Source organism: Eubalaena glacialis, chromosome 14 (assembly GCF_028564815.1).
Source record: "Eubalaena glacialis isolate mEubGla1 chromosome 14, mEubGla1.1.hap2.+ XY, whole genome shotgun sequence".
Classification (NCBI taxonomy): domain Eukaryota; kingdom Metazoa; phylum Chordata; class Mammalia; order Artiodactyla; family Balaenidae; genus Eubalaena; species Eubalaena glacialis.
The window spans coordinates 7,777,379-7,920,188 of NC_083729.1; the positions used below are offsets into that span (position 1 = coordinate 7,777,379).

General features: G+C 47.2%; 2 protein-coding genes and 1 long non-coding RNA gene across 6 annotated transcripts; 2 read left to right on the top strand and 1 right to left on the bottom strand.

The window, feature by feature from the left end:
* Positions 1–662: 662 nt before the first annotated feature.
* Positions 663–52,196, top strand: ATP6V1C2 (ATPase H+ transporting V1 subunit C2). 4 transcript variants are annotated; one of them, XM_061168511.1, is made up of 14 exons: positions 663–751; positions 1,926–2,080; positions 4,409–4,476; positions 27,350–27,435; positions 34,300–34,394; positions 38,718–38,809; positions 40,136–40,234; positions 40,849–40,917; positions 42,846–42,938; positions 43,051–43,144; positions 45,547–45,684; positions 46,505–46,602; positions 51,519–51,651; positions 51,927–52,196. In XM_061168511.1, the coding sequence occupies exons 2-14, from the start codon at positions 1,952–1,954 to the stop codon at positions 52,014–52,016; spliced, it is 1,284 nt and encodes a 427-aa protein (XP_061024494.1). In that variant the 5' UTR covers positions 663–751; positions 1,926–1,951; the 3' UTR covers positions 52,017–52,196. The 4 variants fall into 4 exon arrangements, with proteins under 4 accessions (XP_061024494.1, XP_061024493.1, XP_061024491.1 ...); XM_061168510.1 differs by lacking the exon at positions 45,547–45,684; XM_061168508.1 differs by lacking the exons at positions 46,505–46,602; positions 51,519–51,651; positions 51,927–52,196 and having other exon boundaries at positions 45,547–46,395.
* Positions 52,197–52,665: 469 nt separating this feature from the next.
* PDIA6 (protein disulfide isomerase family A member 6) lies at positions 52,666–75,834 on the bottom strand. Its single transcript, XM_061168512.1, has 13 exons — positions 75,699–75,834; positions 70,128–70,269; positions 67,002–67,059; positions 66,426–66,552; positions 62,884–62,990; positions 61,029–61,159; positions 60,517–60,631; positions 59,846–59,986; positions 58,985–59,069; positions 58,790–58,862; positions 57,485–57,643; positions 53,746–53,842; positions 52,666–53,135 (listed from the first exon to the last, which is right to left on the bottom strand). The coding sequence occupies exons 1-13, from the start codon at positions 75,715–75,717 to the stop codon at positions 53,067–53,069; spliced, it is 1,323 nt and encodes a 440-aa protein (XP_061024495.1). The 5' UTR covers positions 75,718–75,834; the 3' UTR covers positions 52,666–53,066.
* A 28,355-nt stretch (positions 75,835–104,189) lies between these two features.
* On the top strand, positions 104,190–136,584 carry LOC133074580 (uncharacterized). Its single transcript, XR_009697198.1, has 3 exons — positions 104,190–104,211; positions 135,837–135,960; positions 136,056–136,584. It is a non-coding gene; the product is annotated as an uncharacterized LOC133074580 (long non-coding RNA).
* Positions 136,585–142,810: the final 6,226 nt, after the last annotated feature.

Here is a 142,810-nt window from a genome sequence, read left to right on the forward strand (position 1 = left end):
TTTTTTTTTTTTTTTTTAAACACTCACATGTTAATTTCTGGGGTTTCCCTCTCTTCCAAACAGCACGGATCATAAACTCACACCGTGGTGCCAGATAGTAAGTCAAGGCGATTAGGAAGGGGGTAAGGTGAGGTGGGCGTATCCTGCAGTGGAGAGTTTCCTTGGCAACCAAGGGCAAGCTCACGCCCACGTCAACAGGAAGATAATTCCTCTGCCCAGGTGTGTGTTCCAAAACATATGTGAACCTGTTGCGTCACTTTCCACAGGTCAGTTCTGTCTCTCGGTGATTCCCCTTGAGACCCTGTTTCCTGTCACTGTCCGGGGATGGGGTGGAGGTGGAGAGACTCGAGGCGGCGGTGTCCGTGTGCCGCGTGCTTCGCCTCGCCCGCTTCTCTCGGCCGTCCGCTCTGCTCCGTCGTGGGGTTGGGGGCCCCGTCCGATGCTCCCCAGAATCCCGCCGGGACCCGGCCCAGCCGGTCGGGGCTCGGGGATCTTGGCCAAGTCGCGAAGGGCTGGATCCGCCTGCCTCTCGCGTGGCACAGCGGCCGCAGGGGCCCGGCGGGCGCCCCCTGCCCGGCGGCGGCTGGAGGCGGGCGGCCCGGTATGCAAATGTCCAGCGGGGCGGCCGCCTCCCGCTCGGATAAAAGCTCGGGGCGGGGCGTCGCGCAGAAGCCGCTGCCTCCCGGGAGCCGGCCGTGCGCTCCGGGCCCGCGCCAGCCCGCCCCCTGCCCGCGAGGCCCGCGGGCTCCCGGTAAGGACGCGCGGCGGGTCGGGGGCCCGAGGCGGCGTGGGGAGAGGTCGCGCGTCGCAACCGGGGGCCCAGCTCGAGCCGCCCGCGTCGCTTTGGTCCCCGCTTCGCCTCGGCCCAGGGGCGCCGTCCAGGGCCGAGCCTTCTCCGTGGGAACCGGGGAACCGGCGTCTCTGCTGCGCCCTCCCAGGGGCCGGGCAGGTGGCATCTCCCCAGGTGCTGCGCAGGGCCAGTTTGTCCCCAGGCCATCAGCGGTCAAGTGCGAAAGGAACTGCGTTCGGCGTGCGCGGGGTTAGGAGGGACTAAGATTGTCTTGGAGTGGCGTGAGACGGGGGTCAACAAGGAGAGCTCGCACGATGGGTCTCTGGCTATTATCCTGGTTTTTTCGTAGCCACCCGGAGACGTTTTGGGAGGCGATGGAACGGAGAAACAGGCCGAGGGGAGAGAGGTGTGGGTGTGTACACGTTTGAATAAGCAGAGCTAATCGACTTTAGACGCTGGACGGAAACTCCCAGCCGGACCCAGCGCGTTACCCACCTCTGCAGAATAGACACCTAGTCTTGTGGAAAAACGACTCTAATAGCCCCCTTACCTTCCCTCTCCCCTCCTTATTTTATAAAGAAAGGGGTTCTTCTGAAGTCGTTGTAAAGCTAGCTCCAGTCTCAAGGTTGGTCAGTTAATATCTGGGTTTGCCCAGCCTGCCCATTGTGGAAGTGCCTCCTTGGCTGGTTCCTGCTTCACCACCCCTCTAACCCCCCAATCCTACATCCCTGGAGATGCAGCGTGGAAGGGAGAGAAACAGTCCAGAAGGTGCCCAAGTCCAGCTTACTGGCCCCCATTTTATGATGCCAGGAAGGGGTTTTTCGCTGAAGTAGGAGGGACAGCAATCACACTCCCCCTCCTCCTTCTCTCCTCAAAACCAGTCAGAACCACCCTGGGAAGGAGGGTCCTTGGGAGTCTTTACGAAGACCTGAGGGCTTTCCAAGTGGAGATAAGCTTTGGGCAGATGGCTGTCCTTGGAACTGTAGAATCTGAACTGGAAGGTCAAAGGGGGAAGGAACGGGAAATGGGAAGAGTGGAGAGGATTAATTCTGAGGGAAGGGAGTGGTGAACAGGTAGAGATATTTGACACTTCTCTCCTGTTTCTGTTTGTGTATGTTGCTGTGGTTCTGGTCAGTAACTGGATAAAAGAAGACTGGAAACATGTCCGAGTTTTGGTTAATTTCTGCCCCTGGAGATAAGGAAAATTTACAAGCGCTGGAGAGGATGAATACAGTAACCTCCAAGTCAAACCTGTCTTATAACACCAAATTCACGATTCCTGATTTCAAGGTAAAATACCCCAGGAGGAGGAAGGAGGTGATGGGCTGGGGTGGGGTGGGTGTCTTCTGGAAAGCCAAGGAGAAAACAACAGGGCAACGGCACCAATGCTGAGGATCAGCCTGGCTGTGAAGCTGGACGGGGGGACTGGTCTGGATGGGACTTCACGAATAGCCCCAAATTAACTGTGATGCTTGTGGACTTGGAGCCACAGGACAGAATGAGAGGGAGACAAGGGTGCGGCTAGCAGTGTCTTCAAAAAGTGGAAAGAGTGTCTTAAACACACTTGGGTCCTCATTGAGTTCTCAGATTCTTCCTGTTTTATCTTCAACATCTAAGAAGACCAACAATATACTTTAAATGTGCAGGCTTGGAGAGGTTCATCTTTTTTTTTTTAATTTTTGGCTGCGCGCGGGTTTTCTCTAGTTGCAGCGAGCGGGGGCTACTCTTCATTGCAGTGCTCGGGCTTCTCATTGCAGTGGCTTCTCTTGTTGTGGAGCATGGGCTCTAGGCGCACGGGCTTCAGTAGTTGTGGCACGCAGGCTCAGTAGTTGTGGCTCACGGGCTCTAAAGCGCGGGCTCAGCAGTTGTGGTGCACGGGCTTAGTTGCTCTGTGGCCTGTGGGATCTTCCCAGACCAGGGCTCGAACCCGTGTCCCCTGCATTGGCAGGTAGATTCTTAACCACTGTGACACCAGGAAAGTCCAAGAGGTTCATCCTTGATTGTGTTCTTGAACTGGGAGCAGGGCAGGCAATCCAGCATCTCTCTGGCTCTGGTGGAGAGAGAAGGAAGGAGATTTAGTGACAACTGGGCAGATGGCAGAAAGAGATTTTATTTTATTTATTTATTTTTAAAATATTTATGTGGCTGCACCGGATCTTAGTTGCAGCACGCGGGATCTTTAGTTGCAGCATGCGAACTCCTAGCTGTGGCATGCAAACTCCTAGCTGTGGCATGTGGGATCTAGTTCCCTGACCAGGGATCGAACCCAGGCCCACTGCATTGGGAACGCGGAGTCTTAGCCACTGGAGCACCAGGGAAGTCCCAGAAAGAGATTTTAAAATGAAACAAACATGGAAGAGGAGCAAGATATGTGCAATCTTCTTACTTCAAAAAGAGTGGACTTTTTGCCATGCTTCCTCCAAGGGGAAGAAGCCTAAGGCAGTCTTTCTGCCCTACAAATATGTCATGGATTCTGGAGGGATGGTGCTAAACGCCCAGAGGTGGCTCTTCTAGTCAACTGAGGTGTAATCCTCTTTCAAACCTCAGTTTGCCCCTCTGGCTTTTTTGCATAGTTGTTAATGATGCTACTACATTTGCTAGTGTTTATGGAGCGGTATGCTGGGGGCCAGGCTCTTTTAGCGCATCTTCCTGAATCTTCACAACTCCCACTTTATAGATTAGGATGGGCTGAGAAAGGAGACCGGGGTTGTGGAGCTGGTAAGTGGCAACACTGGGTTCTGAACCCACATCTTGCTGATTTTTCAAACCTGCCATTGTTTGTCCAGGGTCAGATACTGTGAAGGGTAGTAAATTAAGCACCCACTCATTGCTTCCTACGCGTGAAGCGCTGTGCCAGACCCGAGGGTACGAAGATTAAAAAAAGACATGACTTCTGCCAAATGTTGCTTAAAATTAAGTTGTCTGCAAAGAAACAACACTTACTAGGAATATCCAGACTTCATAGTTCCCTGAATACTTTTCAACATCTGATGGGTGGTTGATAATGTGATAACAAACTTCTTCCTTCTGATTCTGTGAGTAGACCTTTAAATACAATTTTGGACACAGTAATAATTTCCACAAGAAACAGCTCGTCCGTCATAAGTAATCTGTAAAGAAAAGGACTTCCATGAATGGGAGCAGGAGGAAAAGCTGCCCTTGCCCCAGCAAGATCATTGTTAATAACGGCAGAGAGGACCAGAGATGGGGATTGGCTGGACTACCTTGGAGAAGAAAGGCTTTCAGAAATGATGACTTCCTTGACTTGCTTTCTGTCTCATTGCTTCCTTGGCTGTGGGGATTAATCCCCTGAAGAGCGGACTGCCATTCTTAGACGAAAATAAGCTGAGGGTAGACCACGACACATAGTCACTCCTTTCCACGGCAGAAATGACAGTTTATCCTGTTGGCCAAAAAAATAATAATAGTAATAATAATCATCATCCCAAATCCACCGATTTCCCTTGAGAGCTCTTCTCAGTTTCCAGTTTCACCATTGACCGAGGACAACTGAGTCAAGATAGAAGAATTCCCTGCGCTATAGTTGAAACCCCGTGCCCCCCCCGCCCCCCGCCAGCTACAAAGCCTGAGCATCTAACTTCTCTCCGATCTTTCTAGGTGGGGACCTTGGATTCCCTTGTTGGCCTCTCTGATGAGTTGGGGAAACTCGATATCTTTGCTGAAAGGTAAAATATTTCTTATTTACTACATACAAGTGAGAATTTGACATTGTTGTCAGAGGACACAGTGCTCTTGCTTTGGCTGAGGCCATACTTGCCTAAACCCGGTCCTGGAAGTCACAGGAAGAGCCAGGGCAGGTCTCCGTGAGGGTCCCAGGTCCATAGCTGCACATGGGGTCCCTTGCGTAGTTTCGTTTGCTGAGGCAGAGTTTTTCTCAGGGGGCTGCCTTCAAAATGAAGAGGGCTACGGCATAAGATGGCATAAGGTACTGAAACACTTAGAAAAACAGTTGGTGCAGTTTTCCCCCCAAGGCTTTTTAAGTTTTTTGTTTGGTTTTGTTTTTGTAGGAACATATGCACGCAGTAAAAAATTCAGAGTACAAAGGAAAGCTATCCAGTGAAAATTGTTTTCTTCTCACCTATTTTTCAGTTTCCCGTCCCCTCATTTTCCCTCTTTTAAGGCAACGTTATTATAATTTTTAGGAGAGCCTTCCAGAGACAGCCTGTACATGTACAAATAAATATGAACATATTCTTAAAAATAATTTTAAACAAGTGATAGCATATATTCTGCACCTTGCTTTTTCCCCTTAATCACATTTCTTAGAGATAGTTTCATGTCAGTCCGTAATTGCATTTTAAACATTTTTTAAAATTTTTTTAATCTTTTTTTTAAAATTTAATTAATTTATTTATTTGGCTGTGTTGGATCTTTGTTGCTGCGTGCGGGCTTTCTCCAGTTGCGACGAGCGGGGGCTACTCTTCCTTGCGGTGCGCGGGCTTCTCATTGCGGTGACTTCTCTTGTTGTGGAGCACGGGCTCTAGGCACGCGGGCTTCAGTAGTTGTGGCTCGCGGGCTCTAGAGCGCAGGCTCGGTAGTTGTGGCGCACGGGCTTAGTTGCTCCGCGGCATGTGGGATCTTCCTGGACCAGGGCTAGAACCCACGTCCCCTGCATTGGCAGGCGGATTCTCAAACACTGTGCCACCAGGGAAGTCCCCATATTACACATATTTTGTAACTTGCTTTTCCCTTCATATCTTGTTCTTTGGATCTAACCGTTAACTAGTCCACTGTAATGTTATACCATATGGATTTGCCATAATTTACCTTTTAGGTAGATTTTAAATAATAATACTTCCTTGTCTTGGTGAAGATGAAACTTGTTTAACAAGTGTTTTCACTTGGTTTTAAGAAAAATACAGGTGAGATAGGTGAGGAAAGAGTCTTCAGGGGCCAAGGCATACACCTACCAATCTGCATGACCAGGGGAGACCAGGGTTTGACTGCCTGAGCCTCTATAGAGGGTTTCCTGTTTTCAGGGCCTGTGGACATGTGCTTTTTACCTTCTCAGTGGAATGATGATGTGCATGCTGCTGCCTTTTCTGATGCATTTTTATGGAAATTGTATAATTAGGAGTTCTAGTGATCATACTTTGAGGTTTCTAATCTGCAGCTTGGTGCCATGGGCTAGAAATTAAGTTTTCTGTGTTCCAGTTGCTGTTCAGCCACCCATCGCCTAAGAATAAAAAGAATCCTTTGTTAGTAACATTTTGCTATATGTGGGATGTTGGACTAACCACATAAAGGCAATCCTAATCACCAAGCAGTTTGCAGCTCACAGTCCTCGAGAAAGAAAACTAACCTTCACCTTTCTCATCTGTGAAATGGGACAGTAGTGATCATCTCTGTGCTTTCAGGGAAGAATGAAGGGGAGTGAAATCATGTTGAATCAAGAATGAGCAAATCCCAGGAAGTGTTCTATGAAAAACTAACATCCAAGAAAAAGTGGCTTGATCCCTAAATATCAGCTCCTTTCTTAGGCTGCTCTGCCCCATGGGGAGGTGGGTCTAACAGATACCGTGGAGGCCAGCCCACTGTCCTGGGCTGGAGATGCCTTTCCTCAGCAGCCCTGACAAACCACAGGACGAGGCTATGCAGTCAGGGGAGTGAATTGTTAAAAAAAAAAAAAAAAGTGTGAATTGTTCTCAGGCCTGCTGCAGAAATGACAGCTAGCCAGCATTTTTATTTTTCTAGACCTTTCTTTGCCACCAATTTTCTTCCCTGGTGCAAGTCCTTAACATCTTTCTTATTCACCAAAGCCCCCTCTACCTCTAATAAAATTCTGTGATCTTGGATTATTATCACTTCCACTTTCCTTTTTTGTTTGTTTCTTTGTTTTTTTCAGTAAGCGTTTGTGTTTTGTCCGGTACCTATCGGTTGCACAAGTTACCCGTGTTTAAGAAAATGCGTGAGTAAGCCAAATTAAGGCTGTAATTGTGAAACAGATAACACCCGAATGAATTAAAGACTTTTTGTTTTTTTTTAAACAGGGTGAGGTATGGAAGAATGAAAATCACTGTGCATTGTTTTATTTTTTCCTTGTGGGTGTATATTCCCAAGAGCCTTCCTCTCAGGGGGAGAAGAAAAGCGGTGTGGTCTGAACACCCTAAAATTCTTATTTCTAGCATTTATCTAGTCTAGGGGTCAGATAACTTCTGTTTGGGGGTTCATGCTGGAGCTTGGGGTAAAATAATGGGATACACTAATAAAATACAGAGATCAGCTGCAGTTAAAAGTACGCAGGTGTTACTGGATAAATAAATGCTAGCTGGGTATGTAACCTGGGCAGCGTAAACCTGTCAGCACTGCTACTGGCCAGGAGAACAGAGAAGGATCAGGAGTTTTCAAGGTGTATTGTTTCCACATCCTTTTATTATTTATTTACTCGGTGCACTAGAGTGTTTTTCCACGTAGCTGGAAGGCAGCTTTTGCTTACTGGAGCCTTCCTTTTGTTTTTGATTTATTCCCCCATGCCGTCTTTGGTAATTTACTCTGTATTTGCACTGTAATTAACGAACTTTTGAGAAAGCAAATGATTTTACCTTTAAAAGAGCCCTCCCTCCCTTTTTTTTCCCCCTTCTACGTTTGAGTCCTTCCCAGTATCTTAGCCTGTTTTGCAGTGCCGGTTAAAATATTACATTTCACTGGCGCTTGGGCTGTCAGAGGCACCTCATGAGTTTCTCTGGTACTTTGGTGACTGTCAGCTGCCCCTGAGTGCATTACCTGGCTTGCAGAATAGCTGGTGGCTTTTCTTTATCCACGTGGCTCCGTGAAGTTGACTGAGGGTTGGCTGATCAAAGATTCCATATCCAAGTGTGGCTGTCTGCTTAGTGATGCAAGTCTTAGGAAGTCGGTTCTTCTAAGGGCATTCTAAAGAGAAGCAAAAATATAATTAAAAAAAAATTACCCAAGCTTCCCTTCTCTGTCACTGCAAGAGTATCAGGATGGGATTACCTGCATTGACGCAGTTTAGATTCACTGGAGAAGTATCAGTCGAACGCCTGGTTTATGCTGTGTGCTGAGTCCTCAGGGCTGCTTGGCAGTCCCGCTGTGTGTGCGCTGACCTCCTGCGCTCTGGAATGACTAACTTTCCCTATTCCCCACTCGCCCCTGTTATCGCCTGCTAATCCTGTTCAGCTCCCCCAGACTCTCCTCTCACCCACACCCCCTGCCTTCAGACTTGCTGATTGACCCTCTCCTAGGACAACTGAGTGCACCCCCTTCTTCATAACACCCTCCATGGTGGCCTTGTACATTTTCTTGTGGGATCGTTTGATGACTGTCTGTCTTCCCAGCTAGACTGTAAGCTCCAGAAGACCAGCTGAATGAATGAACGGAAGAAAGAATCCTGGAATATTAGAGCTGAACGGGTCCTTAGAGATCTAATCGAACTCCTTCATGTTCCAGATGAGGAAACATGCCCAGAGAGAATTTCCTAGAAAGAGCTGGGTGGGCTGGGGGCAGTGGAGGGGGAATAGACCCTTGAACCAGATTCACTAATTCACCCATGTGTCCATCTGTGCCTACCCTTCCTCTCAGTGGCTCCCACCAGCTCCAACAGGATGCTTAATAGTATGTTTTAATACAGACCTTGAAAAGTGTCTTGTGTTTTATTCATTGCTCAGATAATTATTGTTGACACTTTAAAAAAGTAATATATTTACACATTAAAAAAAACAAATGGTATAAAAAGGTACAAAAAGAAAATTGAAAATTCCACTTTCGCCCCAGTCACTCTCCCCATAGGTAGCCATTATTAGGGTTTTGTGTGGTTCCTTCCCTGGTGAAAAAAGACAAAATGAAACACACACACACACACACACACACACACACACACACGCACACACACGCATGCACATTCATGATCCAACCCAATATTTACAAATTTTATTTTGAGTTATCTACTTAGCACAAACAGATTTGCAAAGATCCTATTCATGATTCATTTCGGATTGCACTGAAATTAGCGGAGATTAACGTTCTTAAAACTTGGAGTGTTTCCATGAGCACAGTTCATCTTTCAATTGACTTAGTTCTTTTTCTTTGTTCCTCTGGTAAAGCTTTAATGGTCTATTCAGAAGGTCCTGCAAAATATCTTATTTTTTCCCAAGTGTTACAGTTTTTATTTTGTTGCTATTGTAAATGAGATCTTTTCTTTAAATGCCTATTGTTTGTAAATAGGGATTTTTCACATTAACTTAATGATGTGACAACTTATGGAATTTCCTTGTTGGTTCTAATGATTTTTCAGCTTATTTTCTAAGGTTTTTAGGCATGTGATCATATTGTCTGTAAATGACAGTTTTTCCTGCTTTTCTCTCATTTTGTTTTCTTGCTTAATTGCAGAGGGCAGTAGCCCAGAAAAATGTTTAATTTGTCAGTGATGGTAGTGGACATCGTATTCTTGTTCCTGCCTTTAATTTGGATAATTTTAGTAGCTCACTATTAAATATCATTGAGCTCTTGTTTTTAAATATACTATTATCATGCTAAGGAAGTATCTGTTTCTGTTTTGCTAAGAGTTTATCTGGAATAAGTATTGTAATTTTTTTCAAATTCCTTTTGTGGCGTATAATGAATTGGTCCTATGTTGCTTCTTTTTTTTTTCCTTGACCTTAATATGGTATATTTATTAATAGATATCATAATTATTGAATCATCCTTGCATTCCAAGGAGAAACCCTACTTGGGATGTTGAACTCTGTTTGCTAATGTTGTAAGATTTTGCATCAGTAATCATGAATAACAATAATACTAACATCATAATGTTATCATAACATAATGATAGTTAACATTTATTGAATGCCTACTCTGTGACAGCCCAGAGATTTCAATAACTGATGAAGCTAAAGTTAGAGGCCAGGGAGTCTGGCTGCAGAGTCCTCATTCTTTTTTTTTTTTTTCTTTTTGAATCTCATTCCTTTATTCTAGCTCAAGCTTTGTCTCCTGAAATGTAACCCTTTGATTTTTTTTTTAACATCTTTATTGGGTATAATTGCTTTACAATGGTGTGTTAGTTTCTGCCAGAGTCCTCATTCTTAACCACAGTATTAAAATTGGTCTATTGTGTGACAGCACACAATTAAAAAGCCATATTAGCATAAGAAAAGTGGTGGCTTTGTAAGAAGAATTCGGAAGCTTTCCTTCTTTCTCCATTTTCTCTGCACTGTTCAAAATGACATCAACTGACCACATGGGACTTCTAAGCACTTGAGATGTGGCTAGTTTGAATCGAGATGTGTGAAGTTTAAAATACCCATCAGATTTTGAAGAACTTAGTACAAAAAAAAAGGATGTAAAATATCTCATTAATATATTTTTATGTTGGTTACCTGTTAAAATAATGATATTTTGGATATTGGGTTACTTACATAAAATATATGATTAAAATTAATTTAGTTGTTTTACTTTTTAAAAGGTGGCTACTAGAAATTTTTATATGTCTGGTTCAATTCTATTTCTATTGCACAGCACTGGGCTAGAGCTCTAGACAGTGCTTCTCAAACACACACATGAGTCCCCTGGGGGTCTTGACAAAATGCAGAGTCTGACTCAGTGTGTCTGGGCTGAGCCTGGGACTCTGCATTTTCCCAGGCTCCCAGTGATACTGGGGCTGCGGCAGACCGCCCTTGGCATGGCACGGTCAAACAGGGGCTCTCAAAGTGTGTGAGTCAAGTCATCTGGAAGATTTGGTAAAACAGGTTTCTGGGCCCCCTCCAGAATTTCTGATGCAGTAGGTCTGACGTGGGACCTGAGAATCTGCATTTCTGCAAGTTCTCAGGCGATGCTAATGCTGCTGTTTGTCCTGGCCCCGTGATTGAGAACAGCTGCTTTATTTTATTTTAGTTTTTTCTTTTTAACATCTTAATTGGAGTATAATTGCTTTACAATGTTGTGTTAGTTTCTGCCGTATAACAAAGTGAATCAGCCATATGTATACATACATCCCCATATCCCCTCCCTCTTGCGATTCCCTCCCACCCTCCCTATCCCACCCCTCTAGGTGGTCACAAAGCACCGAGCTGAGAACAGCTGCTTTAAATGGTACTGGGATGATCCATTTCTGGAAAGTTTAAAATATGTCATTGTGACATATTGGGGCTTGCTGCATTTTTAGGAGTAGTTCTATTCACAAAACTTTCCAGTATTCTCTTGGTTTTCTCTTTGGGAGAAGAGGTGTATGGATTTTGGTAAATTTCATTTTCCTAGAAAATAATCTATTACCATCAACTTTTCCAAGTTATTCACATTGAGTTCGATATTGTTGTGAGTTTTATAATTGTCTCTGCTAATTTCTCATTTTGTGTGTGTGTGTGTGTGTGTGTGTGTGTTTTCTTTGATTAGGCTACCCAGCAGTTTTACCTATTATCACTCTTTAAGAGAAGCAGCTTTTTTTCTCAATTTTTTAAAATCAATTTTACACTTTTCTGATTTCTAATGTTCACATTTCTGCATTCATCTTAGTTTCCTTCCTCTTGCTTTGCTTGGGTTCATTTTCCTGCTCTTTTCTGTGAAACATAACTGTGTTACATGCTGCGTTCATCTATGTTCTTTTTTTGTTTCATTCTGTAATGTTTAAGGTGATGGATTTTTCTCGGCATATTATGTAACTTTTGGAATTTTCATTATCATTTTTTTCTAGATGTTCTGCAAGTTTTTAAATGCTTTTTTAAATTTCTGGACTGTTGAGATTTTTTGTTGTTTCTGTTTTCATTTTTCACTTCTAATTCTATTGCTTTGTTGTTAGAGAATAAAATAAGTGCTATTTCTACCTTTGGGAATTTGAAGTTTTCTTTGCTGCTTTTTCTAAGTGTTGCAAGGGTGCCTGAGATGGGTGTGGTCTCTTGTTTTCATTGTATAGAGTTGGTATATGTCTGTTGGACGCACAGTATCAATGATTTTCATATCTGCTGGGTCCATGTTTCTAACCTTGATGCACTTTGCTTCTCTTACTGCTGGATCATAAAGGTCTGTGACAGTTATGACTCCACTGAGGGTTGCCCCTTGATGTTCTCTAGAGTCTCTGTTATATCGTTCCCTGTCTTGAGTCCACATCACCTGCTGGTTGTCACGTCCCTGTTTTGCTAGGGGCCATTCTTTGATTGCCTGTTGTATGCCAGGCACTGTATTAGGCGCCTTCCATTTCTCTATTTCCTCATGTGATCTTCACCACAGTCCCAGGATCTGGGTGAATATCCCCACGTTCTAGATGAGAACATTGGTGTTCTCAGAGTGAAGTCACTGTGCAGGGTCATAGCTGATGTGTGTCAGGCCTTCACTGGTCCCCCTGCTTCTCTCCCTTCCTGGCAGATGGCGGTTAACTTCTTTCCCGCCCGCCCTGCCTTCATCCCCTCCTTCAAGCCCTGCTGGGATAGTCTCTGCTTTGACAGCCCCCAACCAGCTGCCAGCAGTTCTCACCAAAGCAGAAGTCCCACCTGCAGGGAAGGAGGGGGTGTTGATTTCTGTGCAGGAGGCAACCGGCCAGCGCCAGCCTCAGGCAACATTGTGAAACTCACAGAGTGATTCTTTGGAGGTTAAATTTAGTATCAGGCCCTTCCTTTTTATTTATTTATTTTCTTTATTTTTTTTTTGTCTGCGGCAGGTCTTTGTCGCGGCCCGCGGGCATCTCTCTAGCTGTGGTGTGCGGGTTTTCTCTTCTCTAGTTGAGGCGCACGAGCTCAGTAGTTGTGGTGCACAGGCTGAGTTGCCCTGCGGCATGTGGGATCTTAGCTCCCCGACCAGGGATCAAACCCGCGTCCCCTGAATTGGAAGACGGATTCTTTACCACTGGACCACCAGGGAAGTCCCCCCTTCCATTTTAGACCTGGATCAGCTCCTGGGAGCCACGGCTCCACTGTTCTCCAGACCTCAGCCCAGTCCTGTCCACACAGCACTCTTCACGCCTTACATAGATGGCAGCCACTTAGACTTATTTTCAGAGGCTTAAGGGGCAGCTTTAAATGGTTCTTTTTTGGCATTGGCTTTATGTCCGAAGTTAATAACATTCTCAACGGACAGCTTATATGTTTCCATTCTCCTCTTACGTGGTCTTTCCCACCTCAGTCAAAGGCTCCCGGGGCCCAGGCACCGAGCAAAGAGTCTGGGCCCCTCCTTCCTGACCCTCCACTTGAGACCCCAGGGAGGACCGAGCCCCGTGGCCTCCGCCTCCCAAACCTGTCCCGTTTTCGTCCACTCCTCTGCCTTCATCCAAACCACCTCTTCTCGTTCTGTACTTTTGCACCAAACTCCTGACCCAGGCCCCCCACCTGCCACCTCCCCTTTGAAGGGTGGGCTCCCTGTCGTCATCCCATCTCAGTTGGAATGTCACCCCCTCCAGAGGCCTTCTGGGGGCTAGTCTGCATTTTAAATGGGACCTCTGGGTGATCCTGAGGCAGGTGGGCTTCCGACTTTGAGGACCGGTGTTAGTAATAGCACTTACACAGCTATTAGCCCATTGGATCCTAACATGCTTCTAGGAAGTACGTCTTAAGGCCAGGGATTCTAAATTTATATTTAAAAGCTTATAACAAAGTTTTTTGTATTTGTTTTTGTGTGTGTGTGTGGTTTTTTGTTTGTTTTGTTTGTGAACAGGTAATACATTCACATGCATCAAAGATAAAAACAATGTAAAAGGCTCCACATGAGAAGTTTCCCTTACGCTCTCCCCATCCAACTCCCTCCTCAGCCCCCGCTTAGGAAGCTGCTTGTATGAATCTCTTGGATACATTTCTGGTCCTTCTTTATGCAAAGACAGGCAAATTCCAGCACAGATTTTTATTTCTCCCCTTTTCAAATACAAAGTAGTAATCCACGTGTTTAGCATCTTGCTTCTTTTTCACTTAACAATATATCCTGGGAGATTTTTCTGGTCAGTACATAGAGAGCCTTCTCGGTTTTAAGCTACCTTGCATTCCACATGGGGGAGGTATCGTAGTTTATTAACCAGCCCTAGAGGTGGACACTTGGCTTGTTTACTTTTATGGGTAAGGGGGTGTTACCAACAGTGCTGCAGGGTGTAATCTTGCTCCAACATCATTCCTTTGCACGTATAATTGTGCAGGTGTATCTGCAGGATGAATTCTCAGAAGCAAATTGCTGGATCCCGGGGTCCTATGCCTTTGTAGTTTTAATGGATGTTGTCAGATTTCTCTGACCATTTTGCATTTCCACTAGCAATGAAATTAAGGAGTCCCCATTTTCCTACAATCTTTCTACTCAAGTATGCTGTCAAATTTGGGGGTTTTTATGAACCTGATAGGTAAGAAATGGTACCTCAGTGTAGTGTAGGCTTTTTTTTTTTTTTAAACGGCTTTATTTAGATGTAAATGATGTACAACAAATGGCAAATTTTTAAAGTGTACATTTCGAATGATGAGTTTTGACATATATACATCAGTGAAACCATCACCACAGTCAAGATAGAACACATCTGTTACCCCCCAAAAGTTCCTTGTGCCACCTCCTCCACACTAATCTGCTTTCTGTCACTATAAGAGTGTGCATGTGTTTTAGAACTCTTTTTTTTTCAATATAAATTTATTTATTTATTTTTGGCTGCATTGGGTCTTCGTGGCTGCGTGCGGGCTTTCTCTAAGTTGTATTGAGTGGGGAGATTCTCTTCATTGCAGTGCGCGGGCTTCTCATTGCGGTGGCTTCTCTTGTTGCAGAGCATGGACTCTAGGCGGGTGGGCTTCAGTAGTTGTGGCACGCGGGTTCAGTAGTTGTGGCTCACGGGTTCTAGAGCGCTGGCCCTGTAGTTGTGGTGCACGGGCTTAGTTGCTCCGCGGCATGTGTGATCTTCCCGGACCAGGGCTCGAAACCGTGTTCCCTGCATTGGCAGGCGGATTCTTAACCACTGCGCCACCAGGGAAGTCCTAGTACTTTTATGTAAACGGAATGATATAGTATGTACTCTATTTTTTTGGTTTGTTTTTTCCTTTCTGTCTCATTATTTGGGGTTTATCGATGTTGTGGTGTGCATATTAATAGTCTTTTTTTTTTTTTTACTGCTGAGTAGTATTCCATTTGATGGGTAAGCCACAATTTATTCACCCATTGGAGGACATTTAGATGGTTTCCAGTTTTGGACTATTTAAGTTGTTATGAATATCCATGTACCGTTTTTGTATTGACATAGTTTTCATTTCTCTTGGGTAAATACCTATTCCTTGAGGCAGCTAGGCTCTTGGTACCCAAAGTGTGAGTGCATACCTCCCCTTCGACCCTCAAACCTTTGCATTGCTTCCTGACCCTGTGGGATGGTAGTGGCTTGGATGAGGGCCAGATTAGGACCCTCTAAAGCATGGGGTCCCAGGGCATGGCCCCCTTGCCATGGACTAAGCTTGATATTACAGCTGCATTGAGTATTACTATTTTGTAGACGTAAGGGATACTGATTTTTTTTTTTTTGGCCGCGCTGCGGCCCACGGGATCTTAGTTCCCTGACCAGGGATTGAACCCTGTCCCTCTGCGATGGAAGCGTGGAGTCCTAATCACTGGACCGCCAGGAATTCTCAGGCATACTGATTTATTTTTTTAAAGAAATGCCCCTTCTTTGAAAAGTTCACATTCTGGGAGATGAGGCAGCAGAGTAAAGCAAACGTCTGGATCCTATAGGTGGCACGTGAGTGAAGCAGGAAAGACTGGGGACCATGGTGGCTCTGAGGAGCATTGGACTGATTTCTTGCTTCACATCCTAAGGCACTTATCCAGCTAGCCAGCCAGGATTTGCTGGGCGTCTGTGTGTTTTCTAGGAGCCACTATATTTTTGCTTGAGCTGATGATAGTTCAATTAATGAATTTTCAGAGATCTGTTTGTTTAGTGGTGACCAGATGAGGAAACCAGCACTTTAGCAGAGTGATCATTTATGTGATGGAGGGAGGGTTCTGGTGTAAGCCCCCTGGGGGCAACAACTGTGGTCTGTTTGTTCACTGCTGTTTCCCATAACATCGCCTGGCGCATAACGGATTCAGTATGTTTTTGCTGAGTGCGGGAAGCAACAATTTTTTTTTTTTAATGGTAGTTCTTTTTTTTTTTTTTTATTGGGGTACAGTTGATTTACAATGCTGTGTTAGTTTCAGGTGTGCAGCAGAGGAAGCAACGTGTTGTGGGTGGAGGTGTTCTCCGACTCTCAGTTGTACAACATTTGTTAGGGTTGACTTGCCTTGGGGAGGGGGCACTTGGGCTGTTATAAAGGGTGAGTAGCATCCAGGTAGCTTCAGAAGGCTGTCCTGGGAAGGGCAAGGGAGGGGAAGAGGGTGGAGAAAGAGGAGGCCGGACAGGGAGGGGTGTTCCTTGTAAACTCTGCTAAGGAGTTGGAACGTCAATATTTGAACTTCTTGGGAAACCAATGCTAGAGTTGAAGCAATACGATGGCATGCTAAGATGTGTATTTTTAGAGATCCCTCTGGCTGCCATGGGAGGGAGGGGCAGGAGGAGGCCAGATTGGGAGAGGCAAGGAAAGCACACAGGAGGCTGTTGAAGGAAACCTGGACAAAGATGGCATGACCTGCCTAGGACAGCGACCCAGGGCAGGGCTTGGACAGATTTCTGGTAACTGTAAAATATAGTGGTGATGGGAAAAAAGGAGGTAGAGCCAAGGAACTTTGGGGGAGGTGGCGACATCCAGCATAAATGACCAAACCAGACCTTGACATTCTCCACGCTGGGTCTCCACCCTCGAAGCCAAGGAAAAGGCTGAGACTTTTTTTTATAAAATTGAGATATAATTCAACACTGCAGTATTCATCCCCTTAATGTGTAAAATTCATTTGTCTCTAGTATATTTACAAAGCAGCCCAGCCATTGCCACTGCCTAATTCCAGAATGTCGCCATCATCCCCAAAGGATGATTTGTACCCATGGCCGTCCCCTCCCAAGGAGCATCAAGCTGTCCTAGAGGCCTTGTTTTTGTCCTGGTCAGCTCCCAAGGAGCTGTGTGACCTCAGGCAAGTCCCCACCTTGCCTTGGTCCCTGAAGGCCCTTCCAGCTGTGACCCCATGTGATGATTCTGGGTGGGCAAATTATGTTATGGTCATGCTTCCATGGCTCTAAAGTAATGTTAAAGATTTTTTAATGGTGGGGCGGGGCTTGTTTCATTTTATTTTTTATGGCAATAAAACACAGATGATTCTACTATAATTAACACCTTAATTAGCATCTTAGCATAAATCTTTGTCTTCATTTGTGGTTACCTCCTAAAGTTGCACTTCCGAAAGTGAAATTACAGGTTCAAAGGATGTAGAAATATTTAAGGTTGCTTGTACACATTGCTAAATTGTTTTCCAACGAGGTCGCAAGAACGTGCTGTTTCATCAGACCCCCGTCGATTCAGTGCCTTTAAAAAACGTTGTTCATGTCCCTGGCAAAATGAAAATGATGTATGATTGTGTGAATGTGGATTTCTTGGATCACCAGCATGAGCAAGCACACTTTCGGGTGTTCCTGAGTCACCTGTCATCCCATTTTGTGATCTGCCATTTCTGGCCTTGACCCCTCCATCCCCTGGGAAGGCTGCGGGTGGTACCACTCTGGTGGCACCCTTCACCTGTGAGGCGTGGTGACCGGGCTGCTTGGTGGGTTGACTTTTGGCAAACTCTCCGGAGCGTAGACAAATGTGTGCTGATGTTTAGGGAACTAACTGCCCGGTTATTCCTAAAGGACCCCAGAGCATTTCAGTACCACTTCAGAACAAGTAGCCTTCCTCTCCTCCACGTTCCACTAGGGGGCAAATTTTCCCTGAGGGTAGGTTGGCTTTTTTTTTTTTTATTTTGGCAGCGGCATGTGGGTTCTTAGTTCTCCAACCAGGGATCGAACCCGTGCCCCCTGCAGCGGAAGCACAGAGTCCTAACCACTGGACCGGCAGGTTGGCTTTTTGGAGAGGACCAAGAATTTCTATACTGTGCTGTGGGCAAGTTGAGCTGCACAAAGCCAACCTGGCCAGAACCAATTCTGTTCTGAGTGACGGTGGCAGGGGGCGGGGTGACTTAACTGAGTGGCATTCCTCTAAAGGTGGAAATATTTGTCTATTTCTGAAACGGAGTTTCTGAGAATCCAGGGCAGAATTCAAAGTAAGCTGTAAATGGGGCCAGAGTCCCCAGAGCAGGGACCCAGAGACCTCACTGGATCTTGTTTTTCTAAAAAGAAAGTCACTGAATTGCTCTCCTCACATTTTCCTGATGCCTTTGCTGCGGGACATGTTCCTTGGCTGAGGAGGAAGCAGAGAGACAAAGGAGCGGGTGAGGTGCCCAGGGGCTCCTGAGTCACCAGAGGAGCGGTGGGGAGCAGGCTGCCTACCTGTGTGGAAGCTTCTGGACCTCACTGCTCAGGGCCTCCGTGTGGCTGCAGAGGGAGGCTGGGCCTGTGGTGGCACCTTTACCTTGACTCTGAGGCCAGTTAGCGCTGAGAGAGGGACTTGGGGTTTGGGTCCCCCATAGCGGGGCACGTCAATCCCAGGTGCGCTGCCAGCAGCTGGTGTGGAGGATGGAGACTTGCTTTAGAGGCAGGGGTACAGGACTGGTACTAGCTGCTGCTGCGGCCACCAGCAAAGGGCCAGGGGCCAGGGCCGGGGGGAGTTTCTTGGCCTCCCTGAATCTGTTTCCTCAGCTCCTGGGGGCTTCTTCTCCTCCTTTGTCCTGAGGATTCAGATGTATCTGTGCCAAGGGCCCTTCTGAGGACCGAGGGCAGCTCACTAGATGGAGCCACTGCTACCCTTGCTTCAGACCCTGTGGGAACTCCCTCCTCCCTCCCTGTCACCTGTTGGCCCTCCCCCCCAGGCTTGGGGTCCTTTCTGAAAACCAGACCCACCTTAGTCTGCTCTGCCTGAATTACCCAGAAAACCCACGGGAGGGGGGATGCCCTCTTTCACGTCCCGTAGACTTGCGCTCAGGACCTCGGAACCTGATAGCCATGCTCTCTTTATGAGAGAACTGGGTATAGGAGACCCAACCCTTCCCACAGAGCAGGGGGAGAGGCAGGGGGGTACAGATTGCCCAGCTGAGGCGGAGCGCCCTGATGGAAGTGTGGCCCACAGGGATGCTTTGCTGCGCACAGTTGGCATGGAGACACCATTTAGGAAGCATCTCCTCTGTGCTTGAGCCCTGGGGTAGGTGGACTCAGGTGAGTGGGGATCAGCCCCCTCCTCCGCTTGCACCTAGTGCGCGGGGCAGGCTTCCTGCCCCGGCTGCTCCTTCCCACCTGCAGACGTGGGCCTGGAAAAGCCCTGAGGCCCTGCACGCGAGATGGCCAGATGAGATTGCAGGAGGAGAGGCGATAGACACAGAGATCTCGGGAACACCTGCCTAGCTGTGCTCTTAGCTCTGGAGCCATCATATACCCCAAGGGGCAGCAGGAATTCGGGGCCCCCTTGGAGCCCAGGGTGCAGAAATCAGCAGTGCTCAAGGTGCCCCAGAGTATTTGTAGAAAGGGAGGACAGGGTGTTTCTGTCACCTACTCGGCCACAGGCATCTCCGTCTTTCCTGACTCTTATCCCTGCCATTCCAGGTCTCCGGATTCTGCCTGCTCAGCTCCTGAAGGCCTCCTTTCCTTCTCAGTTCACTACCTGCCCCGCCTCACACCCGGGTGATGCCTTCCCCCGCCCCCATCTTACTCATTCTCCCCGTGGGGGCTCCCCAGATGACTGCCAGGGTATCAGCAGTTAATTTGAAAGAAATCTTAACGGGCTGTGCCCAGGTAGCATGCTTTTGACTTATTCCTTTATTAGCTTCTTGCTTTGTGTATTTGCAAGACCATTATTGGTCATTTTATTATTAATACATAATCATGCTGGTTTTTTTAAGTCCAAATTCCACCTCTGCAGTCCCACTCCCCAAAGGACACCATTTCCACAATTTATTGCGAATCTGTATAGACTTTTCTATACATAATACAAGTTTGAGTTTTTATGTCTTTTGCTTTTTACAAAAATGTGGTCGTAACTATAGATACTGTTTATTATTTGCCTTTTTTCCTTTTATTCCGTGATGTACAACCTTTCATGTCAATCTGTGAGAGACCTCCCTCATTGCTTTTTGTTTGTTAGTTTGTTTTTAACTTTTTGGCCATGCGACGTGGCATGTGGGATCTCAGTTCCCCAATCAGCGATCGAACCCGCTCCCCCTGCAGTGGGAGTGCTGAGTCTTAATCAATGGACCGCCAGGGAAGTCCCTCTGCCTCATTGTTTTTTAGAGATTCCTTGGTGATCCATTATATCAGCTGGGTCCCCTATTGATAACTATTGATATTGATAACTATTCCCCTATTGAGATGACTTCCTGTCTTCTGCAATTACAGACCACGCCACAGCCCACATCCTTGTGTATACGTTTTTTTGCGCAGGAGCCAGTGTATCAGAAGGGCCAATTCCTAGAAGTAGAATTGCTGGGCAAAAATATCTGTGTGTTAAAAATGTTTGATTGATATTCTGAAAATAACTGTCTTGTAAAGCTGTTCATTTGACACGCCATGTCAACAGGGCATTGGTATTCCCGTTTCCTAGAGTATTTGCCAGTGCTGAAATTATAAATCTTTTTACTGTGCCCATCTGGTAAGTGAAAAATGCTTTCTCACAGCAAGTGAGGTTAAGCTTTTATCCTGATGTTTACGGGTGATTTTTTGTTGCTCTGCCAAGCATTTTACCGGGCCTTGTCACCATCAGTGTTGACTGGTGATTTTGAGCCCTTTTCAGTGCTTGTTGGCCATTTGTATATCTCCTTTGGAGAAATGTCTATTCAAGTCCTATGCCCATTTTTGAATGAAGTTGTTTGTTTTTATGTTGTGATTTTTAGGGATTCTCTGTATATTCTGAATATTAATCCCTTATCAGATGGTTTGCAATTTTTTTCTCTCATGCTGTGAGATGCCTTTTTATTCTGTTGATAATGTTTTTGATGCACTAAGTTTAAAATTTTTCATCAAGTCCAACTTGTATTTTTTTTTCTTTTTTTGCCTGTGCTTTTGGTGTCATATTGAAGAAATCATTGCCTAATCCAATATCATTAAGTTTTTGCCTTGTGGTTTACTCCAAGCATTTTATGGTTTCAGGTCTACATTTAGGTCTTTGATCCATTTTGAGTTAATTTTTATATATGGTGTTAGGTAAGGGTTTAAATTAACTTCATTCTTTTACATGTGGGTATTCAGTTTTCCCAGCACTGTTTGTTGAAATAATTGTCCTTTCCCCATTGAATGCTGTTGGCACCTTTGTGAAAAATTGTTTGATCATATATGTGAGAGTTTATTTCTGGGGTCTCTGTTCTATTCCATTGGTCTATATGTATGTCTATGCTAGTACCACACTGTTTTGATTGCTGTAGATTTGTAGTAAGTTTTGAAATCAAGAAGTATAAGTCCTTCAGCTTTATCCTTATTTCTTCAAATATTCTCTCTGCTCCTTTCTCTTCTTTTTCTGGGACTACCACAATGCATATGTTGGTCTACCTGATGGTGTCCCACAGGTTCCTTAGGCTCTGTTCACTTTTCTTCTATCTTTTTATTTCTGTTCCTCAGACTCAGTAATTTCCAATGTCCTGTCCTCAATTCGCCGAGTCTTTCTTCTTCCAGCTCAAATCTGCCTTTGAATCCCTCCAGTGAATTTTTTATTTCAGTTATTGTACTTTCCAGCTCCAGAATTTCTTTTCAGTTTCATGACATTACAGAAGTACATGGAAAGGGAAAAGTGCTGTTCTTGTACACACAAAGGTAACCAGTGTTAACAGTTTGGTGTCTTTTCTTTCAGGATTCTCATTTAGATGTATACTGACATATAATTTTTTAAAGTGGGATTGTATACTGTACATGCTTAAATATTTTTTGATGTTTTATTCTGAGCTAATTTCAAAGTTCCAGCAAAGTTGCTAGGCTATTCAAAGAATTTCCATATTCCCTTTACCACGTTTATCTTCTCTCACTCACTTTTTCTGAAGTCTCCTGGCAGTGAGTTGCAGATGTGATGTCCCGTTACTTCTAGATACTTTAATATATATTTTCTAAAAACAAGGACCGTCACTAACATTATCCCCTACTACAATGGTCAAGATCAGGAATACAGTAATATTATTTAGTCTACTGATTTTAGTTGGATATCACCAATTATCTCAATAGTGGCCTTTATAACAAAAGAAAATCTCATATTTTTCTTAGATAATGGTAAACATTGAGATGTTTTTCACAATTGTCATGTCTCATTAGCCTCATTTAAACTGGAACAGTTATTCAGACTTTCTTTGACTTTTATGACATTGAGTTCTTTGATGAGCACAGGTCAGTTATTTTGTAAACTGCTCTTTAATTTGAACTCATCTGACGTTTCCTCATGATTAGATTCAGGTTATGTAATTTTGGCAGGAATATCCCAGAAGTGAAGTGATGTTCTTCTCAATGCATCATATCAGGAGAAACATGTTGTTCATCTTTCCCATTACTGGTGATTTGAACTTTGGTCACTTGATTAAGATAGTATCTGTTGGACTTCCCTGGCGGTCCAGTGGTTAAGACTCTGCACTTCCAATGCAGGGGGCATGGGTTCGATCCCTGGTTGGGAAACTAAGATCCCACATGCTGTGTGGCCAAAAAAAAAAAAAAAAAAAAGATAGTATCTGTTGTAAAAAAATATTTTATCTTTTTTTTTAACAATTTTTAAAAATTGAATGTTAATTTACAATGTTGTGTTAGTTTCAGGTGTACAGCAAAGTAATTCAGTTTTTTATATATATATATATTTTTTTTTTCTTTTTCAGATTCTTTTCTATTATAGGTTATTATAATGGTGATTATATGTTATCCAATAAGATATTGAATATAGTTCCCTGTGTTATACAGTAGGTCCATGTTGTTTATCTATTTTATGCATAGTAGTAAGTATATATTAATCCCAAACTCCTAATTTATCTTTCCCCTCCCCCCCCCCCGTTGTCCCCTTTGGTAACCATAAGTTTGTTTTCTATGTCTGTGAGTCGGTTTCTGTTTCGTAAATAAGTTCATTTGTATCATTTTTTTAGATTTCACATATAAATCTTTATCTGACTTACTTCACTTAATATGATAATCTCTAGGTCCATCCATGTTGCTGCAAAAGGCATTATTTCATTCTTTTTCATGGCTGAGTAATATTCCATTGTATATATGTACCACAACTTCTTTATTCACTCATCTGTTGATGGACATTTGGGTTTGTTTCCATGTTTTGGCTATTGTACACAGTGCTGCTATGAACATTGGGGTGCATGTATCTTTTCTAACTAGAGTTTTCTTTGGATATATGCCCAGGAGTGGGATTGCTAGATCATATGGTAACTCTATTTTTAGTCTTTTAAGGAACCTCCATACTGTTCTCCATAGTGTCTGTATCAATTTACATTCCCACCAACAGTGTAGGAGGGTTCCTTTTTCTCCACACCCTCTCCAGCATTTATTATTTGTAGACTTTTTCATGATGGTCATTCTGACCAGTGTGAGGTGATACCTCATTGTAGTTTTGATTTGCAATTCTCAAATAGTGATATTGAGCATGTTTTCATGTGCCTGTTGGCCATCAAAAAATTTTTTTTAATGAGGTAAAATGTACATACAGTGAAACGTGTACATCTTGAATGAACAGGTTGATGAATTTTGTTGGGAGCCTCAGTGTAACCAAACCCCAATCAAGGTTACACACTGTCTGCAATTTGCTTTTTTAATTAAAAATATGATTTCTATATCTTCCCTTGTGGGTTAATATAAACTTTTATGTTAGAGGAGGGAGCCAGAGTTTAGTTTAGACCAAGCACTGAAGAGCATGGCTTTGAAGTCATGTAGATCTGGGCTCAACTTCTGCTCTGACACTTATAACTCAGTGTAGGGTGACTTTTAGCTCTTTAAGTCTTAATTTTTTCATCTTCAAAGTGGAGGTGTTACCTAGCTCAAAAGAGCATCTCAAGAATTGAGTCCCCAAAACACCTAAGAGCCCTTACAAATCGATGTTTTTTTAAAAAAAATGATGAGAAACCAGTGAAAGATATGAACACTCTATTACCAGAAGAAAATAGCCATCGGTAGAGTCTAATAAACCTATCAAAAGATGTCCAGCCTCATCGATGATCAAACAGATGCAAGTCGGAGCACCAGTGAGATAGAACTTTTCAGCTATCAGATTGGCAGGGATTAAAAAGATCCATAATCCGTCACGTTGGCAAGGATTTAGGAGGCAGGCACTCTCATCCATTGTTGGTGGGAGGGTACACTGGCTCTGTATACTTGGCGGATAATTTGGCCTTATCTGTTAAAATTGCCAATGCTCACACCCTGTATTCCAGTAGTCACTCTTCTGCAATTTATCCTACATACGTGCCTGCACAAATGGGCAAAATATGCGTTTTGTTGCAAAATCATTCAAAGCGTAAACAACCTAAATGTTCAATCGAGAGAATTAGTTATGATACAACCTTGCAATGAAATGCTATGCAGTCAATGAAAGGAATGAGGAAGCTCTACCGTGACGTGTAAAGGTTTTCACAATGAACTGTAAAGTGAAAAAAGTAAATTTAAAACAGCATCTAGACTCTTAGATTCCTTTCAATGAGAAAACTGTTCTGATTTTGTCATACCACAATTCACGGATGACTGTAGTTAATGATCACAGTAAGTCAGGGAGTTTTTGTTACGTGCAACAAGCAATTTTTCCAGCAATTAAGCTTCGTCAGACCGTGCTATTCTGAGATGTTCCGTGGTGGTGTACACACCTAGGGGCAGGTGTGCCGCCATGCTTGTTATAGTTAAACATTTCTTAGAGACTAGAATTGGGAACAGCAAAGAGTCATTAACAGAATGACAAGGGAGTTCTGCTTTTAGGTCGATTAGGAAGGAAGCATGTGTGTTATTTAGGTGCTATGACATTCGTTTATTCATTCAGCAAACATTTCCTGAACAGCTGCTGTGCTTCAGGCATTGCCATTGGGGCTGCAGTTACTACTTCCTTCATGTAAAGAAATTACTCAAAATATGACAGAGGATATGGTAATAAGAGACAGCAACCTGCATGTGTCGCTATAATAATGATAAAGAGGAGCCCTTGACAGCATTAGAAAGAAGCTCTCTGAGAGCAGGGGCTGTTTTGTGCATAGCATCTAGGTTCACAGCACTCTAATCAGTGCTTGGCACACAGTTGATTAATGTCTGGAATTTGCTAAATGAATGAGTGAATGAACAAATGAATTTATAGAGTCAGGGTTCTAACAAATAACAGAAGACATACTCCAATTAGGATGATTTGAGAAAAGTCTATTCATAAAGGAGCATATAGTTGTATGAGGGCTTTTGAGAAGCACAAGGAATGGTACAGGAGCCCAGGTAGAGGCAGAGAGGTTACCACACCCCTAGGCTATAGGAGATGAGGAGAGATAGGGTACTGGAACTGGAAGGGAACCAGATTTGCACCCCCTACCCCTGCCCTCACCGTCTCCTATCAAATCTACTGGGGAGCCAGAGGGCAGAGAGCCCAGACGCCTCCATCAGGCTGCCGAGAGCTCATCTGAAGGTACCTACCACAAACTCCCGGGGACCTGGTTCTTGATATGCATTGCACCAAACTCTGTGAGATGAAGAGCATCACCCCCATTTTGCCAAGGAAACGGAATGAGATTAGCTAGGTAACTTGCCCCAGTTATCATTAGTAAGATGCAGAACTACTATCCTAAGAAATGCCAACACATTTGTGGGGATTTGAGCCCAGGTGGCCCAGAGCCTTGGGGTCCACAGACAGACTGGGTAGTTGGGAGGCAAATTACTCCTCTGGGCCACAGTCTCCCATCTGTAAAATGGGATGATAACCTCTTCGAGAATTTTTGTGATGATTCAATAACAGTGATAGAAGACTTGGTAAACAAAAGAAAACCTCAACTTAATATAAACTGTGGAAGTGTTAAGTATTTGGAAATATGCCAAAATGCAAAGCACGTGTTTCCTTTTGGGTGGGAGAGTGTGGTTGTTCATTTTTTTTTTTTAATTAATTAATTAATTATATTTATTTTTGGCTGCATTGGGTCTTTGTTGCTGCGCGTGGGCTTTCTCTAGTTGTGGCGAGCGGGGGCTACTCTTCATTGCAATGCTCGGGCTTCTCATTGCGGTGGCTTCTATTGTTGCAGAGCATGGGCTCTAGGCACATGGGCTTCAGTAGTTGTGGCCCGTGGGCTCAGTAGTTGTGGCTCGCAGGCTCTAGAGCACAGGGTCAGTAGTTGTGGCGCATGGGCTCGGTTGCTCCGCGGCATGTGGGATCTTCCCGGACCAGGGCTCAAACCCGTGCCCCTGCGTTGGCAGGCAGATTCCCAACCACTGCACCACCAGGAAAGCCCCTTCATTTTTTGTTAATTACTTTATACTTGTATTTTTCAGTTTATGGTCACGAACATACATTAGTTAGATACGAAAACAAGTTGCTCTCCCTGCCTACTCCGTCATTTTTTCCTTCCCTCTCTGTCTTTCCCTCTCTCCCTCTCTTTCTTTAATCTGGGGCCTTTCAGTGCCCTCTGCCTCAGTTTTCTGTGTCGGGCCCTAGGCCCCTGGGCTCCACGCTCTGGCCACAGGGCCAGTGCCTGCATCAGCAGGAAACCGTGTTCTCCATTTGGAATTCAGTGACCTCATCCTCCTCCCTGCAAACACCTGCCCCTTCCTGGGAGCCAGGAGAATGAGGAGAGAGGGCCTGAGGCAAAGATGTAGGTCATCAGAGCTTTTAGACTTTGATCCTGGGTGGCCTGCTGCCAGCTGGACTTCTAACTGATGGGCCTCCAGGAGTGGACACTCTGCCACCAGACACTCCTGCCTGATTAGTTCTATTAATATTTATAACAATCCCGCAAAATGGGTATCATCCCATTTTACAGAGACGAGAACTGAGGCTCAAAGAGATTAAATAAATTTGGCCAGAGTCATACATTTGGCAGAGCCACAGTGAACTTGAGCCCTTCTGCCTCAAATCTCATACTTTCCTTTCCTTTCTCATACTTTCTTGAGCCTTCAGTATGTTTTCTGAAGACTTAGAAAGTTTTAATTTTCTAATTATAAAAGCAACACTGGATTAGAATAGAAGATATGTAAAGTAGGAACAACATTTTCACATAGCTGCAGCCATACTGTCTGTACAAGTCTGTATCTTGGTTTTTTTCCACGTAACATTATAATGCACGCCTTGTTCCACGGTACTAGAAATTCTTTGTAAACCTATTTTCAGTGGCTGCTAATAACCCCTCAGCTGGGTATACCATCCTTCACTTAAACAATCCGCTATTGTCAAACCTTCCAGTGGCTTCCAGTTTTTCGCTGTCAGCAACGTTACTGCGAAGAACATCTTTTTATTCAGAAAGCTTTTTCTGTTTGTCCTGTTTCCTTAAGATAGTTTCCCAGAAGTGGAAACACTGGTTTAAATACTGGTTAGCATTTTACATCTCTTCATGCATATTGCTGGATTGTTCTCCCAAAGGGTGACCCTGGTCCTTTTCCCGCCAGCAGAGTGTGAGAGTATTCTGAGGGCAGTTTCCTACTCTAACTGGCTTTTTGTTCTTTCCCCAAAGCCTCATAAAGAGAATGGCCCAGAGTGTGGTGGAAGTGATGGAAGATGCAAAGGGGAAGGTCCAGGAGAACCTTCTGGCCAATGGAGGTAGGTTCCTGAAGTGCGTTTATGACGGTGCTTTCCCAGCTCATTCTGGTCCTGGTCCGTCAGTGGCCTCAGATGTGGCCACACAGTAGCGGCTGAAATGATACAGGTACCACGGAAGCTCCAAACTGACACATCGGCACCGCTGTTTGGATGACGTGCGCCTTTACAAGCTTATAATCCTGCTGTCTCATTTCTAAAGCATCTGGCATTTCTTACCTGTAGCTGAACTCCTCAATGAAATTTGAAATGAAAATGGCTTCAATGAGGTTTAATGGTTGGTTGGCTCACCCACCTTGTCTATCAGCCTCCACTTTATCCCGCATGGAGTATTCCATCCCCACCTCGCAACCGATTTATCGCTTTCCCCGAATGAGGCTGAAAAGTGCCTTCATTGCTGGGAATGCCTCAAACTGAATTCTTTAGTTGTGCCCAGTAGGTAGAGGAGAGATTGACAAAAAACACTTTGGGTAGCACGTTTGCATTTGGCATTCTGTCTCCCCTATGCGAACAGGATAAATCTTTAGATTCCAGGGATGTTTTGGTCCATGAATTAGTGTACAAACAATTTGAGTGCACTTAAAATGTGCAAGACAAAAACTTTGAGGCTTTGGAAACCTTAGAATTAGGTGTTTCAGCATCTGTAGAGGTAATTAAACCTATGACTCTATGCATAAGTATACTGAAAATGAGAACATATATTCTATATTTAATATTTATTTATATCATTTATTACATATAAAGTTTTTTTCCCTTCTGGGAACATTTCTTTTTTTTTGGCCACTGTGTGGCATGCAGAGTCTTAACTCCCCGACCAGGGATCGAACTCGTGCCCCCTGCAGTGGAAGCGTGGAGTCCTAACCACTGAACCGCCAGGGAATTCCCTCCTGGGAACATTCGAAAGCTTTTTATTTGCTTGTTTTAACTGATAAATGGAAATGTTCGTACTCCCAAATCTGAACTTCGTTTTGTACGTTAATGCAGTCTAATAACTCTACCTTATGACGTTGCAGGTTTGAAGGAAAAAATGAAATGTTTGAAGAGTAGGTTGTGCGTTGTTTGTTGTGTGTGTGCTCAGTGTGCCACCCGCATGTCCCCGGGAAGGTGGAGTCTCAGTCTGGTTGTAGGGATACGGTGATCAGGTGACGATGGATTTCTCAAGTGACAATCTCGTAGCGTGGTCACGATATCCATATAACACAGATGGCCACTGTTTTTTCCCTTCCCCCTCTTCCTTGCATCTCCCTTGCCTCGAACAGCAACACTGCATGCCTCCTGGAGTGGTGAATGCCTTGACCCTGGAGTTCAAGATCAACTTGGGCATCTTTTGGCTTGTGGTTCGCTTCTTGCCTTGATGGCTGTCCCTAGCGTCCTCCTGCCTGTTCTCGGGGGCTGGCTGTTTTGTGGACCCTGGCGACTTAGATGCCAGGCTTAGCTTTGTATGGCCTTGATGGGGTTCACTCATACAGGGAGCCATCTTCTCTCAGGCCCCTCCTGGGAGAGTCCCTGTGCCCAAACAGGCCATTTCTGGTTTCCCCGTTAGAAGGTGTCGTTTGCTTTGGTTTTTCTCCAGCCTGCTCAGACTGGTGGAATTGAAGCCAGCAAATCCTCTTAGGACGAATACAAATCTTTACAGATTAGAAGTCACCAAAATGCCTTCCCAGATGCAATCTGTTAGTTACACTGAGATTTCTTGCCGAGGCTAATCAAAAAAATTATTTTGTTCAACTGATGAACTGATCTTACTTCCCAGCAGGTAACTCATAGGGCCCTAGACTGAAGCGCGGACTTAGGGCCTAGAGCTACTCTTCTACATAAAAACCTGGTCTTGAGGATTCTAGGATTTGAGCTCACATTACAATAATGATCAGAATGCTTACATTCTACTCAAAATTCACGTCAATTAAAATTAGATGTTGTTATTACATCGTATCCATTCCCAGTGCAAATGGCACGACTCTAAGAGCCGCTGCTTCTCCTCTCAGGAGGGGGGAATTCAGCTTCATTTGTTCGTATGTGTTTCATTATCTCTAGGCCTCCTGGGAGTTGGGTGCCCACAACTTCCAGACTAAAGCCTCCAAAGCTGGTCCCGTACCCCAGTCCTGTGCAAACAAAGGTCAAGGACGCTAGGGCAGTGCTCATGGCCGGCTCCTGAACATTCACCATGCACGGTAGTGTGGTAAAGGCTCTGAAAAGTACTGCAGTCAAGACACCTTTGAAACAGTTTGGCTCAGGCTTTCCTGATATTTTCCGGATGGGGAAATATTTTTCTTCTGCAGAGCACCCAGGGAACTAGTGATTGAGAGAATTAACTGGAGAAACTCAGTGTTGCCCCCAGCAGGTGGGATTTTAATCTGATGTCGCTGAGGGTGCACCCAAGTCTTCTGGGCTGTGTTTCCTGGAGGGCCGGCAGCACTGGCCTTGGAACGGTCAGGCTTGGTCCTTTGTGACCTTGGCAGGTCACCTCCCTGGGTCTTGGTTTTCTCACCTGTCAATGGACTTAATCCCTTTACGGCTCTCTGCTCTGCCCGGGCACCTTTTGTTCTTGTTGGTTCTCTGCCTCTCGCTGCGCTTGGAGCGTGGAAGGACACAGACGCGTTTGAGTGCAGCAGAGGCTGAGTGCACAGAGTCAGAACCATCCGAAGGCCCGTCTGGCTGCCCGGGCAGCAGGCCGCTGCCTGTGTGGTCACAGGTCCTTCTTTCTGCTGCTGCCGGGAAGGCCTTGTTTTGGTTCTTAGATGACATCATTGTTGCTCAAGGGCAGCCGCCTGTGTACAGCGTGTTTTGATTCAAAGTGAGCCTGCCTGGGCCGTGGTCTGACCTCACAGGCCCTTGATCCAAGCCCCACACTGCTCCCTCGAGACCAGGCTTCCGGACTTCAGCTAGGGAGAGGGGAGGGGAGGGGAGCCTGTCATTTCCGGAGCAGGCCGAGACGAGGCTGTGGGACTGGCTGCCCAGGAGGGCCCAGGGCTGCCGCTTTCTAAGGCTGAGGACCGTCCTCAGGCGGAGAGGGCTAGGCCCTTGGATGCGTGAGCTGGGGCTGGGGGAAGGCGGCAGTGTCTGGAGCTGGGGCTGGTGCTCCCCACCTGGAAGAGGAGGTGTCGGAGGAGGAGGAGGAGGAAGAAGTCACAGTCACAAACCAGAGGTTTCTGGAGGCTTCTGTGGGGAGACCTTCACCGTCTCCTTATCTAACCTCCTCATTCATCAGACGCTCGTGCCTGGCCATCGAGTACCAGGCACTGTGCTGGGTGCTGGGCATCCAGAGATGATTGTCCTCCAAGAGCTCACGGCCTGGGGATCAGACCCACAGTGCCTGATGTGCTGTGATGGAAACCAAGTGCTTAGGAGCCTCCACGAGGAGGGGGGCTGAGTCTCAAAGGAACTACAGGCATTCTAGTGGAAAAGGGGGACGCGTTCTCTTCGGTCTGAGTGCCGTAAAAGCCTGGAGTTTGTGAAAATGCATGGACACGAGACCTTGTCTGAAATGTACCTCTTCTAAGCAACCCGGATAGTGTTAGTACAATAATCAGGGTTATTAGGCAGATTCTCATACGAAGCACTTGCTCCCTGCTGGGCACTGTCACAGGCTCTGGGGACACAGAGATAATCACCTGCCCTCAAGGAGGCTGAAAGAGCAAGGGAATCAAGGGTGATCGTGCAGCGTCATTAGTGTGATGAAGCTGGCGAGCATCCCAGGGCTCAGGCCAGCAGGGGGAGGGAGGGTTGGGTAGGCTTTCAGGAGTTGGTCTCCAGCCTGACGTTTAGGACAAGAGCAACAGTGAGAGAGAGAGTGAGGGGTCGGGGGTGGCTTAGCTTGGGTGGTGGTGTGCCCATGGGGTCTGGGGGTGGCAGAGGCAGGAGTCTCTAGAGCACACATCTGCCTGGCACCTACCTAGGGTGGGCTCTTCCCCGGCCTGTGTGGTGGGCAATGGCTCCCACCGGGCAGCACGTGACCGCATGGGAGGTGTGTGACCGTCGTGCTTGCCCAGGGCCTGGCCCACAGTAGGGTCCAGTAGCAGGATCAGGGTGACTGCTGGCACACGAGGAGTCCTTTGTGACCGTCAGTTCTGCCTCTGACTGCACCCCTGCCATCATCCAGACCTCAATTCAGTTGCTCCGAGGCCTGGATCCTTCCTACAAAGTCATTTCCCTGCCCTAGTGTAGCAATCCCCAAATCCATATTAATACCAAATTAATACCAAAATCTGTATTAGCTCAGGCTGCCATATCAAAATACTGCAGACTGGAGGCTTAAACCACAGATGTTTATCTCTCACAGCTCTGGAGGCTGGAAATTCAAGGTCAAGGTGATGGCAGGTATGGTTCCTGGTGAGAACCTGCTCCCTTCCCTGTGTGTTCACACGGCCCTTGCTTAGTGGGGGGGCGGGGGGGGGCTCTTTGGTGTCTCCTTATAAGGGCACTGGTCCACTTGGGTCAGGGTCCCACCCTTGGTGCCTCAGAGGCCCTCTTGTCAATCCCAACGCCGTTGGAATCTGAAGGACCCTCTAAGTCAGGAGACCAGAGGTATCAGAGTGTGGTTCTTGCGAAGGTGCCGACAACGGCGGCTTCCCTGTCCCCCCAGAGTGTGGCCGCGCCTGCCCGAGGCCGGGGCGGGGAAGGAGCGTGGCCCTCCCTGGCCTCCATGTTCCTTGTCTCCTTTTCTGGTGGACGTTACACGACTTACTCTGTGCCAGAGTTTCCTCATCTCTGAAACGGAGATAAAAATAATATTGGACAGGGTTGAAGGGTAAATGAACTGAAATAACTCATGCGTCCAGGCCAGGGTAAAGCACCAGCCAGCGTCAGCTACTGTAATGGTCATCACCAGCATCGTCATCCTGCTGACCTCCCTCCCACAGGCCACTTCCCTCCTCCAAGCCCCACTTCATTTCCATCTGCCGTGTGGGAACGTAACTGACCCGGATATCCGACTTAGCTGGTCCCAAGCTGAGCCCGTCTCCGCTCGCCTCTGCTCCATCCCAGGCTGCCGCCTCCCCGCTGCCTGGCTGAGGGAACATCCCCTCCTTTCACCCAGTCACCCAGCCTGGAAGCCCAGGTGTGCCCCGAGCCTCCTTCGTGCCCCGCGGGTAACTGCGCCTGCGTGCTGTGGTTGGCCCCCTGCCTCTGCTCCCCGGGCAGGGGCCCCTCTTAGCTTTCCCTTCTCTCTCCCTCAAAGCCCCGGAGAAGGCTCCTCGGAGCACGGGTGTCCTCGCCCGGCTGTGTCCTGACCTCTTGGTGACCTTTCCGCAGTGCTGTTGAGGTTGGAGTGACGCGTGTCCCACTCCGGGCGCGTGCGAGGGGCTCAGGGAGTGGACGTGGTGTCTGTAGCGTCACAGGAGAAGGTACAGACGTGACTTTCCTGACCCGGCCTGGCCTTCCTGTTCCCCCTCCGTCCACACTCCCTGCTCCGTCAGCTTGACCCGGGGGTCCTCATGCCCCGCACGCGATGCTCACCAGTGCACCCCGCCTGACGCCCAGCGTCCTCCTTCACTGGCCACGTGGCAGACTCTGTCCCATTCCGTCCCTGCGTGATGCGGGGTCCCCACGAAGCCCCCCCAGGACAGGACTCTCCCCCTCCTTCCTCAGCCCCTGCCAGCCTTGTGTTACGCTACTCACCGTGGTGTCATGTTCGACTCGTGTCCCGAGCAAACAGTGAGCACCTCGAAGGCGAGGGGGCTACGGTCTGCTGTCCCCAGCACGGCAGTGAGCTGGCCGTCAGTCACGGCGACTGAATGCTGAGGGGGCAGTGACCAGTCCCGGCGTGAAGGGCCGGCGTCCACATAACATGGGGTGAGAGCCCAGGATAGCAAGGCCCATCTTGCTGGGGTTCATGGAATCCTGGGGGCCCCCTTAGCGCGTCCTGCACTGAAGGGGTGATGGACCGGGGTGTAGGCTGCAGCTGGCCCCCGGGTCGCACCCTTTCACTGTGCCTGGAGCTCCCCTGAGGAGAGAAGGCCCTCAGGAGGTGCGTGGACACCCCTTCGCACTCCCACTTCTCAGGTCAGGAGGCTGAGGTGCAAAGAGGTTTGGTTACTGACACGCCCCAGGGCCCCCAAGCGCCGCTGGCTGACCTCCCAGCCGCTTCCTCCACCCGCGGCTGGTGAGAGACAATCACAGACACCGTGAGTACGCAGGTTTAGGCTTTGCTTTTGGAGAAAGTAAGAGAGAAAAGAAAATTTGAGAAAACACTGATTTGTTCCACTCACTATACACTTTTATGTAAAGAACATGCCCTGACTAATGCACATCTGTACCAGGTGGTAAAAACCACCTTCACTAACTGCAGTATTTCGCTCATGTTGAAAATGCCATTGTTGAAACAGACGCGTGTGAGGACCTGGCCTATGTCTAGCGCTGGGACGGGGGAGAGGCAGGGAGATGATCATCTGCCGGGCAGGTGGCACCCATGGTGGCTGTGCGGTCTTCGGGGGTTGCCTTGGGGCTCTCTGGGGTACCTTTGGGGTACCTCGAACTGACAACTCAGCTGGGAGTGTGGTCGAACCAACTGGAAAAGGCAGGGGATTCGTCTGGTGCCGCAGAATATCTCCGACTTCGTGGCCACCCCATGGGAGAGCAGGGCCTCTCACACGCGGGGCTCTGGGGCAGCCGTCTGGGTTTGAGTTTGGGTGCAGGAGCGCACCCTTGCAGCATCCTGAGGGTAGGGCTCCCCGTGGTCCTGGCTGATGGCTGGCCTGGCCCTCTGCTCCCGTGGGGAGCATCTGCTCTCCCGGAGGGGGAGGGCGCCCTGAGTCTGTCCTTCCGTGTCTCTCATTGCTTCCTTGGTTTCAGTGGGGACGCTTGGCCTGCCCGGGTCTCAGGAGAGACGGGAAGTCCACTGTCTGTTGCAACATGTTTATGTTCTTCCAGCTGACTTAATGTCCTTTGTGACCCACTTCGAATGGGACATGGCCAAGTATCCTGCGAAGCAGCCGCTGGGGAGCATAGCAGACACTCTGGCAAAGGTAAGAGAAGGGCCTTCTCTTGGGGGACGTCACACTGCTGTGACCGGCGTCACTGACCATCTGGGGTGAAGCTACACAGCGTTTGCACCCTGGCGAAGCAAGGAGGGACTTTCCAGAGGCGGGAGGCTGGGTGGGTTCTCGCCCTGCCCAGTGGCCCTGGGTGGGGTCCCTTCCCCTCTGGCTCCCGCCAGCCCTGACTGGGCCCTGAGCTGTGGCCTTCCATGTGCCGGGCAAGGTCAGACACCTTTGGGTTTCAGGGCAGCCCTGGAAACAGGTTGGTGACCACCTGTCCTCCCTACACCTCCTCCAAATCTGCCACTGGGCAGGGTGGCTTCGTCCTACAGGACACTCCCCTCGATGGGTGCTCTGAGCCCCTGGTGTTCTGACCCCAGACGCCGGTGCCCGTTCACCGCGCTCCCCTTTGAAAGATGCTGATGGAGAAGTCAGCCCCACCCTGACTCTCCTGACCCCGACGGTGATTGTTTACTTAACAAAAACTATCTGCTTCTGTGGAGAGTTTGGCTTAAGAGCCCTAACTCCTGGGAGGCATCTCCCGGGGTCCCACCCCTGGTGACAGTGGGGAGGCCGGTGAGTGCTGCCACCATGATTGCACTGTCTCGGTGAGCGGGGGGCCTCCAGCTTCTGCTTCATTGATAAAAGCACCAAGGCAGAGCCCTCTGGGGACATCGCGGGTGTCTTGCAGCGTGTTGACTCCTGTTGGTCCCCCTGAGGGTGGGCGCTGATGAAGATTCTGAGATTTAGCCTGATGGTTTATGGCCACTGTCCCTCCCCTCCCTCCAAGATGCACAGAGCCCCTAATATGTCACATCTCCTGTGGCTGGGTGGCTGGGGAGCATCTCAGCCAGACCGGGAACAAAGCCTTCCTGTTGTCTCAGGGCGACAGAAGTGCCCAGGTGTGTCTGGGCGGGTCAGGTGAAGGCAGTGGGCTGCTGGGATGCCCCCCCCCCACCTTGCAGTCCTGTGCATCTCCTGCTGGCAGGCTGGCGCCCAGCCTGTGTCTCTGGGAGCACGGGTGGGACCAGAAGGCTCCGGAATCTGGGTGCGGCTCATCGGGCACCCTTTACATCACAGAGGTCCCAGCCCCTCCTGGGGCGATTGGGCAGTGATTCTGGAAGGCCCTTCGAGGAGGGGCTCCCAGAGCACCTGGGCCAGGTGCGGCATCCAGGAGGGTGTTGTGCCCCTCCACCCCCAAGCTGGAAGCACACAGTAGTTTGTGGGACTGGCCGCTCCCCGCCCTGCTCTGGTGAGGCCAGGCCGAGCCAGACAGCATGGCCAGGGCTGTGCCAAATGGCCACTGGGGACAGCGCTCGCCGGCATGGCTGTCCCGGGGATGCAGGCAGTGAGGAGGGTTCCCAGAGTGCATCGGGGCGTCAGCTGAGGGGGGAGCAGAGCAGTTGTAGAGGACAGGACCTGGCTTCTCTCTAGTCCAGGGGACCCAAAGAGTGACTTTGGCAGGAAAGCAGGGTGGGGAGGAGGGCACTGGTTTGGAAAGCACTCCCTGTGTGCCTGGAACCATGCTGGGCTTGTACTTCCCACGTCACCCCTATGGGGCAAGTGTCGCCTTCCTCTGCTTTCAGATGGGGAAGCTGGCTGAGAGGTTGCGTGGCATCCCCCAGGACCTGCAGGTGTTGAAGTATTGCCCTGGGATGGGGATGCAGGTCTTGGTTGGGCTGTATGCCTGGCATCACTTCCCAAGGAAGCCCTGGGTTGGCTCCACTGCCAGGAATCAGCTCTTTGAGGCCAGCCAGGCAGAGGCTCCGGGTATTGGCTCCCTCACCCCGTCCTGCCCCAGGAGCACTCGAGCGCTGCCCTCAGCACTGGCTCAGGCCTGTTCCCCGCATTGGGAGATCTGAATCTGTTAACTAGAGACATCCTAGTCAGAGGAACTCCCTTCTCCGAAAGTGACCAGTGTCTTCTAGGTGTCCGAACAGGTCTCCCCACCTGGGAGGCGCCCTGTGCCGACACTCTCAGGGCTGGGCCCCCGACCCTCCCGACAGCTGGGAACTGAGCCCACCTGCCTCCCCTAATGAAGAGGAGCGAGGATGGGGACCCAGCCCCTGGCTCTGTCCGTCTCCACGGGCTGGGTCACAGTGTGGTTTCAGAAAGGCTCCTGAATCTCACCGGCACAACAGTTTCTTTGCCTACCGCACGCATGTCCACGGTGCTCGGCGGGGGCCTGCTCCCTGCCAACCCACTCGGGCACCGGCCGCTGGCGTCTCCACCACCTGAAGCATCTCTGGGTGCTGTGCAGGGAGGTTCACGGGGTCTCAAGGCTCTGCCTGGCGCACCTGCCCTCAGTGGTGGGAAGTGCATGCCAGCCGCATGCCAGAAGGAGCAGGACTGGGAATGTTTGGTTCTGGACATGTTCTCGAAGCACTGTCTTGTGCTGGCCGCTCTGCCCAGAATTGCAGAGATGACCCAGACCCAGCCTGCCCTTGAGGGGCTCAGTCTGTTGAAGAAAGGGCTCACCTTTCTGGGTGACCTGCTCTGAAGACTGTAGCAGCTCACGGTAATTCCATGGCACTGAGCTCAGAGAGGTTCAGGAGCTGACACCACGTCACACAGCCAGAGCTGGAACTGGCATTCAAATTCGGGCCTGACGGGTTCCCAAGTCCTAGTTCCTCTCATTGTTTTGCTGGTTTCTAAACACAACTCTGTAGTTTTTCATTGGCTTTGGTAAAATCAGAAGAATAAAGACGACACAGGATTTTTTGTTTGTTTTTTTTTCCTTTTAAAAAAATTCAAATGTATAAATCTTATTTTAAAAATCAAGATCTGTGGCTCGTAGCCATGTCAATTTCCTGGTTACGATATTGTACTCTTGTTATGTGAGATGTTACCAATGGGTGAGATGGGTACATGGGATCTCTGTGTACTATTCTTGCAATTTCCTGTGAATCGATAATCATTTCAAGGTAAAAAGGTTCTAAAAATTGTAAAAAAAAAAAAAAATTATAAATCTTATTTTAAAAATCAAACAATCAAAATGGAAAGATGAAAGCGTTAAAGGCCCCCCCCCGACATCACCTACACGTCCCCTCCCCTCCAATTGCCACTCCCTTTAATCTCCCTAAAGGTAACCAATGTTTACAAGTTTAAAGTGGATCTTCTCATCTATATTAAAAGTATATATATTTCAACTCAGAATTGCTCATATCCTACAGATTGCCTCCTTTTTCTGTGTAGTGATTCCTGAGATATTCCCGTAGCAGCAGTGCTGTGCTGATCTGTTGTGTTTGTTGGTGCGATGTAAATGTCCCCTCCGCAGCCGAGGGCGGGCCACCAGTGAGGCGCCCCTGAATGTGTCTCCTCCCGGCGTGGCCTGGAGGAAACGGGCACAGTCTCCCAAGAGCCACGGGACCAGCCCTCAGCCACTGTGTCGCTGGCACAGTAGTCCGTGGTGTGGGTGCTGTGCTTTGTCGGACCAGTTCTGTGTTCGTGGACCCTGCTGTTAAAGTGTGAGCCAGAAAATCCCCACAGTTCCCACATGCAAGAGGGGTTCGCCGCTGTCTCTGAGCCACTGGCTTCAGTGACCTCGAGATACTGATTTGCAGTGATCGTCGTAACAGCTGCTGTGTTGTGAGCGCTTCCGTTGAATTGGGCCTGGTGAGCATTTTTCTCTCACTGCTGTGGGTGAGTTATCACCCCGGCTGAGCAGGTGGGGCACCTGAGGCCAGGCATCTGGAGAGCTGAGCCTTGGGCCTCAGTTGTCTCATTTCCCTGCCCACCACAGGAGGGGATCCCGGATGCGCTCCTGAAACTTCCAGAACAGGGGGATCTCCCGAACGTCAGGCTGGTGACCTGCCTCCAAACTGAAAAGAGCCTTCCTACCTACACAGAACAGGAAGGGGCTGCCGTGGGGCACAGCTGAGCCTGGAGACCTGGGTGCTGGTCAGGGCTGGGCTACAGCGGGTCCCCCGAGAAGCCGGGATGGGGGTCAGCCCGAGCTGACCTCTAGCAGAGCCTGAGAGCACGTGGAGTTGGGGCCCTGGGGGCCCTGAGAGTACGAGATGGGCTTGAAATCGGGACAAGACTCAGCTTGCTGAGTGATCCTAGAAAAGCCATTTATATCTCGAGCCCCCTGTTGGCAAAGTGGGGACGTTAATCCCTTCCCTGCCTCCCGGGGTGAGCTCACTGTAGGGTCAAATGCTGGAAGGCCTGGGAGAGCAGAGGAGGGAAAAAGGTTAAGCCATCCCGGCAAACGGGCCGGGTGCAGTGTTTTCCTTAAGTGTACCAGGAGCAATTTGCGGCAATTTTGAAAAGTTCAACCAACTCTTTAAACTCTTTTGCTTTTCCAAATAGCAACTGGCACAGATTGAGATGGACCTGAAGTCCCGAACGGCCGCCTACAGCGCTCTGAAGACGAATCTGGAGAACCTGGAGAAGAAATCCACGTGAGTATTCGGGTTCCCGCGCTCCTCGTGGCCTCAGGGCCTGGCCAGGGCAGCGTCCAAGCACGGGCCTTTCAGATCGCTGGGTGAGCTGGGTGTCTGTGTCTGAGAGAGAGAGACAGCCAGCCAGCCAGCCAGACGGACAGACAGACACAGAGGCACTCCTGCCTCTTCAGGAGTTACGTGCTGGGCAGGGAGGGCCAACAGTAACAGTGGTTGATTGAACATACACGGAGTGAAGGAGCGGAGGGTGAAGAGGGTCAGACAGTCTCTACCTCCCTCTGATGTTTCTCTTTTTCTTCTTCGGATCAGTGTTTATTAAGTACCCACTATACTCAGGCCTTATGCTAGGCCCTAAAGATACAAAGCAGAATAAAATATCCTTTCTGCACTTGGAGAGCTCACAGTTATTCACTCAACAAATATTTATGGAAAGTCTGCTTTGCGCAAGGGGTACAGGTGTAAACCGGACAGAGAAGGCCTGGTAACGTAAGGAGTCCGGGACAGACGGGCACCGCAGGGTGCCTTTGGAGAGGGACCCTAAGGGCCTTATCAGGGATGGCTGGTCGGCATGGGGAAGAGGGCGTGTGGGTTCCGGGCGGTGCAGTCTGGAGAGCCCTGTGGGACGGCTTTTTACCTAAAGCTTCGGCCTTGACTAAGGGCTCGAGAACTCTTTCCTCGGGAAGCAACGTGCACTTGGGTATTTAACCTCATGGCCTACATGCTGATGCTACAGACCGTCTAAGTAGTTGTGTTTTGGCCCATTTGCTGATACAATAGCCTTGATCCCTGTGCTAAAACTACCATGACCTTGATGAGACAGGTTCCACTGGACACACGTACAAAGCTATTTCAGGTGAATGTCCCCTGGCTGCTGGACCTGTAAGGTGTGTCAAGTGAAATGGAGCCCTCTTCTGGGCCTGTCTCTGCCCGGAGTGGCCCAGGTGGTGGCGTGAGCCGACCGCTGTGTTCCACTTGGGTAACATAAGCTGCCTGTCGCCAGCGATCCCCTCCCAACAGCCGGTGGCTTGCTCCGGGGCAGCGCAGCTGACCGAGGTGTTGGATTCAGCTCGGGTGACTGGTGATAGGACCTGGGGTCCTGCCAGGCACAGCAGTTCTGGGCGCCCAGACACAGAGCCGGGGGACACTTAGCCCAGGGCCCCTCCCCCTCCCCAGGAAGCGTCCTGAGCCTTGCTGTCCCCTGCTGCCCCTGCTGTCCCAACACCTGCGTGTCGTGGGCGTGCCGGCGGTCTGTGCATCCCACAGGCCCGGGGATGCCTCTGTGTGCTTTTCTGCTGGTCACAACCCCTTTGTCCCACGTGGATGCAGGGGGAACCTCTTCACTCGGACACTGAGCGACATTGTGAGCAAAGAAGACTTTGTGTTGGATTCTGAGTATCTGATCACACTTCTGGTCATTGTTCCCAAGTAAGTGGACCAGGAAGGTGAGTGGTTTGGGGTCTCCATCTGGGTTGGTGATCACAGAAGGAAACTCGTCCCGCCCAGCAGAGATGAAGCGGGAGTCCCCCAGGGCCAGATCCTGGAGCCCTAAATGGCAGCTGTGGCGTGGTCAGGGGAGCAGGTGACAGTGCTTGTGGCGGTAATGGTGACAGAAGCAGTCATTTCTTGGGCATCTGCTGTGTGCCCGATGCCACACACCGGAGCTCGTTTCCCTCACAACAAGCCTGGGGTCGGGCGGGGGCTGTTACTAGTCCCTTGTCCTGCGGCCAGAGAGGTCAACTGGTTTGCCCAAGCTCACACAGGGCCAGGATTAGAGCTCCCAGCAGGCATCTCCTCTGAGTCCTTCTCACGGCCCCTCCATGGTGCCTGGGGCCTCATGGGGAGGCTAAGCCGCAGATGGGGCTGGGGACAGGGGTCCCAAAGCCCATGGCAGGGCCTCAGGGGATGTTTGGGGCACTGTCTGGCCCCTAGCCCTGCTCCTCTCAGTCCCTCAGGGAAAGGGGCATGCAGCTTCCTAGACTCTCAGGACACTCCACAATCTTTACTGCAAGAAATCACTGAACGATTCTGTACTCTCACAGACCAAGCTATGCACAATGGCAAAAAACCTACGAATCCCTCTCGGACATGGTGGTCCCACGGTCAACGAAGTAAGTGAGACCTCAGCTTGGCCCCAGGGCCTGGGGTGGGGGTGGGGCATGTATGGGTGCTCTGGGGCACCTAGCCACCAAACATGCCCCAAGGGCACAAGGGCCTTCAGCCCTCCAGACTTGTGCCTTCACAGCCACACACTCAGCCATATGCCAGACTCCCTCCATCTTTCAGAACCCCGCTTCCTTGCCCCCCTCCTCCGGGAAGCCCTCCCTGACTACCTTCTGGCCCTCAGGGCATGCAGGGCCTGCGCTGTGCTCTGCCCTGCATTCTCAGCTTGGCCTGGATTCTTCCCCACCTGAGGGTCAAGCAAGAGCCTGGCTGTGATGGCCGCAGAGCACGAGCAGGGGAGGAAAAGAGTCTCGACGTGTGGCCTGCTGGGGTCAGAGCAGGAGCGGCCAGTGAGGGCTGGAAAAGTGACAGCAGAAGGGACAGAGGAACATATTTGAACCATGAATACCACACAGCTGGGAAAATCAACAGTTTAACGTTATGGGCATGAGCAAGGATAAATCTCACTCTTGTGATGCTAAGCGGAAAGCAAGTTGCAGAAGGGGACACACAGCACGAAGCCATTTATTTAAAATCTAAAAATGGACAAAACTAAACTGTATGTGACTTGGGAAATGCAGGTGCATGGAATTATGGGTGTTTGAGGGTGAGAAATGCCAAACTCAGCACAGTGGTGACCTAGGGGTGGGATTAGAATGAGGTTGGGGAGGGCACGTGGGGCTTCTATTGTATGAAAATTGTTTTATGTCTTAAGCTGGGCGGGGGATACATGGGTATTTATTCTCTGTACCTTTTCCCGTGTCTGAAATAGCTTGCACTTTAAATGATCTCTCAATGAGTCTTGGGCAGCCCTGCCCACTCCCATCCCAGCCCAGGGGCCTCCGGGCTGGGGCGCCTGCTGGCTCTCCCAGGGTCACAGACTCACAGGAGATAGCAATCAGGAGCTAAACTGAAGGGTGTAGGGCACAGGACAGTCACAGCCTGAGGTCACCAGGGGAGGCTGCCAGGGGCAGCAGCAGGAGGAGGAGGGTGTACAGGCCGGCAGAGGAGCTGGCCCTCGACGCTGGCCTGCTTGGCAGGAGCGTTCACTGCTCTCCAATGCTGGCTCTCCATGGCCAAGTGCTGGGAACTCCTGCCAGGAGAGGCTGCTTCAGGAGGTGGCTTGACTTCTCAGACCAGAACCCGCAGGCCCTCCATTGTCAGGGGGCACCTGAGAGTCTGCTGAGATTACTCTGGAAAGGTTTCTGGAACCGGGGTCAGCCCCTAGGGGTGTGGGCTCGGAGAAGCAGGAAAGGTGACCTGAGACCCTGCTTGGGCCCAAGGGCTCCCATTGTCAGGTCATCTGGCCAGCGGGACTCAAAGACGCTCAGACCACGGGCCCCAGTGACCCCCATACTGAGGACAGCAACCGCAGTGGTCCTACGTCAAGGTGTGCCAGGGAGACCGCGTCTAATTAGAACATTGTGACGTCGGACGTGAAATGCCCATCGTGGGATGGTGTCCACCAGCTGGAACTTTGCCCTCTGCTTTGTTACAACCACAGCGCACGAGAGGCGGCGCGCCCCACTCGGCACGCCAGGTGACTAAGCCCTGCGTGCGGCTTGCTCTCGGCCGGTTCATGGCCTGGAGCCCACCCCAGATCCGAGCAAGTCTCCGGCATTTAGGTCACCCCGGAACCCTAGCCTGGAGGGCGAGTGGAAGGAGCAGGAGACGCCGGGAAGGCGCCGGCAGCTGACACACGCAGCCAGAAGTTAGGCACCAGGAAGGGACGCCCTTGCTTCCTCCACCCTCGCTGCCGCCAGGGCCACCAGGCTCCCCTTGCAGTGAGCCACCCCGCCGGGGAGAGGACAGGCTCCTTCGGCCCAGCTCCGGGGCCTGCTGGTGGGTCCAGTGAACAAACGCTTCTCTCCCACAGGCTGATAGCTGAGGACAACGAGGGCGGCCTCTTCACCGTGACTCTGTTTCGAAAAGTGATTGACGATTTCAAAACCAAAGCCAAAGAGAATAAGTAAGGGCTGGCCTCGGTGGGTTTCCCCGGGTTTGGTTTGTCTCCACTGGCGGCGGGTCTCTGCTCTGACTGGAAGCTTCTTAGCGAAAGCCTCTCGTTTGCTTGTCTTAAGGTTCACTGTCCGTGAATTTTACTATGATGAAAAAGAAATTAAAAGGGAAAGGGAAGAGATGACCAGATTGCTGTCGGATAAGAAGCAACAATACGTGAGTAGTCTATGATACAGGCCTGGAGGATTTTCTTGAAGGCGTTGGGTGGTCCCGCCTGTGCACCCAAGGCCTGGAGCAGAAGGGCCCCGCCTAGTCCCAACACCCCACGCCCGACGTCCCTACTTGCCCCGTGCACACTCCTGGGGCTGCCAGACAGGGTCTGGGGGAGGGTGACAAGCACCGGTAACCTGGAGGTGACACATGAGCCGTGAGCCCTGCTGTAGGAGATCTCACCGAGCCCAGCACTGCCCTCCGGGAAGGAACTCTTAGCTCCATTCTGCGGAGGAGAAAGGCTCTGAGAGGTGAACGAGCACTGGCCCTGGGACAGGACCCCACCTGCCCCCTGGGGTCGAGCAAGGCTGTCAGGGCTCCGGGCAGGAGCGCCTGTGCTGAGAGTGGCAGGGCCGCCGCCTTGGAGAGTGCAGCCAGCCGTCACCCGAAGCCCTGGTCCGTGTGATGTCCAGGCGTGCTGTGACATCACCGTCACCAGCACCTGTATGTACCTCCCCGAGGCTTTTAGCAAAGAGTGGGTGCTTATCCTAGAGACTTCCAGCCACAGCCACTCAGGACCTTCTCATATGTGAGGGCAGCTGAGCTCAAGAGAGAAAAACAGATTTTCAGTTTTGCAATGTGAATGGCGTAGCCTTGAGAAAGTCGCTCTGTAAAATGGGCACCTTTGGGATTCAGCATCCTCCAGCTCAGAGCGGGGCTGAGCCAGGGGGGGATGTTTTCAGGTCCCCTGCCCTACAGTCCCCCCAGGGAGGGTTCTCAGAGAAACTTCCAGTTCAGCCTCTAGAGTAGAGAGGAAGGGAGGGGTGAGGAAAGTTGGTGTGTAAACATGAAGCTGTGAGTGTGTGTTTGGGTGAAGAGCCAGTGCCCCCCGTGGGGCTGTGCCTGTGCCCCGGGCCTCCTCTTGCCTCGGGCTGGGGGATTCTGTACATCCCGCCTGACCTCTCTGGGTCCGTGGCCTTTGCACAGGGACTGCAGACACCTGGCCCCATCAGGAGTGAGAACCAGCCACGGGGCCCCGGAAATGGGGTCCCCAGAGCCCCACTGGATGGACCCATCCCCCTCTGAGGAGGAAATGGGAACTGATCATATAAAACTGCCTGTGAGGGATTTCAGCCCTTCTCTCCCCGAGGAGAAAGGCACGCGCGCGCGCACACACACATATGTGTGTGGACATGTGTGTGCACGCCAAGGGAACACACACTTTTTAGATCCACAATCTGTCGGGCTTGGGCCAAGGCTCCGGGGCCCTTCCTGAGACTAAGGACTGAGCTGGAGCCCTATGCCCCTGGCCTCGGACCCGACTCAGCAGGCAGGAAGGATGCTCACCAGCAAGAGCTGAGATCCAAAGGGTTTCCTCCTTCACCTGAGCTCGCCCAGAACCCTAATATCCCAAGAAGGTTCCAGCCTTCTCTTTAGCTGAGCCCTTTCCCCGCTTGCTTTAGTCCTGGCCCGAGCCCCCCAGGGTGTCTCTGGAGGGAGCTAGATGGTGGCACCTTTCACAGGTGACCAGGGCGAGCCTTTGGCACCCACCTCCGCGCTGGCACAGACCCCCTGGGGATCAAGGTGATACACCCGAGCCCAACGCCTGCGCCTCTGTCTCAGGTTGCTCGCTGGCATGTTTTCGCGTGGTGTAGATTTCCGCTCCCTGGTTGCCCCGGGGATCCCTGTCCGCTCTCCGTGGAGGGGAAGCGGAGCTCCGAAGGACAAACTAACTTGGGAACTTGTAGTTCCCTGCGAGGCTCTTGCTGGGTGCCAGCGAGCAGGGGTCAGCTGGGGTCAGGCCTACCCCGGCTTCTTAAGAATCTCTTTCCCTCTTTAGCCTTTTTGGAGGTGCATAGGACCAGCATCCTGCGTCTGTCCTTTTGTTACCTAGGTCCTGGGTGTCAGTTCCCTTTGAGAGCACAGGATGGGATTTTCCCGCTTTTTGCACCTGTCTGCAGAGAAAGATGATAAAGGGTCGAATGTGTCCTAACAGCACACCTGACCAGTTTTCTGCGTGTAACATGCTTAAGTGCATCCTGACGGCCAAGGAGGCTACTGTGAGCTGGACTTGGGAGAGGCACCCTGACTCAGCCCAGACAGCCCGGAAGGCGGAGCTGGTTCCACAGACGTTCCAGGGAGGGGGAGCTCCTGGCCGAGGCCAGGCCGAGGGAGGGGCTGTGGGCTCTGCCCCTGGAATCTGGAACCCGAGGACGTTAACACCCCCACCCTGGAGGGGGAGTGCCAGCGGCACCGGCGCACCTCCAGTCCAACCAGCGCGCAAGTCCCGAGGGTGGGCCGGCACGCCTGAGCCCGCCGTCAGGTGCTTTTCAGGCCGTGAGAGTGATTTCTGTTTGTTTGTGATGCATGTTTGCTGAAAGATTAATAAATCATTTCTGTGCCTTTAGCAAACTTCCTGTGTTGCTCTTAAAAAGGGATCATCCACCTTCCCGGACCACAAGGTTAAGGTAACCCCGCTAGGGAACCCTGATAGGCCCGCTGCGGGGCAGAACGACAGAGAGAGAGAGAGTGAGGGCGAGGGTGAGGTAAGCAACCCCCCGGGAGCCCTGGGGTTCCCCGGCTCGCATGTCCTCGCCCGCGCAGGCATCTTTGGAGAAAACAAATCCTTGCGTTTCCTGTTATCTACTACGGCTTTTGAGGTCTTAAATTCAAGGATTCCAGAATCATGCCTTCCTCCTAATCTGCAGGGTCTCTTGGGAGCTGCCCCTCCCCCTCCCCCTCCCCCAGCAATGATTGGTGCTTGCTGGCCAGGGTGCCTTTGTCCTGGCTGGCGGTGGCTGGAGCTGGTGATGGGGCAGGTCCTGGCTGGGGGATGGTGGTCGGGCAGCTCAGCTCTCTTCCCCTGGGTGCCCACCCCTGACCCACCCCTGACCTTTGCGGGCATCCCAGGAGGACCAGCCATACCAGCATTAGCGATAGCGGCTGTGGCCACGTGCAGTGGGGCTGTGAGGAACCCCCTGGAAGTGGCGGCTGGTGGATGATGCCAGGACTTGGGGTGGAGCCTTCGAGAAGGGGGGCTCCTTGGCGGCACAGTGTCAGCCAGAAGCTTCCTGGCTGTCTGCTGAAAGCCCCGAGGTCAGGGGCCGCCTGGCCCCCTGCAGCCCGGTTGGTGATGGCCCCATGCATGTGCCGGGTGGCTGGCCCACTGAGCCGCCCCAGCGCCAGGTGCCCTGGAGAACGTGGGCCTGGGCCTCACCCTGGCCTCGTCCGACCGACTCGCTGCTTCTGCTGGCCCCTGGGCATTTCTTCTCGGCTCGGGGCTTGCTCTGTCAAAGCCCACGTCCTTTGTTGGCCGGGCGTCGGGTGGAGTGGCCGGGAGGGGTCACCGCACTCCTGTCCCTACAGGGCCCGCTGCTGCGATGGCTCAAGGTGAACTTCAGCGAAGCCTTTATTGCCTGGATCCACATCAAGGCACTGAGAGTGTTTGTGGAGTCTGTGCTCAGGTGCGTGGACGAGATGCCGCCCTGGGCTGTCCTGCGGTGGGAGGTGGGGCGTAGCCAGCTCTGGGGCCACCTGGGCTCTGCCACCCCCCTTCTGGCCCCTCCAGCCTCCTCTGGGACATGCCCTGGCTTTCCTGCCCTCTTCCTCTGCAACTCCTGGCTCTTGGCAACTGGCTTAGGGTTTCCTCAGTCAAATAAACCTTCCCTCAGCCTTGAGGGCCCCTGCTGTCCGGTGCTCTGTCCCTTTCCTGCCAGTCATGGGGCTGGTGTCCTGCTCCGCCCACCCCCTCTGTGCAGCCCACCAGGGGCCAGTGGCTCCTGGAAGAAACACCAGCACCGACCGTCTCCATCCTTGACCTTTGAGGCCTAACCCTCAAGGCAGCACAAAAAGTAAAACCCAAACCAAACCGAACCAACAACAGCTAAACTTATTTTACCTTTTTTTTTTTTTAAAACAAATGCAAAATAGGTTCACTATTTTGTAGAAACTATAGGTAATCCCAAAGAGTGAATAAAAAGCACCAAGAGGAAACACTGCTAACATGCTGGTGTGCTAGCATCCTTCAGATTTTGGGGGTTTGTTTCTTTAAATTTGCAGATATGCATAATTTTTTAAACTTTTTATTTTATATTGGACTATAGCCGATTAGCAATGTTGTGATGATAGTTTCAGGTGCACGGCAAAGGGACTCAGCCATACATATGCATGTATCCATTCTCCCCCAAACTCCCCTCCCATCCAGGCTGCCACATAGCATCGAGCAGAGTTCCCTGTGCTATACAGTAGGTCCTTGTTGGTTATCCCTTTAAAATATAGCAGTGTGTACGTGTCAATCCCAAACTCCCTAACTATCCCTTCCTCCCACCCTTCCCGCCTGATAACCATAAATTCATCCTCTAAGTCTGTGAGTCTGTTTCTGTTTTGTAAATAGGTTCATTTGTATCAGTTCTTTTTCGATTCCGCAGATATGCATAATTTTTACAAAATTTTTACAAAAATGGAATCAAACAGGAAATATTTGTTGAAGGTTGCTTTCTACTGTGTCTGAACATATCCCGTGTCCTGAACTATGGGGGGGTCTTGGCAGCACTGCTCATGGCCGCTGCCCCCTTCTCCCAAAGCTTGGCCTGCTCTGGCCTGCAGGCTCCAGTGCCCCTCGGCCCCTCTGGGGTGGTCTTGCTGGGGCCCTTCCGCCAGGCTGACTGCCCTGCTCTCTCTTTCCTGCCCAGCCTTCCTAGGTCTCTGCTGCCATTCACTTCCCGAGCGGCTTCACTGGATTCCTGACTCATCTTCCCTCCCGCTCCCTTCCTCCTGATGCCCGTTTCTACCAGTGGCCTCAGGTCCTTCCCCAAACTTCAGGGCCCGCTTGGACACCTCCGCTCCCTCATCCTCACGTCCTTCCCCCCTCCCTGCACCTCAGGCACCCCTGACAGCCCTCCATCCTGCCTTTGCTTTCTCTTCCACCATCTCCCGCCCAGCTGCTGCTTGGTCCCCTGCCTCCCGTTCATCCTCCACGTGGCTGCCAGTGTGGTTTTGTCCAAATACAGACCGGGTCTGATGGTGGCTCCTCATCCTCTCAACCATCTCAGACCCCTGTAATGGCAAGGATTGTGGCACTGGGCTGAAGGGCACACTCAAGATAACCCGGAGTGTTCCAGCCATCGACAGTAGAGACGGGCCCCAGTCTGTCCCTGCTCACCTTGAAAATCAGTGGTTCTCAGGCCCAGTGTGGCAAAGCCTGCCCATCCTTACAGGATGCCCATTTTGCTCAAGTGAGAGATCGAGATGGATGTCCCTAATATCTTGTTTAAGCTCGGTAAAACTGAGTATATGCAAAAATAATTCTTTTCAAAACTATCAATGTATGACATTTTAAAAAACTGTACTTTTTATTTCTCCTGAATAGTTGTAATACATGAACACTGTAAAAAAAAAATTCAAGTTCAGAAATACGTGCTGTGCAAAGTAAGTTCCTCGCTGTCTCACTGCCCATAGATCATCCCAGTTAATGGTTTCAAGACTCTTCTCATCCCCCAACTGTCATCATTTATACTTAATGTTCTGCAACTTGCTTTTTTCATCTGCTTTGCATTATAGTCTTATCAGTATGCATAGAGATACTCGCTCCTTCTTAATGGCTTTTTCATATTCCATCGTACGGAGAGAGCATATGCTAAGAAAATAGATGTTAAACCAACAAGTTGATTAGAGCAGACAGGTAAAGTTCGCCTGTTTCTTGATCCTCCGACCCCGCACAGGTCTTTTCCCCCGGTTCGCACTTGTTGCTGTGTCTTTTCTCAGAGCTGGTTTTGTCCTTTTTCCCTACCCTGAGAGCTGGAGGGGAGGGCTGGGGTGACTTGGCCTCTCTGCCTGTCACCCAGCCCAGAGTCAGACAGAGAGGAGCTGCCCCACGTTTGTGGCCTGAATCAAAGAGAAGTGGACCGGCCCTCAGCTGAGGAAGTGCTGGTTCATTCTCAGGGTGAATTGAATCAGGGGCTCAAATCACCCAAGGTGAGAATGGAAACGGGCCCTGCGTGAGTGGTGGGGCCATGGTGAGACTGGAGAAGCCGGTAGCTGGGTCATTAGTCTGGATCTTGGGAGAAGTCTAGTGGGGAATGGATATTAGGGAATCACCAGTGATGACTGCTGTGTGTGGATGGGTTCACCTACAGAGAGTCGCTTAGAGGGAATGTACCAGCATTTAAGGAGTGGAAGCAAAGAAGCCTGTGTGGATGTCAGAGGCCGGAGGAGGGAGAGATGGGTGAGTCAGGGAACAGAAGGTGAAGGCTTTGGCTGCCTCTGGGATGGGGCCGCTGGGAGGTCGTTGGTGTGGGCAGCTTGAGTGTAGTGGCTGAAGGATGCTCGGGTGACATAGGACATTGGATGCTCTCGAATGTGCGGTGAGAGCGGGAGGGAGTTGAGGGGATTTTTATTTTAAACAGGGCACGATGGTGCCGTGTTAAAGGGGAGGGTGGTGGCTGCAGTAGTCTCAGCACGGAGGGTGCAGGTGGCGGGCTCCCCACCAGGGGGCCCGCAGGGGAAGGAGGCTCCTCTCCTGAGGCGTCCAGGAGGGGGCAGCAGGGGGGCGGCCTGGAGGAGAGAGGAGCGGGGAGAGCCGACCCGCCGTTCCTGGAAAGCGTGTTCTGAGCAGGATGAGGAGGTGGCCACTTATACGGACCTGGAGGGAGGGCTAGCAGGGAAAGGACTGGAAGGGTCTGGGGAGAATGTGCAAACCCTGAAACCAAGAGGGGGGTGGGCTGAGAAAGGGGCCCAGGGCGCGGAGGCTGGATGAGGGGGCGGGGAGCATTCATTCACCCGGTACTGATGGGGTGCCTGTTATCCGCCATGCACTGGGGATACGTGAGTGAACAAGACAGATGCAGACCTCTGCCTGCAAGGAGCTCACAGGCTGCTCAGGGGAGGAGAGCTCAAAAGACGGCGTCCTTGTTCAGGAGAAGGATAACTTCCAGAGCAACCTGGTGATGAATGCGGTGGGATGACCAGATCGGAGGGTGGCAGAGGCAGGTTCTGTGTCCGGGTAGCAGAGTGATGGTCTAGCAACTGCATCTGGGAGCTGGAATGCCATCTCCTGGCATACATGTTGCCTGGGCTGTGAGATTGGTGACCGTCGCCCTTTGAGAAGGCTGCAGACTTCCCTGTAGTAAGCGGGTAGAGCTGCGCTGGTGAGGTCGAGGGTGTGGGGTGGGTTTCCAGGGCACTGGGAGCTCGGGGAGGAAGTTCAGGAGGGAAGGCAGGGCGAGGGTAGCTGCTTGTTCGGGTGATGGGGGCTCCGGAAGCACGACGACCCTCTGCTCATTGTCCTCTGGGTGACCAGAGCTTTGGTGACAAGGAACAAAGAAGGAATGAGGGCGGTCAGCTGGGCCATCCTCTCACCCACCATCTAGCCCAAGTGCCCCCGCCAGCCCTGCCAGCATCTGCCGGCCTCTGTGGCCCTCGCCTCTTGGGTTTGGCAGGGCCCCGCTCACCCAGTGTTCTAAGGCAACGGGACTAGGTACGTCTTATGCTTGGTTACAGTGAAGCAATTACAAATGGCCCTTTCACGTATTTACTTCACCTTTCTGCAGATCCACTAGGAGACCTCAGGACTTTAGTGAACACTTTGCACCATTAGCAGCCAGAAATGAGGACGGGAAAGCCAGGGGCTAGTTTATGGGCATTGACTGTGAAATTAAAACTAAGTAATACTAACAGGTCAGGCAGTAAAAGGGCATCTTAAGGCCAGCTTTCACATGCTGGGCTCGGGCGTGAAGAAGCACAGGTGGTTAAGTATTGAACATCCAAGCGTTTGCTCCCTGGTAGTATATATTATGTATTTTAAAAACACTGAGAATCACAAAATGCGTGTTTACTGTTTATGTAGTACTCAGTGTAAATATTTTAAGTGTTTTGAGATACCACCACAGGAATAGCTGCCAGCAAGTGGTTTCAAAGGTACTCGTGCATACAGAGTCCATTTAAAATCCTTTCTGTCCACCCAAAACTCAGCAAAAGGAATTCACAATCTTGATAAACTAGATTTGCGTGTGTGTGCGTGTGCTGGTTTTTTCAGTGGAGAAAAGTATGTCAGCTAAGCTGGGTTTTAGACAAAGGCTCTGGAGTCAGAATATTTAGTCAAACAGCCTCCCTTCAACTTGACCCCTCACCACCTGATGATCACACACACCCCGGAGACCCCTTGGCTCTTTATAGTCAAAAAACTGTCACTATATCAGAAGTGGGTGAGCATATTCTAGAGATTTTTCCATGCACAAAGATCTAGCAATTAGTCTCACTTCTGACCCCAGACATTCCACTCGAGTTTTCTTTTCCTGAGCTACGTTGCCTCGTTTTTCATTCTTACTACAGCGTCAGGTTCATTTTACCCATATTTGCAGTAACTCCTCTACACTTTGAACAGGTATGGATTGCCAGTGAACTTCCAGGCGGTTCTCCTCCAGCCTCATAAGAAGTCATCCACCAAACGTTTAAGAGAGGTTCTGAACTCCGTCTTCAGACATCTGGATGAAGTCGCAGCCACAAGTATATTGGATGTAGGTATATTATCCAGAAAGAGCTGCCTTTCTACAGTAAGGTCAGCCTCTCCACATGGGAGGTACTTTCCAAAAGTGGTACCTGCCAGACTGTTAGGAAAATCTACACTGCACAAAGGTGAAAGTTTAACAAGAGGCTGTGTGTGTGTTTGGGGTAGGGGGCGGACTGTGGGGCAGAAAATACAGTCAGTCAATGCCCAGGGAGCTTTCCTCAAACAGAAAAGTAAAACAAGAAACGAGTTTATGCACTTAGAACATGACCATGTCTTTTGTAGCCATCCGTGGAGATCCCTGGATTGCAACTCAGCAACCAAGACTACTTTCCTTATGTCTATTTCCACATCGACCTTGGTCTTCTTGACTAGAAACATGAGCCGGCACCGCTAAACTTGCATATTTGTGCAAATTACCACAGACGCTTCTTTTCTTTAGCCAGAGAAGAGTTCAAGTATCCTACAGAATTTAAATTTTTAGAGAAATTGCTCACAAAAATTAGTTACAGTTGTATTTATTTTTTTTAAGTTACAATAAAGAAATGTTCTCAATCCTTTGAATTGTCTCTTCATTTACATTCTAACATAATTCAAAACTTCCCTTTTCTGAATGTTTTACATAAATGGGGACTTCCTATAAATTGCTAACCTGCCGCTTATTTCACATCTTAATGGACATTTTGTGAGGGTTTAATAATAGCGTATTAAAAACCTTGGGCTAACTGTATAACCAGCTGTATACCCTAGTAGTCGCTGGTGATGGCCCAAAGACAAAATAGTGGGCGTGGAATGCAGTTCTCACTTGACAAACCATTGTTTTTCATCCTTCTATATAAGCTCGCTTTACGTTTCACACTTCCAGTTGAAACTCAGCCTTGCAGGACACGTGTAAAATCTGTGTGGTGGCAGGCATCCAGATGGTGTCATGTGAACCACAGGTTTATAGAGAGGAGAGACATCAAGGTCATCCCTTCATAAGACTAATTTACTGAATTTACGATGTGGACACTAATTTCATACATTTACTGGCATTGTCCAAAATAGTTTTATTCTTTAATGGAAAAAAGCCATTAACATTCAAATGAAAGGATCACATTAAAAAACTTGTATGTAAGAAACAGCCTCCAAGAACATTTAAGCAGCAGTCAGAGGGAGGGAAAGATGCTTCAACAGCCCATCAGTTTTCTTCAAAGTATTATTTGACAGAATACAACCCAATTCACCGGCTACGACAATTCACAGAATTTTTCATTGTTTTCTTGAGACGCAAAAGTTCACTGCTGCAGTGTTTTCAAATGACCAATCAGTGTTACTTCTTGGTTAAAAAGGCCACTGGTAGATTCATCTGATTGGAAAGAATGTTCCTTCACTGCTGGAAAATCCGCTCCCAAGAAAAGAAAACCGGAGTCTGTGCGGTGCCTCTCATAACTCATCTTTCTCCAGGTCATCGAGCTCCACGTCACTCAGGTCAATGTCGTCTTCCACGGGAAGCTGTAACACAGAAAACCACCATCAGGCCCTGCAGGGTCTATGCAGAAGCACAGACAGGGCGACCCTGAAAGTCTGACATCTCATCTTAACAGAGCACTAAATTTCCAGAGGTGCTCTGGTCACAAGTTTCTCCCCAGTCCAGCTCCTGCTTTTAACTTTGCCTATTATTATATAGATGGAAAACTAACAGCTATTTAACTGGTCCTTTTGAGGGGGGTGGGCAGAAATGTACCGGAATAAATGCTAATTTCAAAGCTATAATTTTGTACTTCTCTCAAAGTTAATGAATTCTAGGTTAAATGTTCACTTTACAGGTAATAGTCAGGAAAGCAACCTCACTGAAATTTATCTCGGTTGTCTCTGTCACGAATATCCTATGCCATGTAGCACTTTGTAACAGGGAGGATGGGATGAAGGGTCTTGAGACAAAGAGCACCCTGAAAGGCCCATGAAGTTGATTCTTCAGGTTTATGCTCACGTCAAGGCTTAGGTCTGATGAAAAGGTCTTGTTTACAAGCAGCAAAGATGCACAGGGATCGGGAAAGTAAGGGGCTGGACCAAAGTCCCGACAGCGAGTCCTGTTCACACACAGCTCGGTCCCGGGACTCACCTCGCCGTCCTTGCCGTCCCAGGGCTCTCTGGTGCTGATGGCAGGGAAAGCCCCACCTCCTATGGGTGCTGTAGATCCACGCCCGAAAGACAGCTCCCTTAGGGGAAAATGAGCAGAGCACGGGTGTTGGACTGCTGATGCGGATGAAGAAACAACTTTTCAAAAATAACGATTTCCCTACAACCTGCTATGTTTGCATAGAGGCATTTCTCACCTCTCTCTACGGAAAAACACTTCATGAACAGTATTATCTTTTCAATCAGGGACAACAATGTAACCAGGTAACAATATAATGACATTCCTGACTAAGGCCTTGGCAGTAGGGAAAGCCAGGTACTACCAAAAATTAAAAAAAAATAGCAAACATATCTTGCTAAAATACAACTTAAGTATGTAAAAGCGATCAAAGTTGACCCAGGACATGGTCTAGACCAACACTAACACTTGATTAACAAAATTCCACACTAACTTTAGAAAGGCTTTTTGAAAGATGGTACCTTAAAACTGAAATCCTTTTCTCAGATTTCTAACAGGAAGCAGAGGCACTTAGAACCAGCCCACAGACACCACAGGCCCCCTCAATGATCTATAGGTGATGGTGGCAATTTTCACACATGTCAAGCTTTCAGACAGAAGAGCTGTACCATGAAACAGTGTGTCAGGTTTTGACTTTGGCAGGTATTGATAAACATTTCCCTGGAAGGATGTAGAGGCGATCACCAGACTGTGAGCAAGGCTTCTTTATAAAAGGAGCCTCCAAATATCCTCGGTGAAGGGTGCTTAGAATTAGGAGTTTGGGATTAACATTTACACACCACTATATATAAAATAGATAAACAAGGTCCTACTGTATAGCACAGGGAACTATACGCAATATATTGTAATAACCTATGACGGAAAAAAGAATTGGAAAAAGAATACATATATATAGATAAGTATATACATAACTGAATCACTCTGCTGTACATTTGAAACTAACACATTTGTAAATTAATTATACTTTGATTAAAAAAAAAGAATATGAGTAAAAGAAAAAAAAAAACAGGATATCAAGTTTCCTGTATGTGTCTGACAATAGTTACTTTGCATGGTGGGAAAACTGGGTAATTTTATCCGTTGCTTTTGGCTACTTTGCATGTTTTACAATGTGTATCAGCGGTTCTGAAATTGAGGGCAATTTTTGCCCCCAGGGGACATTTGGCAATGTCTGAAGACATTTTTGATTGTCCCAACTCAAAAATCACTGAGTGTGTGTGTGTGTCTGTGTGTGTACGCTGCTGGCATCCGGGGGTAGAGGCCAGGGATGCTACTAAACATCCTATAATGCACAGGACAAACAACTACCTGGCCCAGACTGTTGAGAGTGCCCACGTTGAGCAGCCTTGATGTACACATACCAGTTACATTCAAAAAACAGGATTATTAATATGTAAAAACCCACTTCACCACCATTCCATGAACTGTGCTGTACGGGTAGAATAGAGGTACTCAGCACAATAAGTCAGACCTGTGTCACACACAGGCTACTACCTCTGCCAGAATGGCTCAATTTACTAGGGAAAGGCACAGGACAATCCAGGCTCTGGTTTATGTGGGAAATACAAACCCATGTATATAATAAAAAGTCAGCGGTTCTACTTCTTACTAGTTTTGTGTCCTTAATCAGGTTATTTATTATCTCTGAACATCAGCCTCTAGCTTCCTACTTAATAATGTCAGCGGCAAAAGCAAACAGACTAGAGGAAAGATGTCAAACCTTCAAAAAGGAACAAAACCTTGAGGGCAGAGAGTTCAATCATCATTTAAAAAAAACAAAAAAGGTTTTTTAATTGCTCAATTACACACTTGCCCTCTGGCTCCATCTTCCTTTTAGGCTAAATGCTAACAGATCTCTCTTCTAACTAAGAAAGCCTGGAGAAGCATGGCCACCGCCTTCAAACTGAACGGCCACAAACGCATATACTGGGTTGGCCAGAAAGTTCGCTTGACATCTTACGGAAAAACGTGAATGAACTTTCTGGCCAAGCCAATATATGACTCAAGCCCTTTTTCACTTCTGGGGGCATAATGCACAATTATATACTTACCTTTTCTGGCTGCTACTCCAACAGAACATAACATGACTTTTTTTTTTTTTTTTTTTTTTTTTTTTTTTTTTTTTGGGCCACACCGTGCAGCTTGCAGGATCTCAGTTCCCCGACCAGGGACTGAACCCAGGCCATGGCAGTGAAAGCCCGGAATCTTAACCACTAGACCACCAGGGAACTCCCATAACATGACATTCTTAAGGAAAGATGCAGAAACCACTAATGTCACCTTGGGTTGACCATAGTGTTCAATTGCCGCCCCTACATTTATAAATTGTTAGTTTAGCTTCACTGTTACCATTAACTTCTATGGGTTGTCTGACAACCTGCGTATACGCACTGATGGTGTTTGTCCTTGGTTTTCCAATAGCCACGCGGAACGTGGCAGGTGTGTGGTTTTTCAAGTACGCACGCTGGTGCCTCTCGCCACCAAGCAGGTGCACCCGCCAGCTCTCCGCCAGGCCCCACCCCGGCCAGCTGGAAGGAGTCTCCTCACCAGTGACACGCTCCGTACAAGTTCCGTCTTCTTCGAAAAGAAGACTCACATGTGGCTAGAAACAAGCGTACTGCCACGTTTTGTTTCCTTCCTATTCATTACTGCAGACTTTTCTCCACTGGTAATCTGAGGTTTTCTGTTAACTCCAAGACACAAAGTTTGAGAACCAGTGACCTGTATGATCTCAAGCACAAGTCACTGTCTCGAGTTTACAACATGCTATTGTTCCTGGAAGCATTTACCTCCTCTGTACTTTATGTGAGTCCAGAGGCTTAATCTCAAGGTTACTTACTACTCTCCTACACTCCTCTAAGGTTTTCTAGATTGGAATTAGCTGTTGAAAAAGGATAAAGCACACTTGATGAGTAGTTTTCCTGCTAATGTCCCTGAGGGCAGGGATGCCTTTCCTAACTGAAACTGTTCCAGAGACAAGAAGTCAATCGTTCATTCATAAATATTTACAAGAGCTTATTACCAGCCAGGCTCTACAGTGGTGACTAGGGGCAAAGTTTTGTGTAAAAGATTCAACCTTTGTGGAACTCACAGTTAATGGGGAAGAGGCATTAAACAAATTACCACAAATCTAAGAAAAAGTACGGGTTAACATTTTGTATTTGCCTAAATGATGACTAAGTCAGTTTTAGGATGAGTTGAACAGCAGGGCAGCTTAGCAAGCTTTGTAAATTGGGTTTTGAGTTTGAGAACCTATCATATTGTTTGCACGTTTTGGAGTCACTTCAGTAAGCGCACTCATTTTCAAATAACTACATTCTAAATCCGATGCCCAGGGGTGGAAACTCTATCCCCTGAAGTCAGGGGTACAAAGCATCCTAGGGCGGGAGTGGGCGAGACGGGACTGCTTGTAGCCCATATGAGACCTTTATGAGAACGAGGACAAGCCCAATGCCAAGTGCACAGAATGGCAAGGTGGCCCAAGAGGAGGAACGTGCTAGCATCACTCACTAAGTAGAAGACTTCCATGGCACAGGAAGATGACTCCAAAGCTCTAATTTATAAACGTTAATTCTCCGAAATGTGAAATACAAAACTATTCCATTTATTGCCTCGTCTATATAAATCTAGTTTGGAACCAATTACCACAATAGAACCAAACAAACAGACAAAACAAAAACAACTCAAAGAAGCAAGAAATTACCTGAGAAACTCATTAATGCCTTGCTCACTGAACGATCCCTTCAGAAGAGCAAATTTCATCTTGCGTGCGTTAATAGCTGCCATGGCGGGGTACCCAAACCCTCCAATCCCCAGCGCATTCTCAAGTTCAGACTGGGCTCCGGCTTCTGTCCACAGCCACCTAGAAAAGCAGATTGGTTTCTAGAGCAAAGATCCCTTCTGAGTTAGTCAGAACCTGACTAACAATTAAAGAACAAAAGATGACACACCTTTTGAATGGAATAGGTGAAAAAATAAATGAAAAATTAAAGATTAATTTTTAAAATAATGTGTTCTAGATGCGCTCTGAAGTAACTACAGTTCCTCTCCTATGTTCCCTAGACCCTAACCCCAGAAGTCCCCCTGGGGACTGGTCTATCTATATGACTGTTTTTCCCCTCAGTCCCCAAAATACTGTCCAACAAACCTGACGAATTTTCTCTGTCACCTGAAATCCTACCAACATCGTTTGGGTTACTATGCACATTCTTTAGCAGTGTAACGACTTCTTTTTAAAAGTTAAGGATATGCCATTATTTAATACATATGAAAATGCTCAACCACATCTCTTCCCTTGGGACTTCCTGCGCTGTCCGATCCCTGGTCGGGGTAAGACCCCGCATGCCCCGCAGCGAGGCCAAAAAAAAAAAAAAAAAAAAAAAGGAGAAAACCCTCAAAAAACAAACCAAAAAAACTCTTCCCTCCACTCGTACAAGGGAGAAGAATACGGAAGCTGGGCACGCAGCCTTCTGCAGGCACACAGTAAACACGTGCTGGACTAACGCAGGTGGTGTGAGGCCACTGCGAGAGGGACAGCAGGGACACGTGGTACCTGGGACAGCAGCAGATACGGACGGCATGGAGCAAAAAGATTATTAATAACAATGGAAATAGAGACAAGCTTTGTTTTAAACATTTGCCTGCGTGCGGCCCTCACTCAGAAGAGGGTAAAGAAACACACCTCTGCTTCTGCTTTCTTTATCTAGCCTTCAAGGCTGTGCTAGAATTGAGCTCTGTCACTAATGGCGTTTTGCCTGCTAGCCTAGAACCCAACCACCATCAGAACACGATTCCTCTAAGAAAAAGTGTGCTGGGGTACAAATAAGTGTGTTATAAATAAGAGTCCTGCATGACTTCATTTCCTCCTAGGTGGTCAGTGTTTTTAGATCCTAAATAAAAAAACATGCCCAAGTGAGCACAGGAACGGAGCCTACAGAAAACACGGAGCCGCTTCCAAGCAGCTCTACACCCTCCCACCCGACGACACTGGGACAGTTTGATAACTTACCCCCAGATTTTCTTTTTGTATTTGTCTGCCAACTTCAGAAGAACTTCCAAATAAGAATTTCTGCCTGCAGCTCCTGATGTAAATGGACAAAAAAATTTCAAGGTAAAAATAAAGGAATGGGTAAAATCAATCTGTGAATTAAGTGTTCGCAGAGCAAGGAACAGAGAACCACGCATGGAAAGCGGTGCGCCATACCTGTATCAAGGATATGGGGCAGCACGGCCACGACACAGAGCTGGTGCTCCTCGCACGTCTTCTTGGCGATGTCCTCGTTGAGGATCTGCGGGGCCCAGAAGACAAGGGGGTTGGAAGGCCACGTGACACAAAACCCAGAGGTAAGGCTGCGCGAGCATCGGCACTCTCATTCAGAGCAAAGCACTTCAAGAGCCAGATAAGGCTCTTCCCAAGTAACACTTCCGTGTGCGTCACAGAAACACCACGAGAACGTTCTGTGAAGATTTCCGCTTTTACCCCTCAGCCGTCTATCCGCGGTGGTGGCGAGGCATTTGTATATACACATGGTCAGAACGCCTGGGCGTAGCCTGGCTACGACATTTAGTCGTTTAGACAGATAAAAAAGACACATTTACGCGTATTATATATTTACATGAATTTGAGGCTCTCTGTGCCTGTGTCCCCGTATTTAAAATGGAGATTAAAAACAGTATCTACCTCTAAGTGTTCATACGAGAAGTAAATGAGAAAAATCCACATAAAAGTACCAGAACAGTGCTTGTCACATGGTCAGGTGCTCAATAAATGTTAACTACTGTTTTGAGAACGATAAATTAAAGAATGGATTCGTTCTATTCTTAAGACGCTAAGGTACGCTTTTGCTCACGCTGCGATTATTTTGGTACTAAAACTTATGAAAGGCAGCCATTTTCAGACAAGTTTTCCCCATCTGAAAGTACAAAAACACTCTAAAGAGAGCATTTTAAAAGAGAAGAGAAAGAGCTTATTTGAAAAGACAGCAGGCGATTACTGCTTTAATGTCCTCTATCATCAGGCTGGAAAAGCTTCCCTTACTACAAGTGGCTGAAGAGGTTTAATTACCTCAAGGAGCTCAGGAGGCGGAGCGTTATCAGAAAACAAATCAAGGGCCCGGGAAACGATGTCGGATCTCGTCCGCCCCCCGTCATAATCCACAGGAGACTCGCCTTTCTGAAATATCTTGATTGTAGGAAATCCCCTAATCTATTAAAAAATATCAGAGTACAAATCAAATTACCATTTCATAAGAAATAAGATCTTTATGGTTTCTAAAACTACCTTATAGGTAATTTAATGTAACAAAAATATTCCCTAGCCTGCATCGATGTGTAAGGGACAGCACACAGAGGTCTGTTAATCAAGGGGTTTTAACAGACTCACTGCCAGGCTTAGCCGAATCTTATTCAAACCCTGCATATATACTTAACACAGTCTATGTGCTCTAGAACAAATGAACCAACTTCAAAAGCTGTACGAATAACTTGCGAAAGCTTGGGCTCACATTAAACACACAGGTAGTGCGATACTGAAAACAAAACAAACAAAACTAAAAAACCCCCAACAGTCTTGAGTGCCAGATTTACTTGTTACAACAGTAAAATGATTTAATTTCGGCATTACAAAACGGCTAGCCTCCCCCCTCCCCCTCCTAGAGAGCCCAGGAGTACTAGACGGTGTAGCAGGTGAAAACACAGGGCGTCTCACAAAGACATCAGCCTGGTAAGCACACGCACCTCGTATCGGCTGGCTAGAACCTGGTTAACGGTGGCGTCCACAGCTGCGAGTTTCACTTTTCCTTTCGTTTGCTCTTTTACCTCTGTAGCTGCCGCAGCCCATTCTGGCTCTAGACTGTAGAAAAATACGTGCACTTTAAAAGTGTATTTTAACTGTAAGCACAAATCCTTTAACTGGTGTGTGCATTTCTGCCCAATCCGGTTAAATCACACTTGGGAAACACTCTGTGTGTAGCTTTACGAAAGGCATGATGCCCCCTTCACATTCATTTCCTGGTCCTTTGTCCACCACGCCCCCCCAAATCTGGATGCCAGCTCCCTGTTAATCACTGAAAATATGACAGAGGAAACACTCGGCCCTAATGCCGATGTTTAACATTCATTCAGAGCCGGAGTTTTTGGGGAGAAGATCCTGGAGGTTACCTATGACCTGGTTCAGCTCTTTCAAAGTGAGCCACGTGGACAGACTAAAAGCACCTGACTTAAAAAAGTACCTGGTACAAAGCACTTACTTTTTGCAGTGTCCACACCAAGGAGCATAAAACTCAACCATCCAAACATCTTCACTGTCAAGAACACTCCTATCAAAGGTGTCGTCTGTCAGCTCAATCACGTCCTTCTTACTTGAACTGTCACTTCTACCCTGTCATTTGTGACATTAAATCTTAAGTTACAATTTGGCCAAAAAGAACACTAATCCTATTCTAAATATATGTATAACAATAATCATTTCTACAACTTAAAGTTTTGAGTTCTTCTTTCAACTGAAAACTATTTTACTCAGATTGGGGACATTCCTTAATATTATTATTTTTACTTGGCTAACAGTATTTACTTTCAAACAATTACCAGTACACTCAGTGTAACATGTAACATGTATCTGAGCTCCACCCCTGCTATCTTCATTAAGAGAAACCTCAACATGGCTCAAAGAACCACCTTAATAACACTATTCTAATTCAGAACAGTGCTGGTTCATCCCAGGATATCCAGTTAGTACCTCTTCATAAAGTCCCTACCATTTAAGAAAGCTAAAAATGACATTTAATCCTTTTATCTTTTCAAAGAATTTTCTTCAGTACTAAACCTACAAAGCAGTCAGAATCGATATAATGCTTTCTGTTGCCTGGGCCAAAAGCCATGGGGGTAGGAAAGACAACTGTGCTCATTAAATGTCTAAGTTTGAAATAAAAGGCAAAATCATGAAATCTCTGGTAAGCTCTGAGTCTGTATAAAGAAGCTAGTCTTACTGGTCTCCTAAAAGAGTGAAGGGCTGTGTTTACATATGCAGGCAGACCTTGGAGATACTGCGGGTTCGGTTCCGGACCACTGCAGTAAAGTGAGCATCGCAATAAAGCCACTCACATGAATGTTTTGGTTTCCTGGTGCACATAAAGGTTACGTTTACACTACACTGTGGTCTAGTAAAGTGTGCAATAGCATTATATCTAAAAGACAATGACCATACGATAATTAAAAAATACTTCAGTGCTGAAAAATGCTAACCCTTATCTGAGCCTTTAGCAAGTCATAATCTTTTTGTAATAGTAACATCAAAAGATCACCGATCAAGATCACCATAAATATAATGAAAAACTTTGAAATATTGCAAGAATCACCAAAATGTGACACAGTGAGCAAATGCTGTTGGAAAAATGGCACCAAGAGGCTTGCTCGACGCAAGGTTGCCACAAAGCTTCACTTTGTAAACAATGCAATGATCTGAGAAGCGCAATACAACGAGGTGTGCCTGTGCGTACCAGGGAGAGTTCAATGCCTTTTCGCAAGAACGTAACTACATCATGGTTAAACGTCACACTTCATACACGGGAATCTATAATACCAATCCAGAGAACAGGAATCTTCTTCCCTATCCACTTATGTAAAGATGCCCAGGGATTTCAGCCTGATTGCCACAGACACAGGCCAAGAGGTCATCCAAATTTCATCCACGTTTGCCCAAAGTTGACCTGGAGGAGAGCTGGTCTCCCTCTCTCCACTTTGGAACTACAAACGCCATGGAAGCCAGATTCCAACTCCCACGGCCAGGGGCTCTTTCTCCCACTGTAGGCCAAACTCTTGTAGTTCGGCCCTTGGCCAAGGAAGCCATCTCGGGGCGTGGTTCCTGGCCTGCGGCTGTGGCGGATGCCCTAGGACTGGCTACGGCGACCGTGATTCTGAAGGGCCACACCAGTAGGCTGGGTGTCTGACTCCCTTTTGGAGTCGCTTGACTCAACCTCCTATGATTTTTTAACTGGAAGTCCACCAAATTAAAACATCTTAAGAAATAATTATCTTCTATGCAGAGTTTACAGTCAGGCTTCAAAATCATGCCACATTAAAAACTGACATTATACACAGCCTTACTTGTTTTCCAGAACTATATCCACCACTCCTGCCCCCAAGGCGGTCCTTTACGAGCTGGCGCAGAGCACTGAGAGCAGCGTCTACGATGGCTTCACCAGTTCTGCCACCTACGGGAAGACACGGGCCATCAGGTGAGCGGGGGTGGGCGGGCTGGGAGCCTACACCTGATCCTACCTGAAGACTTGAACCTTTACATACCTGCCAGCTTCATCTGATGTTCAAACAGACCTAACACCACGTGTATCTTTAAGACAGAGCCAGTTTCTTCCAGAATGTATTTCCTGCTACACTTTACGCCGGGAAAACTAATTCCTCTTCTTCAGTGTTAGGTTATTAGTGTGAACGAGGACATTCTGTTCACCCATAAATACCATCTACTATTGAGAACAGTTCACAAACGTTTACTGAATGTATAACATGTACACAGATGAAAAAGAAGGTTACCTAGTTAAGAGAGCAGGGGAAATTTCTAAACACAAAGCACCAAATGAGGCAAATGGAAAAACTATTTCTATGAGATAATAAGTAGGATACGAGGGGTTCGAAGCTAAGAAACTAGAAAGCAATCCACTGTTCTCTACCTTGCTTAAAACACTTATTTTGGGCTTTTAGGTTCTGTGGCTGAACTTACTCCTAATATAGGAAGTAACAAGCCCCATATTAAAGATAGTGACAATAGCCTTTGGAAGTTTACCAAAAACTATGTGCTCAAGAAGAAATCAGGGGACTATTAACTAACTCAGAAGAATATGGATAATATATGCCTTGAGACTATCTTCAGAGATTAAAGGCAAAACTAACAAAATCTTTTTAGAAAGTTTCTTCTTTCTTCTCCTTTCTTAAAAATAGAGTTTTCTGGGCTTCCCTGGTGGCGCAGTGGTTGAGAATCTGCCTGCTAGTGCAGGGGACACGGGTTCGAGCCCTGGTCTGGGAAGATCCCACATGCCGCGGAGCAACTAGGCCCGTGAGCCACAACTACTGAGCCTGCGCGTCTGGAGCCTGTGCTCCGCAACAAGAGAGGCCGCGATAGTGAGAGGCCCGCGCACCGCGATGAAGAGTAGCCCCCGCTTGCCACAACTAGAGAAAGCCCTTGCACAGAAACGAAGACTTAACACAGCCAAAAATAAATAAATAAATTTAAAAAAAAAAAAAAAAAAAGAGAGTTTTCTAATCAAACTGCCCAGGAAGAGATAAAAACTTCTGAGAACGCTTCAGACTTCACATTAGAAAGAAAATACAGAACAGCAGCATTCGGAGTGTGTTCAGATCATCCTGTACTACATCCTGGCTGAGATTACCAAGTATGTCACTTCCTAAGACAGAAAGGCAAGACCTCAACATAAAAACAGCCTCCTGCTCCTTATCTACTGCAGACACCTCCACTTTCCGAACCAGTGCCCCTTCCACCACCAATCTCCACCTGGAAATATACCAAATCAAGAAAAACACTAGGGGGACTTCCCTGGTGGCACAGTGGTTAAAAATCCACCTGCCAATGCAGAGGACATGGGTTTGAGCCCTGGTCTGGGAAGATCCCACATGCCACGGAGCAACTAAGCCCATGCGCCGCAACTACTGAGCCTGCGCTCTAGGGCCCACGAGCCACAACTACTGAGCCCACGTGCCACAACTACTGAAGCCCGCACGCCTAGAACCCGTGCTCTGTAACAAGAGAAGCCACCGCAATGAGAAGCCCGTGAACCGCAACGAAGAGTAGCCCCCGCTGGCCGCAACTAGAGAAAGCCCGCGCACAGCAACGAAAACCCAATGCAGCCAAATAAATAAATTAAATAATTTTTTTAAAAAAAGTGAAAATATTAAAAAAAAAAAAAAAAGAAATACACTAGGGAAGAAGACAGAGAGGGTTTTCTCACTCTAGACCAAGGGTGAGCAAACTGTTCCTGCAAAAGACCAAACAGTAATCATTGTCGTCTCTGCAGGCCACACTGCTGCAGCTACTCAATTCTGCTGTTTTAGTGTGAAAGTAGGCATAGACCATATGAATGAACAAGTGTGACTGTGTTTTGAAAAACTTCATTTACAAAAACAAGCAGCAGGCCAAACGCTAACCCCTGCTCTAAACATTCCATTTTTACAAGTTAGCAAAATGAACAAATTATATTCCAAAGCAGAAAAGCAGGTGGTTAGTCAAAAAGATGAAACTGATCATTTTATGGAACTTTAGAGCTGGGGAGTCTAGGAGAAGTGATGTGTCTAAGGCCTCATCTCCAAGTATCTTGACCCCCATCTTGGTGAGGTACCAACTACACCGACATTTACCAAGTTACATGCTTTACATGTACTATTTCAGTGAAACTTCCCCAGTAGCCTAAAATAGGTTTTCACATCCTCATTTTACAACCAAGCAGCAGATCCAGAGAGATCAGGTATTCTGTTTAGCCAGCAGTTAAACCCAGGCCAGGCTGTCTTCAAAGCTCACTCTATAGTTTCTCTGCTCCCTTCACATTCCCTTTTCTGAGAATGTTTTCTCAATCCGCTGGATGCAATGCAGGACACCAAGTACAGATAAGACAATAGTCACTTTGTTTTTATCGTGATGCTGATTCTCCTCCCCCTCCAACCCTGAAAACTTGTTCTTCTCACATAAAGCAAAACCTAAGAGTTTAGACTCTAAGTTTAGTCACTTATATGCCCCTTGTAACAAAATATTTTTTAAAAAAAGATCAAATGAGCCATAATTTAAACTTTAAATACATTACGCCCAATACTTTTATTGGACCCTGGATATGGCTCAACTTAGCAATTCTGACTGTCTTAAATATGATGCTCTGTTTGTGACATCTTAAATAACAGGCAATTCTGTGAAAGAACAGGGAGTCTGAGCCAAAATCCTCTCCCCACTTGCCTCAGTGACTCACAGCAGATACAATTTACCACTATCTATAAAATGGAGAAGCTGTGGTACTTCTTTATTATCAATAGTTTAAAAGACTAAATAATAGCTTTAATATTCAGATACTATACATGTTTACAAGGCATAAAGATTCATGGGCAAAATACTCCACAGTAATAGCAATAGTTTAAACTGACTTTCAAATACAGGACTCTTCTTTTTCCACGCTGATATGCTAGACCCGCCCCACAGTGAAGGGACGAGCAATCAGAGCAAGAAAACACTTGCAGATCTTTTCAAATATTAAGTAATTACAGAAACTTATTAAATATTAAGTAACTATAAAATATCCAGTAACTAGTATTTTTTAAAAACTGTAATGAAAAAAAGGGAAGCACAAAACATCATTACTCCACCATTGCTAAGCCCGTGTGGGCCTAACGTAGTACAAACAATAATAAAAAAACTTTCACCTGTTTGACACATATTTAATCTTTAGAGCAACCCAGAAGAGGTAGGAATTACTCTACACCATTTGACAGATAAGGAAATTCAGGCACGAAGAGGGTGAGAAACTTGCAGGTAGCAGGGCCAACAGGTCATAGAATCCCAGGTTCTCTATTTTCTACCTACCTGCTCAAACTAAAATTCCAACCAATGGAATGAAGTAATTAGGAAAAGTCCTTACCCTGATAATCTTCTGGTTGGTTTTTATTAGATCCAAAAATCTTAATGGTAGGAAATCCCTGCACACCATATTGACCTCCCAGGGACTGATGTTTATCTGCGTCAACTGCACCAACTTTTACAACATCCTGTGGAAACATAAAAGAAATATCTATTTTTCTTTCAACCAGAGCAGATTCCACAAGAACCCATCATCTGATGATGTAGACTCAGAGACAAGATAATAAAGGGCCAGGTTCCATTTGCCAACAATCAATGAGAACTTTAGCCTGGGAAACCATTCCTAAATGGAAAGCTGGGCAACAGGCAAGTCAGCCTGTGAGGAAACTGTGCAGCTCCCAGAATTAGCACGACTAAGCATAATTATGCCATTTAACTGGGAAACAGAATTAACAAAAGTGGACAAGATAAAAATTAGAATGTACAGTGTCCCTTTGCTCCCTACATAATTTTGGCACCAGAACAAGAGTATTGGGCTTCAATATGCAAATTAACTTCCTATTGTACATTAAGCCCATTTGCTTAATTAAACTTATTTTAACATACACAGGTGAACGTGGACATCTCAGAAACTCACTTTTAATGCAGTTGCTACTTTCTTCCATTCTGGTGTTAACCTTTGGCAGTGGCCACACCTTTCAGGGGATGAAAACACAAAGAAGGCAACAGTTAAGTCTTTGATTCCCAATTCAAGAAACATTCACCAACAGTCTACCGAGTGACATGCACTGAGGGTGGGGACCTGCAGGCAGAACAGCACTAAGAAAACATGATCGGTGACCTGAAGGAACTCACTGTCCTGATTTTACTATGATCCCCTTTCATGTCATAATAAAAAAGCTTCCAAATTACTGCTGAGTTAAACTGTATTTAAAGAGTTTAAACAAACACTGTCATTCATAACTCTCTCCCTGAGTGGAAACTTCAGTGTTTATCTGGTCAAATGTGCCTCACGTGTGGTCCCAGTTGCACGGCTTAGCAAAGCGCAGGTTCTTGGGCCCCAAGAAACCAGAGTTCCTAGAGAAGGGGTTCAGGAACCTGTATTTTAATAAGTTCTACTAGTGATTCTTAAATCTATTAAGGTTTGATAGTCCCTGATCTAGTCCAAACTTTTCATTTTATAGATGAGGCAACTGTTTTAGAGTCTAGATCTCCAGTGCCTAAATCTCAACATTCTTTGGCTCCCACAAGCAGCTTGTAGAGGTAAAAATGCACATGTAGTCCCAATTTAGTATGGCTAACGAGTAAAAAGCACTTGATACCACAAGGTGGTGAAAAAAGAACACGAATGAGTGACAGAGACAGAGACACATGAACACAAGGAAAAATAATCTTTTAGGTACCGGTACCTGAAAAGAATTATCGTGAAATATAACACACACAGAAAACTGCTTTTAAACATTATATATACAGAAATCTGTTATGTTTATATCAGCCATCGAGGTTATAGGTAGCTGTATTATTTTCATCATTGTATAATACCCATTGTATGAAGACAGCATAGCTAGTTTATCTATATAGGTGACTTTTTCCTTTTTTAAACAAAGTAAATTTTCTTCTAATTAGGTCTCTAAGGACCTAATGAGCCAATACCACGTGCCAGCACCACGATGAGCTCTCTTCGTACATGATTTCATTTAATCAGCACAACCACCCTGCAAGCAGGCTTTGTCATTTTCATTTTACAGATGATGAAACAGAGCCTGAGAAGTTAAGAAACCCTCCCAATACCACCCAGTGACAAAGCTGCCTGACAGGTCTTCCTGGCTCCAGATCCCACATTCTTAATCACTATGTAACATCACCTTTCATAGGGCCTTAAGCTTAATCCAATATTTTATTTTATTTTATTTATTTATTTTTGGCTGCATTGGTCTTCATTGCTGTGCACGGGCTTTCTCTAGTTGCGGCAAACGGGGGCTGCTCTTCGTTGTGGTGCACCGGCTTCTCACCGCCGTGGCCTCTCTTGCTGCAGAGCACAGGCTCCAGGCGTGCAGGCTTCAGTAGTTGTGGCGCACGGGCTTAGTTGCTCCGCAGCATGTGGGATCTTCCCGGACCAGGGCTCGAACCCGTGTCACCTGCGTTGGCAAGTGGATTCTTAACCACTGGGCCATCAGGGAAGTCCAATCCAATATTTTAAAAGTCAGGATCTTTCAGCAAAACGTCCTGAAATGCTGATCCTACATACTACATATACAGTATGTTTTGCTATTTAGGTGAGCTACTTAGAAGTCCAGGAGTCAAAACGTTACAGGACTTTGTGCCTCTTCAATTTCAATTTATTCTAATGAAATAAGGACTCAAATCAGAGATTGTCAGAGTATATACCCCCTTCAATTCCAATGTGAAGCAATGTAAAGACAGATCAAAATGCCACAAATATAAATATAGCAGCACACCCTGTAACTCAAGGGTTCTTCACCTGGGGGGGGGGTCTATGAATCCCCAAAGGACTGGTGGATAAAAATTGAGGGGCTCTGTGAACTTTGATGGGGAAAAAAAAAATCCTCTATTTTCATTAACCTGTAATTGAAATTTAGGATTTCCTTCAGTTATAAACATTAACAACATATCATAGTTGGTTAGTACTTGTGACTCTGTCACAAATAAAAATCACAGCTATTTTCTTATCACCACTATAGTTGCAGGTATCTTTAAACATCATTTATGTTCATCACTGTTCAGAATTATGGTAGCTAGCTGTTAGATGTTGGTATTTATGTTCCAGTAAATGAGTACTACATAATCATATCAAGATTTATTTTGATATTTTAATAATGTTATTCCAATATTTTAGGTTTCCTTTGTGATCCTATAGCCTTTATTTTATACATGTGTATTTGTTGGTTTTTTGTTTTGTTTTCATTGAAGGTTTTAACCATATAAACAATACTGTATTTTGACTGCACAGATGACCCTTGAATAACATGGGGGTTAGAAGTGCTGACCCTCTGCAGTGGAAAATCCGCATGTAACTTTACAGTCAGCCCTCTGTATCCACGGATTCAACCAACAGTGGATTGTGTAACACTGTAGTACAAATTTGTTGGGGGAAAAAAAAAAAATCCGCATGTAAGTGGACTTGCGCGGTTCATACCTGTGCTGCTCAAGGGTCAGCTGTATGAAACTGGGCATTATTAATTTCAATGGTAATTACAAGTTTGTTTTTTTTTCCCCCCAGAAATAGACATAAGGCAAGAGAAGAGCTTTTAAATCAAACCAAATTTTCTAATTACATATTGTTGGAAGCAACCCTCTTCAAGAAACAAAATGGAGTCAACCACTGGTTCTTCCCTTTCCTTTGCCCGATACTCTCTCTGCATAAAATCAATGTCCCTTCCATCTTCACCCCACTTACCTCATCATAAAGATGTATCTTCCTAAAATCATACGGGTTTTTTCCTTCCTTCTTTCTTGCAACTATTAGCTACTTCCACCATTTTTTTTGGTCATTGGCTCAATCTCTGCATCCTTTAACAGACTCAATCAACAGTTTCCCTCTCCTCTACCTCTTTTATTTATTTATATTTTGCCATTATGAGATCTATTCTTATTAGTATTACATGGATGTGTCCTCTACCTCTTTTAAACAATCAGTAAACTAGGTAAACGAGATGGCTGAATAAAATTACATTTTTATGTAGTATTTTTCTTAATTTTATAAAGTATCATAAATAACTGACAGCTATTTTATAATACTTACCATGGAGCATAGAATTCTACAAGCCACAAACTATCACTCTGAATAACTTCTCGGTTGAAGTTTGATGGAGTTAATTCGATTACATCATCACTAGACGAATACAGACCGTTAACTGCTATAAAGAGGGTACAGCCCATCAGACCTGGAGTAACAACAAAAAGCACACCATCAACATCAGGGTTCAGGCTCTGACAGGAAACCTGGGCCACCAAAGTCCTTTTCAACTGAGCAAGGCCCTTCACAGAGGACAGCCTGGGTCAGCTCTCTCCCAACCCCCTTCTCCCCAGCTCCCACCCCCAGCCTGGCTGCTGCTGGAGCCCCTGGAATTTTACTCCCCCCTGGTGCACTGCTGAACAAGGGAACAGACAGCCCACACCCTCATCTCTTGAGCTGCCTTGGGACCAGATTTAAATACTCTTCTTAGTGTTTTTCCTATACTAACACCTTCATTCTGTACACCCACACTCTATGAGGCAGTACTATCATCACCGTTTTACGGGCAAGGGCACTGGAAAATGGGGGAGTTACATCTAGCTCTGCGACCTTGGATAATCCGCGTGGTATTTCTTGTGTTATTCAGTTGCAGTATTAGCACGCTATCTTTATTAAAGCTTGTTGATGGGAAAAATAATTATTTGCCTCCCCTACTAGACTGTGACTCTCTTAAGGGCAATGATTGTTTTTTAAATATTTTTCTTTCTACTAACGCTATCCATGGCACATCATCAGGCACTCACAGTGTTGCAGGATGAGCTCCGAAAGAATGTTCATGTGAACAATGTTATAAAGGAAGGATAGAGAGTCTGTATTATTAAGAGCATAGTTTAGCCACACTGTGGACCAAGTGTATTTTTGTTGCTACTGTGGTAACTTAAATGCAGATTATAACAATTACATAGAAAAACAAGTTCTGAACTAATATTTTAAAAACCCAAGTTTTCTGAATTGGTAATACCAGAATTTTACCTCCTTTAAATTTGTCTGTATATGTATACACAGACACACAACATAAATTATATATGTTATATATGAAATTTTATAAAATATATAATTTGTTTTCTAACTGCATTGTCTAATATCTCCAGAATAATGCTAAATAACAGAACGCTTTTTACTTTAATAGGTATATTTTCCCATTTGCTAGCTTTTGGGTTGAAACAGATAAACTTAATGATATTAAAGAAATTTCTATTACTTTCTTTTCAGCATCTATGAAGATGACCATATAATTTCCTTCTTTTAATCTCTTGATGCAAAGAATTATAAAAGACTCACCTGTCTTCTAAGAAAGCATGTGTGTATATGCCATCTTAGTCACAGTTTCACATGCTTACTTTGTAAAGAGAATTTGGAAGATTTCAAATGGAACTTTTTGAACAACCCAATGGTAAACTTTTTCTGGAATAGCGTATACTGGTGTTAATTGTTCTACTGCTAAGTCCTCCACCTTATACTTACAAGGCACTTTGAATATTTAAATCACTTTGAAATACATTGGATCCACTTGATTTTTCACAGCACTACTAACGAGAACGTGGGAATCATCCCTATTTTGTAAATAAGGAAACAAGGGCAGATAGAGAGCAAGTGGCCCATCTGCGGTCACACATATAACTGGTAGAGCAGCTCCCTGACTTCTACTTCCAAGCTCTACCCATTAAACCATGTTGTCTTTTTAGTGTTCAAGATAAAAATGTTCAGTATGCCATGGGCATGAATAACAATTACACTGTTCGAGAACACTGCATTTGAATGATAGACATGACTAGTATTGCAGGAACTTAACTGTGGACCTTACTAAGGGTGATGTGAAGCCACTAAAGGGTTATCATGCAGGGGGTATGATCAGATTTGCTTTCTATAGAGTATTCTGGCTGCAATGTGGAGAGTGGATGGAGAATTATCAGGAGAGTGGTTTCACATAAACCAGGGGAAAGACGGAATGAGCGACAGTAACAAAGGTTACTGGGAGGTAAAGTAGGAACGACTGCAAACTGTCCACTGGATATAATGACAGAGAGGTCACTGGGGTCCCGGGCAGTTGAAGTACAGTAGTGAAAGTAAGCAGCAGTCAGGCTGCACAAGGCTGGAGAGAGCAGGAGGGGACAAGCCGGTGAAAATCATACAATAACTCTTTAAACAAGTTTCTTAGAAAGAGCAGGAGACAGTAAGCAAATGGGGGATAGAAGGAAGCTTTCTTTTTAAAGATGGGAGTGAGCTGAGCACATAGTGAAGAAATATGTGGAGTGGGAGAGGCTAAAGTACAGGGAAGAATGTAACAAAACGTCTGAATTAGGAGGCGGGGAGGGAACCCAGAGTCAGTGACAGGGGTAGCTTGCAACCGAATGACCTCCTCTTCCATTTCAAGAGGTGGGAAAGGGTGAGTGTGGATGGAGGTCAAGCCAAACAAAGTGAGGCTCCCTTGATAACTGCTGTGCAACATGGCAGCCGCTGGCCACACATGGCTACCCCAAACTGAGGTGCTGTAGGTGTAAAAAGCACACCGAATCGCAAAGCCTTGGTAGGGGAAAAAAGTAAATTATCTCATTAATATTTCTGATATTGATTTCCTCTTGAGATGATATTTCAGATATACTGGATAAATAAACATATATTAAAATTAATCTCACCTACTTCTTTTTGTCTTTCTAAATGTGGCTACTAGAAAATTTAAAATTACATACAAATTTGGCATTACATTTCTATTGGATGGTGTTGCTTAATCTCTTCACTGCTGCAGGAAAGATTACAGAGTTTGACATATTTAATAAAGCAAGTAAATCAAGAACCTAAGCAGAGACAGTCCTAATTCTGAGTAAGCTTGAGAGTAAGACTGGTCTTAGAAAATCCTCTATGGAGATCTACTATGTTTAAAGACGTTTATCTTCTTTAAAAAAATCATCCGTATGAATTATTAGTTTTTCAATATACTGAGCTCCTTGTGAAAGTTTCAAAAATGAGAAAAGCAAAAAGAGAAAAACTATCAACAGTCCCACCAGAATGAACTATTAATATTTTGGTGGGTACTCTTAACTAACATATCTCTACACTATACAGAGGCCTAAAAATTTATATAAATGTGATCTTACTACATACATTCCCTTCTGTAACCTTTTTTCACTCAAAATAAGTTACATTTTCTACATAAGTAATTATGGATTACCCATTACCCCCCATGTAACCATTTTTAATGGCTGTATCATGTTCCTAATCCACTACTGACATAATTTGATGGTCTCCAATTTTTTCTATTAACAGGCCAATGCTAAAAATTCTAATACTTCTTCCCTCCTCAAATAAATATGATTATTTCTTTAGGAGAAAATCTTACAAGGGGAATGGGGTATGGCTAACATTTTGATATATGTATCTGTCCAACTACCCTCCAAAAACTGACATCTTAACTAAGAATAACACTTATACAACACTATGTACCATTAGCTCATTTACTCTATGTGGTGTGTACCATCATGCCCATTTTTAGCACAGGACATGGAGACCAGAAAAGGTAACTTGCCTAAGGCCACATAATTAGAAAGAGTACCTTGCTATGCAACCCCGAATTTTAACCAAAGGACTGGAGCCTACAGGAGTATAACCCCAGGAGGGGCATTCTATGGCCTGTGGCAGGAGAATTACCTTCTTTCCCTCCTCATGCCAATCAGGGACAGCAATAAAGAATGTACTCTCCTCCTCATCCTGTGTCAAGCAGGCCGGAGTCATCGAAGGATGAACCAGGACTGTCTACCTCAGGAATGTGCCTCCTTTCTGTACGAAGATGGTCATGCCTAATGACACTCAGTATAACATGAACTTGAGCTTTTTTTCCCCCCTAGTAAGGGGGCTGGACTTTTCTTACTTGTCTATAAAGTGGCCTGGTTCTCACAGGAGCATTCCCTCCTTATAAATGGCTGTCAATGGAAATGTCTTGATAAAGGTTCAAGACCTAAGTTCCTTAAAAGGCAGTAAGACCTAGTAGGGTTAGAAGGAAATCAAACATGCTACTCAGAAAAGCATCAGAAGAGGTACAAATTTCAACAGCAGAAAAGTAGTAACTACCCCTACAAAACCCCTCAGTCCACGTAAGATGATAAAGTAGGTCAAGGCTGACCAATACTGTTCTGCTTCTAAAATTCACATGGCCATTCCACTCGCTGATAACGAGCACCGACGGGAAACGGGAACATCCAATGGTCTAGAATCTATGTGAGCAGATGACTTTGCCATCTGTGGCCTCCCATGATTCCTCCGAGGTAGTTAAGGATGTTATAAATCCACATCACTAACATCTCTGTCCCACACCTGCTAGCAAGAGTACACGGTCCCCAAGCACTCATCTAGAAACCGAGAGGGCGCCCCAAAAGGCTGACTACATTTATTATAATAATGAATTAACTGTAAGAATCATACACTCTTTCACAGCCCTGTCTGAATTCACTCGCAGGCAACTAAACAGAAACTAAGTTCTTTCCCCCTCATCTATTTTCTCTACGGTAATACAGCAAATATTTCTACCTTGTTTACTCTCTTTAGACATATATAAACTCCTTAATCCTGAGAACAACCCTATGGAGTACCAGCCCAGAATGGTTAAGTAACTAGCTCCCAGTCACACAGCTAGTAGATGCGGGGGACGGAGGGGTGGGACTCAAACCCTGCTACCTGGATCCACAGTGTTCAGGTATCCACTGTCAAGAGCACCTTGGCTGGGACCAAGGGGAGCCCAGGAAGGAACGGGATCCTCAACCTCACTACTGTAGTCTCTAAAACTGACATTTACCTAAGTCCAGAAAGTCTGGGTTCAATTTAGTTGTTAAAAGTGCAATCACATTTAAAGTGCTCTTGCATCGTAAGACCCGCTTTAGGAAGGTACTGTTGCCTTTTAAGGAAACTATCCTAATTTATTTCAGGACCGGGTTTTGATATTTCAGGTTTTTTAGAAGTGGGAACTCCATAAAACAGGTGGTGAGGACAACTTTCGGTGTGAGGAGCCCGTGACTCTCCCGTACACACTCGAGGCCCAGAACAAGGTCCCCCTTCTAGGTGGCCCCCCAGTACCCAACCTCGGCCAGGGATCAGCCATAGCCGGTCTCAGGGCTCAAAGGCAGCTCCCGGCCTTCGCTCACAGCCGGCCCGCTCGACGCCGCCCCTTCACCGGAGCCCGGCACCGGCCACTCGGCCCCAGGCTCGGAGCTGTCCCAGGCGCCCTGGGTTCGAGCCCGGACTCGGGGCTCCCGCCTCCGGCCGCGCTCGCGCACACGCTCCTCCCGGGTGGGAGGAGGTCGCCCCCGCCAAGGGCGCCCTCACCTCCCCACGCGTCCCGCACTTCTGCCCGAGGGCCCGCGCAGGGGGCTCCGGCCAAGACCAGCCCCAGTCCCCGGAGCTCCCCCACCGCCCCACGGGCTCCCCCTACTGCGTCCTCCGCGTGGGCCGGGCCAGCGACCCTCCGCGCCAGCGCGGGCCCGGCCAAGGCCACGCACCCGCTCGCTCCCCCGTCCGCGGCCCGCCATGGGGGTTTCCGGTCTCCCAGGCTGCCCCTCCACCCCCCCGGACGAAGAGGCCTGCGCCTACCAAGCACCAGGCGAGCCATGCCGAGGGCCGGCGCCACCGCGTAGTCCAGCAACCGCGTAGTCCAGCCACCGCCTCCCCTCCGCCGTACCGCGCCCCCGCCGCCCCACGGCCAGTCCTCGGCCCGCGAGTCAAACGCGGGGCGGTGCGGCAGGGGCGGGCCGGAAGACGTTCCCAAGCCGTGGCCGCGGCTTATTGGTCCCGACAGACTTCTCTCATTTGCATAGCCAATTGGAGGCAGCCGGGTAGAGGTTACCGGTTTGGGTTTTGAGGGGGCGGGGCGAGCGACGGAAGGAGGGACTAGCTGGGGGCGGGGCAGGCCAGCCCCTCCGTCCGGCGTGTCCCTCACGTACCTACGGTTGCTCCTCGGCTCTCCGTCCTTTTCTCTCCAGGAGTACAGTACTTGGTTTACCTCTCGGATCCTTAGGATTCTCTCTTTTCCCACTTGTTTCTAACGAGTCCGTTTCCAACCCTCATTCATCCCTTGTTCCCCCCCACCCCCGACCCTTATCCTCTTTGTCCCTAGGGAGGGTAAGTTTCTTTGGGCCCTCAGTGCATCTACGACCTTATCAAATGACGTATTAGTTTTTCCTGTGCCCGAACGAGTATTCAGTCATAAAACACTTGCTAAACACATACTTTATATAACATAATTCAACAAGTATTTATTTTGTTGAATTACTTTAAAAGTTCCCACGACCAGGGCACAAGACTGCAAAGCTTTTTACAGACAGGCACTCAGTTCTCTGTAGAAACCCTGTGGGGCTTAAGCTTCAGAGCTCCTAACTTACAGGGTTTACTTCCTCACCCGGGAGGGGCCCTAGCAATGAGTTCACACGGTCATGTGTTTTGTAAAATGCGCAAAAGTGAAATATTTTAAGCACAGCAGGCTAAGACTTCAATATTTTTCCACTGTGATTTCCTCTCTGACGTTTAGAGCGGACTCGAGCATTTTCTTTTTGTATTACTAATGGTTTATTTCTCTGTAGTGCTTAATGCATGAAACAGCTCTGATTCTGGCCAAAGCATTTATGGGGTCTGGGAGTAGTGGAGACTGGTAGGGCTTCCTGGAGGAAGCGGCACTAGAGCTGAGTCTGGAAGGAGGAGAAAGTCATTCAAGGCACAGAGAGCAAAGGGAGTGAAGAGGGCACAGTGGGGTGAACTGACACCATGAAAAGGAAGCTGGCAACAAAAGCCAGATGAAGGGGTGGTGCTGGGGGCTGTGTGACATGGTGAGACATTAAGATCATATATAGACTGAGCGATGTAGATGCCTGATTTTTGTTTTTTTAATAAATTACTTATTTATTTATTTATTTTTGGCTGCATTGGGTCTTCATCGCTATGCGCAGGCTTTCTCTAGCAGTGTACGGGCTTCTCATTGCAGTGGCTTCTCTTGTTGCAGAGCACAGGCTCTAGGTGCTCAGGCTTCAGTAGTTGTGGCACGCGGGCTCAGTAGTTGTGGCTCGCGAGCTCTAGAGCACAGGCATAGTAGTTGTGGTGCACGGGCTTAGTTGCTCCACGGCATGTGGGATCTTCCCGGACCAGGGCTCGAACCCGTGTCCCCTGCATTGGCAGGCAGATTCTTAACCACTGCGCCACCAGGGAAGCCTAATTCCTGATTTTTGATTCTGTAAGATCTCTTTGGGTTTATTGATGCTGCTGTAAAATCTAGGCTTTGGTGTGTTCGGGTAAATTTTAGGGAAAACCTTAAAATCTCGGTGGCTTTTACCATAATGGTTTGTTTCTTGCTTTCATTAGGGAGCAGATTTCCATCTGGGTCCTCCCATCTTACAAAGAAACTGTCATCTAAAAATGCACTTTCAACATGGAAAATATTGCTCCCAAGGGGGCAAAATTGGTTCTTGGGGCAGAAGGATGAGAAAATCTTAGATATTACAAGGGCTACAGTACATAAACAGATAAACAGTATATCTATGTGTTTCAAACTTCATAGGAGAGAAGAAATTAGGAGAAGAGACGTCTAAAAGTCTCCTTAGGGGGGTGATAATGCAAAACAAAGTGGAGAAACACTGTTCTAGAACAGGGCTGCCTGACAGAAATATAATGTGAGCCACAACCACACACAGAATTAAAAAAATTTCTAGTAACCACACTGAAAAAGTAAAAAAAAGAGATTAATTTTAATAATATAATTTAACCCCAAATATCCCAAACGTTATCATTTCAACATGTAATCATACAAAAATGATTAATGAGCTATTTACATTCTTTTTTTCATACTAAGTCTTTGAAACCCAGTGTATATTTTACGCTTACACCACATCTAATGTTAGATGGGCCATGTTTCAAGTGATTGACAGCCACATGCAACTATTGGACAGCACAGTTCTAGAACCTCCTTGGAGTCCTTGATTGGCTCTTCTGCATCCGACTGACCAAAGAGCAAAGAGAGAACGAGGAGGATTGCGCAGGTACTTTTGGCCACGCCTGGTAGCATCCTTCCACTCACATTCCATTGGCTGGAAGCCAGCCATGTGACCCCAACTTAACTACAAAGGCGTCTGGGAAATTGTCTTCTGTGTCCAAGAAGAGAAGGTGGATTGGTTAGGATCAAGACAATCTCTGCAGGAGTCTACCCTCTGACCTCCGTGTATCCACGCTACTCTTCCTCCACGCGTGAAACATGCTTAGTCCCTCCCCAAGGGGGAGGAGCGTCCATCACTGCACCCAGCTCAAAGTCCTGGGTGTCTGGGTGAGGTGTTGATCCCCCGTGTCAGGATGTGAGTCCTCATGGTGTAGAGCTCATGAACTAAAAAGAAGAGGATCCTCCCGACCCCCAAACTCCCAATGAATGTTGTTGGGACAGGACAGGATAATCATCATAAATGCTCCCTTTCAGAAAGGAGAATAGGAGACACACAGAAGTCCCTGGTTCGGGGCAATTCTGAAATCCTAATGGGTGGACATTGTAAGGCTCCCACGCTGGAGAAAGGTGGTTCCTCGATTAGGTTCCAGATCTGCTCTCTGGGAGGAACTCTGGCCCCCTCCGTCCTCAGAGGCTTCTCCTGGTGATTAGTCTTCTACTCACATCTGAAGGGGGAGGTAGGAAGCCTGATCTCCTAGGGGGCTGCCCAGCCTTCAAAACCTGCCTCTTGCCTGTGGAAGATTCGGAGTCCAAGGACTCTTTTGTTTGTGTTTGTGCCTTTTGTTTTGCTTTAAGTAAACTTTTTATTAAAATATAACCTTGTTATGGACTGAGCTGTGTCTCCCCCAAATCCATAATGTCAAAGCCTTAATCTCCAAATGACTAAATTTGGAGATAGGGTCTTTGGAGAGGTAATTTAGGTTAAGTGAGGTCATAGGGGCAGGGCTCTAACCCGATAGGACTGGCGTTCTCATAAGAAGAGGGAGAGATACCAGAGATGCATACGAGGCCAAGTGAGGACACAGTGAGAAGGCGGCCATCTACAAGCCAAGGAGAGAGGCCTCAGGAGAAAGCAACCCTGCCAGCACCTTGATCTTGGACTTCCATTGTCCAGAACTGTGAGACAATAAACATCTGTTGTTTAAGCCTCCCAGTCTGTTACTCTGAGCAGGCTAATACAAACGTATGCTAAAAGAGAGCACAAATCTTTAAGGGTAAGAGTTCCTTGACATTTTTGTTTGTTTGTTTGTTTTTTGTTTTTTAATTTTTATTTATTTATTTATGGCTGTGTTGGGTCTTTGTTTCTGTGCGAGGGCTTTCTCTAGTTGCGGCAAGTGGGGGCCACTCTTCATCGCGGTGCGCGGGCCTCTCACTATCGCGGCCTCTCTTCTTGCGGAGCACAGGCTCCAGACGCGCAGGCTCAGTAATTGTGGCTCACGGGCCCAGCTGCTCCACGGCATGTGGGATCCTCCCAGACCAGGGCTCGAACCCGTGTCCCCTGCATTAGCAGGCAGACTCCCAACCACTACGCCACCAGGGAAGCCCCTCCTTGACATTTTTGTAAAGCAAACATCCCATGTAATCAGCACCCCAGAAAAACCCCTAACACCCCCTTCAAAAGGTAACTAATACCATGAATTATCATCATAGATTAGTTTTGTCTGTTTTGGCACTTTATACAAGTGTGATCAATCAGTATGTACTATTTTGTGTCTGGCTTCTTTCAGCTAGCGTTATGTTCGTAAGTTTCATCCATGGCATGGCTGGTTGTACCCCGTTGTTTTTTGTTTTTTTGTTTTTTTGGCCATGCCTTGCGGCTTGCAGAATCTTAGTTTCCCAACCAGGGATTGAACCTGGGCCATAGCAGTGAAAGTGTCGAGTCCTAACCACTGGACCGCCAGGGAATTCCCTGGTTGTACCCCATTGTATAAACAGCCCACAGTGTACGTGTTCTTCTCCTGATGGACGCTTGGGTCGTTTCCACATCACATCGGCAGGTTGACACAGTGAGGTATTTAAAAGATCAGACACACATTTTGCTGTCAATGCCCCAAGGTATTTTCAAGGTGTTGCTGAGTGTATGTTTGTATTACAGTTTAAATCTCAGCTCCAACAATGTATCTCACAACCACAAACTGTTTAGTAGGCCTGGGGTCACTTAATAAGTACTACTCAGGACCAAAGAGAATTGTGGTAAATTAAGACAAAAAGAGTCAGCTAGTCTATGGCGTGAGGTATGTTGGCGCTTCCCTCAGCTATGCACTGAAGGCCAAGTGTGGGAATATAGAGAACACTGGTTCAGCCATCAAAAGGTAGGTTTATCAGTACACTTTGCTATCGTCTAGAACATTCTGGCTCTTTTTTTTTTTTTAATTAATTAATTAATTAATTTTTGGCTGTGTTGGGTCTCTGTTGCTGCGCGCGGGCTTTCTCTAGTTGCGGCGAGCGGGGGCTACTCTTCGTTGCGGTGTGTGGGTTTCTCATTGCGGTGGCTTCTCTTGTTGCGGAGCACGGGCTCTAGGCGCGCGGGCTTCAGTAGTTGTGGCGCATGGGCTTAGTTGCTCTGAGGCATGTGGGATCTTCCCGGACCAGGGCTCAAACCCATGTTCCCTTCTTTGGGAGGTGGATTCTCCACCACTGTACCACCAGGGAAGTCCCTCTGGCTCTTCTTAGGGCTTTGAATCTAAAAGCTAAAGTACAAAGAAGGCTTTGGTTACAGGTGTAAACAAAGGAAAATTCACTGTTCACTCACTCTTTCACTCATTCCTTCCTTCACTCATTCATTCGACAAATATTTACTGAATATCCCCTTATTTCAGGCACGGTGGCAGGTCCTAGGGATGATAACGTGATGAAGAGGTGCTCCCCGCCCGAAGGAGCTCACAGTCCAATGAGGGAGGCAGGTCAATAAAAAGCTACAGTGAAGGTATATACAAGGTATAAACAGTAAGTCCTCTGGGATCATGGAATAAGCCAGCAATTTGCTCTGCTTGAGGGAGTCTGATGTGGAAGAGGGTTCCTGGTGTGGCAAGGAGATGTTCCAGGCGAGGGCAGGTTCATGACCAAAGGCACAGAAGTGGAGAAGTGCATGGTGTGTGGAGAAACCTGACCAGCCCTCCGTTGCAGGTTGACTGGGACCAGTCTCAACAGCTACACTTTTATCAACACTGTGAGTTTTAAGAACAAAAGATCAAAACATTTTACATAACTAAATTTCTTGAATTCTAGAACTTTGAGCCCGCATTCTGTGTGGCTCTTTGGGCGCTCAGCAAATAAGCATGGAGTGTTCAGCATTGGGTGACCAAGATTGGAGACAATTTCAAAAAGTCCTGCTGACTTTGGCTGGAGGCTGAGCTGATCAAACACCAGCCCTGGGCCCCTGTTCCCGGAAAAGACAGAAAGGACAGCAATAATATTGTTGAAGTACAGAAGGCTCCTCTTCTTGTTCTATCCTCAAAGGCTTGATCACCGACCAGAAAAGAATAAAACAGATGATTTAAGGAGCAAGAGAGGACTGTCCAGAATCCTTGATTTTTTTCTACTACAATGAGCAGAATTAGTAACTCAAATTCCCACCATGCTTCATATAGTTAATAATAATTATTATAATAATAAATAAGTAATAGGTGATAACTTCGTATGTGCTTGCTCCAGAATTTTTTAAAGCAGGGGTGGGGATGTTGATGAATAAACTGGACATTTCTTTTCCTTTCATTTCCTTATAATTTCCAGCCCCGCACACTCAGTTATTGTCATTATTGCTTGTCTGCCCTTGTCCGTCAATCCCAAGTTCCTGTAGCACCCTTTCCATCCTTAAAGGAGAGGAGAGGAAGGCCGTGGGGCTGGATGAGAATAAGTACCTCTAGGGGACATTCTCATGTGTGTGTTACATTTGCTCAGAAGTGAAGGAAATGAAAGCCCTGAGGAAGGAACTGGAATACCATCTGACTTTGCCTCCTGTGACACCGGGGGAGGGTCTTTTTTTTTTTTTCTTTTCTTTCTTTCTTTTTTTTTTTTACTAAAGTATAGTTGATTTACAATGTTGTGTTAGTTTCTGGTGTACAGCAAGACGATTCAGTTATACATATATATACCCGTGGAGGGTCTTACCAGTCAGGGAAAGAAGAGAAAGGTGTTCCAGGCAGAGGGCATGGCATGAGCAAAGGCACAGGGGCAGGAAAGTGCATGGCCTTCTCTCTCAGCTGCTGGATTTTTTCTGAAAACTCTACACATACATGTCTTGTAATCATAGTCACTATACATCGGTTGCTTCCTAGGAGTCAAGCATGAGGTTAAATTCACGACCTTCATTAACTTATGAAATCTGCCCCCAAACAACTCTTCTCACCTTTTCATCCTTTATGGATCTGCTTACACTTCAAGTCTTCAGAGGCCCTTCCTGACCACACCTTTAAAATCCACACCATCTTCCATCTTTAAAACCAACAACGTCAGGCCATGTCCTTCTTGTGTCACTTCTCTCTGTTCCCTCTCTCCTGTCCCCATCTCCCACTTTTAAGGACCCTTGTGATTACAGGGCCCATCCAGATAATCCAGGACAATCTCCCTATTTTAGGGTCAGCTGATCAGCAACACTTAATTCCATCAGCAAACTGAATTCCCCTTTGCCACGTCATGTAGCATATTCACTAGTTCTGGGGGTTGGGACATGGACATTTTAGGGGGTCCATCATCCTGCCTACCATAAGAGGTTATCACAGTTTGTAATTATTTATTTGTTCACTTCCTTTTGTCTTATTTGTGAAGTCCGTGAAGGCAGGTTATGTGTCTTTGCAGCTTCTGCTGTACCACCATGCCTGGCCCAGGGCTGACACCCAGCAGCCCTCAGTGAATATGTGTTGAGTGAAGGAATAATGACCCTACAAGGCAGGTATTATCATGCCTCTTTTATATATAAGAAGAGGCTCAGAGAGGTGAAAAAAAACTCATGCAAGCTCACAGAGCTATGGATCTTAGCATCTACAACAGTCAGGATGGGCTAGGTGATGCTGCAGTAACAAACAACCCTCATGTCAGTGGCTTAAAAAAATAAAGGCCTATTTCTCAGTCATCTTACCTGTCTATCATGGGTTGTCTACAGCTCTGCTCTACATCAGCTTCACTCTGGGACCCAGGTGTTGGAGTAGCCTCTACCAGGAATGTTGCTGAGGTCAAAGGAGTCCCTGACACAACAACACACAGGCTCTTAAATCTTCTGTTTGGAAGTCACACATCTCACATTTATTGGACCAAGCAGGACACATGAGTTTAACTAGGAGGGACTGTATTCATTTTCTAGAGCTACCATAACAAAATACCATAGACTGAGTGGCTTAAACAACAGGAATTTATAGTCCTACAATTCTGGAGGCTGGAAGTCCAAGATTGAGTGCCACAGGGTTGGTTTCTTCTGAGGCCTCTCTCCTTGGCTTGTAGAAAGGTTGTCTTCTGTCTGTGTCCTCAGGGGGCCTTTCCTCTGTGTGTCTCTCCCTCTCATAAGGACACCAGTCCTACTGGCTTAGGACGCCACCCTTATGACTTCATTTAACCTTAATTACCTCCTTAAAGACCCCATCTCCGAATGCAGTCACATTGAGGGTCAGGGCTTCAACGTATGAATTTTGAGGGGACACAATTCACTTGGTAACAGCGACGGATCATTTTCCCATAGGGAAATGGGGAGGGTAAGTGGAACATTTGGCAGAAAATTTATAAAGTCCACCACAGATTCTCACCCAGCTTCTGCAGCTCCAAAGTGCAGTAAGGAGGCCTGGCTCAGAGCCTCCTGCCAGGGGTCGTGAGCTTGCTGAGGAGGGAGGCTTAGTCCTCTCTTATCCTCCATGTGGCCCTGCTGGGGCTGACACCATGTTACGCTCAGTGCCTTCCTCAAATGTCTGCACCATCATCATTTTACTATGAGGATAATTCGCTCCCCTTGATAATAGTGGCTATCATTCAGGGAGCGAGTGCCCTGCGTCAGAGGCTGTGTGACTCTTTTACTTGGATTGTCTCGTTACAGCCTGGCTGGATTGTCTCGTTACAGCCTGGCAGCCATCCTGTGATGAAGTCACAACTGTGTCCCCATTTTCAGTGGAGGAGATGGAAGTCGGGTAGGTGGAATACCGTGCCTGGAGGCCCACAGGTGACAAGAGGACCAGGAGATCCCCACCGAGCTTGCATGCCTCCAGGCCTTGCACCACACTCCACGCTATCCTGGGGCTCCGGATGCTCTAGGGAGTGTCTCGTTGCCTGGGCCCAGCCCCCATGGCCCTCCACGTCTGGTTTCTCCCTGGAGCCCCAGCCTCCCCCTGGTCTCCCCAGTTGTCCACTCTATGCACAGCCCCTAGAACGCTCGTGCAGTCCTGACTTCCCACACACTGCTGGCTCTGCTGTGGGCATTCTTCTCCCCCCACTGTTGCTTAATTAGTTCTATGCATTCTTCCAAATTCAGCACAGACATTATTCTTCACATCTGTTAGGATGGCTATTGTGAAAAAAAAAAAAAAACACCCAGAAAATGACAAGTGTTGGCAAAAACATGGAGAAATTGGAATCCTTGTGCACTTCTGGCGGGGATGTAAAATGGTGCAGCTGCTATGGAAAATAGTATGGCAGCTCCTCAAAAAGGTAAACATAGAGTTACCATATAACCCAGCAATTCCACTCCTAGGTATGTACCCCAAAGAATCGAAAACAGACTTAAACAGACACGCCAATGTTCTTAAACAGCGTATGCCGCTGTTCACTACAGCATTATTCTCAGTAGTCAAAAGGCGGAAATGACCCAAGTGTCCATGGATGGTTGAATGGATACATAAAATGTGATATATCCATGCAATGGAGTATTATTCAGCCTTCTAAAGGAATAAAATTCTGATACACACTATAATATGGATGAATCTTGAAAGCACTTATGCTAACACCTGTATAATAGTTATATGTATTAAATAAGCCAGACACAAAAAGACAAGCTATATGATTCCACTTGAATGAAGTACTTAGATTAGTCAAATTCATAAAGACGAAAAAGTAGAACAGAGGTTTCCAGAGGACAGAGTAATGGGGATTGTTTAACGGGTACAGAGTTTCTGTTTGGGGAGATGAAAAGGTTCTGGAGACGGATGGTGGTGATGGCTGCACAACAGTGTGAATGTACTTAATGCCACTGAATCGTGTACTTAAAATGGTAAATTTTATTTTGTGTGTATTTTACCACTGTAATCAAACAAACACAAAGAGAAGTTATTCTTCTGGGCCCCAGAAGGCTTCTCTGGATTAGAACAGTATAATGTGCCATTTTCTCGTCTGGCCCCTCTGCCAGCTGAGTGCTCCTGGGGGCCAGTGGCAGCACCTGGGACAGTACCTGGCATAATTAGGGCTCTAGGATGTATTTTATTTTAATAAAAAAGAAATGAGCAACCCTCACGCCAGTGCGTTTTTGGAAGCCTGCTCGGGTACAGCAGGCTCCATGGAGGGGCGCGTGTCTGTGGGGAGCCTTGTGTTCGTTCCACATCCCAGGAGGACAGCCAGGGCTCTGCGATATTTAGCAGGGAGTGATGACCTTGCCTCTGTTTCTCCAAGAGGACCAGGTAGATTGGAACGGAGAGCACAAGGGTCATGGAGGGCCATCTTTCTTAAAAAGGGCCCGTCTCAGCACCATTGCCGTCCAGACACATAGTGTCAGCTCTGCACCTGGAAGGCGACAAACTCCATCATCCTCTCCTTGTGGAAGCTGTGATGGCCGCAGGGGCTCCCAGGGGGCAAAAAAGGGCAGTGGCCTTGAACTTAGAGTGAAGGGAAATGAGGGGAATTAAATTCCTACATCTGGGGACGAAAAGAATGACTTTCTACGCCCAGAGGAAAAGGACCTCACTGTGATTCAGAGGCAGCAGCACATTTAAGGGGAAAATGTGTAAAGAAAAAATGTTTGAAGAAAAAAGGTGTAAAGTGCAGGAGTGTATGCGCTTCAATAATGTGATTTTTGATGGACTGCTTAATAGCCTTTCTTATGAACGTACCACCGTGTATTTAACTGGTTCTCTGTTGTCAGCCATTCTGTTGGTCTCCCCCCGCTCCCCTTTTTGTTTTGCTGTTATAAGTGAGGCTGCACTGACCATGGTTCTCGTTATTAGAACTTGGTTACAAGCAACATGCGACTCAAGCTGGCTGAAATAGAATACGGGCTCTGGAAGTGAAGGGCAGGCGCGGTCTCAGAGCCGAGGGCAGGGATGTAGCCTGTCTTCAGGAATAGACTGGAAGCAGAAAGTGAATGTCCTCGACTGAGACGCTAGCCCACTCCTCCCGATCTCTTAACGCGTCTGCTTCCTTCTTCTATTCAGTCCACATGGCAGAGGACGGCCACTGCGCTAGTCACCGGGGGCCGCCATAACAAAGGACCAGAAATTTAAGACAAGAGAAATTTATCTTTTCACAGTTCTGAGGCTCAAAATCTGAAATCAAGGAGTCAGCAGGGCAGTGCTCCCTCTGAGACCTGTAGGGGGAGCCCTCCTCGCATCTTCTAGTTCTGAAGTTTTCTGCAGTCCTTGGTGTTCCCGGGCTTGGGGATGCATCGCTCCAGCCTCTGCCTCCATCGTCACATGAGTTCTCCCTGTCTGTCTGTGTCTCTTCTTCTCTTCTTAAAAGGACACCAGTCGTGTTGGATTAAGGGCTCACCCTACTCCAGCATGACCTCATCTTAACTAATTACACCCGCAAAGACCCTAATTCTAAATTAAGATCACTTCTGAGGTCCTTGGTTTGAACTTCAACATATTTTTTGAGGGGATACAATTCATCCCATAACAGCCACAGTATAGCGCTTAAATTTTGACATTTTTTCCCATTTAACAGACCAGCCAAGAATGAACACAAATTTATAAGCCAAATTCCAACTTTCTGGAGACAGAAACCTGATAGGAGTGGGTTAAATGCCCAGTTAAGTCAACAGTGCCCAGGAGGATGGAGCGTGGCTACAGATACCCTCTCTCATGACTGAGAGAGAAGGGCAGCTTCCAGGAAAAGAGAGGTCATTGGTGTCCATCACAAATATTCTGCAATACAGGTTTTTAAATTGCATCACCAGACTATTTCCTCAGGCTTCACTCTTAGTGAATCATGAGCCCTTCCACCACCCAATGTTTTATTATTAAAAATTTCAAACATATAGAAATGTCAAAAGCATTTTCTAGTGAACACTCACATACCCACTCAAGTTCTACAATAATATTTTACTGTATTTGCTGTATCTCACAACTATTCACTCATCCATGATCATTTTAAGGCTCTTGATTTATATCGGTAAATTGTCTTCTAGACAGATCCTCAATCAGCTTACAGTTCTATCCGCAGTCTATGAGAGTGCTCGCTACAACTCATTTCTAAAGTTATCAAAGGAATATATTTCCAAGCGTCGGAATTTCTGATACTGACCAGGGTTGGGTAGATATTTAAGGACTGAGAAAGAAATTTAAAAATAACTTTTTCTTTGGAAAAAACTTCAAACTCACAGACAAGTTGCAAGAATAAAAGTAGGGGCTTCCCTGGTGGCGCAGTGGTTAAGAATCCACCTGCAAATGCAGGGGACATGGGTTCAAGCCCTGGTCCGGGAAGAGCCCACATGCTGTGGAGCAACTAAGCCCGTGCACTGCAACTACTGAGCCTGCGCTCTAGAGCCCGCGAGCCACAACTACTGAGCCCGTGCACCACAGCTACTGAAGCCCGTGCTCCACAACCAGAGAAGCCACCGCAATAAGAAGCCTGCGCACCACAACGAAGAGTAGCCCCTGCTCACCACAACTAGAGAAAGCCTGCGCAGCAACGAAGACCCAACGCAGCCAAAAATTAAAAATAAGTGAAATAAATAAATTAAAAAATATATATATATAAAAAAAGAATAAAAATAGTACAAAGATTCCTGTATACCCTTTTCCCAAAGTCACCTGTTATTAACCTTTTATCCAATTTGCTTTATAAGTTGTTCTCTTTGTATGTGTGTGTTGTGTGTGTGTGTGGTTATTCTCTTACGCAGCCAAATAACTGATATCAACTTCAGTCAATTTAACATCGATACAATACTGCATCTAATATATCATTTTGTTAGTTGGTCCATTAATGTCTCTTTTTTAAAAAAAAATCACACCCCCCCCCCACGGGATCCCGTCTAAGGTCAGGTTTTTAATTAAGTTGTGATGTCTCTTGAACCTTTTTTTAAAATAATTAATTAATTAATTAATTTTTTGGCTGCATTGGGTCTTCGTTGCTGTGCGCGGGCTTTCTCTAGGTGTGGCGAGCGGGGGCTACTCTTCGTTGCGGTGCGTGGGCTTCTCACTGCGGTGGCTTCTCTTGCTGTGGAGCACGGGCTCTAGGCACGTGGGCTTCAGTAGTTGTGGCATACGGGCTTAGTAGTTGTGGCTCGTGGGCTCTAGAGCACAGGCTCAGTAGTTGCAGTGCACAGGCTTAGTTGCTCTGCGTCATGTGGGATCTTCCCGGACCAGGGCTTGAACCCGTGTCCCCTGCACTGGCAGGCGGATTCTTAACCACTGCACCACCAGGGAAGTCCCTCTTGAACCTCTTTTAATCTGGAATATTTCCACGATTTTTCTTTGCCTTTTATGGCATCGATGTTTTGAAAGGATACAGTCCCTCTGACCCACTTTATTTTGATACAACCTTCTCCATTTGGGCTTATCTGTTGTTTTCTTGTGATTAGATTCAAGCTGCATTCTTGGCAGGGTGACTGTGTCAGTGACTGAGGTTTTTCTCTGTGAATTCTTCTTCTTGTCCCATTCATTTCGCTCCCCAAGATCACAGGGGGTGAGGTTTTATGTCACAGAATCGGATATCATAGAGTTGAGGAAGGTTTCAGCAGATACTGAATTCAACCTTTAATTTAATGGGGGCAGGGGTGGAAGTGACCAACAGGGAGAGAGGTCACGTGATCTGCCCAAGGACATTTCTGCACATGTGCTTGGCACGTTACAGGCTTTCAGGATATGTGCTCATTAGACTTAGTTAATGGCAGATCAAAGACTAGAACCCAAGTTCCTTGAGTCTCAGATTCATGCTCTTTCCCCTATATCTTGCTGCCTATTCTTAGACTTCTTTGCCTTTCCAGCCCTTCACGCTGGGAGTGCCCTGCCGATGTTCCTGAGGGGTAAAACTCACGTATGCAAACACACGTCACACAACTCCAGGCTGCTGGGCCTCACTCTGCCTTTCCCTCCCACTCAGGAAGCCCATGTGGTTTTTCTCGAGTGACAGTGATGCCATTAAGAGGCTAACCTGGCTACTCTCTACATAAAATAGTAAACGGTTTGCAGACATGTGTACTTTATTATTAGCAACAAGTCACTTGCCTCACCCTTAACAGCTGATGGTGACACGGTTATGATAGAATGGATAGAGTTATGGCGGCAAACCTCCCCCATTTGGGTCCAAGGGTCTCCAGGCACTAATTCCGAGTTCTAGACATCCTTGTCAATCTTCTGGATTGGAGCAAAGAACTCTCCTCAAGCACCAGTGTTGAGGGTGACTCTTGTTTCAGAGTCACTCTTGGTAGAGACCGCTAGTTTAGCACCAAAATCTGTCCTCTTCTCCCTTCATCATAATAGAATTGTAGCTGGGTATGTGGCTGCCCAGCTGCCCTGTACTTGTCCAAGCCCTTGCCAATGGAATGAAAGGGCAGGTGATGTCTCAACGACTTAGCCTGGCACTCCCTTCCCTCTTCCCCAGCTGCTACTTAGCCGTGGGGCACCTCAACTTCCACCATGCAGACCACCGCAGTGCCCTTGGGGTGTGGAAGAGTGATGGGAAGGAACCTGAGTCCAGAAGGACTGTGAAGACCAGTGCCACGCAGCTGCTATTTTAGAGACAAAGGAGACCCTATAGCTCTAGGCCACTGTATTTTGAAATAATTTGTCACACAGTTTAGTTTTGCTTTGACTAATGTACAAATGGAGACGACTGGGGCAGACCCCTCCAGAGTACACTGGCTTCTCCCTAGGGATGCTCCTCTCTGAATTTCTCATTCATTCTTTTAAAAAAATTGTTATTTATTTATGTATTTATTTATTTAAAATTATTTATTTATTTTTGGCTGCGTTGGGTCTTCGTTGCAGTGCACGGCTTCTCATTGTGGTGGCTTCTCTTTGTTACCGAGCACAGGCTCTAGGCACGGGGGCTTCAGTAGTTGTGGCACGTGGGCTCAGTAGTTATGGTGCATGGGCTTAGTTGCTCCGTGGCATGAGGGATCTTCCCAGACTAGGGCTTGAACCCGTGTTCCCTGCATTGGCAGGCGGATTCTTAACCACTGCGCCCCCAGGGAAGTCCCTCTCATTCATTCTGAGGCTCAGAATACAGCAGAGCAGGGTCTTGTTCTCAGTAAGGAAAAATGGGGAGAGCCTTTTTAAAAATTGTAGTAAAATATAAACAACATAAAATTAACCATTTTAACCACTTTTAGGTGTATGGCTCAATGGCATTAGGTACATTCACATTGTTGTACCATCACCACCATCCATCTCTGGAACTTTTTCATCTTCCAAAATTGAAAGTCTGTGCGCATTAAATAATAATCCCATTCCCCTCTCCTCCAGCCCTTGGCAACCACCTTTCTATTTTGCCCCAGAATCTGATTACTCTAGGTACCTCATGTAAGTGGAATCACACATACATTTGTTCTTTTGTGTCTGGCTTATTTCACTTAACATAACATCCTCAAGATCCATCCATATTATAGCCTATATTGCAATTTCTGTCCTTTTCAAGGCTGAGTAGTATTCCATCGCATGTATAGACCACAGTTCATTTATCCTTTCATCCATCTGTGGGCGCTGGAGACGCTTATGCCTTTGGGCTATTGTGAATCAGATGGAGGCTCTCACGTGGGGAGTTTCCTCTGCCTATCGGGCGCAATGGCCATGGTGGTTGGACACCTATGGGGTTTTTCCCTGACAGGGGTTGGGCCAGAGAAGCAGCTTAGGCTGAAAAGTGAGAGAGAAGAGGAGGTAAGGTGGGGAAACGGGGAAAACATTATTGAACGTTCACTGTATGTAGGCAGTGTGCCTGGCATTCACATATGTGAACCTGTAAAAGCTGGTTAATCAACAAAAGGATGCAGTGCTGAAAAACCCAGTTCCCTAAAGGCACAGATTATCAGAATCTTTGCTGTTCTGAGATCAATACAGCAAGTATGGAACATCCCTGTCTTGCCTGGAGGGTCGGAGTCATTGTGACAGTGAGAAGTCGCCTCTATTTCCAACCCAGGGCTTTCTGGGCACAATTGAACATATTTATCTCAACTTCGTAGTTTCTACGGAAATAGGACCCTGAGTCCACTCTGTAGCCCTGGTCTGATGGTGATCCTTTTATACAAAATCCTGTTTTGCTTTGAGCCTATTGATATACTGCTTCACTTAAGTTTTACCTAAACTCTACTATTCTCCAAAATCATACAGTAATCTTATTTCTCCCTTTGATGAGAGTTTTCCCAGTTTCTCTGCAGTCCCTCCTGCCCCCAGCCCATGTCATATTGCAGGAAGCCACCGAGCCTAACTTTGTTGCTGCTGGTTTGTCCCTGGTGATGGGATACATCACATATTTTGTTCCCTTTAATCCTCACGCAAACCTTGCAGGTTGGAAATCACTATTCTCATTTTACCGGAGGCCAGTTCTTTGCACGACGGCAGCCAGGGTGGCTCGGGAGCTGGGACCTGGAAGCACCTGCAGCCTCACTCAATGTCTGGACCTTGACCCTGGCTGTTGGCTGGGACCTCCGTCGGGACCCTTGGCCAGAACACCTACAGGTGCCTCTCCCTGTGTCTTTTCGCATGGGCTAGTTGGGGGTTCCTTTCTGGTCTGGAAGCTGGGTTCAAGAGTGAGCATCCTAAGAGTTAGGAAGAGGAAGCTGCCACTTTAAGGCCTGGACCAGGAAACTGACATTAGTTGAGCAGTCATAGGGCCCAGATTCAAGGGGAGGAGACTAGACCCATCTCTGAATGAGAAGAGTGGCAAAGCATTTCAGGGCCATGTTCTGAAAAAGCCTTCAGAGATTTATTTTATTCAGAGTTGGAAATGTATTCACAGATTGGAATGCCCTTTTCTCACTTTTCTGTTGATGAAATACTGCCCATCCTTTACAGCCTTGATGAAATCTGCCTACTCCCCCTGGCCTTTCCTCTTAGTTGGAAGTATCAGCGCATCCCCAACTCACCTCGTCTTGCTCCCTCCGTCTCTACCGTTGCCCTGTAAGAAGTGGAGGGCAAGATTTAGTCAATCAACTATCACTCCTCATGGGGCTGGACAGAGTACCCCTTGCAAGGCAAGTCCCCAATAAATGAGTGCTGAATAAATGCATGATACCTGGGAAGCGGCAGAGAGAAGAGAAAGAGGGATCAGGGAAGGCCAGGTCCCCAATTCCCCTGAGGGGAGGCCTCTGGCTGTGCACCTGGGTATCACCTCCTACTCAGCAATATCTGAACTGATGTTAAGCAAACATCCAGAAAGCAGAAGCCTTTCTTGAGAAGTCAGTGCTTTCCCTCTGCAGCATTGTAAGTGTTTCTGTGGCCGTGAGGATCCTAGCTAAGGGCAATAATCAGTGATTTTCAACGTAGTTCAGCAAACAGAGATAACTGGGCATATTCTCCTCATCTGGGAGTCTTTCCTCTAAGGAGGCCTTTCATAGCAGGGCAATAGCTCCACCCTCTATGGCCTGTAACAAGTCAAACAGGAGGCTTGGATATCGACCCAGTGGCATTTGGTTAATGTTCTGGCCTGGCTTTACCTTCCTAAACAATTTGTGGGGCTTCTAGGCAAAGCTAAAACCGAAAAATATGGTGGTCACTTCAGAGTTTGAGCCTTAGTTATTAGGTATTGCTGTTCTAGCAAGTCTCAGGAGAGCTTCCTGAGGACAGAGACAAGGGCCCCCCTGTCTGAATCTCCCCGAATCTCCCTGATCTCCAGCTGGATCTCTAGTATCGGTCATGGACTGTTTTTATGCCCTGCTTGCCCGGGACTTGTCTGGGGCTGACCTTAGAATACTCCAGGGTCCTCGGTTAGCCTGCTCTAATCTGGGCTGGGACTGGCAGATGCTGGTTCCCCCCCCCCCAGCAGATATCACTGAGGCTCCGTCTCCCTCCCCCGCTTGCACAGGACACAGGAGGCTCCCCCGTACATCCAGACGGCACCCTGGGACGAGAGGGGACAGGTGAAATGCCACGTTTACACGTGGTCACTGTCGGGGAGGGCGATGCTGGGCATGGCCCGGCCTTGCTCTGTTTTTCCCCTGGTCTGATTCTTATGGGGACCTCTGAGAAGTGGGGGCACAAGCATGCTCCTGGCAGATCTCTCCTTCAGGGACGAGCACAAAGGCAAAATGACCTCCCGCTCTGGCTCTGCAGGTCAGGCAGTGTCCCCCCAGCGCCGGCGGCTCCCTGGGGAAATGCTCAGGGAGAATTCTCAGCACTCTGCTGTTATAATAGGACAAGTCCATTCAAACCCACAGGTTGGTGTGATCTGGGGACATCTGATTGTATCACCTCCCCAACAAGCTGGCTCCTCCTCAAGAATTCGGTCTTCAGGGGCCAGGTCATCAGAGAGAGAAACTGGGGGTTCATCCTGGACGCCTCCCTCCCCTGTCCTGGGCCTGGGTCCCCAGGACGTTCCCGATACTGCGTTGACCTCAGCAGGTCTCAGAATTCCCTGAAGCCTCTCATCTGACTTAACCAAATCTCTCCAGGGGTCTTCTGGCCCGGTGATACCCAGGGCCCTGTCCTGTGGAGACCCTCCCTGGGGCGGTCCCCAGGACCACTGGCTCCTGAAGCCTCTGGAATGTCCACGTTTCATATCCCTGCTCTCTTTCCTGGTTGAGCAGTTGGGCTCCGTCCTGTTTCTTCAAGTTCTCATTCCCCCACCTCCCCTGCCTGATACTGCCGGGAACTTTGCCAAAAGCCGTTAACACCAAGGGTGTTGACTTTCTGCTCTCCAAACAAAAGGTTCTGTGGTTACCAGGATCTGCCCTCATTAGCAGGCAGGGAATTGTAAACCATTTTATTCCTTTCGCAGAATCAATCACCAAATCCTGCCAAACCTGAAACCTAAGCAGCATCTCTCCTCTCCATCCACGCAGATCCTGGCCCAGCTCAGGTTCCAGCATCTCAGGCCTGAACTATTACAAGTGCCTCCTTGCTTCACCTTCTTCTGGTTCTCTTCCATCCCATCCTTCCCCAGAACTTTCCAGAGCTTTCCAGAGACTTCCAGAGGTTGAAAGAGGCCCAGGCCCCTTCCTTATTTTATTCCTGGACACACTAAACCCAAAGACTTGTCAAAGCAGGGTTATAAGGTTATGATGGATTTTACATGTTTACTTTTAACAGAATCAATGCCTTAAATTTAAAAAATGTAATGCTATCCAGGAGGGCTAGTCACAAGATAATTTGTAGAATTAAAAAAAATTAATACTATCTAGTACATCCCAAGTGGTGTGACTTGATGACACAAGTCCAAAGCAGTTTAATGAATGTTTCATTTTTTCTACCCTGCCAGTACATCCTTGTGACTAAATGTTGAATCTCACTTGGAGGTAACCTCGAAAGCCTGGCTGTGGATTCCTTTGAAAATTAGAGGCCGGGTGAAACGGTGACACAAATCAAACTTCAGTGGCCCAGTGGTTACACTATCAAGTCCAAATGCCTTCACCTGCCGCCTGTCTACGGCGCCCCAGTATAATTAGAAGGATCACCAGGTGGCGCTAAGTGCCCGTGCTGTGCAGTGCCGTCCATGTCCTCCTTTGCAGGCCAAGGGAGCGCATCCTGAGAGACTAGATTATTCCAGATTGTTTTCTGGAAGGAGCATCAATGAGCTCACTCTGAAATCCCAAATCCAGCCCAGGGAGGCAAAGAAATTTGTGAAAGATACCTAAATTCAGTTAAATGGAGAAAATAGTCCAAGGAAGTAGCCTCAGTTTAGAGACAGACTTCACAGAGCAGACTAGAACTCGGGTGCAGTCTCCAGTGTTACCTTGGCCGATTTTTCAAGAGGTAAATGGATGGGCTGGTGTGGCCTCCTCCGGGCATGAACCGCTTAGAGCAGCCCTTCGGGAGAGTATCTCATTTCTCCCCAGCTAACCTCTCAGCCCCCTTCTTCTGGTCACTAAGGACCCTCTCCTGCACAGGCGTCAACCAGCCTCTCCCTGTCCCTGAGCCACGAGGTGGTCCTTCCCACCTGTTAAACTCGGAGGGCCCTTGGGGAAGTGCGGGGACCTCCACTCTGCTTCAAGCCCCTACAATAGAAACGGGGCCCCTCTGCCCGCCCCAGCCTTCCCTTGACCCTTGCGGCTGGGGCCACAGCTCTGCCCAATTCCAGGGGCCCCGTTTATATTGTAGTCTATGTAAAGGGCACCCTCTTGACTGGTGGAAACCCCTGGCCTGGCTGATCTGCAAGGGCTCTCCCACCACTGCAGAGTCACTCGGAGTGCTGAGAATATGCTGCACCAGTCACGCTGCCTGGGGAGAAGGTGACCAATTCCTTCTGGACTGAAAGCCTCTTCCGGCAGCGTGGCCACAGTCTCTCACTTCCAGCTGCAAATACGGTGTTTTATGTGCCAGCCCTGTACACAGGGCAGGGCTAGATCCCTGCCAGCCCTCTTCATAGCCTGGACGGGATGTGTCACCAGGTGCTGACCAGGTTCAATAAGCAGCCTTGGGAGCACACCTGAGGCTGCAGCCCACCCAGCCCAGCTCCGGTGGTCAGGCCAGCTTCACAGGAGGGGCGGATGTCAGTTTGGCCTCCAGACCCAATCTGGTCCGGGCTGGTTCCTGCCTGAGGGAGTTTCAGGGTCTCCTCCCCGCCTACCACCCACTCTCTCCCCCCCACTGCTCTGCGCCACACAGCTGCCACCACCTTGTCCCTCTTTGGGATTCCTGGGATCAGGATGTCCGGGAGGCAGTCTCTCAAGGCTTCTTTGTTGTTATTTCTCCAAGCTTGCATGCATCCCACCGCACTGGGGGTTTTCAGTCAGTCCTGCAGGTGCGTAATAAATCTCACAGACAAGGGCAAAGGCCCTGGGACCTCACGAGCCCTTGGAGGACTCATCCCCTGACTTCTGTCAAGTAAATGGTGACTGCAGTCTGCTCAGAACTTTCCTGAGCCCCTTCTCAGAAGTTTCCCGAATGCCCGTGTACTTAGCACAGACCCCTTGAATTGTGACGCATCCTTCTCACAGTGATGGCGGTCTGGAGCTCCTGCAGGGTAAGGCAGTGAGTGACTCAGGCCCATAAGCATTCCCTGGGCAAAGTGCTGATGCACAGCAGGCTCTCCAGGATAATAAGTGGATAAAGAAATCAAGGCTGGAAAGGTTACACCATGTCCTCAGGGCTAGAAGCTACAAAGTGTCTCGGAGCGGAAGTCTGGGTACCAGGATCCTGGAGTGGCCGCCCCCGTCTGGTTATCAGAAGCCGCGGGCACTCATGGTAGAGAATGTTCCTTTCTCCCAGCCCTCGCCAGTGCTCCTCTGTATTTCACTTATCTTTTGATGATGCCACAGAGACACAGAATTCTAAAATAAATTCCTCATCCTCCTGCAACCCCCAAATGTCTGAAGAAGATCTAAACCCGGCATTATGAATTTTCTCAATACTGTTGCGGAATCCCAACAGCTTATACAGTAAGCACAATGCAGAGCTGAAGAAAAATCCCCAGTGCATTTTAATTCTTTTTTCTGGCGGCGGCAGCTGCATGATTTCAAAAGGAGGCAGCAATTCCATTTCCATTCGGGCTCCACTTCTGAGCAGAGATGAAAAAGGTAAAAATCTCAAGCTGGATCAAAGGGAAGCTCTGTTTCTATGTGGGCCACGGGTGCTGCCCGCAGCTGTGTGCTTTGGAGAGAAAAAGACTCTCAGTGGAAAGAGAGCATTCTGGAACCTTCTAGATTTGTGTGCCTCCTCCTCCGAAAGGCTTCCCTCCCTCCTGGGGGTCCGGGCACAGACCTCTGGCAGGCACCACCCTGTGGTACTGCCCCAGGCATCCACTGGCCCCTGGCCCCTCTGGACTGGGGCTCTGAGGGATGTGCTCTCCTTGGGCCTGGACGGTCCGGTCCAGGTGCTGAAAGAACAGGTTTTGACTGGATGAAGGACCAGGGCTCCTGTGGCCTAGAGGAGTCTGCCGGGTCCTTCGTTTCATAAACACAGAGAGGTAGGCTCTTCCCTTCCCTTTGGACATTGAGCAGCCGGCACACAGCGGCCACTCAGAAAAATGTCGAATGAACTGATTTTATAGCATGTGTTTATGAAATTAACAATACTTCTGTGTTTCTCGAGCACTTATTCTGGGTCAGCCTCCACTTCACATTTTACCTGCAGGCCTGAGGTCCTGCGGGCCTCACAAGCAGTCTGTGAGCCGAGACGCGTTATTTTTCTTTCAGACGTGATAAGACCAGAGAGGTTCAGGGTCACAGGGCTGGAAGGGGAGGGCGGCGGGCGGCACACCAAAGACCGTCGGACTCCAGGGCCCGTGTTCCTGACCTTACAGGCCCGCAGTGAATCAATGCGACTACACGTTCCCACCCATCACCTTCTGGGCTTCGTTCCTGGGCTTGTTTCTTGCAGCCCCGCGTCCTCCGCGCTCTCGATGCCCGCGGCTCAGGCCGGGACGGAAGCGGCGGGAGGGGAGCCGCGCGGCCGGCGTCGCCCAGCAGGTGGCGCTGCGGACGGGCGGGGGGCAACGCCGCGGCCCGGGAGGCCGGGAGGCTGGCGGGGAACCGGAAGTAGGGCTCCTAAGTGCATTGGAATCCCTTTCTGGGGGAGCGAAATCAAGCCATTGTTTTCGTGAACAAAACATTTTGTTTTGGACTAAGACTAAACAAAGTTTGACTTGGACCCGGGAGGACATTGGTGCAGAGCGCTGGCCTGGATTCCACCCTCGAGTGTCACCGTTCCTCGGGACCGTAGCCTCAGCCCTCAAGTTAAGTAAGGGCGGCAACCTTGCCTGGAAACTGTAAAGTGCTGTTCCAGCCTGAGATGATCCTATTAACCCAGGTGAGGGAAATGCGTTACTTGATCCTCGGCCTGTTTCGGCTGGTTCTCTGTGACAGAACTTCTTCGAGTTCTGCATGAGGTGACAGTGGCCATTTGTCAGTGTGGACAGTGACAGCAGTAGCTGAAGCAAAGTCTTGCCTCCTGCCTTGCCTGGTCGAATTCTCGCACAGAGGGAGCATCTCAAATCTGGCATTTGGAAAGAGGCGATACCCCCATCTTATAAGTAATATATTTTTTTAAATAATAAATTTATTTATATTTTTGGCTGCGCTGGGTCTTCGTTGCTGCACGCGGGCTTTCTCTAGTTGCAGCAAGCGGGGGCTACTCTTCGTTGCGGTGCGCGGGCTTCTCATTGCGGCAGCTTCTCTTGTTGCGGAGCACGGGCTCTAGGCGCGCGGGCTTCAGTAGTTGCGGCACGTGGGCTCAGTAGTTGTGGCGCACGGGCTTAGTTGCTCCGCGGCATGTGGGATCTTCCCAGACCAGGGCTCGAACCCGTGTCCCCTGCATTGGCAGGCGGATTCTTAACCACTGTGCCACCAGCGAAGTCCTTATAAGTAATATGGATACTTGTAAGCATGACTTTTCCTCACGAAGGGAACAGAACAGGGTGTCCCTCTCTGGTCCTGTTTACCACAGAGGTGAGACTGACTGGAGACACCCACAGTGATGGCAGAGGGGACCTCAGGGGCTGGCTCTGCTCTCCAGCCTGTACACTTGGGGGCTGAGAACAGAAACCCACAAGCAGGTGTTACAGGTTGAATTATGTCCCCCCCCACCAAATTCATGGGTTGAAGTCCTAACCCCCAGCATCAGAATGTGACCTTATTAGGAAGTAGGGTCATTGCAGATGTAATTAGTTAAGATGAGGTCATCCTGGAGGAGGCGAGCCCCTAATTCAGTATGACTGGTGTCCTTATAAAGAGGGACCCTCAGAAGCAACCAACCCTGCCGACACTTTGATCTTGAACTTCTAGCTCCAGAAGTGCAAGACCATCAACCTCTGTTGTTTAAGCCCCTCAGTCTGTGGTACATTGTTACAGTGGCCCCAGGAACTAACACCCTGGAGAGCTGTCTGCTGGATGTGTCCACCCTGGAGGTGAGGAGACGCCCCTCACTGTTGGCCTTACCTTGCCCTCAGGGCTGGAAGAGAAAGGCCTGTCTCTTTACAAAACGTTCAATCTAGGACCGTGGCAGTGGGATGAGAAGTTAGCTTAGACTCAGGAGGAGTCCCCAGATTCCTGAACCCGAACCTTCTGTGTGTGGGATGGAGAAATCGTCTTCTTTTACTGTAGAAGGAACTTCTGAGGCCCTAAAACCCAAACCCTCATCTTAGAGGTAAAGGATGCTCAGGGCACCCTCAATCCACACCCCTCCTCCTCTCTCTACCCCTCACCCGCGCCTCAGCATCACCTGGGGCCAAGCCCGGGTTCCCCTTCCCTCCAGGCATTTATGTCACCACATCCAGCACAGTCAACCACACTGAATTCAACAGACGACTCTGAATAGGACCAGCGGCTCTGCCCCAGGGAGTGGAGACCCTGGCTGGAGGGTCAGCTTTCTGTCCCACAAACCAGAATCCCTTCCAGGGGGACTGGGGCAGGCGCTGTGGGCCCTCTGAGGGGGGGTGATGCGGCCACTCTCACCAGTGTTTGGGTCATCCTGTATCCCAGGGACTCAAATTAGAACCTGAAAGAAGGACACATTTACCCAGCTCAGCTGAAGACACACCTCCATCTGCTGCCTTCAGGGAGGTGAAGTTACATCTTTTTTGGTACCCAAATACCTTAGCTCTTCCCCAGCACCAAGAACTCATTAAACCATTAAACTCATTGATATATCTCTTTGATAAATTAAAATTACTTTGGTCACTAATGGAATGAAAGTGGGGAGCTAGCCCTCTTTTTCTGAGGGTCTCTCTCCCAGGGAGCAGATATCAGCTAAGGCTCCTGTAGTTCAATTACAGATGGTCACACTCCTTTAAGGCTGTCTCGTCCTACAACTGCAGCTGTGGGCACTATCTCGACATCAGGCCTGCAGCATGCTTGTCTAGAATAGAACTGGGGCTTTGGGGCTCTGCGATTTTAAACAAATTTTTTTTAGGCTTTTAAAAAATTAAGATATAGTTCACATGACGTAAAATCCACCTTTTAAAAGTGTCCAATTCAGTGTTTTTTTGTTTTTTGTTTTAATATTCGCAAGGTTGTACAGCTATCACCACTATCTAATTCCAGCACATTTTCTCAGTACTGTGCCTTTTTATTCCCACTTGTGTTCTATGGGGATTAAAAAAAGAAAGAAACAGCTTACTGTATATAACAAGGAAGGGACGTGTGTCTTGCACAGAAGCCCTCGGTGTAGCGGGCAGGGCCAGGGAAACCCATCTGGGACTAACTAGCCCACCAGGCCCTGCTCCTCCACCAACTCTAGCAAGCTGTGTGCACGGAGAGAGGATAGCATCTCTCTGAGGCTCTGTTTCCCCATCTTTAAAAATTAATTATGGTTAATAATGATATGTCCCCCTTACAACAAGGAAATCCTGCCTCTCTTAAACAATAGAACACCGAACCTGCCTGGGTTTGGTGCTGAGAAGGAGAATCTTCTGGAGGCAGCCTGCTAAGGACCTGGCTCTGCCCCTTGCTTCCGTTCTTACTGTCACCGCTCTCCCACCCCCTCTCCTATTTCATTAGCTCTGCCACCAGCACGCTGCCCCCTCCCCCATGCTGGGTACAACCCCCTCTCCAGGATTGACATTCTCGTAAAGACTTACTAGATATCCAAGGAGCGCAGCAGAGAGAGGAGAACAGAGCGTATATTATTTATTTGTGCCCTGCTTAGTTCCCCAAAGTATTTGAGGCAGTGTGTAAAGATAATTCAATATGACAAGATTTTTAAAAAGTGAGTAATCGGAGAGAAATAAAACGAGGAGAGGAAAAAATAAGATGAAGCCAGGGTGAGGTTGGGACAGAAAGCACAGATGAAGATTTAAGGAACACTTGGAAGTGTCTTACAAATACAGACTCATTTAGCCCTCATGACAACCTGGTGAGGCAGGTACAATTATTATCCTCATCTTACAGGCACGGAAGCCCAGGCACAGGGAGGTTACATAACTTGCCCAAGGACTCCCAGCTACTGGGTATCGAACCTGGGATTTGAACTGGCAGCCTGGTGGGCAAGTTCGTGCAGCCCCTGCTGCTTCCTGATGTCACAGGCATGCACAGGTGTGGGCAGGGCTGCCCGAGCTGGAGCAGGACAAACAAGGACTATCCTTGAAGTCTTGCATTTTGTCTCAGAAATCATGTGCATTTTGCGTTTTATTTCATAATATTTCTATATCTGTGCAAAGGGATGTTTCAAATTAGACTTTTATTCTGTCTGAGTTTCAACTGAGACCCTGAAGGATGCTGACCGAAGGGCAAGAGGTCAGTGGCCCATCTTTGCTGGGAGCCCAGACCTGCTCTACCGGCACGGGCGTCATCACCTCTAGGGGTTTGGAGGGGTAGAGACTGTACAGGGGCTGCTCTGGAGAGCTAAGGGGACCACTTGGATAGACCGGCATGGATCTCAGGAACGGAGGGGCCCAGGGATGACATCTGAGACCCTCTAGAAAATTCTCGAGGTGAGAGGCATGTTAGCGAAGACGGTGGTTAGTGTTGGGAGCTGCTGCTCGTTCACGCACGTGTTCATTCTACAGATGTTTATGGAGGTCCCAGCGCGTGCACACAGGTTCTGGGTGCCAGGGAGGCGGCTGAGAACAAACAGGCTGCCCTGCCCACCTTGTGTTCCAGGAATGGGGTTGTGAGGAGCAAGGGGCTGCGGGGGTTCTGACTGGACAGCGGGGCGGCCGCTGGGCTGCGGCCTCGATCCCTCCCCTACGCGGGCCCTAAAGATGCCGATCTAGCAGCGCCACTGATGGCAGCCCTCGCTGTGCCAGGCTGTGCCAGGCACTTTGCCTATTGTACCGCTAATCCTTATGCTCCAGGAAGGTAGGGATTAGAACCCCCATTTCACAAAGAAAAAATAGAGGCTCAGAAAGTTCATGTGACGGTGGGCACCGAGGTCCACACGGAGGCTCTTTTGCCCGGAACCGGCCACTCTCCCACCACTTGGATGTGCTTCTCTTGAGCTCCCAAAGTGGAGAAAGCAGGAATGGAATCTCCTTGGGATCCATGTCTGCTGGGATCTGACACACATGCCGAGCCTCCAGGCAAGACAGCTCCATTTGGAAACCTCTCAGGTTTCATACAGGAGGCTGATCTGGGTGGAGCCCCCCAACCCAGGAAGCAGCCTCCAGGCAATTTGCTTTAATCATTTGTAGGTTTTTATCTTGTGAACAGTTCCCAGGAGTTTAAGCAAATGCTAATTCCATCAAGATTGTTCTCTTAATGATTATGTTGGTTTGTATTAGAAAACAGCTTAATTGGCAGTAAATTTATCACAGTTGGAACACTGCAAGATTGTAGGTGATCTCTCGACAGGGTACGTTTCCCTCAAAGCAGGGTCTCCTGACCCAACCCAGATGGAGAATATGGACTTATTTCCAGGAGGAGATCTATGACTGACCGGGGTGAAAGGTGTGGCCCAAGGACACGGAGGTGACGAATTAGGAAGCAAAGCCCTAGCCACGACCGACTGTCCATCTTCTCTGTACTTGAAAGTGCTGCTTCTCAGAAACCAGCACCTGTACTCGGAGAACCTTCTAGTTTCTGGCCTTGCTTCTGGACAGGCCTGTGTGGAAGTTCTGCTTGGCACGATGGGCCTTGTCCACCTGGAAGTCACACAGGGTCACTAAAGGTCACTAAAGCAGAATATGACCTCAGTCAGCTGCAGGTCTGACCATACGGCGTTTTCCAGAACACAGAGGAGAGAGGACAAAGGTGCTGAGTTTTAAGAAGGAAACAGAAAATGCAAAGTTTCTTTTAGGTTGTTGTTATTTGTAAAAGTCTGATTTTTGAAAACATTGGGTGAGTAATAACAGTATTCTTCAGACTCCAGTCCTAATAAACTCTAAAATGTCAGTAGTCAGTCATCAGATATTTATTGAGCACCTACTATGTGCTGGGCACATACTTGGTGCTGGAGACAGTAGGTAAGGACAAAGCCAGAGTCCTCGTCCCAGGGGTTTACATTTTACAGACACAGAACAAACAAATACAGTGATCTTAGGTACAGATACATGTGGGAAAGATGATCAAATGAGGCCACGTGGCAGAGGGTGACCAGGAGGACAGTCCAGCTGCCCAGAAAGGACCTCTCCTTGGAGCAGATGCTGAGCAGAGGCCTGAACAACCAGGAGGCAGCGGGCGAATGTCTTGGGGGGTGACAGCGGGCCCAGCCGAAGGAGCAGCACAGCTAAGGCCCTGAGATGGGAATGGCGTTGGCGGGTTCGAGGCCTAAAACTAGGTCAGTGGGCTTGGCGCATGGTGAGTGAGCAGGGAGCTGTAGGTATAGAATGAGTGAGGGCAGCAAGCCAGGGCAGAACATGGATTTTATCCTGGCTAAGAAGTCTCTGGAGGGTTGTAAGCAACAAAGTGACATGGTCTTGTGTGCTGCCTTCTGGATGGGGCTGCAGGCGGGTGAGCGCAGAGGCAGTGAGCGGGTCAGGGTGCTGGAGGGGTAGAGATGAGAGGCACGGTGACTTGAGTGAGTCAGGGAGCAGAGACCACAGCAGTAATCTGCACGGGGGAAATGTCATAAAAAGAATGATCAGCTAGCAAAAGGGGGTGTTATCGGTTGGATTGTATCTCCCCCCAGAAGATGTGTTGAAGCCGTAATCTATGATACTTGTGAGCCTGACCTTATTTGGAAATAGGGTCTTTGCAGATGTAATCAAGTTAAGATGAGGTCATTAGGATGGGCCCTAATCCAATATGGCTCGTATTCTTATAGGAGGAGGGAAATTTGGACGCAGATGCACAGGAGAACGCCATCTGACGACAGAGGCCGAGATTGGAGTGATGCAGCTGTAAGCCAAGGGATGCGGAGGATGGCTGGCAATGCCAGAAGCCGAGACAGGTGTGGGGTGGCTGCCCCCGCAGAGCCTCCAGAAGGAATGAGCCCTGGTGGACACCTTGCTTTTGGACTTCTAGTCTCCAGAACCGTGAGAGAATACATTTCTGTTGTTTGAAGCCACCAGTTGGTTATGGCAGCCCTAGGACACTAATCCATGTGGTCAACCTTTAAAAGGGCAAAAGAGTCCTCGCAGGCACACACACACCAGAATAGCAGGTGCGGGGAGCAGCTGCCCCCGCTGGGGCCGAGGGGGAGTAGACAAGGAAGGGACTATGGACTTGGAGTCCCCAAGATGGGACTCAGACCTTTAGGAGAGGGCGTGGCCCCTGCAGGAACGCAAAACCTGCCAGAATGGGGACCAGAGTGGTCTCCAGGGCCAAGCTGTTGGGCTGGGAGAGCAGGCTGGAGCTGGTCCTTGAAAGTGAAAGCGGCTTGCTGGGTGGTGGTGAGGTTTGCTGGGAAAGGAATGCCTCCACGACTGCTGCACAGCAGTCCTGGTGGCCTGGGGGCCGCGAGAGAAGCCCTTTCCCCCGCGTGGCCTTGCGGTGTCCCTCCAGCGCCCTCTAGGGACAGAGCCTAACCTTGCACCAGCTGGCAAGGGGAAATATTTCCAGGGTCCAGCTCCGGTATCCCCAAGGCGGGCAAACAGGGTGAATTTGGAGCTGAGAGATAATAAAGTGACAACTGACACAGTTAGGAGCCAGAAAGATGGTGGGCTGTGTGAGTAAGAGTGGGTAAGAGTGTGTCTCCTGCACAGTTTTTCAAAGTTCTGTGATGTTGCAAGACTGCATTTAAAAAGTATTGTGAGAGGGATAGAACCCAGTACTACGTAACTATGTAATCTGTGCCACCCCGTTGTCATCCGTATTCTTAATCTACACGGTTATCATCACCTCTGGTGCACAGGTAAGTAAATAAGAGGCTCAGAGACGTTAAATACCATGTTTGAAGTCATGCTGCTAGTAAGAGGTATTCATCTGCCTCTTGCGTTCTTTCTAGTGCATCCCTCATGAGATCTGCAATCCCTGCTGGATTCTGCTCCCAGAGCTCAGTGCTCGCCCTCACTTTGTCCTTCTTTGACCACTTAGCCGTCTGCTGACCACATGGGCCCTGGCCATGGAAACACTGCCTTCTGTACCCCCAGGTCCCAGGGATGCACTGGCCTCAGAAGCGCCAGTACTAGAACCCGGCCTTGATCAGGTCTGCGAAAGCCTGTGACCCTGTGCACACAGGCTATGTAAGAGCAGATATCTCATCGCTAAGAGGGCACAATTTGGTTTTCAATTGACTCTCTCAGCTACCACTTAAAAATCTTTCTGCCTTCTAAAAATGGCAGGTTTTCTCTTTTGAAGAGAAAACCTCTGACATCCCTGAGCACCTCTTCCTGCAGAATGTCTTCTCCTTTGGGTTCTTGATAGCAGGCACGAGTGAGGACAAGCTTGCCTGATGCGGACAGGACCCGGCTACATGCCAGCTCGGGTCAGTTGTCCTGTCTTCCAGGCAGGAAGATGATCTTCCCAGAGGGAGTCAGAGTTCCATGGGGAAAGCCTGCAAGCATGGTAGGACAGCTCCAGTAACTCCTTTCTGAGTCCTGAGTGAGGAGGGCTGGATGTCTCTAGGTGAGCTCTGAGAGTGCTTCCACATCCTGTATCAGTTCATGTGTTGCCAACATTTATTGTCCCTCCTATGTGCCAGGCACTGTAGTAAGGTCTTTCATGAATTATTATTATTATTATTTTGGCCGCACAACACGGCATGTGGGATCTTAGTTCCCCCGCTGGGCATCGAACCTGTGCCCCCTGCAGTGAAAGCTCCGAATCCTAACCACTAAGCCGCCAGGGAACTCCCTGAATTATTTCATCTTTACAACAACTCTGTGAAGTAGGCACCCTTGTTGTCCCCATTTTACAGATGAGGAAACTGAGGCTGAAGTATGTTCATGGGCCACTCAGCAGTGCTGTGGGGAGACTCCATTCTAGCAGTTTCTGGCTGTCTGTTGTTTGATGCTTGTTCACCTCATGACAGGCTCCCCGTTTCTTCTGGGTCTTCCCGCGGGGGGTCTGGCCTGCTGTTGTTAGTGTGCTTTCTTGCTTATGTGTCCTTCCTGCTCATCCCCAGAAGGGCTTGAGATAGTGTACCCAAATACAAACGAGATGAAAAGTGGATACATTAAAAAATCCGGGCGAAGAAAAATAGGTAAAGTAGAAAGAGAATGCCCGCACGAAAGTTAATGTGTGTATATTCAGTTAGTCAGGGCAGAGATTCCTAAGGGCGAAAACAGAGAAACTCGATCAATTAACATGTTTACTACACCATGTGAAATATACCAACTAGCACTACATGCACCCACATTCATAGATCTCAGAAAAAAAATTGGAGGTTGAGTGGAAAAACAGATGAAGAAAGGAAAACTCAGGGAGTTGAAGTAACTGGTCCAAGGATGTAGAGCTAAGTGGCAGACTCCTGATTCAAATCAAGTGTTTCTGACTCTGGAGCTGGGCTGGAATTCAGTGCTTTACCGTTTTCTTCGATTTCAAACAGGACACAGTTCCAGCCCTCAAGAATAGCAGAGAAATCAGGAACGTAAAAGCTTCATGTTGTGCTGGAGGCTTCGGGCTCTGTGTGGCTTTCAGAACAGTGCAGTGACAGGAGGCGGTGCCTGGGGCCGAGTCTGGGGGGCCGAGTGGCTGGCTGTGCCTGGGGCTGGGTGGGGACCTAGGTTTCCCCAGTAGGGGGTACAAAGGGGGCTAAAAATAGCCTGTGTGCAGGGGAGCAGTAAATCGTTCAGTAAATAGTTTCTGGAGTTTAAAAAGCTATCCAGGGGCCACTGTCGGGTGGGGCTGGGGAGATGGGCCAGATGAGGAAGATGTGCAACTCCAGTTATGGAGGGTAGACTATATCTTTAGTGTCACTGATGGAGAAAGGATATAATGTATCATCTACTCAGGACACTTTTGAGAGTGAAAAGGTGCTAAAAATACCTTACAGATGTTAATTACTCTAGGACAAGTATCAACTGTGACCCTCCCAGATACCCCATCGTGGAGAGCCCCTGAAGAGTTTGAAGCGGGAGCGTGATGTGATCAGATTTGCACTTTGCAAAGGTTGCTGACTGCAGCGTGCAAGACGGGTTGAACGTATTTTTATTTGAAAAGGTAAAACATGGTCAGCGTAAAGAATTTTTGATGGTGCAAAAAGTATATAGTGACAAGTCTCCCCTGGCCTTTATCCCCGAGTCTTCATCTCAAAAGCAATCACTGTCCCTTTTTGGTGTTTTATTCTAGACAGAATCCAAATACAAGAGTGTATATGGATATACCCCCCTTTGAGCACAGCGGTAGCACATGATACAACACTGTTCTACTCTTTGCATTGTGAGTCATCCTGTATTAGTACATACATGGTCTGTATGTACTACATGGTCTGCCATGGTCTTTCTGTTGGCTATAAAATGTTCCATGGACCCAGCATGCTGTACTCAACATTTACCCTATGAATGGGCATTGAGGTTGTTTCCAGTGTCTCGCTATTACAAACAAGGCTGCAATTAATATCCTCATGCATAGGAATGTGTGCGGAGCATGAATTCCCTGAAGTGGGATTGCTAAGTCAAAGGGCGTTTGCATTTAAAATTTTGACAAATATTGCCAAATTGTCCTCCATTGGAGGGGAATTCATTCTATGCACAAATTCCTGTGCATGAGGCTATTCATTAGGAATGAATGCGCTGAGGAATGCACTCAGGAATGCACTGAGTCTTGGATGACTGGGCGAGGTGGGTTATCCAGGTGGAGGCAAGGAGAGTGACTAGGTGAATTTTGCAGCAGTCCAGGAGAGAGATATGAGGGTCTGATGTAAGGCAGTCACAGTGGGGGTGGTTTGGAGAAATACATGAAGTCATCGTGCCCAGGTGATAGAGATGTGTTGGGTTTTTTTTTTTTTTGGTGGGGGGGATGACTTTCACTTCCCTACCTTGGGTAACTGAAGGAGAAAGGTGACCTTATTCACTGAGATGGGGGATGCAATCTCCTGGGAAGGTGAGGGAGGTTGCTTTGGGGGAGCCGAGGACATCCTGGTGGGGACGTCAGAAGGAAGGTGGACACGTGGGCCTGAGGCTGGGGAAAAGCTCGGGGAGAAGCCCCAGTAGATGTGGGAGGTGAGGCCTGTGCTTATGGGGCGGCCTGGACCAGTGTACCTGGGGAGACAGCATCAGAGGGAAGAGGCCAGCCGGGGGCCTGGGATGCAGATTGCAGGAGGCCCTCCACCTCGGGCATAGGCCCTGCACTCTTGAGAATTGCAATTCACCCTATTCCGGCCGTGGTGGAGGAGCTTGGGGATCAGCCGCATTTAAGGGGCAGGCTGCAGGGAGGGGCACAGGGGAAGGAGCAAAGAGGCCCATGGAATGTTCCAGAGGCCACAGAGATAAATACCCGAGTTCGTGGGCCACAGGTCTGGCAAGGGAGGGACTAGAAAGTGTCCATTAGAGAGACCGATTAGGAGGTCACGGGCGCCCTTAGCAGAGCCGTTTTAATAAAGTGACAGGGGCTGGGATTCTATGAAACAATAATAGAAAGTCAGGGTGTTTACTCACTGGTCGTAACCTAGCAACAGCGTGTTCTCAACAGGGATAAGTGTTCTAGAAAGTGAGACCAAATTACACAAGAACACGATGTTCTAGAATGTCTGCATGGGTTTGTCAGCCAATTTCCTACTTAGAGGTACTTAGAGATTGGTAAAAATTACCCCAACTTTCCTCTAAATTTCCAGGTAGTGGATGACAGGCATTTATTAGGCTATTACAGGCTAATAGAACTTAAGTGCTTTGCCAGGGTCACCTCCCTGAATGCAAAGTTAACCTGAGGGGGGAACAGGACAAGAGCAGGGTCCCAGCAGGGAAATGAGCTGCGAGTTGGACTCTGTCACCTAGGGAGTTAAACGTCACTAAGTGTTCTTAAGAATTCTCTGTGGGACTATAAGCTCTCCTGAGACACTGGCGGTGCCCTTCTTTCCCTCCCCCTGTGGATCCTCCCGCAGCAGTGGTGGCTGATGCGACCCAAAGCTCACTTTCAGCAGCTTTTACTGATGAGCAGAAAATGGGGGAGGGGTATTAGACCTCCAAGGCTGCCGTTCCCCTGCGGGTGCTCCCTCTGGGCACCTCGCACACCTCAGGGAGAGCACTTAGCCCACCCGATGTCTGATATTTGTTCTATTAACACCATCTCCCAATAGATAGACAGTGAGCTGGTCTCTGAGGCAGGGCTGGGCGCAGGCGTCTGTTCGTGGAGTTCCCTTCTATGGGTAAGTACTGAGGGCTGCTGTGTGCCAGGCTCAGGAGATGCCAGGATGAGTAAGGTCTGGCCTCTTCCCCTGAGGTCCAGCTGAGTGGAGGAGATAACCTAGTAAACAGGTTCCTTGGAGGAAATGCAACAAACTAGAGGGAAGAAACCAGAATGAGGGGCACCTAATCCAGCACTAGGCAATCCCCGGAGACTTCCTGGAGGCGGCAATGCCTGAGCTGGGTCATGTAGCATGAGAAGGAGTCAGTGTGGTGGGAGTTGTGGAAAGATGTTTCCGACCACTAAAGCAGCCTCTGCAAAACACGCAGGTGTGGGCTGGCGTGGCGTGTCATGGGGCACCTACAAGTACAGTGTTTCGGCAATGCCGGGACCCAAAGTCTAGGAAGGTAGTGTCCCTGGTCTTGTGCCTGGCACGGGGTGGACCTAGCAATTGCTGTCGAACAAAGAACAACATGACGGGGACAAGGGCTTTCTTTAGGCAAGAGAGAGGGGGCGTTTCCTGGGCAAATCAGGGTGAACTGCCGTGTCATCATCCTGTCGCTGGCAGTCCCCTTGTCCCTCATGGTTACAGAAGGCAGCCTCTGAGCCTGGGTGTGCGATGAGACCATTGATGGAGTTGGGGCAGCTCAGCCCTGTGGGCCCGGAGAACTTTAAGGAAGTGTCGCCACTGTTCCTGCAGATCCTTGAGGATGGATGTCAGGGCCGCCCCTCTGGTTCTCTTAAGTATCATATAAAATAATTTAAAATGGCCTCAGGTGGGGTCAAGCTCAGGTCCTTTCTCTCTAGTTTTTTGTTCTTATGCCTTTGGTTTGTCCCGAGGGATGTGGAAGGACTGGCCACCGTGCTTACTGAAAGCACTTGGTCATCGAGGCCCTTGCTGACTGCATCCCACGTGCCCTGTTTATGAGCGCCTGGGGACACATTTTCCCCAGGAAAAGCTGCCTTCTGACTGGCTGGCTTGATCTTACCATTTTGGATGTGGTAAAGTTTTTTTTTTTTTTTTTTTAATTTTTTGTCCTGTAAGTGACTATTTTCCTTTTTTTTTTTTTTTTAAATTAATTAATTAATTTATTTATTTATGGCTGTGTTGGGTCTTCGTTTCCGTGCGAGGGCCTTCTCTAGTTGCGGCAAGCGGGGACCACTCCTCATCGCGGTGCGCGGGCCTCTCACCATCGCGGCCTCTCTTGTTGCGGAGCACAGGCTCCAGACGCGCAGGCTCAGCAATTGTGGCTCACGGGCCCAGTCGCTCCGCGGCACGTGGGATCCTCCCAGACCAGGTCTCGAACCCGTGTCCCCTGCATTGGCAGGCAGACTCTCAACCACTGCACCACCAGGGAAGCCCTGGATGTGGTGAAGTTTTTTATGATGAAGTTAGCAATAGTTATTTTGAATTCTTAAAAATACAAAGTGCAAAGGATAATAACTCTCACATTTCTGACACCCTAAAGGAACAGATATTTAACTTCAGACATTTTCGTTTGCTTGTTTTATTGAAATAAAACACTGCAGGTAATATTTGAAGCCCCTTTTGTTTCCCTTCTCAGTCCTGTCCCCTTCAGCTCTCCTGAGAGGCGACTACTGTCATGTATCCATGCCATGATTTCGTAATTTATCCTGCATGCTTCCATAAGCAATATGCAGCATCACAGAATGTGTTTAGATACTTTATTGTTCTCTTGTTAACAATGTTTCGAACTTGCTTTTGTACTCAACCTTCTGTATTTTTGAGATCTGTAAATGCAGATGCATATAGGACTAGTTGTTTTATTTTACCTGGTATAGTAAACATGTTAACTGCTTGGGTTTCTCAATTTCTGCTCTTAGGAATCTTTGCCCTGATTTTGTAACTGAAGGGGACAGGACTGGGAAGGGAAACAGAATATGTACCAGAATATGTAACTGAATATGTACCCATTAACTTTCCTTCAGGCATTATCTTTCTTTTTTCCCTTATTATTTATTTTTATTTGTTTGTTTATTTTTTGACTGCGTTGGGTCTTTGTTGCTGTGCGCGGGCTTTCTCTAGTTGCGGCGAGCGGGGGCTACTCTTCGTTGTGGTGCGTGGGCTTCTCATTGCGGTGGCTTCTCTTGTTGCAGAGCACGGGCTCTAGGCGCACGGGCTTCAGTAGTTGTGGCTCACGGGCTCAGTAGTTGTGGCTCGAGGGCTCCAGGGTGCAGGCTCAGTAGTTGTGGCGCACGGGCTTAGTTGCTCCGCGGCATGTGGGATCTTCCTGGGCCAGGGCTCGAACCCATGTCCCCTGCACTGGCAGACAGATTCGTAATCACTGTGCCACCAGGGATGTCCCAGGCATTATCTTTCCACTTTACTAGTATTTTTCATTGCCCAGATTTAAAAAAAATCGATTTTTGTTTTTAGAGCAGTTTTAGGTTCAAAGCAGAACTGAGAGGAGGGTACAGAGATTTGTCATACACCCCCTGCCCCACATATGCACAGCCTCCCCTCTATCAGCATCCCACCGCAGAGGGTACATTTGTTACAAATGATGAACACACATCACACACCTCATCACCCAGAGTCCATAGTTTACAGTTTACTCTTGCTGTTGTGGATTCTATGAATTTTAACAAATGAATAATGACGTGTCTCTAACATTATAGCATCATACAGCGTAGTTTTCACTACCCTAAAAATCCTCTGTTCTCCTCCTGCTTATCCCTCCCTCCCCCCAAGCCCTAGCAACCACTTATCTTTTTACTGTCTCCATAGTTTTGCTTTTTCCAGGATGTCATATATGTAGTTGGAATCATACAACATGTAGCCTTTTCAGATTGGCTTCTTTCACGTACTAATATGCATTTAAGTTTCTGCCATGTCTGTTTATGGCTTGAGAGCTTATTTCTTTTTAGTGCTGAATAATATTCCATTGCCTGGATATACCCCAGCTTGTCCATTTACCCACTGAAGGATATTGTTTGCTTTCAACCTTTGGCAATTATGAGTAAAGCTGCTATAAACATCCGCGTGCAGGTTTTAGTGTGGGGATGTTTCCAACTCATCTGGGTAAATACCAAGGATTGTGATTGCTGGATTATATGGTAAGAATATATTTAGTTTGTAAGAAACTGACCAACTGTTATCCAACACCCTGATTTTTACACGTATCCACTTTCCATCTCGTTCATATCGTGGAAAGTTATCTCAGATCCTTTTTGGAAGGAGACAAGCAAGCAAGCACGTAAACACACAACTAGCTCCTGTCCGGGCTTGGCAGGTGGGGACTCAGGCCAGACCTCTGAGAGGCAGGAACTAAAAGAGAAGGCAAGGCCTGTTTTGAGGTGAGCAGGCGTCAAAGACAGACTGCCAGAAGTCTGCTCCAATCAGCAGACTCCTAGAGGGTGCCTACCTGTGCCCTGAGGATACAGAGAAGAAGGGATGCTCTGAGCTGCTCACCGTCGACAAGAGTGTTCCATCCATCGTCCTTCAGCTGCTCTGTGCCCCAAATCCCAGACTCCACTTACACTACCGGCAGACTTGGGCAGCAGCTTGCTGCTGGCCAGGAGGGTGCCTTGCGTTTACATGTTCCTTGTCAGGGCGCTCTGGGTCTGTCCCACTTTTGGGTATCATTGCTTGAATTCAGAGCCTCGAGGGAGCACTGACTGACTCCCTCAGTTGATGGGAATCCTGCTCCCTAGGACTACCGTAGCCCTTCTATCCCTGCCTTTTTCCAAGTCCTCCAAGCCAGCCCCCTTGGACCAGTCAAAGGGCTCCTGGGAAATGGCCCTGAAGCACCAGCTGGTTCCAGACCACCCAGATGTCCCCTCTCCTGCCAGCTTGCTCTTACGATGCTCCAGTCTTTCTGCAGTCCCATCTCCACCCAGCCCAAACCCTGATTCTCGAGTGACTGTCCTAGGACACAGTAGTCCCGCCCCCAGGCTGCTATCCAGACATCTTTTGGCACTGCGTGCTGCCACCCTAACTGTCCCCTAGTTCCTTCACCAGAGGGCGCTCTCCTTGACACCTTGCTGCTGGCTGACCAGAATCTCAAGGCAGGGGCCACAGCTCACTCATTAGAAGGTGATGCATTGAAATTATGGCAGAATATAAATATTCAGCCTGTTTTAATAGGAAACAAAAAAATCTTATCTTTTCTGTTCTAGAAGAATGGGATGTAATTATCCCCTGCCTTATAACACAGTCAGGAAATTAAGCTCTCCCTGTCCTGGAAGGAGGAGGAACCAATATTTCAGTTGCACCACTAAGGTGTACCGTGAAAAAGCAAGACTTTGCGGTGGGGGCAGCGGTGGTGGTGTGGTAAGGCTGGTGGGGTGCTAAAGGAGGTTGAGGGAGGCCTGATGGTGAGAGCAGGTGGCCAGAGGGCTTGGAGATGGACCCTCGAAGCCTGGATGCTGGTCTCAGGAAGTCACCCAGGAATGGAGAGGCAGTGAGTGGGCCCAGTGAAGCCCCAGGCAAGGGGCCTGGTGGCCTGCCAGGTGCCTCTGGCTGTGTGACAACCTTCCTGCTGCACCTGGGCCTCGGGGCAGCCCCTCCTACTGGAGCCAGAAGCTCACCCACTCGCCCGACTGGGGTCACGGCGCCAACAATGTGGACCTGGGATGTAAGCTAAAGTTTCTGATTCTCAGGGAAGCATAAAGACCAAAGGTTAAGGGCAACTTCTTGGTAGCTTCTGGGGATGCTCTGGGGCTTTCACTTAGCATGGTTCTCATCTGTGTTCGGGATGAGGCCGATTCTGGAGAACCAAGACAAAAGATCTGCAATTCTACTTTAAACGAGAAACTAAAACACTTTAAGTTCTGTGTAGATGTTCGAAATCGTAATATTAATTAAAATATCGGGGGTTACTGTGAGCCAGCTATGCTTTTAGGCACATTAGAGGCATTACTCATTTTATCCTCGAAACCGCTTTATGAGACAGGTGTGGAGAGAGGGCCGGCGTGCGGTTGGTCTCTTCCTTAAAGAGCGGCACCTCTGGACACGTGGCTTGAGGCTTAGGATGCCAGGAAATGGTGTTCCTTTTGCACATTGGTGACTGTTTCCGAGTAGAGTCTTTCTCAGAAGCTGGAGACAGCTGACATGCTCTGCGCACAGTCAGGGAGCACTTCTGACCCTGCTGGGAGGTTTCCCTCCCGTTGTGTTAGCCTCCTGTTTGGGGCTCAAGGAGAGCAGAGTAAGATGTAACCATGGAAACGAACAAGCAGTTAACTCCAGCCCCACTTGCTGACCTGGGTTAGAACTGCCCTGCTGGAGGCTCTTTTTGCACTTTCCCAGGAGAGCCTGACAGCGGTGGAAGTTGCTGCCTGGGGGCTGTGCCTGGGGCCCTGGCCGTGCAGCAGGTGCGGTGCTAGAAACACCTGCTCTGGTCAGGAGCCCCGGGGGCCGGTCCCAGCCCCGCTGCCCAGCCTGTGAGATCTTGGGAAAGTCACTTCCCACGGGTCCCTTTGAGCTCCCACGTGGAAATGAGATGATGATTTGTGGCTGCCCTGGATTCTTGTGAGAATAATGAGTTAAAGTTTGTGAAACATATTTTGTAAATAATGTGTAAATGTCGGGAGTTGTGGCCCTTACTTTTCAGTCCCACTGGGGAGTGTCTTTGTGGATGGTGGAATAAGGGCAGTTGGATGACGGGTCTTTCGATTTTTAAAAATTTTTATTATGGTAATTTTCAAATACAAATGAAAGTAGACAGAATAGAACAATAATTTTCCACGTACCCACCACCCTTGTTAACAATTAACCACATTCGGCCAATCTTGTTTCCTCCATCCCCATTTTAAAATTTAACTTTATTAAGGTATAATTAACCTACAAATAATGCACCTACAAGTACCTTTCGATGAATTTAGACAAATTTTTTTTTTGTCTTCTTAATTTATGTATTTTTGGCCGTGCCACGCGGCCTGCGGGATAGTTCCCCGACCAGGGATCGAACCCTGCGCCCCCTGCAGTGGAAGCGTGGAGTCTTAACCACTGGACCGCCAGGGAAGTCCCTAGACACATTTAGACACTCATGTCACCATCACCAAAATCAGATATTTAACGTTTTCATCACTTCCCAACGTTCCCTTTGCCCCTTCCCTTTCCCCCATCCCCCAGGGTCTGAGGGCCTAGAGCAGAGCCTCCAGGGACACTGCAGCTTCCTAGGGATGCTCAGATTACAGGGAGAGTAGAGTCTTGTCTCCATGGAGATAAGTGGATGGAAGCTTTAAAAAAATCATAGTAAAATATGCATAACATAAAATTTACCATTGTAACCACTTTAAGTGTACAGTTCAGTAGCATTAAGTACATTCTTGTGCCACCATCACCACCGCCACCAGAACTTTTTCATCATCCCAAACTGAAAAAATAACTCCCCATTTCCTCTCTCCTCTGGCAACCATGTTATAACATGTGCTGGAATTTCCTTCCTTTTTTTTTTTTTAGTTATCTTTTTTGTAATTGAAATATAGTTGATTTACAGTATTGCGTTAGTTTCAGGTGTATAGCAAAGTGATTCAGTTATATATATATTTTCAGATTATTTTCCATTATAGGTTATTACACGATATTGAATATAGTTCCCTATACTACACCGTAAATCCTTGTTGCTTATCTATTTTATGTAGTTTGTATCTGTTAATCCCATATTCCTAATTTATCCCTCCTTTCCTTCCTTTTTAAGTCTGAAAAATATTCTGTTGTATGTATATACCACGTTTTGTTTATTCATTCATCTGTCAGTAGACACTGGGGTTGCTTCCACCTTTTGGCTGCTGTGGACAATGCTGCTATGACGATGGGTGTACAAATATCTGTTCAAGTCCTGGATTCCAGTTCTTTCGGGTTTATACTCATTTGCTGGGTCAAATGGTGATTCTATGATTAACTTTTTGAGGAACCGCTGTGCCGTTTTCCATAGTAGCTGCCCCATTTCCATCAGCAAGGGTTCCAGTTTCTTCATAACCTCCTCAACTTTTGTTATTTTCTGTTTTTTTCCCCCTTCATAATAGCCATCCTAATGAGTGTGAAGTGGTACCTCATTGTGGTTTTGATCTGCATTTCCTTAATGACTAATGGTGTTGAGCCTCTTCTCATGTGCTCATTGGCCATTTGTGTTATCTTCTTTGGTGAAATGTCTCCTCAAGTTCTTTGCCCTTCCTCTTCTTTAAAAAAAATGTTTTCTTATTCTTTTTTTTTTAAATTAATTAATTAATTAATTGTTTGTTTTTGTCTGCGTTGGGTCTTCATTGCTGCACGCAGGCTTTCTCTAGTTGTGGCGAGTGGGGCTACTCTGTTGCGGTGCGCGGGCTTCTCATTGCGGTGGCTTCTCTTGTTGTGGAGCACGGGCTCTAGGTGCGTGGGCTTCAGTAGTTGTGGCACAGGGGCTCAGTAGCTGTGGCTCATGGGCTTAGTAGTTGTGGCTCGTGGGCTCAGTAGTTGTGGCTCGTGGGCTCTAGAGCACAGGCTCAGTAGCTGTGGCACACAGGCTTAGTTGCTCTGGGGCATGTGGGATCTTCCCGGACCAGGGCTCGAACCCATGTCTCCTGTGTTGGCAGGCGGATTCTTAACCACTGAGCCACCAGGGAAGTCCCTGTTTTCTTATTCTTACAGATGGTTTTGCCAATTCTTCCTTTATCTTAAGTATTTTTATTATTATGCTCTTAAAAATTTTTTGTCCTCCTCTTTCAGTCATTCTGCTTCAGGGAGTAAATGATGTTTATTTGGGCGTCTTTATTTCAGAATGGCTGTCCTTCTCAGGAATCTGGCTACTTTGGCCTGTGGGTTCAGGACCCCATAGAAGTGTCAAAGGCCAGGCCTGTGTCAGTCCCAGAGTCTAATGGGAGGGGAGGGATGGAACCTAAGGGATCAGGATTTGCCACACCAAATCTGCCATGTTGACATAAGAATTATTTTGAGCTGAAGGCATTTGAGTTCCTGAAATCCCTTATCTGCCTGAAAGCAGAGTCTCCAAAAAGAACTCAATTGTCATAAATCCCCTCCGGGATTTTTTTTCTCGGAGTCTGCACCACCCATCCAGACATTGTCACAAACGGTCATATCTCCATCTATTCCCCTAAAGGCCCATTTATCTTTCCAAAAAGTCATTTGCTTTTCCCAAAATGTCCTTTCTCCCCATCCCTTTCCCCTACTAAATTAGATGAAGAGACCCCAAATTCTAACCCCCTTTGAGTTATTCACTTCTGGGTACTCCCATGTGTATGCGTGATGCACAAGCTAATAAATTTACGTTGGTTTTCCTCTTTGTCAATCTGTCCGATTCAGAGGCGCAGCTGGAGAACCTAGGAGGAGAGAAGGAAAAAGAATTCTCCCTTGCCTATAGAACCCAGGGTGTTGAGGTCCAGATCCCAGAGAATCACTCCCATTTTTTTGTTTCCCTTCCTGAAGCTCTGGTCGGGGTTTTATCTCTGACCCTCAGCAGCTTTGGAAAGAGCCAGTCTCCCCAGGTCCCCATGCTGTAGGTGCTTGGGGGTGATGCCTGAGGTTGGGGATCTGTCCTCACCTGTTTTTCTCATATCTTCACCCCAGCAAGGATCATGTAGTGCTCTGCTTATTTCACAGAGACGAGGAGCAGGGGCCTAGCCTGATGGGCCCACAATGACTGTTCTAAGGACGGCAGAATGGCGGCCAGAGCGGAACTTAAAAGTGCCCTAACCTTCCCTCTCACTGCCACCTCTGGGGGTCTTCCAGCACCCCAGCGCCAGCCCCACTCCAACCAGTAAGAACAGAGACGTCTACCCATACTAGGCCTGGACCGCACCTACTGCCTACACTAGTATGACCCTGTGCTATTTCTCTGTCTTCACTAACTTTATTTTTCCAGGTAATTGCTTGGTTGTTCTTATAGAAATTTCCAGAAAGACTATCAACTTTTCGATGGAAAACATCAGGAGCTGGTTTGTGCCCTCAGATTCGTTGAACCTTTGGCCTCAGAATCAGAGTCATGGTCCCTGCGTGGTCCTAGTCAAGCTTTCCCCATTCGGAAGACCCGCCTGAAACCAGCTTCCAATTCTCAGTTAGTTCTGACGGTGTCCTGCCCCCTCTGAGACGCTGCCAGACCTTTAGAGGGTGATGCTCCCCTTGGCTGTGGTGGCAAAGCTCGGTCATCTCAGCAGGTTGCGTGGGTGATGTTTGGGAGGCACCTTTGATGCCGGGCATTGCTTAAGCCGTTCTTTGGTTTTCTGAACCTTCTGATCTCATTGTTCTTGGTGTTTGCTCCTCTGACCCGTGCTTCTCTTACTTTGTAATTTCTCCAGGTCGATTTTAGGGGAGGGAGCACCAGGCAGTGACAGTTTGCCATCTTGACAGGAATTTCCTTCCAACTGCATCAAATCAGTGGCATCAAAGGGAGCTCACACTGTTACCTGGTAGATTGTCCAGGACAGCAGGCCAGTGTCTGAGGCTGCACCCTGCCAGTTTCTAGGCTTGTGTAATCAAAACCGCCACTTCCATTTTATACTTTCCCATGACTGACCCTGAAATCCAGCTAATCCTGATTGGCATTTCAGTTTCAATCAGGAGGGAAATTTGTTAATCACATGACTAAAACACCATGGTGATCTAATGACGGAGTAATAATGCCAGCTTCATCATTCCTGCTCTTTGCGACTCTTTTAAAAATATAAAGTCTGTAGGCAGTGAATAATTACATGCCGCTAGATGTTTTGGTGGTTTAAAAATGGCTTATTTTCTAATTCTGGGTATCTGGTTAGTGTAATGGGCATTTTTATTCATATGCAGTCAGAAAGCCAAGTATTTACAAAAATTAAATACGGTATTGAAGTCATGGCTGTTCCAGCTTGTAATTACTGACTATGAGAGCACTGGTGATTCCATTCCTGCTAAGGCCCCTGTCGTAGCTAACTCGCCCCTGAAACTGGGGCAAAGACAATGGGGGAAAAGACCATACTCAGGATTTGAAGCCAGGCAGACCCAAGTTCAAGTCCTGGCTGTGTCCCCCACTTGGTGTGATGCAGATCAAGGTTGTGACCTTACTTATCCTTGGTTTCCTCAGATGTAAAGAAAACATTTGTAGCTCATAAGGTTTTCAGCAGGAACCTTGCTGTTATTGTTTTGTTATTGCTGCTTTGAGAGACAAGATGATTCACTGGAGACTGGGGACAAATATTAGAACTTCCATTTAAATTTATATTTCATCCTTTTCTGACAATCTATTTTCTTTTTTTTTAATTTAATTATTTTTTATACAGCAGGTTCTTATTGGTTATCTGTTTTATACATATTAGTGCATGTATGTCAATCCCAATCTCCCAATTCATCCCACCACCTCTGCCCCCATTCTATTTTCAGTTTACTTGTTACAGTGTACATAATGTGGTAGTTTAGTCTTATTCACTACTTAACAATTTATAAAAGATAAAAGCGCATTTATTGAGGATGCATACTCTAAATATTTTACTGGTGGGTGGCACATTAAAGAAATTGGGAGATCACTGCTCTGGACTGTCTGAGCCCTCTGGTCATTCTATTTTGAGTTGCAAATTAATTCTCAGAAATCCTTTCTTATCATCCCAATCAGCCTCTCAAGAGCTTGGGTGTTAGCAGTTGGGAGATCAGGAGGCTGGAGCTTCTGGGTCTGAGAAGCTGAGAACTAGCCTCTACTTTCACGACCTTCCTGTCACAAATGTGCAGTCCTAAGGGCCAGCCTGACTCCCTCAGTGAGATTTCTGACATTCTTTGAGGTCTCTGCTTCTAGTTCTGACAGAGCCTACATCTAACTTAGCCATTTCTTCATCCTTTATTATAAAGAGTAGGACATTTCATGGTTGAAAGTACCTTCTAGTCTTTCTCTCCCTTGTAACCCTTGACCTCTCAGCCTTAGCTTCTGCATCTTTCAAGTGATATTGGGCTGGCCAAAAAGTCCGTTTGGGCTTTTCCCGAGTAACTGTCTTGCCTGCCTCAACGGGCTGTTGTAAAGAATAAAAAAGAGCTGGTATCATGTCAAACTGAATCTATAAGACACCAAAGACAAGAAGACATTAAAGGCAACAAGAGGAGAGTCAGATTGCTTTCAAAGGAATGACAATTTATACTAAGAGATTTCTTCTCTTTCTCCTCCTTTTCTTTCTCCTCCTCCTCCTTCCTTCTGTGGATGGTGGAAAGCTTATTCTATTGAGAACTCACCAGCTCTGCCCTGTTTAGATAATCCCCCAAACTCGTTGGCCGCACCCAAAGCCAAAGTCAAGGCCAGTTCCAGCGCCGCCTTCTCTCCGTCAGGCCAGGTGAGGGCACGGCCTTGGCCACACTAGCATCAGAGAGCCTCTTCACAGCTCATCTGATCTGATGCTTGCTGGCCTTGACGTCCATGGAGAACACCGGTGTGCAGCTGTTCTCCATCTTCATGGTGGACTCTGTGGCCGGGGAAACCTGATGACAGCATATGGGTCAAGCTGATTATTCAGGGTGCATTTTTTTCAGGGTACTTGGATACCTCAGAGTTGCAGTGTCTTGGGCTGCCCAAATGTGGGTGACATGGAACAAGTTCTCCTTCATTCCTTTCATCATTTTTTGTTGTTGTTAGTGACTATGGACACCTTTTCTGTATTACTTTCTTGGATTTGTTTTGACTTCCTTTTCTGGAGGTGTAGGGGGTTTCATTTTTCGCTCTCAGTACTATTTGTAGAAAGGCAGTACGGCTAACTTCTTAATAGCAACAGTGGAAGCCAGAAGAGAGTGTACTTTCAAAGGGCACTATATATCTGTAATATATAACTGGGAAATATAACTGGAAATCTAGAGTGTTATACGCAGAAACATTATTTTACAAGAATAAGGGGAAAATACAGACATTTCAAGACAAAAATGGAGAGTTTATCACAAACACGATCTCACTAAAGGAAATTCTAAAAGCAGAGGGCTCATTCTAGATGGAAGATCTGAAATGTAAAAAGAGATGGAGGGCAAAGAAGTTGGTAAGTATGTAAATCCAAGCAGCCTTTGATTATACCAAAACAACAACAGCAATAATAATAATGATTACTAATATGCAAGATTAAAGAAATGAGGTAAAACAAATATCCTAGAAAATTTAGCATCTGAATTATAAGGTTCTTTTGTTTGGAAGGAAGATAAAATTATTATCTTCAGGTTTTATTAAGTATGCATCTTTTAGTGTACTAGATTTTTTGTTTGTTTTTCTTCTTTTGATTATTCTTATTGAAGTATAGTTGATGTACAATATTATGTAATTGCAGGTATACAATATAATCTAATTGCAGGCAAAGTAGAGGTTAAGGAATTACTGGAGATAAAGAGGATTATTGCGTATTAATAAAAGAATTCATCAGAAAGATATTATAACTCTAAACTTGTATTTACCTAGTAATATTGCCTTAAAATATATAAAGCAAAAGTTGGTTTAAGAAAAGAACTATAAGAGGAAGTTGACGAATCTACCATCAAATTGGAAGATTTAACTGTACCTCTCTCATTAACTGATAGGGAAAGCAGATAAAAAATTCAGCTTGTACATAGAAAATTTGAAAAAAATACATTTAGAAAGCTTGATGTAACATATATATCAATATATAGAAAATTGCATCCAATGGATAAATGACATTATTTTCTTTTAGCTTTTTAAAAAAGCTTTATACTATAGAAAACTTTTTAAATGTACGGAAGTGGAGAAAATAGCTTATTAAGCTCTCATGTGCATATCACCAGCTTAAACGATTTATCAACTCATGACCAGTCCTGTTCATCCATCCCCACCCACTCCTCTATCCTGGATTATTTTTGAAGCAAACCCCAGACAGCTTACAATTTTACCCATAAGTACTTCAGTATGTATCTTTAAAAGATAGAGACAGTCTAAAAATATAATCATAATACCATTATCACACTTAAAGACAGATGTTAACAATGAATCCTTATTATGTACTCAGAGTTCAAATTTCTCCAATTCTCATACATACAGTTTGTTCGACTCATACATTGTGATTTGTTAATGTGTCTCTTGGGTCTCTTGTAGTCTATAGATATGTCTCTGTGGTTTCTTATGTTTCCTTGCAATTTATTTGTTGAACAAACTGGGTTGTTTGTTGTGGATTTTGCCTATTGCATGCCCATGGTGTTTAACATGTTCTTCTATACTCTGTTTTTCCTGTTAATTATTAATTGGATCTAAAGGCTTGATCAGTTTTAGACTGAATTTTTTTAGGCAAGGCTACTTCATAGAGTATTCTTTTTTTTTTTAAGTTTTTTAATTTTTGTTTGTTTATTTTTTTCTTTTTCATTTTTTTTTTCATTCATAGGGTATTCTTGTACTCTTCAATGAAGAGGCACATAATGACTGGTTCTTTATTTTGGGGGGATGTTAGTAGCTATTGATGATCATTACTTATATCCGTTAATCCGTTAGGAGTTGTGAAATGGTGATAGTTTAATTCTATAATTCCCTCAATTATCAGCTAGAATACGGGTGTAAAAATAACCTTTTCCTCATCAACTTGTCCTCATCAACCAGGCGTACAGTTTGTAGAGGAAAGGCAGGACAAAGTCAAATGCACTTTAATACTCCAACAGTCTATTAAAGAGAATGATATTAAAAATAGCACTTAGAGTATAAATAATAATAAGTGCATAGAAATAAATTTAAAAGTGTGTAATGCCAAGGTTGAGAAAAATGATACAATTTTTACTGAAAAGCATTAAAAAAGAAATGGGAATATGTATCATGTCTATTGATACAAAATAGTCAAAATCATATAGATGTTAATTTTTTGTGAACTAACCTACACATTCAATTCTATGCTACTCAAAGTCCCAACCATTTTGTGTGTGTGTATGTGTGTGTGTGGACCTTGACAAGTTGATTCCAGAATATATACAGAAGAGCAATTGGCCAAGTATAACTAAAATACCCCAGAAGAACAAGATGGGGACTAGCCTTACGACATAACAGTACTTATACAAAGTTGTAGTAATTAAGATGATGTGGCATTGGCACAGGGATATAAAAATAAACCAGTGGAGCAAAATGCAGGCCCAGAAACAGATGTGCATTGAAACTTGATTTATGACGAAACAAGGCAGTGTAGATTAGTGGGGGAAACGTACTTTTCATTAATGGTGCTCAGCAAAAAATAGCAATATAGAATAAAAATGAAATGGGATCCTTTGTCACACCATTTACAAAAATCAATTCCAGGCAGATTAAAGACCTAGCTATGAAAGTCAAAATTATAAAATTATAGGAAGATAATATGGTATTTATCTTTATGACCTGAAGTGAAGTAACAAGATACAAGATACAAAAAAGCACAGTAAGTCCCCTACATACGAACCTTCAAATAGAGAACTTTCAAAGATGTGAACATGCTACTACCCAGACATCAATGGATCGTTTTTTCAAGAGGGTAGATAGAATTGAATCCAGCAAGGAACCAGAACCTGTGCCATCAGTGTCAGGTATGAGTGAAATTGCAGCTTGCCCTCCGTCTCCTATTGCTGACGATCCCTCAGCTCTACCATCTCCCTCCTCCTCTCCCTCTTCCAGTCAGTAACTCTTCTTGCCTGTTCACTTGATGCCAGCCCCTGTATGCCAGCTGTTGTGCTGTACTACTGTACTTTACAAGGTACTGTACTGTAAGGTTAAAAATATTTTCTTTATTTTTTGTGTTTGTTTTTATGTATTATTTGTGTGAGAAGTATTATAAACCTATTACAGTATGGTACTATATAGCTGATTGTGTTAGTTTGGTACCTAGGCTAACTTTGTTGGACTTATGAACAAACTGAACTTACGAATGCACTCTTGGAACAGAACTTGTTCGTATGTAGGGGACTTAATGTACAGATCATAAAGGTAAAGATGGATAAATCGGATAACATTAAAAATAAAAAATTTTGTTTATTAAAGAGATTTGAAGAGAATCCACGAATCTGTCCATTTCTGGTGGGAATGTAAATTGGCACAAGTACTTTGGAAAACAAGTTGGCATTACCTAGCAAAGCTAAAGATGCCTATACCTTAGGACCCAGCGGAGTCATCCCCCTAGGTACATGTTCTAGAGTAAATCTTATCAAGAATGCTCATGGCAGCATTGTTCCTAGTGGCATAAAATTGGAAACAACCTAAGTGTTCATTGTCAGGAGAAGGGATAAATAAGTTCCTGGTGTATTTATGCAATGGAACACTATACTGCAGTGACAACAAATGCACTACAAATAAGTGTGTCTCAAGAAGGGCGAGTCTCGGGACTCCCCTGGTGGCACAGTGGTTAAGAATCCGCCTGCCAATGCAGGGGACACGGGTTCGAGCCCTGGCCCGGGAAGATCCCACGTGCCGCGGAGCAACTAAGCCTGTGTGCCACAACTACTGAAGCCCACGTGCCTAGAGCCGTGCTCCGCAACAAGAGAAGCCACCGCAATGAGAAGCTTGCGGACCGTAACGAAGAGGAGCCCTCGCTCGCCGCGGGTAGGGAAAGCCCGCGCGCAGCAACGAAGATCCAATGCAGCCAAAAATAAAATTAATTAATTAATTAATTAAAAAAGGGAAAAAAAAAATCTTAAAAAAAAAAAAAGAAGGGTGAGTCTCAGGAATTTATGGTGGATCCAAAAAAAGAAATAAAGTGGTGGGAAAAGAATGAGTCTATATTAATCTATATCATTCCATTTATGTAAAGTTCAAAAATATGCAAAACTAAGTACATTTTCAGGGATACAAACATGGTAACTATGAAGCACAGCAAGGAAATGTAAACAGACAATTCACGATAGAGGTACCCAGATGTTGGGGGCAGGGATGTGATGGGGAAGGGCACATGTGGCTGCCAAGGTGCCAGCCACATTCTGGTTCTTAAGGTGGGTTGTGGGTATGTGGGCGCTTGTAGCCCTGGTAGTCTTTACACGCTACACACTGGTTATAAATATGCTTCTATGTCTATTTATATCTACTAATATCTTCTATATCTACTCAATGAAAGCAGCGGTTCAAACGCTTTGAGTTTACAAGGGAGCGTCACTGTTGCTCTTCTTGGGCAGCCCTGCCTGCACCTTATAGCTGCTGTCTGAGCTTGTAATTGCTAACCAGAGTCTACTCTGTACAATCCCTGCTCCCACACACAGTGTTTGGTGTAGTCTGAACTTCTGGAGTGAGGATGGGATGGTGTCAAGGACCGCAAGGAGCGAGGCGGAAAACGGGCACTTTCCACAAAGACCTTAGAAGCAGGGAGTTGTCTGTGTCCTTCCAGAGCCCGTCTGGACCATCTTGTCTAAGAGTAGCCTAGCCAGGCTGATGCTAGGCCCTGCTTGGCCCTGGCAGATGCTTCATCTGACAGACGAATCACCAGATACCAAGCTTCGTGAGGAGGAGATAAGAATGGAATCCAGAAAGTCGATGTACCATCATGCTGTCTTACCTATGGTTGTCAAGGTTACCAGAGCCTCGTGTTTCTTGGTAACCACTCCTCCCAAAATAGCCACCATTGGTGCCAGCCAGCCAACTGCATCCTGTATCACAATCATCTTTTACACTGCTTTGAGGAGAGGCAAGGAGGCCCCTTTACATGGAATAAGATTTTACAGAGCACACAAACCGTTCCTCAGCAGATCTTTACCATAGCTGGGTAATCCCCATTTTTCAGACGACAAAACATTCTCGGAGAGGTTAAGTGACTTGCCCAATGCCAGGTGACTCTCAGGTTTCAGAACTGAATGGAAAGTCCAGATTTTTCTGAGGCCATTGATGGCCCACATGCTGCCTCTCCCGGCTGAAGTTCTGTTACCCTACAGGAGAGGGCTGTGAGATCGAGTCAGCTGAGAAGGTTTGAGTATGTTGGGCTGAGGTTCTACTTTTGTAGCTGATACTGCCACTACCCCCCTTCTTCCTCGTCAACTGAACCCCAATTTTGTTCAGGTGGGGGGCCTCCATGCTTCCCTGGATCTCCCAGGAAGTTGAGGTTGATTAGTTGTGGTGATAATTCTATCCCCCTTGCTAGTGATTGTTGAAATGCAGAACGTGACCCAGCCTCGGCCAGTGGAGGTGGGATAAGTCTGCAGGGCGGTAGTTCTTTAAGGAACGAAATTACCAGGAGGCAATGCCCCTCCTCTAGGCCTGCGTCCCTTTGCATGGCATAGAGCCTATTTGATGCCCACGAGGAGGTAAGTTGCTGGTGATGGCCGAGTGGAAGGGTGGAAAGCCCTTGGTCTGGCTCTGAGAGGTCTCCTCTTCTCGAAGCCAGGCCCCCTCCATCTGGTAGCATCTTGTTCATCTAGGTGCAGTCAAAGGGATCATCTTGCATCCCTTTGACTGCACCTACGGCCTCCTGCTCTGCAGTTGGGCTCTCTTCAGATGTGTCCTTCCAGTTCTGCTGGGCTGTGAGCCCCCTGGTCCTGGACGTTTGTCCCTCAACTTCCCCCACCCCCAGTCCAGTTTCTACATAGTAGAAGAGCTGGTGGGGAAGTCACTGGGGGCAGGGCTGCTTCTCCTGACTTGGGGATCCCTAGTGGGAGGTATCTGTACTCCCCTTCGTGGGGGACTCCCTGGTGACTCTCTGCAAAAGGTCTTAGCTTGGGTCCTCAGCTTGGGTCTTACTGTTGAAGCACAAGTATTGTCCTCCTCAACACCTTCGGAGGGTAGGCTTGTGTCGGAAACTCTTTCAGCTGGAAATCCTTCACAGTATAGACAATGATCATAATGCCAATTTGGAGGAAGTTAATATGCAGAAAGCTATCATTTTAAAAAGGACTGGCACTTTATTCCCCTTTATTAAGTGCCTGATTGTTAAATGTCTGGTTTGTGCTAAGCTTTGGGCTCAAAGGGAACGTTATACAAAAATAGTTAGGATGTGGCTCCCACTCTGGCAGCCCAGCGGAGAGGATGCATGCCCACAAAGGGCTCTGCCAGGTAGCAGAGGGCCACAGGTGCTGTGAGGGGTGTCCAGCACTGTGCTGTCGGGGCGACTTGGCCGGGGAGGCCACTGAGGGCGGGGGGGAGGGGAGGATGCTGACTGGTTGTTTGAGTTGCAAGGGGATGAGACTGGGGGTGGCCCAAAGCAGAGTGGGCTGGAGGGTCACCCATTTGGAAGTTTGTGTTCAAAGTAGTGGGAAGGGTAGCGCGAGTGTGAATCCTCAGGTCCCCAAATGCCAGGTGAAAGATTGGGGACTTTATCTGGCCTGGGAAGACTTTGAAGGGGTTCCAGTGGGAGGGTGAGACATCATTGTCGAGGCTGTGGTGGGACAGGTGAGTTGAGGGAGTTGTGAAAGAGGGAGACCAGTCGGGAGGCTGTGGGCATCCACGTGAGGGCTACCGGGGAGTGAAGGAGGTGCGGAGCTGAAGTGCCTGGATCCTAGTCCTGGTTTGGCCCCGTAGTTGATGTCACCTTAGTCAAGTCATTTCTCCTCTCCGGGTTCTTGTTTTCTCATTGCAAACAAAGTGGAGAGACACAGTGATCCCCATCACCCTGGGCCTCTATGCATGAGATGGAAAAGAAATCTAAATGGGTCATAGTCACGGACTGGATGTAGGGGCAGGAGGGAGGGCTCCAAGACGTCTTCCCAGTTCTGTGCATTTATTATGCAGGAGAGTGGAGCCCCAGTTTGCTTCACGGTGGGAAGAAGGCAGGAGAGAATGGATGGGCGTGACCGGATGGCCTCCCAAGGATGGCCTCTGTAAGGAAGGGGAGAGGTAGAGACAGTAGGACAATCCTTTTAAGACCTTGGCAACCAAAGGACTCCCAGTAATGGCTTTTCGATAGCACAACCTCAGCTGCCAAGTCCATGAGTGTTTAGAACCCAGATGTGCACGTGTCTGCAGCTGCTTGTTTTTCTATCTCTTCTGTAATTTTTTTGCTTGATTCCTGAGCATGTATCAGAGTTAATGAAGCAATTCTATTATTAAACCACTTAGAAATTTAGAAGACAATGTACTTGGGTTTGAATGGGATAATTAGATATTGGGGGAAAAACATTTGTAAGAGAATTACATATAAATCTCATGCATTACCGCCTTGTACCACATCCACGAAAAAATTTGGATCACTCAAAGAGCTCAGAAACGAGCTAGTTCATGCATTGTGGTAAAAAGCAAACTCATTTCTATTTCCAGAGGAATGCTTTATGAAACACTTCAAAATGTAGATCTGAAACTCCATTTCTGGTTCAACATCTACTGAGAAGGCTAAAATCATTTTTCGCTTTTGAAGAAGCGTGTGATGCTGCGGAAAGCCATGAGGATTTGCTTTGGCAGAGCCAATACCCGCTAGGACACTGGGGTGCCTTTCTATTCTGTGCTGTGAATCATCAAATGTATTTTAAGTTATGTTTTTGTTGATGGAGAAGTGGAGGCTTTTGGATATGGTGGGATGTGGAAGGGACCAGGGTGGGAGACTCTCCCCCAGGGAAGGGTCTGGTAAGAGCTCAAGGAGGCCTTGTGGTGTGAACTTGGGCTCCCAGTCTTGTTTCCTGCTGGCAGACACACAGCGAGGGACCTTGACCTTGGCATCAACCCACATTTGGGTGGCTCAGAAATTTACAAGTCTCATTCTCAGGCATTACTTCCCAGGTTTTAGATCCCCCTCAGAGACAGGTGCAAATAGTTTCCTTCCAAGGGTATGCATCGCTCACACACTCAGAGTCAGGGTGAATTTGAGTTGTGCCCAGCTCCAAATTTGTCTGGACTCTAAGTGCCAAGTTAGACCTACGTATGCCTGTATAAATGAGGGATCGGACACAGGACCGGAGGCAACTTGGAAGGGTGGCAGGAGCAATGGATTTGGAGCCAGGAAGATCTGAGTTCAAACCTGGCTTGGTCACTCACTAGATACTTGACCTTGGGCAAGTTAATTAGCCTCTCTGAGCCTTATTTTCCTTTTCTGTAAAAAAGAGCTGGTTACAATACCTTTTTCTTAAGGGTGTTAGGAGGCATAAATGAGACATAGGAAGTCAGTGGAAGCCCTAGCTTGGAGTTTACTAGCAAACCTGCCGTGTTCCCCAGGGGGGTGCGATCAGAGCACTGGAGGACCCTGAACTCTCATGTCCCATGTTGATGGTGACAGACCGCTGGCTTAGCCCAGAGGCAAGACCCTCCCACTCCCAGAGGCTGCTTTGCTCGGCACAATTTAGTGGAGACGTGACAGAGTGTAATAAGCCTCAAGGGGGCTTCGATGGAGTCATTTCTGAGTCTCAGCCCTTCCTCGCCCCGTGCCTGGCCCGTGGCCTCCGTCAACAACTGCCGGACGGACTGAATTGGAAGGGGGACTGAAGGAGCCTCAGATGAACAGAGAGAGGAAAATGCACATCTCCGCTTTTCCACCTCCTCCTCCTTCCCTCCCTCTCTCCTCCTCTTTATCTTTGTGTTACTTCTCTCTCTGGCTGACATGGTGTTCAAATAGCTCTAATTATTTAGTTGTCATTTTGAGTGTAACTGTTTGCCCGTGAATCGAATCACGTGTTTAACACTGTTTATTCAGATGTACTTTCTTACATTGTACTTTGACATGGGAGCTGTGGTTTTCATGTCAGAAGACCCTGGATGGAGTTCAAGAACTGTTACTCAGTAAGTCTGGGGACCTGCCCCCCATCGAACTCCATCTTCCCTCTCTGGGAAATGGGGGAGATGCCAATCCTCTTCCTTAGTGTTCTGAACGCTCTGTGTTAACTGGGAAGGTATGAGGGATTCTTGGTAGAACAGATGCCTTCCCGAGGGAAAGGGCAGTTGCCCCCTGGAGAGGAGTGATGAGGGCCAGGCGTTTACAAGGCAGGATCTTCAGACTGGGAAGAATTGCTTTAAGAGTTTCTGGAAGCTCCTGGGGAGTACTTGTGCCCCATAAATTCTTTATGAGGAAGTTAACCAGCAGGCCCGGCGCTACAGCAATTCCCAGTTCTTTTATACACTCTATGATGTCCTTGGGCGATATTAAAGCAATTTTTTCCCCTAAAATATTGAACAATGAGGAAGGGAATCCTTATGAGGTTGCTCCATTGAACTCCGAGCTGTTTGGTGTTGGAAAAATCTTGTATTAGACTGCTCAGGCTGCCATAACAAAATACCCTGAACTGGCTGGTTTAAACACCAGAAATTATTTTCTCATAGTACTGGAGGTTGAAAATCTGAGATCAGGGTGCCAGCATGGTCAGTTTCTGGTGAGGACCCTTTTCCTGGCTTGCAGATGGCCATCTCCTGCTGTGTCCTCCCATGATGGAGAGGGGGTGCCTGTGTCTCTTCCTCTTCTTACTAGGGCACTAGTCCTGTCTGGTCAGGGCCCACCCTATGACCTCATTTAACTTTCATCACCTCCTTGAAGGCCCCATCTCCAGTACGGTTACATGGGCTTCCACACATGAATTCTGGGGGAGGGACACAATTCAGTCCACAGCAAAGGACAAGTGTTGAGTCCACGTAAGTGGAAGGAGCTGGGGCTTAGGAGTCAGAATGATCTGGGTTCAAACCCAGCTCTGGTGCCTGTAGCTGAGGGGCTTGGGCAAGTTATTAATCCTTCCAAGCCTGTTTCCTCTTCTTTAAAATGTGGAAAATGGGATCATAGCTCCCGGGGCTTGTGTAAGGATTAGGCAAGGGACTGACTGCACGTTGAAGAAGTTGAGCTATCTTTAGAGCTGCCTCTGCTCCCCATTCTGGAAGCCTGTCATCCTGAGACGAGAACACAGTGTCTAGGAGGGGCCCCAGGCTCTGTTCCATCCCAATGAGGATAATAATACCTGTCGAGGTTGTTAAGATGAACTAAGATACCACATGGTGAAATACCTAATTCAGTTCCCAGCAGGTAGCAGATACCCAATAAATGTTCTTGCACCGTGGCTCCAGGTGAGGCCTGAGTTGGGAGGGTGTCAGTCCACAAAGATTTATTGAGCATTTACTATGTGCCAGGCACTAGGGACATAACAGTGCAAAAGACAGGCATGGCCCCTGCTCTTACGGAACTTAGAGTCTTTGGGGAGAAGGGAGACGGGAACCAGATTATCACAAAGGCTTGTGTCTCTGGTCTTGGGTCCAGACCCACCTGGCGGGGGCCTGCTGCGGCATAGACGGTGTCCTCCAGAGGGGTCACCCTCAGGTCCCTCGGGCTCATCCCTTCCAGGGGAGGGGCCCCGGGTGGGAGAGTGCGGCATTCCTGCCCTAAGTCCCTGGCGCCTCATCACATGCCAGCTCAGCTTGCAGCTATGCGAGCCCTCTCCATCGTCTCCTGTTTTTGTGTCCTCGGGGCAGCCACTGAGGGTCTCCGTGAGTCACCGAGCCACTCCTTAACCCCTGGTCCTGCTCACGGTGGGGAAGAGCATTCCATCTATAACAAACACGTTCCGGGAACCGAGGAGCCTCGGTTGCTGATACTACCTATGCACAACGATTGCAAGTTTCTACCCTCTTGGTGGTGCTGAGGGTCTCATAGTCTGCAGAATGCAAGGGATGGGTCAGGTGGTGTGAGGCCAGATTTGGCATCACCCAGATTTGGCAAAAGCGAGAAAAGGGGACATAAGTTTGTCACCTTGACTACCTGCTTAAGTTGGCCTTTATATTGGCAGAGCGCTCAATGGAGTAGAAATTTGAACCATTGCTTGGAGAGTTTATGGAGGCCTCCCTGAACTGTTCTAATACTCTCTTCTCCTTACCCATAACTGAGGGTCAGCAACAAACAGATTTTTTTCTTTGAAAGAAATAGAAAGCCTTGGGACTGGTGAGCTCACTGCTTTAGTGAGCTCCCTACTCCTTTGCTATTCGGTTACTTTATCTCTGTGAACACCTGTATTTAGACGCTGGGGCAGAGGCTGCGAACGGCCCTTCTTTCTTTTGGCAACAGGAGCCCCTGAGTTTTAAGCAGGCATACATCAACCTTAACCCTAACCCTAACCACAGACCACATTTCCTACCTTCCCTTGCAGCTAACTGTGTCCATATGATTAACTTTCGGCCAGTAGGATGGGAAAGGAAGTGGTGCATGCCATTTCCAAACTATTATGATTTTGAAACCAGATTATTATTTTTATATGAATAGTTTGTATTATCTAGAAGATCAACTTACTTTTTTAAGTATGTAAGCTGCTTGCCCTGCTCACTCTTTCCACCTTTCCTGGGCTGGGATGTTGAGGGGGTTCTGAGGGGCCAGGGTTCACCACGTGGGCAGTGATGATGGCCTCGGGGATGGTGAAGCACAAGGCAAGGAATTTGGGTCCCTAAATGACCTCACTGAGCAGAGATACCTGCCAGTCTTGGCCCACTGCCCGCATTCAGACAGTTACGTGAAAGAGAAACATGTCTATTTTAAGTCCCTGTATTTGGGGGCCTCTGACACAGCAGTTTAGGCTAAACCCTAAATAATTTCCATGTTAGCAGAGTTAAGGTGTGGTTAGGCATCTAGTTATCTGTAATATGGTTCTTTGCTGGATGCTGTTTAGAATTATATTATTTATTGCTACCCCTAACATACGTAGGCTGCAAAAACTTCCTAAGATATCACAGTGGACAAATTCTACCCATCTTGCTTATAATTTTGAATTCCTTTTAAGGTTAAAACCAAGTATATGCCAGGTAGCACTTTTGGAAGATATAATTCTTGACAAGCTTGTGTACTTACTTAGATCAGGCACTGAAAGTTATATAATCTGGTGAATTTCCTGTATGCTTTGACTTCCAGGAAAGTTAGAGCCGGGTAAATTTAATGCTTACTATAATAAACCTATGTTACCATAAGATTCTTTTTATTGTGTTTCTTCCCCTATGTACAGTTAATCTTTGCTTGTTTGTGTGTTTGTTAAGGGACTTATTATACCCACCGTCACACCTCTTGCTGCCTTGCCCGTGCTATTCCCCTGCCATGCATGTCCTTTCCCCTGTGCACTAAAAAGCCCCCTCTTTCCTTATGACGCACTTTAAGTGTTTTCTCTCTGCACTGACAACCTTCTGTACAGAGCACTCCTAGACTTCCATTAGAGCTTCTATCACGCTGAATTTGCTTTAGCTGGTTGACAGCTTCTATTAGAGTGTGAGCCTATTGTGACCCTCACCGCTAATTGTCCTCTTTACAGGTAGGAGTAAATTTGTCCTAGATTGATTTTCTGTACGTTGATCTGCAAAACTCATGGAGACTAGCAAAAGCCAAGAGCTTGAGGCAATCAATTCTGGTAGATTCCTGAGGTAGCCATGTCATAAAAGCTGTAATGGTAGGGCTTCCACCCCATCCCCTGACAATGACATGAGAGGGGCTGGTGGTCTCCTAACCATGGATGCTGAGATGGAGCCAAAATCCCACCGTGATATACTGATGTTGGATCCTAGTCTCTGATCTGGCTTGGGAGGAGCCAGCACCCCTCTAACTGTGCAGCTGAAAAGCCTCACAGCCCAAGGGCCACTGTCCCTCCCTCCCCCAGATTCTGATGCCCTACTACTGCTCCATGAGTCCCCTCAATAAACAGGCTCCAGAGGACCAGGTATGTGTGCTGTCTGGCTATTTACCTGCTTACTTCCACACCTGGGATCCATTCTCCATTTCTTCCTCTTAGTAATAGAACCTCATGAGGGTTTTTTTTGGCACACGCGGCTACCCAAATAAAGGCAATTTTCCCCAGCTACTCTTGCAGCCCATGTGACCATATGACTAAGAAGTAGCCAACGGAGTATGCACAGAAGTGATGTGTACAATTTCCAGATCACATTTTTATTAGGAGATTGTGTGCCTCCCCCCAACCCCACCCCATAGTCCTACTGCCTGTCCTCTGGGCTGGAACATGCAGGTGATGATCTGAGTGAATTTTGACCACAGTATGACGATAACACCCTAGAGTGTGACAAAGCAGTAAGACAGGAGGGCCTTGGGTGCTGGAAATGTTCTGTATCTTGATCTGGGTGCTGGTTACACAGGTGTATACACATATAAAAATTAAATGAGCTGCCCTCTTAAGAGTTCTGTGCTTTATTATACGTAAGTTATACCACAGTCAGAAAAAACACAGAAGGAACCTGGTTCCCTGAATGACCCTGTGGAGTAGAATTCATCTCTGAAGTTTTGTAACAGAGAAAAATAAACTCCTATATGGTTTGGGCCTTGTATTTGGAGAATTTTTGTTCTAGCCATCTAGCTTGTACCTTAACTAATATATTTCTTAAGTGTAGGACTTTAAAGTTTTTGTCCCCATGATTTCCGCAGAGCTTGGTGACTAAAAGATGCTCAAATATCTGTTTAATGAATGCACGTTTTTATATGTTTTTTATCAGTATGTTATATAAATCTGGAAAATGGAAAGAGTTACAGCATGTAAGAGGAGGGCACCTCTTCCCACACAGAGTGGAACCCTGAAGTGGTTAGTGCAGCTTCTCAACTCACCTCCTTCCCCGGCACGTCCTTTCAGTGGGATCTGCTATAGCAGTTTTCAACTTGCTTTGGTAAATGACAAGGACTTTCTGAGACAGGAAGTGCTGCCTGCTCTGCTCTGCTGATGGGTGAGAAGTGGGTGTGGATGTCACGTGGAGAGCTGGGGTTGACCCCCGAGTGCTGATTCATGCCCCGGGACTCACCATCATTCTGTGCTCCACAGCCGCCAGGCTCTGGGCCACGGGGAAAGGTGTAAAGGGTGGTTCAGGAGCGGCCAGGCAGGCAATGCTGCTGGTGCACCTAAGTCCTGGGGGCAGGTTGTGAAACAGGAGGAGGAAGGGCTGACAACATAGCCGGCAGCCTGCTGTGCCCCGGCGGCGATTGCTCTCTGGTTGGGTTGGGAACACTGGCCTCTGTGATTCGGGCTGTGCCAGGGGCTGGGACTTGAAGAGGAAAGACACACACTGTCCTGTCCTCAAGTGGTCCACAGTCCAGCTGGCAAAACATGCCCTGGACAAACATCAAAATAAAAGCAGTGCTCTCTTATTTATCTGATTAAATGTCTGGCACCTTTCATATGTTATTTTATTTTCATGAAAGTCTGACAAAGAGTATTGTTTATACATGAGAAAACAGAAAGTTGGAGAGGTAAAGTGAGGGCCCAAGGTCAGAGCCGGGAGGCCACACTGAACTGGACCTGAGGACACTGAGACCCATCTCTCTGCACTGGGTCCCACTCTGGCTGCGGCCACCCCTGGCTGGAGACCAGGGGTAAGGACTGCGGTAGGGCCCTCTGCAAGGTGCTGGGATAGGGCTTCCCTAGGCCCTGAACTTGGCCTCAGAGAATGAGTGGTAACCCACCCAGAGACAGAAGGTGGGTTTGGGGTGGGAGAGGGGGTCATTCTAGACAGCAGGGGCAGCACGTGCGAAGGCCCAGAGGAGAGAAAGCACGGTGCAATTTAGTGTGGTATTACTAAAGCTCTGGTGTGCAAGGGGTAAGGAGGATGGGAGGTGAGGCCAGAGAGGCGAGCAAATGTCCTGTGGTGCCTCCCTTTGGGGTGAGCCCCTGGAGGTGGAGGGTTAGTCATCCATCAGTAGGATGACACCACTGCCAATCAGCGGCGCTCATTCCTTCCTTCCTTCTTTCACTGACCAGGAGCAGGGCTCTCTGTGGGGACTGGCGGTGGACCTGTGGGAGAGAGCATCATGCCTGGAGGGGCACCCGGGCTGTGTGGGCCCCCTGGTCCCTCATTCTACGTCATCTCCCTGGGGGACCACAGGTGAGTCCTGAAGATCCCCCTTTCCCAAAGAGTTCTGTGGTAAAAATCCATTGAGAAAATGAGGCTTATTTCCTCCTTTTTGGACATTCTTGCAGGTCAGCTTATTAAAGTCACTGAGAAGTACAGAATTATTTTGAACTTGGTGTACCAGTTTCCCCAAGCTGCCGTAACAAAGTACCACAAACTGCGTGGTTTAGAACAGCAGAAATGTCTTCTCTCCCGGTTCTGGAGGCTGGAAGTCCCCAGATCAAGGTGTCAGTAGGGCTGTGCTCCCTGTGAAACCCACAGGGGAGGATCCTTCCCGCCTCTTCCAGCTTCTGGTACTGCTGGCATCCTTGGTGGTCTTCGGCAGCTGCAGCCCTTCAGTCTCTGCCTCGTGGTCGTCTTCTCCCTGTGTGAGCCTCTCTCCTCTTCTTATAAGGACACCAGTCGGATTGGATTAAGGCCCTACCCTGCTCCAGAATGACCTCATCTTAAACTAATTGCGTCAACAAGCCTATTTCCAAATAAGGTCACATTCTGAGGCACTGGGGGTTGGGATCTCCATGCATCTTTTGGGGACAATTCAACCCATAACTCTTTTGTTTAGCCCAGAATTTCCACTGAACTTATTTTTTTTCCTCCGAACTCTTTTGAAAATGCCCCTTAATGACCCCTCAGAGCTGGTGGAGAGAGCAGCTCACTAGGGGAAATGCTGCCTAGGATGAACGAGGTGGAGCCAACCAAGGGCTGCGGTGACATAGGAGAGGCCTCCTGGGGCCGACAGTGGAGTTCTGGTCCCCCCTGTGGGGAAAGGGAAGGTCCGCAGGGTGGGGACACAGGAGTCAGCTTATCCACACGGGAAGGTTCTCCAGGCCTGCCTGCCGTCCTGGGCCTCGAGGACCCCACAGGGAATGTGGGCTGGAGCAGGATTCGGGTCCAGGTCGTCTGTCCCCAGAGGAGCTTTTTCCACTTCAGGGCCCATCAGAGCAAAGAGGCTGCAGAAGCACAGCAGGTGGCGTGTCCCAGCTCCTGTCACCCCTGGGCCCGCGCCACCTCACGGGCTCCGGGCTGAGATGTGGGTGGCGTTGTCACGTCGACTGAGCTGGTCTGTGGAAAGCACCCAAAATAGCCCACTGGCCTGTAAACAGGTTTTCTCCCTGCTCATCCATTTCCCCTCAACTGGGCTTAGACCTCTGTCTATAGCTCCCACCCCACACTTTTTCACTTTGTTATTTCTGGGGAGAAGATTGAGGAAAATTTACAATTTTCTCTGCAGTAAAAAGATGTGGATTCCAGTTCAGGGTTTGCCACCAACCTGCCATGTGACCTTTAGCAAAGTCTAACTTCATCTTTGCATTCTTACATCTTTCTGTTTATGTAATGGAAACAGTAATAACGGTGACCGTGCCTTCCTCCCCCTGCTGTGGTGAGGGGCACGTGGGTGAGAAGCAGAGAATTAACACCCATGACCACTTTCCTCACCTTGATTCTGTGCAGGGACTATTCTAGAAGCAGTGACTCTAAAAGTTTCCTGTCAGGTGCGATGTACAGAACGTACCATGTGAGTGAGATGTAGCTCTTTATTTATAGCTCTCTCTATACAAAAACATGGTATTTAGTCATGTACTAATCAGAAGAAATTAGCATAAATAGTGCTTCTTTTCTCTTTTAATGATAAACTTTTGCTTAAAAAGAGAGAACAATCTCTGAGTATGGTAATAATGATAAAAAATGTTAAGTCAGGTTTAGTAAGATGTGATTGACATATCATAAAATTTAGGTTTACAGTTTTGTGAGATTTGCCAAACGTATATAGTTGTGTAAACATCATCACGATCCAGACAGAATATTTCCTTCACCCTCAAAAGTTCCCTCTTGTCCCTTTTGAAGTCAGTCACTCCTCCCACCCTCATCCCCTGGCAACCTCTGGATTTCTGTCCTTAGAGTTTTGCCTTTTTCTGAATGGCTTATAAATGAAGTCATACGGTAGCTTTTCATGTTTGACTTCTTTCTCTTAACATAATGTTTCTAAGATTCATCTGTGTTGTTGAATGTGTCAGTAGTTCGTTTTTTTATAGCTGAGTCCATGGTAGGAACCTAGTACAATTTATTTATCCATTCTCCCGTTCAGGAACATTTGGGTTGTTTCCAGTTTGGAGCTCTTGTGAATACAGCTTCTATGCACATTCAGGTACAACTCTACAGCCATATGCTTTCATTTCTCTTAGGAAAATATCAATACTTAGATGTGGAATGACTAGATCATATGGTAGGGTTATGTTGAACTTTTTGAGAAACTGCCAAACTGTTTTCCAAAGTGACTACCCCCCAGCCGTGTGTGAGTCCCAATTGCTCTGTATCTTTCTAAGTACTTAATATTCTCTCTCTCTCCATATAAGTGTGTGTGTGTGTATGTACATATATATATATATATATATATATATATATATATATATATATATAAATTTTGGCCATTTTTATAGGAGTGTCGTAGTAGCTCACAGTTTTAATTTGTATTTCCATAATGACTAATGACATTGAGCATCTTTTCATGTCCTATTTACCATCCATGTTTCTTCTTAAGTGTCTGTTCAAATATTTTGCCTGATTTAAAAATTGGCTTGTTTTGGTGAATTTTGAGATTTTAGGAATATTTTGGATTTGTTAAAATCATGTATATGTTTTGCAAATTTTTTTTTCAGTTTATGGGTTTTTTTTTTCATTTTCTTAAGTGTCTTTCAAAGAGCAGTTTTTAATCTTGAAGAAGTTCAATTTTTTCCTGTTTTGATTACTACTTTTTGTGTCTTATCTAAAAAACCTTGCCTAATTCTCAGGTCAGAAGGATTTTCTTTTATCTTTTCTTCTCAGTGTTTTATAGTTGTTGGTTTTACATTTAGGTCTATGATATATTGATATCTTGAGTTAAGTTTTGTATATGGTGTGAGGTATGAGTTGAAATTCTTTTAATTTTGTGTATGGATATCCAGTTGTTCTTGCACCATTTGTTGAAAAGACTAACCTTGCTCCACAAATTATCTGTTCACCTCAGTAAAACATCAATGGACCATACATGTTTGGTTCTCTTTCTGGATTCTCTGTTTTGTTCCATTGATCCATATGTCTTTCTTTCATTGATACCACACTGTCTTGGTTACTGTGACTTTATATTGTCTTAAAATCAAATAGTGTGAATCCTTCCACTTTGTTCTTCTTTTTCAAAATTATTTTAATTTTTTTTTGCATTTCCATACAAATGTTTGGTTTATTTCTACAAAAAGAGCCTGCTGGGATTGGATTACTATCACTCAGAATCTATAGTAGATCAATTTTAGAAGAACTGACTTATTAATAATATTGAGGCTTCTGATCCATGAACATGGTATATCTCTCCACTGATTTAGGTCTTCTTTGATTTTTCTTATCAGTGTTTTGTAGTTCTCAGCATACAGAAAACTACATATTGTAAAAGCTTTATGACTAAGAGTTCCCTGGTGCCCAGCAGACCTGATGTGAGGATCATAGACCAGAAGAGGCCTGGGGGTGGGGCAATGATGAGGAGGCTATGTGGTGTGTGGCCTGGTTGCAGGAGGAGCCCATGGACACCAGGCCATGATGCTCAAGGACTAGGCAGCATGGCAAGGGACTAGGGAGGACAGGTATCCACCTTCTCCCTCTGGGCTTGAGCTGCCCTCATACATAGATATCCTAGGGAGGATAAGGGGAAGGGGCAGGATCTAAACTTGAGTATATATGCAAAAGAGTCAAAGTTTAAAATTGGAAGTGACTGGGTGAAGTTAAAGTCGAATTCCCACTGCCGGCCCGTCATCAGCAGAAAAGACTGGAAAGCAGATCAAGGTGTTGACAGGGCCATGCTGTCTCTGAAGGTGCTAGGGATGGACGTGTTGCAAGCCTCTCTCCCAGCTTCTGGGAACCTCAGGTGTTCCTTGGCTTGTCGATGCATCACTGCAATCCTCCATCTTCATAGAATGTTCTCCCTGCATCTCTTCACATTGTCTTCCCTCTGGGTGTGTCTGTCTCTGTCCAAGTTTCCCCTTTTTAAAAGGACACTAGTCATATTGGATTAAGGACCACCCTGATGACCTCATTTTAACTTGGTTAAATCTGCAAAGACCTATTTTTAAATAAGGTCACATTCTAAGGTACTGGGGGTTAGGACTTCAGCATGTCTTATTTGGAGGACACAACTGAATCATAGTACATCCTACAGAGATAGGGCTCCCCAGGGTTCTCTTTGGGATATGCTGCCCTAGACATCAAACTGCAGGATTCTAACCACACTTTCACCACAAAACATGTGGCTATCAAAAGAGGTGGCTGGAGGACAGTACAAGGAGCACTGGCCTTGGGGAGGGTGGCAAATCTGGGCCCAAATCCTGGCTTTGCTGTGTGACCCCAGCAAGTCAAATCACCTTCCTGTGTTTACTTTTATTACCTGTAAAACTAGAATAACTATCATCCATCTTAGGTCTACTTGGGCTGCCAGAACAAAATACTGTAGACCAGGTGGCTAAAACAACAAAAATTTGTTTTCTCACAGTTATGGAGACTGGAAGTCCAAGATCAAGGTGCTGCTGATTTGGTTTCTGCTGAGAGTTCTCTTCCTGGCTTGTAGGTGGCCACCTTCTCTTGTGTCTTCGTATGGCAGAGAGTGTGAGCTCTCTGTGTCTCCTCTTATAAGGACACTAATCCTATTGGATCAGGACCCCACCCTTATGACTTTATTTAATCTTATTTGCTTCCTTGAAAGCCCCATCTCCAAATATAGCCACACTAGGAGTTGGAGCTTCAACACATGAATTTGGCAGGGACACGCACATTCAGTCCACAACATGGTCTCTTGTTAGGAGGATTAAATTAGATACCACATATTACTGTTAGCATGAGGCCTTGAGTATATTAAGTGCCCAATAAAAAAGCACTACCTTCCCTGAACTGTCTACATGTTGGAAATATATTTCTCTCTCATGTTTGGATCTTTATAGCAGGTGAGCCTATATCCTAAAAAACACATTGGGATTGCTGAGAAAGGAACACAGCAATACAGCCACCAGAAAGATGCAGAAGCTGTTATTGACTTGGAAAATCCTGGAGGGACCTTGTTTAATGGAACCCTTGCTGATGTCCACTGTGTGTCTAGGTGCTGGGGTTATGTGGCTAAGAAGCCAGAGGGAGCAGGGAAGCTGAATGCTTTGGGCAGGAGGGGGCCAACAACATCTTTTACATAGTAGAAGAATGAAATTCTTGGGTAAAGGGGAAAGGTCTTTCCCACTCCCATCAGGATCCGTTATATTGCCATCTCCACTTTCAGTCTTATAGGCCGGTATTAGGCTTGCAGTAGTCATCTAATGGGAAGAAGGATGGGAGCTAACATTTACTGAGCACCTACTCTGTGCTCGGAGATTTCACACACAGGATTGTTTTCAGTTTCATTTACTTGACTTGAAAGTGTCCCAGTGAGAAATCTGAGGCTCAAGAAGACAAAGCTAGTGAGTGGCAGAGCCGGGCTTCCACCTGGGTCTGTCTGACTTCATCGTGCTTTGGAGTCATAAGCTTTAAAGAGACAGCGTTGCGGGTGTTACATTAGCTATGTCCCACATGTGTATGCGTGAGGTCCTTGACAGCAGGGACCTCATCAGATTCATTTCTACCTCCACCTTGAGAGCATCCAGCATAGTAAGAAGCGTGTGGTGGGAGGCGCTTGTGAAATGTTTGGTGGCTCCATGACGGATGGGCAATGGATGGATGTAGTGACCAACATCCTCCCTGTGAGAGTCCGGCCAGCAGCCTTTACGCCCGAGAGTCCCTAGGCACAGGCTGGGACCACCACTCTGAGTGCTCAATCCTCTCTCCTTTTTGTGAGAAAAGTAAGTGAAAAGGAAAAAGGATTGCTTTCTTGGTATTCCTTGAGTCCTGGATCAGAGGATGCCCAATCTGGCTTCTTGGCTTTGAGTCTGCTCTCGCCAGGATCTGTCCCCATTTGCTTTCTCATGTCTGCTGGAATAGGAAAGGGTTCAGGATCTATGGTCTGAAAACAGCCACAGAAACGCCTTCAGAAACTGACACGGCCACGTAGGAGGGAGGCGCACTTCTTAGCCTTCATCCTGCTGACAGAGATTTGGTTGTTTAGCTACGTTCATTTAAAAGTCGACTTACCCCAGAGACGGGGAATAGAGTGCTCTAGAGCTCAAGTGGTGTGATTTTTGCAAAAGTCAGACACTGGGTAAATCAACACCACTCCCATTTTAAAACTATCAAAATAAAGGTCTATTTATTTAAGCTGTTTATTTGGTACAGACAGGCTGCCAGGACTACAAATGAAACGTTTGTTCCTGCTGATGGCTTTGAAAGGCCAATCTTCCTTTCATGCTAAGAATCCCAGTAGCTTAACCCCTCCATCCCTCTCTGGTCTGCCATCTTTGCCTTGAGCATTTCTCGGAGCTGTCATGAGCATCCATGTCGGGTGGGGGGACAGCTTTATTAAAGACTGAGCTATCTCTGTCTGAGGGATTATCTCTTCCACTGGTGCTGGTATTATTTAACTCTTGCTTTGCAAATTAGTTTTTCACATATTTGCACACACACTTTTCCTGCTTGAGGGCAGTGATCATTTCCTACGAGGCCTTCACTGTCTCGCACATAGCATTAAATAAATAGATGCGTGCGCGTGTGCGTGTGTATACGTGCCTGTATACATAAAAATGTGCACTGTTACCGGGGTTGGGAGAGTTAAAAAGCCAACACCCCCCTCCCCACACACACACAGGGAGGCAATCAGCAGATAATTTTTAAGCCCAGCTGCTTGGGGGGTGGAGGGGGAGGTTGATAACAGGACCAAGTCAGCAATTAT

Coding starts and splice junctions, on each gene's coding strand:
- ATP6V1C2 (XM_061168508.1), top strand. CDS start 1,952: ATGTCCGAGTTTTGGTTAATTTCTGCCCCTGGAGATAAGGAAAATTTA. Junction 2,081..4,408: donor TCACGATTCCTGATTTCAAG/GTAAAATACCCC, acceptor CGATCTTTCTAG/GTGGGGACCTTGGATTCCCT. Junction 43,145..45,546: donor CGGATAAGAAGCAACAATAC/GTGAGTAGTCTA, acceptor CTGTGCCTTTAG/CAAACTTCCTGTGTTGCTCT.
- PDIA6 (XM_061168512.1), bottom strand. Junction 58,863..58,984: donor GCCCCATATCCTTGATACAG/GTATGGCGCACC, acceptor CATTTACATCAG/GAGCTGCAGGCAGAAATTCT. Junction 53,843..57,484: donor GGCATTAATGAGTTTCTCAG/GTAATTTCTTGC, acceptor TTTTCCCCTAAG/GGAGCTGTCTTTCGGGCGTG.